The 144,179-nt window shown below is 38.4% G+C and overlaps 1 protein-coding gene across 1 annotated transcript; it reads right to left on the bottom strand.

The window, feature by feature from the left end:
• Positions 1 to 22,861: 22,861 nt before the first annotated feature.
• KCTD8 (potassium channel tetramerization domain containing 8) lies at positions 22,862 to 123,009 on the bottom strand. Its single transcript, XM_075709565.1, has 2 exons — positions 122,166 to 123,009; positions 22,862 to 23,322 (listed from the first exon to the last, which is right to left on the bottom strand). The coding sequence occupies exons 1-2, from the start codon at positions 123,007 to 123,009 to the stop codon at positions 22,862 to 22,864; spliced, it is 1,305 nt and encodes a 434-aa protein (XP_075565680.1).
• Positions 123,010 to 144,179: the final 21,170 nt, after the last annotated feature.

Raw genomic sequence — 144,179 nt, 5'->3', positions numbered from 1 at the left:
CTCTGTTTGGACACTTTTGAGAGAGCAAGGCTTGCTCTTTGCTGCTCACCTGGGCAGAGCACAAAGGACTACATCCCGCATCCCTATCACAATATCATTTGTTCACTGCATCCCATGCCTAGAGCAGTTCTACCAGTTGGAAGCACTTCTGATTCAAACAGTTCAGCATCTCCGATCGGAGTAGCACAGAGCTGTGCTCCACTGCGTACCTGCAAATTAACAGTGCCCAGTCCTTCCTACAGGCTGCTACCGCATCTCCTGTGAAAAATCACTCACTCCTTGAAAAATGAGAGCAGCCTCTTGGGTGTTAGCACAGATCTGGCTGACTTGGCCCCCAGCGGTCTCTGAATACCTTCAGGCCTTGGAAATGTTTTTCTTTCTTTAGAGCATCTTTTCATGTCCTCCAGTTCAGCCTATTAGGTTCTTCATGGGTTTTATTTTTGGATGGTTACAGTCCATTTCCCTAAACGTTATGTGGTCAAAACATTTGCTTTAAAATAATTTTTTACCAGTGCATTAAATTTTGCACCAGAGAACTCAGGCTCTTGGAATTGATTTAGCTTCTGTTATTCCTTCTGAAGACACTAAAAGACACAACAGCCAGGATAAATTCAAGAGATAATGAAAAGCATTCAGAGATTTATACATTTCAAACGTTTTTAGAGAATGCACAAAAAAAAGCTGGTGCCAGAGGGTCCTCTGCTGCTATCCTGTGAGAGAAAACATGAATGTATGTTTGTATGATGGAGAGAGTGGGGAAAATAGGAAAAAGATATTTCTGGGAGCCACAGTTCCAGCTCAGGAGCAAGAAAGGTCCCCTCAAAAACAGATTTTCATTTCAAAATTTTCCAAATTCAGGCATAATGAACATTTGCTCAAAAAAATGAGGATTTGTTTATTTAGTGCCCTGAATGTGACACCAATTCTAAGAAAAAAACAGTATGCATCCAGGTAAGACATTTGTACATTTTTTAATTACCAGGTGTAACTGAAGATTCCTAACTTTGCAAGGACTGACCTTGAAACTTTTAACAACATTCTTCCAGTATAACCACTTTGATGCATAACGTAATAGGTGAGTTTTGTGGTATGTCCTTAATAGGCTTCTGGAACAGAATTTTAAGCTTATATTTTTATTTGTTATTATTTATTTACAATATACTTGCTTTTACTAAAGACTACACCCAGAGGTCTCAAGTGAATTGATTGCATGAGACTATTTTAACACAAACCACCATCTCAATCTTCTTCCCATATTATTGTTGCATTTCTCACTTACATTCCTCCTCTTCAGGCAAGAGTTAGGTATAGTATTATATAGACCAAAGAATTATTATAGCAGCAAAATATGCAATGAAAAACTTTAGAAGAGGTCTTTCACAGAGAAATCCTTTTATGCTTAAATACAATGTCCATATTAGAAAAATTGTCCATATTAGAAAAATAATAATTGAATGAAATTTATATTCAAGAATAGTTCACCAGCTTTTGAAACTGGAGAGCTCTCCACAGTAATAAGAGAATAATATAATAGAATATTATAGACAAAATAATCTAGAATAAAGTCAGCCTTGTATCTAGACACAAAGAAGTTGCATCTTGTTTTATCTGCTTTAATTTTAGTGTCTTCATGCTATTTTTCTTTACCTTAACAGCATTACTTAAAATGTGTTATTTTGAATTCTTTTCTGTGGCTTTAAACTTGAATAGATGGAGTTTGTTTCTTCCACTGACAGATCATGAAACAGAAACTTTTTTGCTGTTGGCTCATAATCAGCTCATTTTGCTAACATATCCATGACGAAACCATTACATCTTGATCCCATAAAGACAGGAACATAGGCAGTTTCTGACTTTGGCTCCCAAGCATGGAAGTTTTACATCAGAAAAAGTCTGAAGCATTAAGCATTACTTATCTGTTGTGGGGTTCTCCCCCTCCTCCCTTTTTTTTACTGTAATGTTCATCTGTGATAATTTCATTCAGGCTAACTAAAGCAAAGCTTTTACCTGCGGTACTTTCTTAAGCTGAATTTTCATAATGCATTCTAGGCTCTGGATAAGTAAGGATTTTATTTTAATCTTATATAAGGTGGCTCCCTAGGGGGGGGGGGGGGAAATTTTAAAAGAACACAAGGGATTCTCAAAGTTTGCAGAAATGCTTGGGTTTCAAGTGTTCAGTGATGCAATCTAAGCACCTTTCTGACATCCTAAGCAAATGATTTATGGAAGGTGGGGGAAGAAACTCTTATGGCAAAACACAGAACACCCAGGATTGTTTGTGTCTACAGAATTTCTGCTTGTTTCTTGCTGCATTTTTTCATCAAAATAATTTATATTAGAGCAATTTTAAATCCTTATATCACAATTTTTTATTTTCAGTTTAAGTCCTTTCCACTATTTAAAGAATACAGCACTTCATAGCTTTTGCAAATATTTACAATCAAGAAAATTACAATTTCTCAAATCCAAATGTATGTAAGTATCTGATGCTGGAAATAATGACAACAGAACAGATGCTTATGATGTGCAGTAGGACAGTTAAAGTTAAGTTTTTCTTATATCACGGCAAATGGAAAATTTTTGACAACATTCAGTAGAGCCAGCTGAGGTGAAAGAAATCTTTTCTCATGCATCTCTGAGAAATAATAGTTTATAATCAAATGCTTCTTACGAAATAAACTCTGTCCTAGGACAGAAGGAAGAGAAGGCTTGGACAGAAGATGAAGAATTTCAAAAAGCTAAAACAATCAAAGAGGCCTCAATTCTTGAAGATGCCCAGTTTCACTAACTTACTTTTCAAATTGTGAGTAGATGGAAATCAATAGAGCTAACGGAGACCTGGCTGCAGTCTTAGCTGTGAAGACCTGGCTAATTTCCTAGCTAATTGGAGGCACCAGTACAAGAGCCGATCCACTGTACTAATGATTCCATTATTTTGGTTTCAGAGTATACTTGAAGGTGTGAGTCCTGCAGAAAAAATAAGAGCTCAAACACTGTCATATCAAATCAGGATGTTAGTTTTTATCAGCCTTAATATGAAGAGAATTAATAAAGAGAGAAACTCAGCTAGCTTTGTGTTGCAAGTTATTGTCAAAGTAGAAGCTGGAGCTCTCTAATCTAAAGCTGTTGTTTCCCCAGTACTTGTTACCCCAATCATCCTAGTCTCATTACAAGACAAAGATCTGATCTAAAACTTACTAAAGTTACCATGCATGTCCCCACTAATTTCAACTGGCTACAATAAATTTAACTTTAGAAGTATTTGGATAAATTTGTAATTTAAAAGGGATAGAACATTAATCCTGGGATCTCTGGGTCACATATGATGGCTAGGGCTCAGATTTTGTTCCTAAAGGTCTTAGGTGGAAATTGTAGTCTACTGCTTGCTTTTGGTAAATTGTCTTTACAAAGACCGTTTTTTTCTTGATTTGTTCATTGTTAATTTCTTTCATCAAAAGTGATATAGAATTTGCTTAGTCTCATTATTGAAGTTGGTGCTGTCTTAATAACCTTTCTCACAGTTCTTTCTCAGTCTTTTCCTTACAGTACAGGAAACAAATTTGCAAAGACAATGCCCCATTAATCACATTGATTCAAAGTTATTAATGACTGTTAATTACAAAGCAGGAATAAAAAAATGTACTGTCATGGATGGAGTGAGAGATAAGCAAAAATATATTTTATTGATATAAAAGAGTCAATTAATGAAGTTCAATGATAAATGTGACAGTGGTTTAACAAGGTTCGATGGCAAGGTACATGATTGTTTACTGCACAGAGGACAGCGTCAGATAAAACTCTCAGCGAGACCCTCCCGTTGAGTCACGTGGTTCAGAAATGACCCCCTTGCTTTCTAAACTCCTTCTCAGAGAGGAGTCTAGGTGTGGCTGGATCCAATCCTAGACTTGGTCAACGGTTTATGTCTAAAGGATTATATATGCAAAATCAATCCTTTATATCACTTAGCTAAGATTTCAAAGTTTAGCATACTGTTAGTCACTTACCGAGGATCTATTGTGGCAAGGAATCTCTCAACCTTGAGGAGTAGCCTTGAGAGGCATCCCTACTCAAGGGGAGATCCTGGCATGCAGCCTGCTGCCGTGCAGGAAAGCTCAAAAGACCTCTTGGGCTGCTCACTGTCTATTGGGGTAAGATGATTGACTTACAGTAATATTTGCCTACTGACTGCAGATGTTTCTTCCAAATTTGGCTTGAGTTGGACATTGACCAGCACTATGGTTAGGTGGATGTATTGCCATAAATTAGCCTTTTGCTGTTGTGTTGTTATCTGTCTCCCCCGAATGACCAGGTACATCCATTACAACCATCGGTGGTGATTATCGCCTGAGCAGGGTTACGGGAGATAAAGGTCAGGTGAGGGGGTGGCGGGAGCACACTGCCACATGCATCCCCTCAACCATTTTGTTTCCTTCCACAGACCTCTTCACAGCCTTTTGAAAGTTTGATCATTTCTAATGTTAAATATGTTCCGTGTCATCAGGAATATAATATAATATAATATAATATAATATAATATAATATAATATAATATAATATAATATAATATAATATATGATATGATATGATATGATATGATATGATATGATATAATTCCATATCAAAGTTTCTATAAAATTATAACATGATTTTACTAAGATAAATAGCTTGTGTTTCTGCTATATTGGTATTCCATTTCTTTTCTTTTTATTTTAATATGGTGCAACCTAGATGACTGTTCACTGAAATGCAAATTGTTATTCCAGTCAGACAGTACACTTGCCCTATACATCAAGACATTCAAACTTTTTAATTACTTGATGGAAACAGGCAGCTTCCTTTCCTCAGAACCTCCTGAATGAAATTACATAAAATCTTTACTTCATAGCAATGTTTCATATCACATTATTAGAAATATGTCAAAGAAATAAGGACATGTAATTTTGATAATGGTAAAACTGGCAAGTGAGAACATCACCAAATTCAAATATTATTGCTAAAGAAGAGGAAAAACAATAACTTCCACACAAATATCTTAGATATCTGTCTATCTATTAGAGTCCCCATGGTAGTGAAAACTCAAGAAGACTCACTGTCAAAATACTTGCTAAATTCAGTGTGTCAGGATGGGCTCAGAGAAAACTGATTCCTCAATCCTTCTTTTAAGAAATGGATAACACAATTTGCATTAGTAGGCTCTTTACACACCTTCATTCACCTGTCCACAGTCCAACTTCAAGTCAAAGATTAGAACTTTCTTATCAGTGAATGAGCGGGAACGGTCCCCAATCCTTATCAGAGATTTTTAATAGCACACTTTCCAATCTTCCCTCACTGAGGAATAAGCAGGAAAAAGTAGAGAACTTCTGACTGCAGGTTACTGCTGTGAATGGAAAAGATATTACTTAATTTTTTTTTTTTTTTTCATATGATGGATGGAAAAGAAGTGGATGTTCAATGAGAGAGAACTAGTTTCTGGAAAAGTAAAATAAAAATGCTGTAGGCTCTTGCATCAACAAATACAAACAATCATGCATGGATTTAAAAAAAAATCTGCCTTTTTAATTCAAAATCATAGAAAAGAAAGTTGACAGGACATATGATGTGGGAAGAAAAGAGTTATTAACTATGAGATGCAGATCACAGAGGGAGAGAGATGAAAGAAAAATTAAATGGAGAATTTTCCCTGACAGATTGGGTAGTTGTCTACATTTTATATATGCATAAATAAATTGTGTGAAAAGAAGTGGTAGTCTGAATTGCACAACCCTGTTAGAGCATTATGTTATCTTTGGTTTTAAAATATGGCTTACTCTTAAGAATATAGTTCAAAGATTATTCAATCAAAGTTTAGTTAATGCATGATGGCAACTGTAAATAGAGAAAAATAGGAACAGAGAATTATAATTAAAGTCTTTTGAAAAAATGCAAACTTCAAAATAAATAAATAAAGATAACCTTAAAGGAGATGGATGGGGAACAGAGTGTATGTGGTGTTTATTTAGCCAAGCACGTCTGTTGTAAGGACTGATGCGAGCACGGAACAGGAGGGAACTCCAATATCTGGCAGTGAGACAGAAAAGAAATTGTGGACAATGGGAATCAAATTTAATTGCAGTACAGGTAACTGAAATCACACTCAGCAGCAGTGTGTGACAGGAGAGTGGGGAGCAGCTCCACAATGGATGACACCTGCGTGTCTTTGCACTCTAAAGGGTGAGTCCTACATTATTTCACATGTTTGCATCCCAGTCTAAAATAAAAAGAGGAAAAAGTAGACCAGAAAGTAGAAGGGAAGTAGATGCCACAAGTGGCACCGACAAATATTTATAGAGACAATGATATATATTTGCGTTAAAACAATCCCCAAGATATATCTTTTCTGGGCAGTATGAAAGAAAACATCTGTTGCAGAGAGCGCGGAGGCTTTGCATTCAGAAGATGTTCAATCTTTTATGTGCAATTTGGTCTTTTATGCATATTATGAGACATTTATAGTGGTGCCTCACATAAACTGTGTCTCCCTTGTGGAATCTCTCATTGGGGTAGGTTATTGGAAGCCAGTAGCCATTACAATGGTAATTTGAGCTGGGACAGAGTAATGGCACCACATTATGAACCAATAATGGGATACTAATGTTTGTAGGACACTCTTGCAGTGCATAATAATGAAGGGGAAGTACAAGTTTAAAATCAATCCTTAATTAGGTGGATGACTTTCTGATTCTGAAACACTAAAACTTGCCCAGAACTTCCACGCTGACTCACAGCGTTTGCAGTGTTTCTGCCTTAGGATGCACAGGTCCCTACCAAGCCATATTTCAGGGCCTGTTTGCTTTAGTTTTTATTGAATAAAGCCACCTGAGCCTCTTAGTAGCTTTTCAAATCCCTTAGATTTGCATACAGTTTTATTCCTGTAGCGCAAGTGATCTTATGCCATTTGGCAGCACCCACTGCTGCAGTGAACGCGTCACGATTTCAGCAGAATAAGAAAGGCAACAAAAAAGGAAAATGCTGGCATTTTGGCAGCAGTCGGCTTACGTTCAATCAGTATGAGGAAACAGACACTTAGCGGATGGAAATTATTTCAGTAAATATCCTCTAATGTCTCTGGTGGCAAAGGTTGTGAACCTTCCCAGCATGGTTCATGGCTGGCTACAGGACACCTTGCATCAGGAGGGCAGAGATTAAATCAACCGGTTATGCTAGATCCAGTGGAAATGGTATCTACAGAGAATGCTGTGGATGCACCTCTTCTTCTCCTAGAAGGTCTGAATATCACGCGTTAGTCATATGTGGGGGAGGAACTGATAAAATAAACAAACATATGGCATGATTAAGTCTGCCATGGTACTTACACACTGGCCGAAATTCTCTTCTGATGCATGATGGCATCAGCCGGAGTTAAGAGTCATGTAAACGGAGAGTGAAGTTGGGCTCCTCAAAGCTGAACTGCAGAACCTCTTTTTTTATTTCTATATTTGTGGTTTAATAAACTTGTTTTTATTTAGGATTTTTTTTTTTTTTTTTTTAAGAACAATGTGTAAGACTTCGGCTTGTGCCCTCAGGTTCAGCTGTACCAGCTTCATAGTCCATTAAGCTAAACATCCCTGCCATTTTCATTAATTTTATAGATGTGGTATAAGGGCTAGGGAACTCTGCTAAATATCTAGGAGACACATTAAAATCTGAAGAGCAGAAATATATAGAGCACCTTCATCAGTCCATGTCTTCAAACACCTGCAAAAGCTGACAGACTGCTTGCCAGGCACTCACAGCACAAAGGAGACGGGAGTTAAGTGAGGTAGGAAAACAGAGTAGCAGAAAGAAAACTGCCCATTCGGCATCTCCTGCTTTAAATGTTTATATTGGGAACTCCTTCATTCAAAATATTATTTGAAGTCCCCCTCCTGAAGCCTTTCAGTCTTCCTAGAAATGAATGGAAACAGATTTAAAATGGTAATCTTAATGGGCCAGGAATTTATACAAATTATTCCTATTTTCCTATATAGATGCATTCTTTTCCTCTCAGAATACACATGTATTATCTGTCCCTCCTCAGTTGGTTAGTTACTGGCTCCTCACAGGTCAGGTCAACCAATTCAATCTTTTAATGTCTGATCATGATTTTAGGTCATTTAATTTAGGGCAATTAAGTCAGTTGCTAGAAATTTCAGCCCATTCCAGGTCAATTCATTAAGTTTTATAATTCTTCTGAAGTTTAAATTTAACACTTTTCTGCTGAATTACAACTCTAATTAATTATCTTCTATGCTATGCATCAAAAGGATTCTTCTTCTCCTATCTTAACCTGCTAATAAATGGCAGTGTTTATGAAGAGGAATGTGCCAGATTCTCATTTGCACTAAGGCTCTTCACAAGAAATGACAGTAAAAGAGGTCTAATAGGGGTGTGAGATGCTTTGTCTCCGGTTTTAAAAACCCCTCTCTACCGATTTAATGGACAGTTATTTTGACAGTGTCTAAATAAGCAAAGATCTAAGATTCTGTGAGTGGAGAGGCGGATAGGCAATGAATGACAAATGCTAGTTCTAGGATTTAGAACCCATTATATCTATATACACTATTTTTTGTTTGATACACTGTTCATATATTACAATAGGAAGAGGTCTTTTCTCAGTATCACTAGGGACATTCCTTAACTCCCCGTTGATAAGACTTTTTAAGGCTCGCATTTTCTCTTCTACCAGCTCCATTGTTTTTAAAAGCCAGTCTTAGCAGTGACATAAATTGAAGGGGGAGGGGGGGCACAGAAAATGGGGTTATTTTTTTTTGTTTCTCTGACAAACAGGTATTTCCAGAAGCATGCTGACATTTCATCATCCTCTGGCCTCTTTCCATCTATATTTTGTGGGTGATTGCTTCCAATCCACAGTTACAGCTTCATTCCTGTCCTGTATTAGTTTAAGCATGTAACCTTTTTGTCCTGAATGAAATTATTACGAGCTGTTTAGAATGCAAGGAAGGAGAGATGAGCAGTGAGCAGAACTGTCCAAGGCAGATATTTGCACAGCTTCTATTCCTTGACCTGAAAAATATGGAAAAATTACTGGAAAGTGATTACTTTTAATCAGCCACAATTGTAATATGACAGAGGCACTGTTGCTGTTACTGCATGTTTGTAACTATTCTGCTTTTTTTTTTAATATTCCTACTTTAGTATTCCAGTCTTTTTTCTTCTTAAGAGTATATCTTTCTAGTTGAACAGCTCCTGTATGCATACACATTGTCAGGGCCAGTGGGGGCTCCCTGGGGAGCAGCAGGGCAGGGCATGGCAGCCAGAGCCTGTCCCACCGCCCCAGCCAGGCAGCAGGGCGGTGGGGGCACCAGGGGCAGCCCCAGCATCCCTGGGGATGCGGATGGACAGAGGCCAGCACGTCAGCCCGTGGGTGGGCGTTCCTAAAGAGGCAGACTGGCAGCTTTGCTTACAATACAGGCATCCCAGGCATTTTTTAAACTGTAACTCATCTGCTGCCTAAACCTCCAGGTATCTGCCCATCCATCATCAACTAAGTACCCAAATGCTGGCAACCTGAGTACACACCAAATGGTTACACCCTAGGGCTTGTACCCAGGAACAGTCTCCAGTTCAGCCAGCAGAACATCTGCACAGCCACATCTGCCATCTCCTGGAACCCCTTTGCCGCCTGACTTTTTTTTTTTAATGAAGTGAGTGACACACTGTCGTGCTGTCGGGGATGGCTCAGTTAGTGATGCTGGAGCTGAGCAGTCATTCCCCATCAGAGATCTGTGTCCGATATGCAGCACTGCTGTAATGCAATTGGTCAAATGGCAGCTGGTGAAGAAAGTACCGTGAGCAGATGGGTAAGGAAGGGGAAGGGAAGGTCTGTGCTGGGAGGCAATTATCAGTTCAGTGAAAGGGTGGATTAATCAGACAGAAAGTTTTCTGGGCCAGACAAGGTTGGCAGAACTCAGAAATGTCTCTTCATTTCCCTACTATTCAAATTAATTTCCTTCTGGAGGTATGTTTCTACCCTCTGTAGCTTGCAAGGGAAGAAATTGCAGTTTGTTTCCCATTCCACCCTCGTCATGCACCTACTGAGCAGCCGCTGCTTATTTTCATGCCCTTGACTCCAGCCTCAAGCCCGCTCTCATGACCTCTCCCAAATGGCACAGAGGTGCTGCTGACTTCCCCCCCCCAGCAAACCTGCTGATGATTCCAACCTCAGTCTAGGAAATCATGCTCACTGAGCATACTGCACATGCTTCTGCTCCCCCCAGGACCCTCCAGGGCCACTTTCCCACCCAGGTGTCATGGTGGCACAGGAAGAACCCAGGCGCAGCTGGTGCGGTGGGGCTGTAAGCCTTCTCCTCCTGCAGCTCTGTGCCCTGCAAGTTCAGGAGAAGTTGAGGTCAGCTTCTCAGTGTCACCATCTGGGCTCTGCTCAGCAAGGGGCCATGCATCTGCAGGTGCCTATCTGTCTATACAGGCACTATTTACGACTCCTTCTCTGGGGCAGCACCTCAGCAGCTTGCTGCAGCTTGGGCAAGTGTCATGTGGTTGATACAAGTGGCTGTGTGATCTTCCACTGCCCTCTCTGCACTTCCCACTAGCTCCGTCTTATTTTTATTCAAGGAGAGACAAAGTTGGCTGCCAGCCCAGATTTGCAGCTGGTGTCTTTAGAAGAAAGCTTACAGAGGGGAAAAAAACACAAACCAATAAACAAAATAACCCAGATTCCATGCTGAATCCACAAACTATGCAGTTGGCATCATTCAGCCATGTAAGACATTGGAGACAGAGAAGGAGGTTAAGGCTTTAACTACTTTCTCCTGTGGCGGGGAGAGTAGCAGTAGTCACTCTCTCCTCTAGTGGTGTCCAATAAACTGAGAATCCCAGGTGGGAGCAATGCTTTTAGTTACATAGCTCTGCTGTGCAGTCCAGGAGTTACAACTTGAAAAAAGAGGAGGAAGAAAATAGGAATTTGCTGATGATGGCTTACAGAGAATACATGATGCCACTGCCAAGAATATCCCCACTGCCAGAAAGAAATAGCATGCTCTTTAAAAAAAAAAAAGTCAAAAAAAGATAGCTTGTTTTCCCACCTGGATTGTATACAGAACAGCAGAGCACAGAAGGTACAGAAAGGGTGATTCTTCAAGGAGGGTGTCCTGGTTTCGGCTGGGATAGAGTTAATTTTCTTCCTAGTAGCAGGCATAGTGCTGTGTTTTGGATTTAGTAGGAGAAGAATGCTGATAACACACTGATGTTTTAGTTGTTGCTGAGTACTGCTTATGCTAGTCAAGGACTTTTCAGCTTCCCATGCTCTGCCAGGTGCACAAGAAGCTGGGAGGGGGCACAGCCAGAATAGTTGACCCAAACTGACCAAAGGGCTATTCCATACCATATGATGTCATGCTCAGTATAGAAACTGGGGGGGGGCTGGCTGGGGAGCAGAGATTGCTGCTCAGGAACTGGCTGGGCATCGGCCGGCAGGTGGTGAGCAATTGCATTGTGCATCACTTGCTTTGTATATCATTATTATTATTATCATTATTGTATTGTTATTATTATCATTACTATTTAACTTTATTTCAATTCTTAAACTGTTCTTATCTCAACCCAGGAGTGTTTCTCACTCTTACTCCTCCGATTCTCTCCCCCATCCCATGGGGGTAGGGGGAGTGAGCGAGCGGCTGCGTGGTGCTTAGTTGCTGGCTGGGCTAAACCACGACAGAGGACAGGACACCTTTTCTACCATTCAGCATTGCACTTGGGTAATATAAGCAGACTTGCAAGTGTTAAGCATTGCAACAGTTAAAGGCAGTGATGGGCCAGCAAATTGTTTCAGATAAGTGCCTTCCACCGAGGCTGAGCAGCCCCTTTCCAAGGCTTTCCTTGAGGAACTTTGGGTGGAATGTCCTATGCAGTCAGTGAGCAGCAATGTGCCTTCCAGCCACCTGCCCCAGTACTTCTGCCTGGTGGATGGACTTCCTTGGAGAATTGAGCTGTGTGGCATTAAGTTGGAGAGACCCCGCCTTGAGTCTCTGGAAAGGTCTGAGTCTCTACTCTTACAGGTAGCAGAACTTGCAAAACTGTTAAATGTTCATTTTTTAAATTGTTTAATCAGTCTTTCTGAGGAACATGATGCTCTTCCAGCTATCACTGCTATTTTAAGCTGCACCAGGGGAGGTTTAGGTTGGAAATTAGGAAAAATTTCTTTACAGAAAGGGTGGTCAAGAATTGGAACAGGCTGCCCAGAGAGGTGGTGGAGTCACCATCCCTGGAAGTGTTCAAAAAACAGGTAGACGTGGCACTCTGGGACATGATTTAGTCTAGTCTACCCTTGATTGGCTTAGAGTAGACTTGGTAGTGTAGGTTAATGGTTGGACTGGATGATCTTAAAGGTCTTTTCCAACCTAAACGATTCTATGAGTCTATGATCACTCTTCCATGAGGTAAGATCTCATGGCTACCAGCTGCATCAGAATATTGCTCTGCACTGCTAGGACTTGAACTGACTGGGAGGCTTAAGGACACAGTTTTAAGGCATTAATCCTGCAACTGGATATTCATGGGCAAGAACCCCATTAATTCACAGACCTTTGCCCAACCATAGCACCTTGCTTAAACATTAGGCTGCAGGACTGGGGCCTATGAAAAACCATCCTCATCCATTCAGGAGTTTTCCTGCTTAGTGACACATGACAAAATTTCTGAGCTATCACACACCAACCAGACTGTTCAGTAAGGGAATAGGTTGCATGTAAGTGCTTTTTCCTCTATTTTGCAGTTGCATGATATGATTTGTAAGTTAGCTCATCACACAGAAGATGAGCAAACAATAGAACAAAGTAATTTGATAACTTAAAAATAAAGTGTCAAAGAAGAAGATAGGTAATTAGGAAGATTTGGTGCAGAAAAGCATGGTCTAGACACGACTTGATTTAACTCACAAGGAGCTTCACTGATTTAAAAACAAAAGAGTATGAACAGATTATGGTCTTACCCCACACTATAATAAAGTTTAAACAGAACCATTCTAAGGAATACTAATAGAAATTACAGAGAACAACCAATCTCTTTGCATTTATGTTACATTCATTTCAATGTTCCCAGTTCCTGTTTTGTCATTTTCAATTGTCTTGGGGCAGAAGATAAGTCCTTATGCTTAACTGTAAAGCACTAACCATGCATCTCATGCAAAATAAATAAAAAATGAATCGTGATAGGTATTCTGGGATATTAAGTAAATTAGCACACCCCTACTGCATCAATATTCATTCTTACTGAATATCCTTTGGTGACTGAGGCACCAGCAGGGAAGAGGAAAAAGAAATAACACATCTTCAGAACTGGGAGGAAGCATCAACAGGATAACTGCATAAGCACGTGTACAGCTTAAAAATCTGGTATCTTAAGAGCTGAAAATAATCCTTTAATAGTTGCAGTAAAACCAAGATATGATAATTCTGGACACGGGCCCTGCATAATATTGCAGGTTTGCTGAGATCTTCTGAAGTCAAGATCACAATGGGATGTGGCACATATCCAAAACCATAATTCCTAGGAGTAGTATACGGCACTTGCACCATTGTTAAGACATGATCTATGAAATTACATCCATGTTTTCTAAGGTGGGGTACTGATGGTGTTCGGGAGATGAGGCCCATGATGGCTGCTGCAAAGCCAAGCAGGATCTTAACTCCTGAGCACCACCTAGGAACTATTCAATAAGCTGTGGGCCCCCATTCAATTTCAATGAATATTGAAATTACATTGATTGTCCATCAGCAGACAATCAAGGTAATCACGTGGGGATGATGAATTTAAAGCACCTGAAGATCCCACTGCTCCCCAGGTACTTGGACATGGGAGAAAATCACTCAAATCACTTTCAAAGCCATGGAGAAGCTTTTTGTCCTGTTCTTGACTTTTTTTCCCCTCTCTTCCCTTGCATGACAGCTTCACTGTGTGTAGACTTACAGAGGGACACAGAAGCTTTCTGTAGATTTTCAGAAACACTGATGTACAGCTAATTTATTGGAAGCCTGTATGCATAAGAGTTATTCTCACTTCTGTACCCCACAGAGCAGCACCATTTCTTGCCTCCTACTGAGATGCCTATCACAGGCTAGCTCAGGCAATTGCTGTTTACCACAGTGGGAGAATGAGACAGACTCACAAGGAGTATTAAAACAGCTCTTATCAGACAAACTTGATTATTCCTTTCAGTAAGCACTACAGAATTAGTGGGTGAAGGGAACGGGACAGTATAATAATTCCTGATTTCAATTTCAAGAAACTTTACTTGTAAAATTAATTCAAATTGACTTGGAGTGGAAGTGGGAAGTGCAGTTAAAGATGATTGACAGGTCCTATTGAGATAAGGGGAAGGGCATAGGGATCACTGCAGAGAGAACATGAGTTTTCCAGAGACAGGAAAAAAAATAGTTATGTGCCCAAGTGTGGTGGGGTGACCCTGGCTGGATGTCAGGTGCCCACCCAAACCTCTCTGTCACTTCCCTCCCTCTGTCACTCCCCTCCTCAGCTTGACAAGGGAGTGAAAATATAACGAAAGGCTCGTGGGTTAAGATAAGGACAGGGAGAGATCACTCACCAATTACTGTCATGGGCAAAACAGACTCGACTTGGGGAAATTAGTTTAATTTATTACCAATCAAATCAGAGTAGGATAATGAGAAAACAAAAACTAAATCTTAAAACACCTTCCTCCACCCCTCCCTTTTTCCAGGGCTTAACTTTACTCCCGAGATCTCTACCTCCTCTCTCCCAGAGGCACAGGGGGACAGGGAATGGGGGTGGCGGTCAGTTCATCACATCGTCTCTGTCGCTCCTTCCTCCTCAGGGGGACGACTCCTCACTCTCTTCCCCTGCTCCAGCGTGGGGTCCCTCCCACAGGAGACAGTCCTCCATGAACTTCTCCAACATGGGTCCTTCCCATGGGCTGCAGTTCATCACAAACTGCTCCAGCGTGGGTCCCCCACAGGGTCACAAGTCCTGCCAGCAAACCTGCTCCAGCATGGGCTCCTCTCTCCATGGGTCTACAGGTCCTGCCGGGAGCCTGCTCCAGCGTGGGCTTCCCACAGGGTCACAGCCTCCTTTGGGCACATCCACCTGCTCTGGTGTGGGGTCCTCCATGGGCTGCAGGTAGATATCTGCTCCACTGTGGACCTCCATGGGCTGCAGGGGGACAGCCTGCCTCACCATGGTCTTCACATGGGCTGCAGGGGAATCTCTGCTCCAGTGTCTGGAGCACCTCCTCCCTCTCCTTCTTCACTGACCTTGGTGTCTGCAGAGTCGTTCCTCTCACGTATTCCCACGCCCCTCACCGGATGCAGTTGCGCAGTTTGGGGTTTTTTTTCCACCTTCTTAAATATGTTACCACAGTGGTGCTACCACTGTTGCTGATGGTCTTGGCCTCGGCCAGTGGCAGGTCCATCTTGGACCCGGCTGGCATTGGCTCTATCGGACATGGGGGAAGCTTCTAGCAGCTTCTGACAGAAGCCCCCCCCCAGTAGCCCCCCCCGCTACCAAAACCATGCCACACAAACCCAACAGAGCAAGTTTCAGTAAATGCCACAGGGAATTGGGGATCTCTCACCTGTGTGCCTTTGAAAATCTGTCTCATAGGATTTATTTGCCATTTTCTCTATCTAAGAGAAGGTAAGTGGGATGTTCATGAAATTTGGTTTAAAAAAACAAAAAGAAAGACTCATGAGTATTTAGAAACGTCAAGGAAGGTAAAATGTGACCAAACTTTTGAAGAAAGTGGTCTGATTAGAAATAATTGAAAATCTGTGCTGTGTATTTCTGGAGGTCTGAAGTAACCAGGAGAAAGAGATGTTAAAAAAAAAAAAAAAAAAAAAGGCAAGAAAAGTGATTCAGACCAGACATAAGTTTGCAGTATAAGGAGGCAGTAAAAAAAGACCATACAATAATGAATTCTATATATGGAAACATGCCATCACAGTGCAAGAAGGGAATAACTTTTTGTTCTACCTCTGTCCTTCCATTACTGAGCAAAACTAGAATATGTGCATTTGTGGGTATCTTCTTCCCAAAAGAGGACTGAACAGCTGGAAGAAGTTCAAGGACAGTAACAAGACATGTTTGAAAAGACATACCTGCACCCCATGTCAGTGGAGATACTTGTCAGGGAAATTCCAGGTAATTATTCACATATATTTAGCGACTGTAGTCACAAAAATAGAAGCCAACCCTACTTTCTCTTCAGGGACCAAGAGGATGCTGCTTAATTTTTCCATGAGGATATTCTGAACTAGTATCATAAAAGCTGTGAAGGAGCAACTGTTTTTTTCCCAAAGACTAGCCTTAGTGAAACCAAGCTTTCCCTTGGGGAAGGGTATGCAAGGGCTTCCAGTCCCTCCTTGTGCGGCGATGCAAGAACCACATGCTGTGTCCTGGAGGGGCTGAGGCTTCTAACCCTTTGGGATGCCTCCAAATCCACAGTGGCATGGAGGACTATTTTTAACCCTATCTTCTCATTTCTCAACTGTATGGCAGGTGTTCAATCACTCAGCAGTCATCTCAACAGCTGATGTCAGAAGCTTACTAATGTCATTTAAATCAAGGGTAGGTACAAATCAGAACAATTCCCAGCCAAAGTGTCAGTGACTGTTTCGTGATGCATTGAATCTAATGCTACCTTTGACAGAAAAATGACACCACATGAAACACACAATTCACCTAAATAGGAAGAGAAGCAGAAAAAAAGCTTTTTAGGGTCATTGATTGATGGTTTCCACATTTAATACTAGGCCAAACTAGCAATCTAGTAGGGATGAGAAATATTCCATCAGGTGTTGCCTGCTGTCAAAATTCACATTTACTGCGTACAGTATACATTTATGAAGAAAACAATCTTTCAGAAATTTATCATGAGGAATCTGAGCTTTGAGCACATTATGACTTGATCAATATTGATTAATTAATTGCAAGCATGTTAAGCAGATAGTAGATAAAGTGATAGCATTTCAGCATTAAATGTTGCTTTGGAATCTGGAAAGATTATTTATTGCCTATTTGTGATCTTCCTTCCTTTTATGTTAATTTAATTTACTTCTTGTTACTGGTGCTCATCTGTTTTGGGGTGACTTCTTGCTACAAATTACACTGTATTGTAATTGAAACACTTAACATGCTCAGTAGTAGAACTTCATCTAATATGTGTATGAAAGATTATACGATCTAGGATCTCAAAAGTAATCCCATCAAGCCATTTCTACATTTCTTTTTTCTGTATATAAAAGAACATGAAGTAACATTGTGAAGAAATATAGGAATTTTAAAAGGCAATGCAACAGAGACACAGATATTCCCACTACCTCCATCTGGTCTATTATTGTTTTTCACAATCCCTCTTCCTTTCTTATTATCTGAGGAGAAGAGATGGCCCAGCAAGAGGAGGAGTCCTTAGGGGAGGAGAAAATTCCCAAATATTTATTCTCTTTTATTCACCACTAACTTCACTGACCCCATTTGTGCTTTCTCCCAGTGTGCCTTACACAATCCAATGTCTGCAGCTGAGGAGTGCCAGGGTGCCAGGCTCCAAACAGATGGGAGCACAGTCAGCGCTGAGTTTCTCTTCTGGGCACCGCTTGTACTCTGTTTTCTCAGCACCCTATTTCACACTGTCACGAGCCCAGTTTCAAAGAAGGAGCAATGTGCTAAAGCAGCAGAGATCACCATCTTCTGCTGTGGATCTACGTGTAGGGATTTGGTCCCATGGGATAGCTGTTTTCCTGGCAAACAGTGATGATCCAGCAGAATAAAACAAAAGGTCCCAGTTCAGACACAGTGATGCAGGGTGTACATCTGTGAAGGCAGGTATCCACTACAGCAGCCTGTAGTAAGTAGTGTATCTCTGTGTGAATAGTAGCTCTCACAGTTCTTACCTGCACCAGCCTCGTGCAGCCCAGCATCACCACATCTCAACTGGGGTGACTGATTTAGCTGCACCACCAACACACAGCAGGTGTGGATGGCAAAATGGATGCTGACAGCATCAGCAGCTCATTTATCGGTGAATAACATCTTTGTGGCTCACTTCATTGGATGGTTGGACAGCACTAAAGGTATTGGATGCCTGACAGTCTGAAAGAGAGCACGAGCTGTAGGGTGACGTGAGTTTGCCTTCCAGCTTGTGCTTTACGGCGTCTTCTTGCTGAAGGTTATGCAAACCAGCAACATTCCCACTGTGCCCAGCTTCCCCCATCATTTTCCAGTGTGAAGACTACGGTATTCCCTTCTGAATTTGGATATGTGTGTTCAAGCAAGGAACAGATAAGCTCTTAAATAAAAGTGATCGTATGAATGAAGAAGAGAGGGGTAGAGCAGAAAATATGAAAACAGATTGAAAATTACTTCTAGATAACAGATCCTGGAAAAGAAGAAACTACTTGACGGCCTGCAATATATAAGCTGAAGTAATGTGTGAATGCTATTTTTATGGTGAGCCATACCAGTGGTGTGATCCTGCAAAAAGCTAAAGGTTTCTTGAGAATTTCTGAGCGTCCCAATGAGCTTCGTTCAGGACATGAGTCACTTGTAGAGGGAACCCAACATTGCCCTCTTGTTACCAACTATACTAAATTGGGTTTTCCACCTCCAGTAGGAAGTATATTTTTAATGTCATTACTTGAACAAAGACAGCATTAGCAAGTCAAATGACTTTGCATAAGCACTTTTAAAGGCGGCCACAAAATTATGCTTTTTTTACAATTTAGCATTTTTTTAATTCGTTCAAAGTGAATCAAAGTGAATCAAAGTGAATCACAGTGAATTCTAAAATTCTATTTCAGAATTAATTTAAATTATTCTAAGACTTGTAAATTTTTATTAGTGGAAGAAAGGCTCAGAAATATTCCTTCAGCAATAGGCTAATTAGTCCACCATGTAATTCTGATCTTTGTTCACACATTTTAAAGGTGTAAACATCATTGTATGGCAAAACTGTATCTCTATTCCCCATCTGTTCAGTTAGAACAATCAAGTACATAAAAATTGGCACACATAACATCCATTATGAGGTCTTAAAATTAACTTTTATAGTGAATAAACATGGGCAATGATAACAGTATTTTTGCAGCAGATTCTGATATGTTACTCTTGTGAAATATTAGCTTAACTGGGAGATGACTTGTGAAGGAAGATTTGCTTTTTTATCAGCTCCAAATCTTTAAACATAATCTAGACTATAGCATTCTATATTGCTGAACATGTTAAAAATTAAGAATTAAACTCAGCTGAAGAACACAATGGGATATGTATTCCATGTTGAATTCCCAATATGACTATGATTTAAGGGATTGTGTTGATTTAGAAAAAAATTCTGAAAAAGAAATAAGTCAGTTTTACATAACTACTTTCCTTCCAGAAATACGTTTCATTTACATGTTATATTACTTCTTTATGTTTTATCTTTTCTTAAAAAAAAATTTTATATATTTTATCAAAGCAATTATCAATTACAATTTATAATAGCTACTGCTGACTAAAACTACTTAGTCTATAATAACACCAAACTAAATATGTCATAATTATAACTGTAAAGCATAACCTGCTAAAATTTGAAATTAATATAAAAATCATAACTGAAATATTGAAAGAAAAATACAAACTTTATTTATTATTTACATTCTTTTTTTAATTTAAGATTGACAAATGTCGGTATTTTGATCTTTCTTTCCTTTCCAGAAAAACATTATGTTTTAAAATCATAAACTTCATATGGAGTGGAATTTTAATGTACTGACCGCCTCCACTGAAGTCCAATAAAAGTCACAGATTCCCATGGTAGACTGTTCCTGTGTGTAACAAAGTGAATAGCTGGAAAGAAGAGAAAAAGAAGACTGAAATGGAAAAAGAAAAAGCAGCTATCATAGGAAAGTAAGAAAAATGGAAGACAAAGGAAAGCAAATCAACTCCCCCTTCATGTGCTTCTAATACACAATTCTCTTGTAACACCTGGGAATTTCCTAGCCATCTAACCGCCCACAAGCTCCTCTGTTCCACCAGATATCTCAGCTTGCTTTCTCCCTAATTACAGGCTGGAATCTGAAAACTGTAGATTAATAACCATATAGAAAGGGTTGGAGCTGTAACTGGGTGAACTGGATGAAAAGTGTGATGGGAATTAGAGAATATGACCAAAGGATTTACAGGAGCCGCTGTTTTCTCCCACTTTCTCTCTGACTATAACACATCCCAATTTTTCACTCTGAAAGAAGGAGGACAGTGTACACTGTGCAATTCCAAAACCAAAACACTTCATCTTAAGGTGCCAGTGTGGTTGCTAAGTAACAGCAATGTAGTTTATCTGCCACATCACTCACACGCCTCGTGAACACATGGAAAGTGGTTAAGGTTATCACAAATCTTATGCTGCCCATGTATTAAGATAGGTATTAAGATAATATTCTGTTCTCTTCAAGAACGAATGAAAAATACTCTGAGAAATTTTAGGTAGTATGTTAAAAGAAAAAAAAATAAAAAGCTTATAAAAACATCTATACACAGGCAAATTAAAATGGATGGACGGGTCGAACAAACACCTAAGCATACCACAAGCACGTACTGCCTGGAGTACTGAGAATAACTAAGGCGGCAAAACAAATCTCCAAACTCAATGGCAAAGTTTAATGGGAAGGTTCAAAATGCTCCCCGAACCTAAAAGGTATCATCCCAGATGGAAACTTAGTCTAAACAAAGATAACAGAAAACAGCATAAAGTGTTAGAAGTGCAATGAAGATAGATTCAAAAGGCCAGAAGACAACTCTGTGAGATTTTTAAAAGCTCTCAATAATAGTCTAACTTTAGACTAAACAAAACCAGAATTGTATCCACTGGAGATTAGTAAATCATGGTTAAACAGTTGGAAGTTTCATCAGGTAAAGACTAGGAAGCCAAAGATTAAAAAAGAGAGAGAAAGCAAATGCTAAACATGTCTAAGAAGCAAGAAACTTTCAGAAGAAGGAATGGGTCTTTTGGACCTCAGAGAAAGAAACAAGCAAGGAACATAAGGGCAGAGCTGAGAAGCCAAATGATTTCACACTGGACTGCATCAGTTCAGACTAGACTTATCCCAGATATACTCCTTCAAGTCATAAAAATGTCAAAAGATGAAATATTAGAGCCAACTGATTAACTGAGTGGGAGAGTAACTAGCTCTACATAGGATAAAAAAAAAATGAAGTCGCTGAGCTGCTATCAAAAGTATGTAGTCTTTTTTTAAAGTGTCCTGTTAGAAGACTGAAAAGTAATACAGGCATTAGGAATAATCCTGGCAATTACAACACAAGACGTCCTCTTTACTTTAGCTAAACAGTTAAAATTACCACCAGATGTAAAACACCTCTTCTGACACAATTGTACAGTTCCTGCTATGGAATACATATGGGAATGAACCCTTCTAAAGGTGTATGTGTATGTTTGTGTGTGTCTGCACAGTAATAATTTCAAGTCTGTAAGAACTCAGCAGCTCTGTTGCAAACTCCAGCAGTCCTTACCCATTCCAGCTACGGCTGTCTGAACCACAGTCGGTCTTCTTGGTGGTGTTGCAATGAGAAAAGTATTGATTTTCCTCTATTTGGGCTGAAAAAATAGGTTTGTCATATAGAGTTGACTATTCATAGAAAACTTTTCATTTGTAAATATAGTGCACTCTGCTGTGATATTTTAAATCTTCTAAGTTGATTTTTGTGAACTAGTCAAATTGGAACTGCTTTCAGCTCTGTTAGTAAAACCACTCAGTTTTTTAGTTCACTCCCTGCTGCTTCTTAGCGTAACTCTCTTCCTCTTGGAGAGTCTGTATGGTGGTTCCAATTAAATGGCACTACCCTAAATATTTTGCACCCACTCTTGAAACACGTTTTTTGTTTGTTTTTTTTTCAGCAGAGTAGTTATGAAAACATTAAACAAAAAGTAACAATTTGCTTCATTCTATTTTTAAAAAAGAGAGGAGATAACGATAGCCAAGAAAATCTACCAGATGGTTCTTTTAATAAATACATTAAAGTCTCTTTTATTTTTCTCCAATTTTAGTGACTAACATAACAGAAACTTTCAGACCATCAAATCAGTTTTCACAATCTGCCATAAATTTGCATTTCACAGAAATAATCCTGACAAGCACTAATAGATGGACGTTGTTGGTGCAATAATAAAACAGTATAAGGCATATTTACACCATCCTTACATACAGAACACTGTACACACAAAAAAATCACAGATCCAGAACAAAATAAATTCAATCCCTTAGACGTTTTACGTTTATAGGCTTGGTATCAAACAAATAATTCTCCAAGCAACAGACAACCTCTTGTTCTTGTGTGATTTATTTGTAACATTGTGCTCATGCAAAATAGGTATTTGCTTTATTGCATTAACATTGAAAGAACATTGGGAATTAGTTCTGAAACCAGTTCAATCGAATTTTAAACCCTGTTTCTCTTCATCCATAGCAAGTCTGAGTCATTTTTATTGGTGACATAAAACGAGGCGTTAACTGATGATTGAGATTTTTATTTGGCAAGTTCCAAAACGATAATGAAGCTCAACTGACTACAGTTCGAAAACCGTCTTTCTTGACCATGCATATTTTTCTTTGTTATTATGAGGTGGTTTAGATGAGACACCTGTTGTATTTTTTAAGTTTCTATCTTTTTATATATATTTTTAAAGAAACCATGTACTATCCAACATCCACTGTTCACAGAAAGAAATAAGCGGCAGGAACAGCTCTGGTGGCGGAGTTGGCCAGAAGGAGGACATCAGTAAGTTAGTGGCAACTTAATAAACATCAAATGCCCCAGAGATAGGTCGTGAAAGAGTTGATTACTATAACCCGTATTTCTGTAAGAGTTCAGACTGCCAGGGACGTTTGCGCTCTGGAAAGTAATCTGGAATGTGGATTTTTTTAAAATCTTGGATACATTTTCTCATTTCTTCCTCAACACTCAGCTTCTCACATACCTTCTTTTTGGAAAGATTTGTTTCTCTGGACTTGCTAATGAGAGTTTGAAAGAGTTCACTGTTCCTGCGTTTGTCTGGTGGTGGCATCCACTGCACCAGGGCCTTCTTAGATGGACGATCCAAAGTCAGAGTATTTGGCTGGTGGGCTGTGGATGGCTGAGTGCTGGTGGCATTTTCTTGAGGGGTGCTTGCTTCCGAGTGACTGTCACAGCTTGAGGTGGACAACTCGTTACAGGAAGTCCCACTTTCACTGCCCTTGTCCAAGACTTTGTCATGCTTCCTTTCTTCGTGGTCTTGTTTGGGGGAAATCGTTCGCTGGGGGGGTCCTAATACAAGGCAGGAAAGAAAAAGTATTAAGCAAGCACTGGTTTACACAGAAAACTGATCAGCTACCATTTAGAGAAACGTGACTCAGAGTCTCAACTGGGATAAATTGGTGGTGTTTCATAGAATCATAGAATCATAGAATCGTTTAGGTTGGAAAAGACCTTTAAGATCATCCAGTCCAACCATTAACCCACACTACCAAGTCCACACTAAACCAATCAAAGGTAGACTAGACCAAACCATGTCCCCAAGTGCCACATCTACCCGTTTTTTGAACACTTCCAGGGATGGTGACTCCACCACCTCTCTGGGCAGCCTGTTCCAATTCTTGACCACCCTTTCCATAAAGAAATTTTTCCTAATTTCCAACCTAAACCTCCCCTGGTGCAGCTTAAGCCCAGCTTTCCTTTCAGTCAAGAGAACTATACCAGACTGGTACACAGTTTGAAGGTCTGGTCCTACACGTGTGTTTAGTTGTCAAAATTCTCACTCCTGAAAATGTTTATGGCAAGAATAACTTCACTGCCTGCCTAAGAATCCAGGTAATGAAACATGCATAATGCTCACATATTATCTGCACCAGAAATCCCTGCAGGCAAGTTTAAATGAGTTAGTTTGCTATTACACCCCAAGAAGTTTATTATGAGAGATTAGATTTTGTAGTATTATGAAAATACTACCATACAATTTGCAAAGTCTTTGCTTAAATAAAAATATTCCAAGGGCTTAGATTTTCTTTTTTTTTTTGGAAGCTCTTAAGTCACCTTCCCAGAACAGTCTACTGATATTATGCTCTGCAGATGTCAACTCTGCAGAGGCCCTGGACAGAAAAAGGAGTATTAATCCTAGAATAAGAGAGATCGCTCACTACTGACAGAGTCTTTAGGCTTTTTTTTTTTTTTTTAATCCTATAGTGATTTCACTGCACTTCTTAGTGTCAGTTATTATCCCAGACTTGCCTCAGTGCAAGCTCAGAATTCAGTTGTACACCTCTTACTGCACAAGCTGGCAGGGAAAAGGAGCTTACGAAGTTATCGGTGCAGAGGGAGTCTGCAACGGCTGGGAGAGCCATCTGATGGCCTATCAGCAGGCACTGCTCAGCACTTCACACGCCTGAAAATCGGATCTAGGCTGTTATTCTTTCCTGATATCACTTTTGCTTTGAAGTCTGAAGCAGAATCTGAATGTGAAAATTAGGTGGTAGCCACTAAATCTGTACAAACGTTTTCATTTCTGAAGCCTTATTTCAAAACTCCAGCTGTGAAGCGAAATGATGCTATGCTGGCATCATATAAACGTCACGATCTTAATTTAGGACACTATCTAAAGCTGACAGAAATATATACAGAGTTCAAGAGGCATTGGATCAGACCAAAGGGAAAAATTTCAAAGATGTTTAAACTTCTAAATGAAAATGAAGATTGGGACTTCAGTGGCAGTTGTGTGTCTGCTACGAAACCTGAAACAGTCCAAACAGTCTAGGTATCTAAATACCTTAGAAAAACTAGATTATCCTTACAGTTTACCAAAAACACCACCAGCACCAGTTAACCACTGTTGCTAGTACCAAAACTCAAGGCTCAACCTTGAGTTAATGGGACAGAGTTGCAAGGAGATTTTTGAGTCACTTAGTATTCTGTTTTTCAGAATTACAAATTAGAAATATAATTACAATGACAAAGAATGCAGGAGCAATATGAACACTCTAGTGTCTTTTTGACAGTGCAGCTCTATGATTCAAAGGAATCTAAGAAGACTGCAATATTTTATATGAGACACAGGGAAAAACAAAACACAAAAGCAAATAAATAATAAACTAACAACAGCAAAATTCAACAACCTGCTTTGCTTTTGTTTTAGCCAGTATCCCAGGATGAAGTGTCACATTTCTGTAGTCCACCTAGAGAAACCCATGAATAATCAAGATCCAAAGAATAGAGACAACAATCCATCAGGGCTTGCACTTACATTATTCAGAGTGAAAAACACAAGTGATTTTTTTACTTCATTATAGTCAAGCACATGGCTGCAGCGATTTCCTTCCTCTTTGTCCTCCAGAAATATGTTCACCTTCTTAGATAGATTTACTTGCCTTCCTTCTATGGTATCTGGCATTTCATTTCATACCTCAAACCACTATATGAATATGCTAAATCGAGAGTCAGCTGGCATTACGGAATTATTCTGGCTTTGCAGCATGCGATTATAAAACTGAGTAGTTAATCAGATAGTGATTTCAGTGTTGCTACTCTGATTTTCAATAACATGATTTAACATCAATATCTAATCTAGTTTACAATCTTACCTTCTTCAAATGTAACAACACACTCTATGACTAAGAAACGAAAATTTGCTGTTAGCAACACCCTGTAGTCTTCAACTCTGTCTTTCCTGACCAGTTTTTTTCTGTAACTTCATAAATCAAGATATTATTTCTAGTTGGTCTATTTATACTTCTTTATTGGTACTCCTTGCTTCTCAAGGGCTCAAAACTGCAATGTACTAAGAATCTATTTCAAAAAAGCACTGAAATACACCTTCAAGAATATAAAAAAATTCCATTTCCTGCTACAAGATTATTCAGGAGCCTGACAATAAGCAGGTATTTAAATGCTTTTTTGGATCAGAGCCCTGAGGTTCAGTACCTTAGAGCACTGAGCTCTGTATGCTTCACTGAATTGCCTAAATTCATGATAACTTTAATCCAAACACAGGTTTCTCCCACACCTCTCCTTTTAAAAATTAACAAATCCTCCCTCACAAAGAATTATTTATATGCTCCTGCACTTCTTTCTCAATAGTGTATTATTAACAGAAGCAACAGTTCTGCTAGAGGGGAGGTTTTTCTCACAATATTTTCCACCTGCTGAAATGCAAAAGAATTTGTAAATACATAAGAAGGGACTCTCAAAAGGTATTTGTTTAATTTTCAACATCAGGGATTATCAGATAAATTTAGCTACCTCTCTAATTCAGAAAACAGCTCCTTATTGCCCTCTATGCTAGCACACCCATTTGTGGCCGGGATTGTGTGGTGGGATGCTGTCTCCACTATACCTTCTCAGCCCTTCCAGAATAATACCAAAGACATTCAAATAGCTTGGTCTACCTGAAACTATTTATTTTTCAGGAGTGCAGAATAGTCTTAAAAACTTGGAGAAAGTGTATTTGCTCCAACATGCACATAACACTAAAAAACTGCACTGATTTACAGTCTGTCCCTCCTGCTCCTGCCCTTTCTAGGATCTCCCACCTGCTGCTGGTTCTCCAACTTCTCCTCGACGCAGTTCCAGTAGACACTGAACTTCCTACTTCTTCTTTTTCCTTTATTGCTCTTAAATGGCTTCCCTTCTCTCAGAAAGTCAGAAAGTGAGCTTGCCTTTTACCTGGGCTTACTCACCACATCTACCACGGCGCCTACTAGATTCCCAGGTCTAGTAGACTTGAGATAATATCTCAAACACATTTCTTTGATCAGGAAGGCATATTGCATTTACTTTGACTGTATTTATTCCTCATCTAAGTTGCTCTCTGCATATATTTTAGCCAACATTTACTGGCAGAACTGATTGACAAAATAATCACTTGCAAGCAATTACTACAAAATATTGATGGAAAATGAACTAGAAACTTAAGAACCTAATTCTCTGCAGCGAAAATCTGCTTCTGCCAGTTACAACAATCAAAACAGGAACCAGAAGTTCTCTCCGACTTCCCTGTCAAACAATAGCTGAGCAACAGAGCTCCAGTCTGGAACAGAACATGACAAATACACCACCAAACCATCCACTGGTCACTAACTATTGCTGGAAAATTGTACCCAAGTACTTCTGGAAGTCAAATAAAGCTTAGATAGGACTAGACATAAGGAAGAAATTTTTTACAATGAGGGTGGTGAAGTACTGGAACAGGTTGCCCAGAGAGGTAGTGGAGGCCCCATCCCTAGAACCATTCAAGGTCAGGTTGGCTGGGGCTCTGAGGAACCTGATCTGGTTAAAGCTGTCCCTGCTCACTGCAGGGGGGTTGGGCTAGATGACCTCTAAAGGTCCCTTCCAACCCAAAGCATTCTAGGATTCTATGATTCTATGATTCTATAAATTGCTTGAGGATATTCATAAGGTGCAATCTGGATAACTATTTGAAGATTTCTTTAGCTGTATCTCCTGCAACAGAGAAAAATACCACACTGGAAACATTAAAAGCATAAAATAATGATATTCTGCTTATCTATATTTCAGGTTTTGTGTACACTTATTTTCTTAAATATTAATACAACAGGCTTAAAATAAAGGAAATCATATTCTAATCCAATTAACCTGACTGCTCCATTCTCCTCTCTCTCTAAGTCAAATGCCCAGTTTATTACATGTGCAGTGGCAGCTTCATGAATAAACTTCTTTCTCACTTCAGCAACTTTATTCCTACAGTGTCTCAAAGATCATTTGTTTGTTTATAAATCAGTTTATTTTTACTGCAGAATGTAAAAGAAGTTATAAACATATGCATAGATTGCTGAGGTTAGCCATTTCAATAACTATATTGACCTGAAGAACGGGAAATCTTAGCTCTGGAGTACAACATTTATAGCTGGATGTAAGACATGTAGATAAGAGTTGAAGCTGGTACAAAAATAGTGTTTTGGAAACAAAACATAACTGGCATTTTAAACGTGTTCAATATGCAGTACCTCAATCAGGAAGAACAGAAACTGTTAAAGAGATGCTACCTTTTACTGTTGGCCCAGAAAATATACATGAAAAAAGTGAAATTATTTGAGTTTTATCAATCCCCTTGCCAGCACTATAAAATTAAGTCTGTTTGTAGATTTAAATAGAAAACTCAAACAAATTAAAAAAAAAAAAACCAACCAAACTAACCCAAACTCTTGAGTTTTTCTGTGATGTAATTTCAGTGAAAAAACAGTTCTTGGGGGTATTTTATCTTCATAATTTTCTGTTTCTTCAAATGTACTTTTTAAAAAAAAAAATCAGTTCTACCAGATACAGTCTATTGAATTAATCAGCTAATCCTATTAAGGGTTCCTTTGAACTGATATATCTATAAACGGAACTAACTCTTGCATAATGCAAAAATTTTTAGCAAATACTTTATATTTATTAAGAACACATCTTAAAAACATTGCAGCAAAATTCTTAATAAAATATGATGTAAAAAAATTCCATATTTTTAACTGATGTCATCAAAAATGAAAACAGGAGGGCGACAGGGTTTTAAACTGGTTGTATTGGAAGGCTCAGAAACATAACAGCAAAGAGAACAAAAGTTACTTTATTTGTATCTGTAAAAGAAATTACGTCTAATCCAACAATCCTATTTGCATTTTAATTCATAATTTTTGCATGCTTGAGAATATTGGCAGTATGTGACTTGCACATGACTTTACATTAAATGCAGGTTTTTTCCACATTGAAAAGGAAAAAACCCTTATTTTTATAGGCTACACAGGACCTTCAGTCTGGTACACAGCTATGTTAAACCCCTGAATGAACTCTTCTCTTACCTACTATCTCAAAATTACATTAGATTCAGAGTGACTATAAGATGAATCCTGTTGTATTTTATGATTTAATCTTAAGAATCTAAGTAAAATTAACTATAATTAATATACAATCATAGAAAAAATACTCATCAAATCTCACATTATGATGAACTTATCCATCTTACATATCTAGGGTTTTTTATTACCTTTCACCAACATTAAAAGTATTACACCACATTGAATGCTTAGAGAGAAGTCACCTGTGAAATCTGATGACAGGTTATGGCTACTGTGGGAACATTTTCATTACCAGACTTTTGAGTACTTAATATCACACTTCAATGGTAAATTATTATCTTTTATGTCTAATTTCACTTTGATTTTATTTTTTAAAAATATTATTTTTAAGAGCTATAAAAGGATAGCTCTAAGCCCCTGACATTTTCTGTGGCATATTAATGATATTACCTGTTTTAGAAGAAAATGCTGTTCTTAGAGCCCAGCTCAACACACGAATTCACTCCCTGAGAGCAGCAAGGGATTCAGCTTGCCTCTTACCACTAGAGCTGTAGGTTAAAACCAGCTTTATGGCAGGCAAATTTACAAGGGACTTCCCGATCACTGTACTCTGTCCTCTTTAATGCACTACAAAATCAAGCTAAATCCACTGCTTGGATTTAGCAGTGAGAGTTTATGTAGTTTTTTAAGTCCATACAGTATGTCATGGAAACTTTTCTACTTATTTTAGGTATTGCAATTTACATCTAACCTAGTCCTGTTGGGAGAGGGGAGAGGGAAGGCCACGCCCCACTCAATTTCTATTTTAAGGCTAATATGAGGGCCTACACAGGAATTAACTGGCACGCAGTCCTTAGCTGCCCCTCTGCCTATGGATAAATTTTATTCCTTATGAACATCCCGAGCAAACAATGCTAATAACTAAGTATATAATGTGAGAAATATCTAAGTGCTCTTGACTAGCTCCGCTCTTGACAGCTTGCACTTGTGGGAAAAATTCAAGAGTTCAGTGTAGAGATTTCAGTGGAACAAAACTTTGTGTGGGAGTCTTTATGCTGTGTGGTTTCAAATCAATTCAAGTAAAAAAAAACCTATATTCAGTTTCCAGTTTGGGTCTCATCTGGTAAAAAATTTCAAACCACTTTTTGGATTAAAGGCTTGATCCAAAGAATGCTTAGTATATAATAGTGAAGAATTTTTCAGAAAGGAGGATTGAAACTCAGCATTTCCTGGTTTTCTTCCTCCTTTCAGATGAGTGACAAATTGCTATGGATAGCCAAATGCTCACACTTTCATGTTCTTTGACCCAACTGAGGCTTGGCTTTAGTCAATGCAAAGTAGAATAGCTTCAATAAAATGAAGAGAATGTTCCCTTCACCTTCAATCACTTCAGGGTAACATAATCATTTGGAAGAAGTGAGTTAACTTCCCTCAGGCACAAGAGAGAATTAGTATCTGGGAGGCTTTGATTTATTAATGTGTAAGCCCTGAACTCTTGGGTAAAAGGCCAGCACTGTTGACATATCAACTTCAGTACTTTTAGCAGAACCTGAATTTTATGTGGTTTAAGAAAGCCAAGCAAGTCAGCTTGCAGATGAGACTGCCACAGAGAGGTCTTGCAAATCTCAGCAGGGGTTCCCTGACACGAAGAATAGCACTTAGGTTACTCACATTTTGTCAAAACAGTTTTGTAAATATGCCCTATGCTCTGGCAAATCTTCAAATTTCTATCTACAGGGCATGTAAATTGGTTTGGCTTCACTAACAAGCTGATTCTGAGCTATAAGCCTGGGTCCAAAACGACTTAAATGTTGACCCCATTCAAGTCAGAGACAACACAATCTGTGACCTTAAGTTAGAAAAAATTAATGAAACAATAAAGCCTGTTCATTCTAATGTGAATGCAAAAAAAAGACCTTAGAAGGAAAGCAGTTTAATGGTGAAAGCAGAAAGGGTGAAAAAATACTGTCTCTTCTTACAGAAAAAAAAAAGGAAGTTAGAACGACTTCTGTAATTTTTCAGTACTTTACTCAGAAAACATATTTTTATTGACATCCCTGGAAAATTTAGTTGAAACCAAGCAAAATCATTGCAGATAATACTTTAGCTCCCCGATATTTGAGCAAGAACATGTGAAAATACTATGTTCTAAAGAAAACCTCACCATAGACTTAATTACTGTCTTTGCTAGAATATAGAACCTATAATAACAAGGTGTTCAATGAGTCATTGTAGACAAATTAAAGAAATGATGAGAAATTAAAAAAAAAATCATGGTGATTATGAGAGATGGAGGCAAAATATACTCCTTGATTATTGTCGTGGTTTCAGCTGGGATAGAGTTAATTTTCTTCCTAGTAGCAGGCACAGTGCTGTGTTTTGGATTTAGTAGGAGAAGAATGCTGATAACACGCTGATGTTTTAGTTGTTGCTAAGTACTGCTTATGCTAGTCAAGGACTTTGCAGCTTCCCATGCTCTGCCGGGTGCACAAGAAGCTGGGAGGGGGCACAGCCAGGACAGCTGACCCAAACTGACCAAAGGGCTATTCCATACCATATGATGTCATGCTCAGTATAGAAACTGGGGGGAGGGTAAGCGAGCGGCTGTGTGGTGCTTAGTTGCTGACTGCGGTTAAACCACGATAATTATTCTGAAATGTTTTACTACATTCAGAACGTAATAGGAAATGCAAATTTTCCCATATTTCCTGTCCTCTACTGCCAAGCGCATGAGGCATCTCACGTGCTTTGATTCCAACACAACATTTCAAAGTGGGAACTGTACAATGAAGTCTTCTTGGTAATGTTTAGGAGCATTAAGATTTTTAGGAGTGTTTATTTGTTGTTTCATGGATATTTCAATAGGAAGAATATGTCTGTGATTGCACTCTTGATGAAGCTTTTTATTTAAATCTCCTTACCTGCCATGGAAAGATAAAAAGACGCTGTGTAGAGATTGCAGCTGTATTGGGCATAGCTCCCACAGGGGAAATTACCCTTTAATAGTGTTAAGCTCGATGGTGTGTGAATGGTTATGTGGTACTTGAAGTGAATGAACCAATTCATCTTTCAGATTAGGACCACATGCCTGTAAGTGATAAGTGCTTTGTCTCAAAAGAAAAAAAAAAAAAAGAACAAAACAACATAAAAATATTTTTCTGTCACATTTACTACCACCTGATGTTAAACTAACTTCTAGAAAGGGTACAGTAGAATGAATTAAATAAATCAATGAGGAAAATTTCTTTGCTTATTTCCAGTCAGGCTATATTTTAAATATTAACATTATTCACAATATAAAAAGACTAATTCATATAGAGAGAGGGAACTATTTTTGTTATTTGGAATGACAGAAGATATACAATAAACAATCCTGTGTCCAACTTGAATTCATTAGGTACTTCACCCTAATCTTGTTTTGAACAAATAACAAAACCATACTCCTTCCATTTGTTACTCTACCAACTTGGTTTCGTTGTAGGCAAAAAAGAACTTAAATAAGAGAGAGCCTGTGAAATTCTGACATGGACAATTTGTTGCGTTCCAGTAAAACTAATGCAGAGTCCACAGCTTTTTATTAAATACATTAATCTGAAAATTTTGAAGTCATTCTGAGTAGTGTCTTTTCTTGGCAGATAAGCTAAAGATAACAGGAAAGACCAGTAATTTTCATATCCAACTACAAACAGAGTCAAATACTGAAGATGATATTTTTATTTTGTGGAGTTAGAGATGGCTACCACATTAATGCTATGCTGGAGATACAAGAAGAAAATGAAATGCTTGGAATAGATAAGATACAAGCTGAATCAACATCACAAGACTGAAAGTCAGGAAACCACCAATACTGCCAATATCCACCCACTGTGTATGATGCATGACAGATTTTATCCATTTCAGGACTGTATCACTAGGTCAATACCTTGCAGCCAAAGATTTCAACCCTCCTGATTATCCTTGAAGAGACCACTGTTGAGCAAACAGATTGCAAGATCTCTTGCAAAATCCCAGAAGCAAAATTTAAAGTCTATCCCACCTAAAGGAATATTGTAAAGTTATCTAACAAGTTCCTAGCAGAAAACACAAGCTCCCAGAGTCAACCAGATGCTTCACGTTTTGTATGTAAGTTATTTGGAGAAATAGGGCTTACTGAGGCAGTACAGAATTTTCTTCCTGAAGCAAACTCCAGATAAGACATTGCATTTTTCAGTGGTGATCATAAGCTATATTAATCTCCACTAACAGCAGAGTAATAGCAATAAAATACAAACATTGTACTAGTAGCAGCCAGACTGAGCTTGATCTTCAGATTGGAGGGGTTTGGTTATTTTACAATGAAAGCAATTTGACACAAATGAATTTTACATGTAGAATGGTTGAATTGTTGTCTCTCTGCCTGTAGAAACATTTTTCCCTTGCTGCAAATCTGAAAATATAGGTACTTAAAATAATTTTGATGCTTGAAGGAAATCTCAGAAATGAATGCATTGGTATACATGACAAATAAGAACAACTTTCATAAAAAGCATGCCTCTTCCATAACTTCACTTGCTATAGTGAAGAGCCCCAATTGCTTGTATTTCAGTAACAGCTCAGCAACATCTGGTAGATGTGCTTGTCATTCATTTCCAAACTGTAAAGTAGGTTCATGTTCAGCTCTGTATGCTAATGTTATTTGCTTTTTTTTTGACTGGCTATTTTTCAGTGGCTATCAGTTAAGAGCTAAAATCTTTTGTTCTGTCGATGAAAAAAGCTTATTAGTTGCTTATCAGATGCCATAGTTTCCTTTATAGAAAGAGTTAATTGATATTAAAGTCCACCAAATTATCTTCAAATTATTAACTTGGTGTTAATAATAGACTTAATAATTAATAAGACTTATCTAGACTAATATTCTCAATTTACCACAAAAAGGAGTCAGGAGAATGGTATCAAAAGCAGGATATTTTATCATGCTGCTCTTATAAACTCCCTTAAGACTTCAGTGGTTCTTTCCCCTAACTGGTGCTGGCAGAAAGTTTACTTTGTTAATGCTGGTCACTGGAAGAGTGATGCAGACCCCAGTCTTCCAGCTCCCACTCTAGCCCTTGCAGCTAAAAGGACAAGTACATTCTTATTCTTTCAACACCAGGATACTGAGTACTACTAGAGAATCTCAGTGTCAAGGATGCAAATGGCTTTAAGTTGTTCTTTCTTAACCATTTCCTTGCAATCACCTCTAACACAAGCTTAAAGTTACAAGAAGGAAGAAAAAAAAGCTGACAACACACTTGCAATCACTTTATAAGGGCAGAAGTGACAAAAAAAAAAGACAATCACTCCATCTTCACATTGCGGAAACACATCCCAGATGTGCCTCCCTCCCAGGATTCATAGGACAAACTATAAATGACTGCTTAACCTGTGTGTTTAGAGACTCAGTTCTATTTCCTGTTTGGTGTCCTCAGAATGCATTCAGAGAAAACAGCTGTTGGGCTGAGGAAGGAAACTGACTTTCATATCCCTCTTTTTCCCTGATAGAGCCCCCTGATTCTTGGGGGTCCCTCTGAGGTTGCCAGGTATTATCATTCCCCTTCCTCGCTCCCTTCCCCTTTCTTCTAAGGACGTACTTATTTGTAAGTCAATCAGGAATTTCAGTCTGTTGTCAACCACGTTGCTGGCAGCTGCCTTCTGCTTTGTTAATATTAATATTGGTTGGGCACCTGCTCAACTGTGAAATAGTCTTTTAGCCACCAGGTCTGTGTTTGGCAAAGCCCTAATCAGAGTTTTAGGCAACATGAAGCTGAATCTCTTTCCACTCAGATAAGCAACACTCTTCTTTGAACCACTCACATTTTGTTTTTCCTCAATTGGTTTTAACTTCTCAGCTGTCAGATGCGGCTCTCCATGTGGCCACATAAATACTTGTGCCAGAAACAAAAGGCACCAGAGGGATGGGAAAGAGTATTCAAGGGGAGGGATTGCACTTTTCAGCGATGGCTTATGGCAATTTGAAACATACGTGAAGCAATTACTTGCCTTCTTGTGACACACACATACGTTAAATATACTGACTTAATAATGTCCTCATCAAAATATAGTATACTTTCAATAAAAGTACACTATGGAATGTAAAAAATGCCATCTCAAATAAGGTCTACCAGTCAGAAATGTATTTCAGTGGGACTTCAGGGATTCAGTCACTTCCAAAATCACTGCTTCTCTCTTAGAAGCTCCAACATGAGTTAAAGCAGAGGCAGAGTGATTAACACAGCAATTTCAGGAATCTTTGTTGTGATATTTTCTTTTTAAAAAAGTTCTTTCACAACTCATTGGTAAGAACTCTCCTCTTTGAGGACTGTTGGTAGCCTCAGTCTTGGTTACTTGGTTCTAACAGTACGAGCAACAGGAAAAAAAAAGGGGACACAATCAACCATCACCTTTGTTGCTTGCTTCCCCATTCAATATCAGATAGTAAACCAGAATTTTTCCTCAATAATTTTTATTTGTTTTTTTAGAATCATCTCACATTACTTTGTCAATTACTTTGTCAATCACTTTAGATAAAATGTGTAATCTTCATTTCTTCCTTCCAGCTCTTTAAGTTTTACAGGTTTCTTTCCTATTGGCATGCAAAATAAATTAATGTTAATGTGAATTTACAGAATGAGTATAAAACTTGCTAGCAGAAAGTTGTCAAAATACCATGCACTGGCTTTGGCAATAGAAGAAGTCTCACATTAAAGAAATATTTCAGACACCAGAAATCTTGGCAGGCTTACATGATGCTTACGATAGCACATTAGGCAATAAATGCAAAACAATGGGAAATGCACACTTGAATCAAGTCTGCATTTTACTTTTGATTACTGAGAACTAGCAGTGAATTATATGAACTGGGTAAGAGTCCACAGTGAATTATCCTAAGGGTTCAAGCACTAAGAGGGAAGCAATCCAGAATATACTTGGATTATATTTGTATAGTTTTATGCCTTTCCTCGCTGGTCCCTGGGATAATAGAAACATCTCAATCTGCAAGAATTCTGTGAAAAGACCAGAAATGTTTGCTGAAAGCTTTCCTTAATTAATAGTGATGGTCATCAGTGAGGTCTTTCTCACTTCTGTGTACATAGCATGAAGTACATTTCAGATTAACATTTCAACTATAGCAGTGCCATTCATCTATTTTATCATTAAGGTCTGGTACATGAAAAATAAAGTAAAACGATATGAAATTAATGGGGCATTGCATCCTAAACTGTGTAAACTCATGCCGATAATAACACACTATCTTTAGATCCAAATTCCTAGATCAGCCTTATGGAACATTCAAAGCATTCACTCCAAGTAAATAGCTACAGAAAATATGAAAACATATGCAGAAAACCAATCTTATTTATATGGTATATATTTAAGTAAAATAAAAATTATTGAATATGTAAAGGATAATTAATTCACTCTGCACACAACATCTTGTCCTCTGCAAAAAGCAAAATAGTTTGCAAATAATTTGCATGTAAAAATATTATATATCCATACAAACAAAATATTATGACTATACGACATAAAACCACAGACATAAAACCACAAACAGATAAAAAACCTGAAGGTTAAATTCATGAAATGAATTCTCCTTGGGAAACAGTGAAACCACACAGATTAAAACTACAGTATAGTAAAGACTATGTGAAATTCTTAATAGAAATCCTGAGTATTTGCAGAACAAACTACATTTTTTACAAGACAGAGCCAACAGCATTTAAGAGACAGGACTACACAGGTCACATTTAGAAACTCAAAATGTACAGGGATTCCTAACAGCAATATTTGAAATATTGCAAAATTTCTTCAGACACTTAGATAATACTTGAAGATAAAAGCGATGTTAGGTATCTTGAACTAACCTAAATGTTTCCTCATCACTTAATCTTATAAAAGTAATAAAAAGGAAAGTCTAAAAAGGATTTACTGCTATTACTGAGGTGGTTGTTATTAATATTAATTTTATCTCCCTTGCAGACTATATGTTCTAGTAACAGGATACATCGTGCATAATGTAGTTGGGCTACATCATCATTAATTAATAGATGACCTTTGCCCTGAACAGGTTAAAATCTAAGAACAAGACAAGAAACAACAGATGGAAAGAGAGAGACAGATGGGAAAGTACCAAAAAATGCACTATTGGTCAGCACAATAGGCTGGTTGTCTCAGACCTCCAGCTGTCTAATCTTTTGTCAAAATTTATACAAACAGCACAAAACCAGAGAGCTTTAAGGAGGATTTTGAAGGATAATAACATAGTATCTTTGCAGATGTTAGTGGTGTCTTCTCCCTCAAGTAAGAAGCAGCATCAGAAGTGATATGAATGTGAGCCGTAGAGAAAGTCACCCTGGTCTGGTTGGGGCTAAGAGTTACCATTGCAACAGCAAATGATAGGGTCTCGGTGAGGATAGGCACCCAAAGGCCTTAGGTGTGAGGACAAGCAACCCATGTCTGACATAAAAATGAGAGATTTAATGTAGGGACTGAGAAACAAGGGTCAAAGCAATAAGCTACAAAAATGTTTTTTTTAACAACACAAAGCAGATGCTCTGGAAGCAGATAAAGTAATATTTTCCACAGCTAGACACTTAAAGTCTGGATGGAAGAGGTGGAAAATGAAGACCCTTTCTTAGAAATATAATTTAATTCTTTATATTTCTAGGCAAGCCCATTTAAGGCTTAAAATCCACATTGTTTTTAATATAAACAAAAGCACCCATAAGCAATTTCCATCCAAACACAAGCCCCTGCTTCTTCAGTGTGTCTGCATTTAATTTGGATATAATTGAAAATATCATCTGCCGGAAGACTTTCCTCTGTCCTTGGTTAAGCAGTGACATAGGTCTGTGGAGCAGCCAGGTCCTGGCTGACTTTTCCATGCTTTCCTCAAGACTTTTTACACCACTTTCTTGCTTCGCCCTAGCTCTTCCCAATGAACTCCTCCCATCTTCTTGCAGCAGAACTCAAGGGATAAACAGCACCAGACCTCTTTTGAGCAACTTTAGGCTTGTAAAATTGGTCCTACAAAAACTATATAACCTTCTGATTAAAATTTGCTTCTGTGTTCAACATGGTGTGTAATTTATTAGCGGAGCGATCTTGCCTGCAATATTTATTCCTTAAATCCCTCATCCCTTACAGAAATATTTTCTGTAAGGTGACTGCTAGTTGCATCCAATAGTTGCATTTACATGTGACATTTCCATCCCTGACCAAGTAACAAAGACTCTCGTTACTAGCCCAGGTGAAACGAGCATTAGAAACACTAGGAAGACTTCATCCTCCTCTTATTCCAAATGTTTCAGGTATTTATCACGAAACACAATCAATATACACAATTGAGATATTTAATCACTTACTGCAGTTTGCAATGAATAAATTATGCCCAGCTCAGACTGAAATGTGTTTGTTTAAACTCATTCTTTCTTGAAATATTTACTACATTTGCGAAGTTTTTAAATAATAAAAATGTTAAATAATAAAACATGTACTGATTTTTCTACTATCCTGCAAATTGAATACCAAATGAGTACAGAAGGCTATCTAAAGAGGGTGACAGTGTTCTTTAGTGAAAATCTAATTTCTTACATTATTCTTAGATTTTTTTTTTTTAATAAAATATACCAACTCTTGAGAGATTCACAAAACGTGTTTTAGCAGTACTGCTATGTAGATACTATTAGTCGATATCTAATTTAGCCCTAATGGAGGCAAAGAAAACAACAAAAAAAGCCCTACAGGAAAACGTATGAGAATTTCAGAGGAGAAATACACATTTATTTACACATTTCACCACAGTCCTATGTTCCAGTAAATTATCTGAAGAATGTTTCAATTAGGAGCTGAGTGGCTTTTTTAGCTTTGCATAGCAACAAAAAGAATGAGAGCAGGAAGGAAAAATGCATTAAAAATCATCTTGGGAGAGTGAACAGACAGTACTATTCAAAATTTTTACATCAAATTTCATTTGCCAAACAAACCTGAGCAATTTTCATTTTATCATAGTAGCCTACCTTATAGTAAAAACATCACACAGAAAATAATAACCACATTCTGATTATCACTAATAGTTCTACCTCAGTTTGACCAAAGGCACAGTCAGTAATTGTTTTACTAGAGTTTCATTAAGGCTAAACTAATTTACTTTGTCTTATTTTCTTTTCCCATCTTTGACTGGTTCAACAGAGAATGTGACCAGCAGATGGAACAATTACTTTGGAATATTATCACAAAAAAAGTCACTGAGTTAGAAAAGCAGCATTCAATGCATTTTAGTAAGTGATCATTTATAATGAATATAACCTTATTTTGTATTAATTGGTATTTTCATTGCGTTCTTGTAAGAGCTATCATATCTTAGCTGTACAAAAACTAAAACGCACAAAACGTGAAAATTAAGAAAAAGGTAAATGGTAGTTGATATGAAAACACATCTTTCTTCTAATAGCCATAAGGCTTGGGATAGTTACTCCTTCAGAATACAAGATTCATTTGTTGCCTTACAGATGTTGACATCAATCTGCAATAACCGTTGCTGTTCTGCATTTGGAAGTTTCCAACAGCAACCCAAACTGAAACCTGCTTCTGATGACAGCTGAGAAGATGCTTCTTTTCTGTCACCATCCAGAGCTGACAAAAAGGACCAGTCTATATGCATAAGGACTGTCAAGGGCCAATGATGTAACTTTAGTGACTCAGATTTCCAAGCGCAAACTGTACAGTTATTAATCAGGGAAAGGGCTATGTGTGCCCTTTCTTCTCACTTTTTGTATTCCCCAAAAAGGAACCCAGCATCAAAATGCTCCTCTGTTGTTACATTCATTGGTCTCAGGCTTCTTATAGTGAAATATGTTGCTTCCTACATACTTGTCTCTCCTACTATTACTATTTTGATTCCCTTATATGCTAGCTTAATTTAAGCAAGCTTTACCAATGATAGTATATCTTTCCTGTTCAGATGTACATTGAGCTTTCAAATACAAGGCAGTTACCCTGAACAAATTCTTTTTGTGTCTGAAAATGTAATTTTCTTTTGCTTTTCAATGTCAATATGAAAGTCAGGTTGCTTCTGTCTCGGTGCCTGAGTTTCTCCATCTGTAAAATGTGAGTCGTCCCTTCTGTAAAACGCTTCAAGATCTACTGCTGAAAATATTATATGACAGCTGAATATTAATAATCTACTAGAATAAATCCCACTGATTTCTTACAAAATAAATACCAAATTTATTTTTGGGTTACAAAATAAAGTATAGCTGGGGCAAGAGAAAATAAAATCAAGATCATAAACTAGGTAACAGGTTTCTCTCATGAGACTATAGAAGAGGTCTCTCTTTTGCCTTCTTACTAGCATTTCTGGTCTGCTAATGCATGGTATGCCACAGTATTACTGTGGCTTTACAAATTTAGGAAAGCAAAGGAAGTCAAAGTTCTTAGTGGAAAAGATGAATGAAAATCCAGTGATTGCAGTGTTGGTTCTTCTAGTTGCTTCTGGTTGACTTTGATTTTCACTCTGCAGCCAGAAGTTTATGAAATGATCCCTTCCTATTTGTTTCTTATTAGCCTTAAAGAGTGTAAACAAATGTGGAAAAGAGGAAGAAAAATATGCTCATATAGAGTCCTACATTCTTCACACAAGCTGTTGTAACTTACACACTTAAGATCCAGCTTTTGTGTTATCCTTAGTATGCACGAATGACAGAGCTTTAGAGCTGCCTGTATTCCAGGCAAGGTCACAGACAGGAGATGAACACTGGCAGGGACTTTTACTGACAGAACAAAAACTTTGAGATTTCCTTTGAAAGAGACTGTCTGCATTTAAAACAAAACAAAATAAAAAAGGAAATGTGTAGAGAGAACTCCCTTTCCTGATATATCCTTCCATTTTCCCACGACTAAGCTTAGGAGCTTCACAAACTGGGGACGGTGACTGCAATATGGTACTATTTCATTATTCTAGCTGGGTGTGTCCTTCATAATTATACTAACATGAAGCAAGAGGCACAATCTTGGCTATATATTCTATTTCTTTAGAGAAAGACTTTAAACTGGATTCTTTAAACCAGTCATGAAATGCTTTCCATCACAAATACCACCAACTGTTCCTTGTATAAAAACCAAAATAAAAGACCATTCTTCACAGTAAACTTAATAGCTTCTTTGACTTTACTTTTCAACCTTTTGTCATTGATATTGTTTGTTTATAATTTATCCTCCTCAGCAGATGTTCATAGCAAGAAAACAGGTATTTGTAATATCTAATCATAGTGGAGGTATTGCATTTTTTAAAATAAATAAGGGTCTAGAACAGAGTTGCTTCTTCTCTTCCTCAGGGTGGGTTTTCAATTTTGTCTCTTGTTTTAAGACATTTCAGCAGTAGGATGCTTGTTGTACTTTTATACAATAATGTAAAGAAAGTGGAGAAATCCACATAAGTAAAAAAAAAAAGAGTTCAAAGTTATTAAACTAACTTCCAATGCTTTTGGAAATCACCTGTTTTTCTTAAAATTACATTTTCTAGGGAAAAAATAATTTAAGTCCACATGATTAAAATATTTTACCTTTTGATGAAACCCATATTTTCCACTGAAAAAATATTTCAGCAGATTTTTCTGAACACAGCCAGTGCTATAAATATATCCTCCATATCTTACATCACCCTATGCCTGTGACACAGCTGAACCAATACTTCCACAGATCACTTTTATGATAGTTGTCTGAAGCTATTTAATATCTTTGTATGTAAGAATAAAAGGGAGAAAGGGACAAAGAATAGGAATAATTTTAACGTGTATGGTGAAGTAATTAGAATAAGACTATCTCTGGATTATGTAGTATCTGTGGATAATGCAGATACAGTACTAAAAATATAGATGTAGAAATACATTTCTACTAATGGCAAGGCATTATATAATATATCCATATAACACAAAAAATGCCACTTTTTTCCTCAGCAGGTGGAGACAAGCAATTATTTTACAATCATCATCTCTTTTGCTTCCTAGTACTATTGTTGCACTCAATAATGAGAATTTCAATTCTGGCACATTCATACCGATACATTTCTGATGGCGTGGCTCAAATTCTGAATGGAGTTACACCGCTGTGAAGCCGGCTTCATGTTAGCAGTGCTGATGAAGGTGCTCTGGTCCTTCACCATGCTCCCAACAGAATATGAGTTAGGTTCAGTAGGCTCATCTCTTTTATTCTTATACATTAACCTGAGTATGTGCACGAGAAACATGCTCCTATATTCAGCAATGTTACAGCTGGACCTGCAGGTTCTCAGCTCCTCTTCTTTTCAGCACCTTCTAAACCCTCTTGGTTTCCAAAAACTCAGAACTGTTTTCACAGTCATCATCAAACAGCACCGTTATGATTATATTCTGTATTAGAACCATTGCGTTGCTCTTGAAGTATAGTTTCTGTATTTAGATATGTTTTTTAAAACATAGCTGCTAGGAAAGATTTCATCATTTTTAGATGATGAATTATTTTCTGCATTGTGGACAACCTCAGTATAGGGTCCAGGCACATGCACATGGACAGCTAAAAGCCTGGAAAGTGGGAAACTCTGCTAGAAATTGCAAGTGTTTCCAGAATGAAGTGATAGCTGAGTCAGGTTTCTTAGGATGACATTTTGGACTTGGCTGTCTAAGTTCCACCATATATGCCTAAATCTTCTTTTTTTGATGTGGCTTTCAGTTTTCCCCTAACTGGAACAGAGCTTAGAGATACTTGCTACTCTCCTGTCATGTAAGCATTGAAAAATTTCAAGGTTTCCCCCCGCCCCGTCATGTTTCTTTGATAAAGACTTCGCTAAGCACATTAAGCATTTCAGTTTAATGAAAATTGTCCTGGTTTCAGCTGGGATACAGTTAATTTTTTTCCTAGTAGCAGGCATAGTGCTGTGCTTTGGATTTAGTAGGAGAAGAATGCTGATAACATGCTGATGTTTTAGTTGTTGCTGAGTACTGCTTATGCTAGTCAAGGACTTTTCAGCTTCCCATGCTCTGCCAGGTGCACAAGAAACTGGGAGGGGGCACAGCCAGAATAGTTGACCCAAAGGGCTATTCCATACCATATGACGTCATGCTCAGTATAGAAACTGGGGGGGGGTTGGCCGGGGAGCAGCGATCGCTGCTTGGGAACTGTCTGGGTATCAGTCGGCGGGTGGTGAGCAATTGCATTGTGCATCACTTGCTTTGGATATTATGATTATTATTATTATCATTATTATATTGTTATTATTATAATTACTATTTGACTTTATTTCAATTATTAACCTGTTGTTATCTCAACCCAGGAGTGTTTCTCCCTCTTACTCCTCCAATTCTCTCCCCCATCCCATCGGGGCAGGGGGAGTGAGCGAGCGGCTGCGTGGTGCTTAGCTGCTGGCTGGGGCTAAACCACAAAAAAATGCAAGCAAAAGCTTATGACTGGGAAGTGAATGAGTGAAACAGGTTTGGAAATAGTGGTATATGCAGTAGCTGATCGGAGACAAAGCTAACAAAAGTAACATGGGGTGAAATCCATCACAAAAACCTGCTTTAACTGGGACATAAGTATCCCGAAGAATGTGCTGTACTCCTTTCCCGTCCTGCCTCCCACTGCAGGTTCCTAACGTCCCTTGGTGGTACCTGCCCATCCCTGCTGTGAAACATCCGTGTAGGGAAATGGGCACCTGCCTCCCCCAAAGCGGTCCACTGCAGCGCTGACCATCAGGGCGGCAGGGCCAGGCATCCCGTTCGGTGTGTTCGACACATGGCTCAATGCCCTAGCGCTTGCCCAGCCTGCGTGTTGGGGCAGGGTCAGCCAAGGCGAGAGCCCTCTCAGGGAACAGCTCGGACCTCACACTCTCTAAGGAGGAGCATCGGTGCTGACCTTCAAGACACGCTGAAAACCTGCTTCCCACTCATTTCTGCTCAGGGACAACCAATTCAGTTAAGTCTATTGTTTTTACTTGATCTTTTTTTCGCAAATAAATGAAACTCTTGCTTGCATCAAGGGACACCCTGAGAATGGGCTCAATTTATAGAGAAGCAAATATTGCCTGATATGCACGATCTCAGATGTAAGAAACAGTGACAGTCACCGAATGGCAGTCCACAGCATTAAACTAACCCCCTCTGTGAGCAGCGTGTCTTTTCAGGATTAACAATTTATGAAGTTAACGCACATCTAAGTATGCAGCTGTCCTTTTCTATTTTTAATAACCAAAAAGAAAATGTCACCAAGTAAAGGGGAAAAAAGCTGCTTCTCAGTTGGGACTGTACGTAAAACAGTGGCAGCATTATTCTCTGGGCTGTAAAATGGTACTAAACAGTTTTCTCATGGAGCTTAAAACTACAAGGTAGACCTAAAAACTTAAATTCTCTTCATTTTCCCTTCATATTACTATTAAACTGTTCTTCAGATGAACTTATTTTAATGGTGATCATAAAATGAATATGACCTGATGTATGTGGCTTGGTATAAACAAGCATTAAACAAAGCTACTCAAGATATTCCAGGATTTAATTGAATTTTCTTACTGTTCTACACAAGAATTAATATAAATAATCCCTTAGCTTCCTTGGGCATTTAAGTATGAAGAATCCTTGAGTGCTTTGCAAAATTATATATGTGAAGGAAAAACTTTCAGTGTTTAAATGCATCAGTCCTCTGAGTGGGCTTTGTGTAAATACGTATTTTTTCCTGCTTGCCATGGGTTTCTTGGACTTTGGTAATGGGTGTGCTATAAATACTTTGATAGGAATAGAATCTGCAGCTGCCTGAAAAGATGAATTCTGAGCAATAAATATTTTGCTAAGACATCAGTACAACTTCTCACTCATTTGAGGAGTATTGTGAAATTTGTGCAGCAATGATCCGCAAAAAGCCAGACAAGAAGAGGACTGATACAGGGATACAAAGGTGGCTACAGACTTGAGTAAATGGGTGGTGAAGATGCACGGAAAATTGAATTGTTGAGCTAGAGAAAAGTGACAAGTGTTTTTTGTTAGGCTTCATTCTTGAGATAAGTCTCATTTAATATATGTAGTAATGACCTCTGCACAGAAGCACGCTGCTAAAATGTGTTGTTGACACAAAGCTGTAGGATACTACTGTTAAGAGGGAAGATCAGGATATCATACTGGAGAAATGAAGTGATGCTGCAGACCCAAATGATAGAAACAGGATGAAATGTAATGATACAAAATGTATCTTGGACATTATTAACAAGAATTTCTTCTTTAAGCATCTGAGTGGAAGCAAAAGGAGAGGAAAGAATTGGTTGTGCTAACTGATCACAGTTCCTCTGAACAAAGTAATACAGTCATTAAAGGAAAAGTTGTGTGTGATTCCAGAACATGACAAGTGAGGCATAGCCAGAAGGAAATACTGTACTGCTCTACAAGGTAAAGGTAAGACCTGACCCAGAATACTGTGTTTAATTATGGCTTTGCACGCTTATGAAAGGCAATTTCAAACTAAAGAAAGTGCTTCTAGCATTTTTTCTTTTTTTTTTTTTTTTGTTAAATTTGAAAGCCCAAAAGAAGAAAAAGCAATGCAAACAGAAATGACAGTGTTGGTACAAAAATAAGTCAATTTAAACCAGTTATGAATTCAGAAGCTTTTTAACATGCAAAACAACAAGGTTTTGCAGTTTGTTGTTTATAAACAGGATTATTTGTGGTTGCTTGTGATAGTACAAATTCAGTAAACTGGGAATTGTCTTCCAGCCACATCTATGATGAAACCCCCAAATCAGCTACAGCTTTGGGGTGGATCTGCCTAGATAACTTCCTTATCGGTACTTCTCAAAGGCTTTTGATAAATGAGAGGAGAAAAAAAAAGAACAAAACTGAACCCAGGTTTTCCTCGAATTGCCTGTGCTGTGGGCTACCAATTTTTTTTCTGGGAATTGCACATCTAGCAGCTTTGCACACTTTTTCCACCCTCAGTACACCCAGTGAGGGCACCAGGCAGAAACAATCTTTCCTCCTTTCTCTCAGCCTATGTAAAAGAACACAGCGTACCACCTTATGGACAAATAAATGCAACATGCATTCCGTCACACCTCACAATGAAGCTGATCAGTTATACACAAAATAATTTTTATAAATCCTGCATTCTGCTCAGAAAAACAAAGAAATTAAAAAAGCCTACCCAACAGGTCTTCCTGAGAATTTGCTCTGCAGCTGGCAGCAGCACACGTATTACACGCATGGTGCTATGAACATGTGCTCGGTACAGTATGCCATCCCTGACAAGAAGGGGCTACACAATATTTTGAAGCCAGGTGAGAATAATAATCCAAATCCAGAATGGAAAAAATATTTCACAATTTGAACTTCATACTGATAGAAGACAGGATGAGACTGTGTTAGAAGAGCTGCTGGATTCAACCAACTTTTATTATCTATTTAAAACTATATATGCTGCTCTTGATCTTTTGGAAACTGTCTTAGCAGCTCTGTTTGGGTGTAATGCTAGCAGGTCCACCTTTTAGTGAATAATTGGTGAGTTATGTATCCTACATGCTGTTGATTTCATAAGACTTCATCACTTCTGTGACTGTCAGTCTCAGCACTCGCAATGTTATGTTTCTTCCTCCCACACCCCAATTTCTTTAGCACAGGGCAGGCAGTGGAGCATGATGTTTATGCTGCTATCTCCGTTGCTGTTGCTACTTCATCTAATGCATCTGTGATACAAGTTGTTAAATCATCATGACAATAATAATACGTTAAGAAGCAGGCTGCTCTATTATATAAGAACTATTCAGTAACGGTATTGTTAATGTACAGTTAATTTCCCATCATCACTACAATCTGCACAGAGCCACCTATAAGTCTAGAACAAAACCAAAGAACTGTATTCCAGTGTTTTTAGTACTACAGGTTATGAAGTAAATTCATAAGCACATATGAAAACCTTTTTTGTAATTCAGTAAGGTAACTCTTTTGGGCTTATGTTAATAACCTATACATTTCCCTAGTTTATCTGCATTAGGTACCAGTTACTCTGTTTAGAAAAAATAATATACTGTGTCCACTTCTGGGACAAAATGTAACCTACTTTGCTCCTTTGAAGGTTTCAGCAGCAACTGAGTAGAATACAATATTCACTGCCACTGGACCCTAAATATCTCCTCATGGGAGAGGAACCTTAAAGGTTTCTTCCATATTCATCTGAAAACCCTAAATTTATCCACCAGTGCTATGATACCAGGGGAGAAACTTAGACTTACCAATCCCTCTCAAAGCCAAAGCAATTTATCTCTTCTGTGTAGTACATTTGTGGGGCAGATACCAGCACACATCAACACAAGTGGTCATCAACAGGGGAAGAATTCAAGGGACATGTAAAAAAACATGTAAAAAACATGCAAAAACATGTAAAAAAAAAGGACAGACATCCTCTGGTAGATCTTGCTGAAGGGGGACAGAAGATCTAAAGCTTAAACTCTCTCTTGTTCTCTGTGCACCTCTGGAAAGAGGTTATTGCCCCCTGAAACAGTAAAGAAAATAATGTGCTGGCACCGCAGCTGCCTCAGATCACAGCCCAGTAACAAAATCTATTAATAAAAAACAACTTCAGTGTTGGTTTAAAGTAATAATCACTATTAAATATTCTTGTTTGGTTCCATCATCATACATCAGAGATGTTCCTTGTATCACTGAGTTATCATGTGTTTCTAATGTGAACAACAGTGCAGCCTGTTAATTTATATCCTCTATTTTTTTAAAGGCTGTTTTGCTCAATAATCCTGTAGTCCATAGGTAATATTCTTGATGAGCAAGTCTCCTGATATGTAGCAAATACTTTACCCATAACAGAATATATTTAATATAACAGCTTCATATTCTCTATAATTTCATCATTAACACTTACTGAAAATTAAGAGAAAATGTAGATAGGTATAGTACCTCATTAATTAGCATCACAGTGTGTGCAAAAAACCCCACATAAATGCAAGATATTGTATATTATGGAAAGATATTGTGAACATTATCTATTGTGACTTGTATCTGGATGCTAAATATTGGATAGTGCCTACATAAAACAGTTCAATTTTACGGATATCAGTGCTGTTATAACTGTTTGTTGCAGAAATCCATTTGGCCTTATTTTTCTTTTTCAAACCTTTATGTAGTCCAGTCTCACTTTTACTACTCTGCACAGACATTTCAGTGTTGATTTTCTTCACCCTACAACCTAAGTTAATGAAAGACAGTGAAGTCTTTGGATGGTAGCATAAGGCTGAATTGTGCAAAGAAAACCTCTACAGATAAATACGTACCAGTAAATATAAGAAAACTCAGCTACTGGTCAAGGATGGGCCAGAGTGTATAACTGCTAGCAGTCTTCTTTGAACAGTTATATCCAATGCCGACAAGCTCTTTTCCAGACAATACTTAGACACAGCTTTGGAAAGAGTATGGGAAAGAGTCTGTTCCCACTAGGTTGGTTGCAGACGGCCATGGAGGTTTTGGGTGAAGAGAATTTTGGTGTATAAATGGGGACTTCTGGTCTCAGGCACAGCTCTTACTTCTTTTTAGTTGGTATGATGAACACAGTCCAGATGTCCAAAATTGACTTATCACTCACTCCTGCTTAGCTTTCTTCCATTCCTTTGTTGAGGAGCCTAAGAAATACTTCATGAGGGATCAAAAACATACAATCCAAATGGTGCTGTACAAGCATTTCTGCCTATATCTGCTTTGCTGTTGTTTTTCTCTAATGACCAGCTGCAGAGGCAGATAGTTAACAGGCATTAAGTAACCCTACAGCAGCTCTGACACTCACAACTGTTGCTTTGTGCTAAGCTTCCCACAACAGCCCCCAATGCCTTTAATGCTGCAGCGTGCCACATAGTCACTCTTCTGAAGTCTAAAGGTAGCTACTGGTACAAGGCACTCAGGACGAGAAGTGAGGGGACAGTCTTTTCTGCAGCACTGTCTCCAAATGAAACAAGTGTGCATTACAGTTTAGCAAGATATTACAGCTGAAATCATTAGAAGTTCCTTGTTGCAAAATGGTTTGGGAAAAAGAAAGAAATTCTAGCTTGAAAGCAGATTTGCATACAGGAGCTTAATTTATCAAACTGTGGGATATATTTTGGAAAGAGAGAGAATAGAGGTGGAGAAAAAGAGAAGGATATTTAAGATGATTATGCCTTCCAGTAACATGCATCTTCATGCCCTGTATACTTATCTTCTGACATGTAAAGCTTCTATTTTCCAAATAAAAAACCTAAACAACATAATTGAAAACAAATATGTTGAAAAACAGAGGAAGAAGCGTTTCCTAATCCTAAAAGGTAGTGATATAAAGCCAGCTAACAGCACAATAAGATAAGGAATACAGTCTAATTGGTGATAAAGTGTCAATATTCCAATAGATGTACACCAGCAGTCCATTAGATTTAATTAGGCTCTCTCAACAAGCAATAAATCATGTAAAAGACAAATTGAAAAGGAAATCAGCTGATGGCTGTGAAACACTCATGGGTTGCTTTACCAAAGCTAATCTTTGGGTAAATTAAGAACTAGCACAGACATGTTAAACAGAGGATTTGAAAAAAAGACCACTTTCTAATATTAGTATAGGATTGAGAGATCACCCATGAAAATCTAAAGGCACTGTTGATCTGCTCAGGTTTTAATTATGATCTCATTTATTGATATCATAAAAAAGTATTAAGAAAAATTCGAACAAAGGGAAGCACTAGACTGGAAAACTGGGCTGCTTATGCACAGCCCCATTCTGGAAACTGATAGTAATTAGTGTGCAGCATGCAGACACTGAAGCTTCACCCTGTGTTCAGCAAGGCTCCATGTAGCTGCCTCTGTACACACAATCAACTGGATTAAAACCTATAGTTCACCTGGCATGAATGGAAAATGAAATGCAAATGAATTGGCAGCCACATTTGCAGAATCAGGGCAGAAAAGTAGCAAGTGCAACACACATTGGCTGAACACACAAAACCAAGCAGACAGGGGGGATATGACTATGAGAAAATAAAAGCCGTATTTCTTGGAGTACTGCAACACTGAAGAGTGAAAAGCCAATAGAATTCAATACATCTGTCTGAATTAAAATTACGCTTTTAGGTTGAGATCAATGATGGGATTTTGTATTTCCATGGCTGTTCTCAGCTCTTCATTAAAAAGATGCCTGAAAAGGAGCACGCAACATTTTAAAAAGCTTTAAAAGCAAATGAAACACAGAGCACATGGAATCAAAAGAAGGGCGGGTTGTGTTACTGTTTGGCAGAGGCCAAGGCATGATAGGAATAAGAGGATACAAGAAAACACACTTTCTGATCAAATCTGAAAATAACAACTGATTTTTTTTTTTTCAAACTAATCACAATAGTCGCCATTTCTACTCTATTTAAAATGAATCTGATGAAACTGGGATAGAAGAGAACTGACTCAGAGTGCCATTTCCCACAAGCTAGATGTGCTCTAGTTATGTGCAAAGCACAATAAATAGCCTTCATTTATTCAAAAGTGATGCTATGACAGTTTGCATTAAGCACTGAGACAGGAATTTAGTCTGTACATTACAAATAGAATGGGACTGCTGAGAGGGTGAGGTTGAAGAGAAGTTTGTGGGTTTTGGCTTTTAGGAAAAATTCTATATTCTTTTAAACTTCTGGTCCTAATCTGCCTTCCATGAAATGACAGGGAGGAGAGGAAGTGGGAGGAAAAGTTCTACAAGTGTTTGTGGATTTAACTATTACTTTGTGTTTGCCTTTTTTTAACTGTATATTAATATTCTATGAAATTAGCTCAGTGGTAAAAATGCTAACTGGAACAGTGATTAGCAGTGAATAATGGAGAATAGCAGCAGCAAATAAGCTTTTCATTTGTAATCTTGTAAACTCCCAATTTGTGTGGGACTGCCTTAATGTCATATCAAAAATATTTGAAACTGAAGGTTAATAACCCATCTCTATTAATTTTCTTTAGCTGCTGTAAAAATAAGTTGAATATTTGCCTTTTTAATAGTTGTGCTTGAGGTCTGCATAAAATTGATTAGGGAAGAGAAATTTTTTACTCTGTTTTTAAAATAATTAACTGATCTTCATCTGTTTCCTGCAAACATATGTCTCTCTCTTCTGGACACCAGTGTGATTTCCTCTACAAGACTCTGACCTCTCAAAAGAAGCCATATTTACAGAGAAAAAAGTGGTCCTGGAGAGTTCAGTATAGATGTGGATTTGGTATCCCATACATTGAGCAGAGGTCTGGACTGTTAACTCCATGCTTTACAAAGTATATGCTCTGTCTGCTTAGAAGAGCAGGTTCCTGTGGATGCTGGTTTTCCAGATGTGCTTCATCCCTTCACATAGTGAGTGCCACACCTCAAACCCAGGAGCCAAAAACACATGGATCACTAAGTCTACAACACTACTTTAAGAATGAAAGTAGTGCTTAATGTAATGTGCTCCAGCCTGGGGCAGGGATTTATTTTCTTAGCTTAGGTACAAAACTCTTTCACCATTGTAACAACCACTGGCTCTGTGTTATGCTTCAGTTTCAGACTATCCAAGTTACTGACAGCTAACGCATTACAGGAAGAATTATCTATGGCATATTTTCAGTGCTACACCTGAGCACCAGGGCAGTGCTAACATGCATCAGGTGTATCACTTCTGGCATTGGACAAGCTTCATCAGCACTGGCCCGCAGATGTGTTCCACTGCACTGTGTAGACCTGTCCTATGGGAGGGAAAGAGTGTCCAAGCTCCACTATGCTTTAACGAGCTCATTCTTCTTATTTTGTTTTAATTAATTTGGAGATGTCCTTTATATTTTCAATTTATAGAAATGGAAGTGTGTCCATGCAACCTCTGCGTGGTTAGTCTGTTTTATATATATTGCTATTATGTCAGCAACCAGTGAGTCCAAACAGCGGGGGAAAATTTGCTCAATGATTACTTTCATATTGTGCAGTTTTTGGAAAACTGGAGATTGTCACCTGGCATTTTCTGATAAATAAGGTCTTTTTTTTATTCTTACCTTTAAGAATGTAATCGAGATGTTAGAGCATAGCCTTCTGGCAGTATTAAAGCACTTACCTATTCAAATTAGTCAGTGAAAAAACTCTGGGAAAATTCTTTAGTTAGGATCTGCAACCCACACATGCAGCCACTTCCTTAGACTCACTTAGAATACATATAAAGATAGGATATTTTTGGTATTAACTTGAGGATTTAATTAGTTTGATTATCTAATTCCAGTTCAGTAGAGAATAATTTGCTGATCTGACCTTGCTGTGATAGTGCTTTACATTTGCTCAGTTTAAAATTAGGTACAGTAGCCTAGGTTTGGTGATGTGTTTTCATAAGTGTTTTATTAAATCCTACTAATACTGTCACATTTTGTGAAATAAATAATTTGGTTTATAACTTTTGAGGGATAAAAGGACATTAAACTCTCACCTAAATCAGTCTTTGTTTCTCACAAAAACCTTGCACTGAACTTTTCTTGACAACTTACAGAACAAGAATTAAGTATAATTTGATGCTTGCAAACCATCCTGTACATTAATTAAATAAATTAATCATTAAAAATTATTTGCCTAGTGGAAATTGGCTATTTAAGGGAGAATTTGGCATTTAAATTCTGTTTCAAGCTGTTTATGTAGAAGGAAAAAATGAAAACAAACAGCACCATTAGACCTGATCAATACATGATAGAGTAACCCAGCTGAGGAAGCGCTTTGGTGATGGTTACTGAAAATTGCTCATACATTTCTGTTGATGCATATATTGAGTCTTTTAATAACTATAGAAACTACCCCAAAAGAAAGCTTCTTTGGTGTTTTCTGCAACTGAGTCTATATTCAGACAATGAACAGCATATACCACCCAAACCAGCTCCATTGGTACCTCTGAAGCATTTGCTGGTAATGGAAGAAAAGCTATTTAGGCTACAAAAACTAGAGACAATGTAAAGTGTGCCTGTATGATCCAGAGCTCTTTAGCTAACCCTTAGAGGTTACCTTCACAGTCCTCAGCAAGACTGAAGTAAATTTACAGGATTGCTGAGGTTGGAAGGGACCTCTGGGGATCATCTAGTCCAAAGCTCAAAGCAAGGTCAACTACAGCAGGTTGCCCAGGGCCGTGTTCAGGCAGGTTCTGAATATCTCCCAGGATGGAGACTCCACAACCTCTCTGTGTAACCTGTACCAGTGTTCAACCATTCCCAAGCAAAAAGGTTTTTTCATATGTTTAAATGGAATTCCCTGTATTCCCAGTTGTGCTCATTGCCCTTATCCCGTCACTGGGCACCTCTTGGAAGGGTCTGGCTCCATATTCTTTATTCTCTCCCACGAGGTATTTATACACATTGATAAGATCCCCCTTGAGCCTTTTCTTTTCCAGGATAAACAGCTGCAGCTCTCTCTGCCTCTTCCTATGTGACAGATGCTCTAAGCATTTAATCATCTTCATGGCTGGACTCTCTCCAGTATGTCCATGTCTTTCTTGTACTGGGGATCCCACCACAGGAGACAGCACTCCAGATGTGTCTCACCAGGGCTGAGCAGCTGAGCAGTGTTCGGTATGTATCCTAGTCATTTATGCATGAGCAAAGTTTGCTACTTGGGGATATAGTGTGGCCAGCAGGAGCAGGGAGGTGATTGTCCCCCTGTACTCAGCGCTGGTGAGGCTGCACCTGGAATACTGTGTCCAGTTTTGGGCCCCTCAATACAAGAAAGACATTGAGGTGCTGGAGCGTGTCCAGAGAAGGGCAATGAAGCTGGTGAAGGGTCTGGAGCACAGGCCTTATGAGGAGCAGCTGAGGGAACTGGGGTTGTTTAGTCTGGAGAAGAGGAGGCTGAGGGGAGACCTTATCACTCTCTACAACTACCTGAAAGGAGGCTGTAGTGAGGTGGGTGTTGGTCTCTTCTCCCAAGTAGTTAGCGATAGGACAAGAGGAAATGGGCTCAAGCTGCGCCAGGGGAGGTTTAGGTTGGATATTAGGAGAAATTTCTTCACGGAAAGGGTAGTCAAGCATTGGAACAGGCTGCCCAGAGAGGTGGTGGAGTCACCATCCCTGGAGGTGTTCAAAAAACAGGTAGACGTGGCACTTTGGGACATGGTTTAGTCTAGTCTACCCTTGATTGGTTTAGTGTGGATTTGGTAGTGTAGGTTAATGGTTGGACTGGATGATCTTAAAGGTCTTTTCCAACTTAAACAATTCTATGATTCTATATTCTTGAATCTCTTTATATTAGAGGTGACAATAGGTGGTTCATGGGAGAATGTGAAACTATGCTTAACATGGAAGTATGAAGATGCAATCATTAATAGATCTTACATTAATACCTGCTCTTTCATTAGTTTTATGCAGTTTGATTTAATTAATTTCAAACTAAATGGTTGAAAAGCATATAAGACGGCTTTTACTCATGTTACCAGAATTCTGTATCACATTAGAATTCTGTATCACATTGGCAGGAAAATTTTAGATTCTCTGAACTAAGCATTAAAGGCACAAGGGGGCATTACTTTTCTTACTCAGAATGGGAATTATCTAAAAGTATAATGCAAACAACTTCTCATAATTGATAAATAACTTCTAATTACATTTTCTCTATCAAGAGTTTTGCACAGGAACCCTATGGAGAGAACCATATGGAAAACCAGAAGGGACTCAAGAAAGAGCTGTCAAAGTCATCGAGGCACCACCTGGAATACGCAATCCTGGTTAATGCTTCCCCATCACCTCCTGGGTCAGAATGTGACTTACTGAAATTCTTAAAAAAAAAGAGCTTCTTTGCTGTGAGAGGAGGGTGCACACTCCCCCTGCGTCTAGCCTGATCTTTTGAATCGGGTAGTGAAGATTATTGCCTCAGCTTTTCTCCGCTGCTTTTGCATCCTCAGGCAGCACTAGGTTGAATGCCTATCCAGAGAGAGAAATTTCTCTGAGACCATCCTCCAGAGCAGCTCTAAATATCCCGTTCTCCACAGCCTGTTCACCTTCTGTTCAGAGGCTGCCTCAGGAGAAGATGAGCCAGCACATGATTCATGACAGAGGTGAATCTCCATGAGCCAAAGCACCAAAGCAGGTGCTTACCATTTGTTGGGCTGCTGGCAATTCACCAAAATTTACAAACCATCTATGTTAGCTTTGGGGAGAGCAGGGAGGAGCCAATTATTCTAGTCTCCATTTCTAGTACAGAACATGGGAAAGGGCAGGAGATACAGGAGTGATCTAATAGGTTATTACATTATTTATCTCAAGAAACTTTACAACTTAATGTATTGTCACAGTTACTGTGTTTGCTTCAAAGCTTTCTATTCTTCTGTTACTGTACTCCCCATTACCTATGCTTTCCTTAACATTTCTTTCAGATAAAGAAGTAAAATGCTTTCATATTTCTAAAAAATAACAGTTGTAAGGAAGGAAAACTTCTGTCAAATTGTCATTTCTGTCAAAATATTAAACCATTTTTAGCAGCCATACCTGATAAATACAAAGATGAGGAATAGTGTGTGCATGTGGACAGCCTTCATACCTAGCATTATTTCTTTCAAAACTTTATGTATTTCTCTTCCTCTACATGTGTTCATCAGAAATGTGAGCTTCAAAAAAGAGTTCAAAGTATCCCTGGTTTAGATATCTTTTTTGCTGTCTATGGTACCCATGTGTCACTGTATCACTGCTTATATGGCATCACTACTGTACTGTAAAGAGAAGTGTTTTATTTACTAAGAGAGGAAAATGGGCAATAAACATCTATTTAGAAAATGGAAAATGACTCTGAATTCAGTGCCTGTTGGAAGTATTTTGAATGTTACACATAACAGTTCATTTCTTTTATTCATTGACTGTTCATCCAAGTAATATGAATGAGTATGTTCTAATAAAACTAAATTTAACACCCATAAATATTCAGAAGGAAAATGCTTTTCCTTTGGGGCACATATTAATTCATTTGTTCTACCTAACTAGTACCAGCATCCAGACAAATTCCATGATGAGAAATTGATATTATCCATGCATGGTGTAAACTTTGTAATTTGTGACTGAATACTGGTTTTTGTAGATATAAGGCATCAATTTCCCAGTAGCGATCTTTCTGTAAGAAGCTGAAGAATTCTGAAGGTTAGTACTTTCTGACGTTCTGAAGGTTTTAAAGCTTAAAGAAATTTTTAATAAAAAATTGCAAGGGACAGGAAGCCTGAAGGAGTTTTTTTAGGCTGGATGACACAATGTAGGCTGCAGACCATGACTTCAAAGTTGCAGGTACAAGATACAGAGTAATATTTTGAAATCTTTGAGGTTTGCTTTTTATACTTTCAATTTTTTAAACATTTTGAGTCACACAACCATATATAAAAAGAAGCATAGCCAGCAGGTTGAGGGAGGTGATTCTGCCCCTCTACTCTGCTCTGGTGAGACCTCACCTGCAGTACTGCGTCCAGCTCTGGGGCCCTCAGCACAAGAAGGACATGGGCCTGCTGGAGCGGGTCCAGAGCAGGGCCACCAAAATGATCCAAGGGCTGGAGCACCTCTCCTACGAGGACAGGCTGAGAGAGTTGGGGTTGTTCAGCCTGGAGAAGAGAAGGCTGCAAGGAGACCTTATTGCAGCCTTTCAGCACTTAAAGGGGGCTTCTAGGAAAGATGGGGACAATCTTTTTAGCAAGGCCTGTTGTGACAGAACAAGGAGTAATGGTTTTAAACTAAAGGAGGATAGATTTAGACTGGATATAAGGAAGAAATTTTTTACAGTGAGGGTGGTCAAGCACTGGAACAGGTTCTCCGAGAGAAGTATTGGAGGCCCCATCCCTATAAACATTCAAGGTCAGGTTGGCTGGGGATCTGAGCAACCTGATCTGGTTAAAGCTGTCCCTGCTCACTGCAGGGGGGCTGGGCTAGATGACCTCTAAAGGTCCCTTCCAACCCAAAGCATTCTAGGATTCTAGGATCTATATGAGTAAAAAAGGTTGATAGCTACACTCTTTGATGATAAATCATTATAGTTTGGGGATATTTTCATTTAATCTGTTCATCAAATACAGACTTTATAAAAGTCCCAATTTCTTATGTCTTTTAAATAAATGAGAAAACATTAAGAATAAGCATGTAACCAAGTGTGCAAACTCAATATATAGATATAAGTACATTTTCCTGGATGTAATAGACTGAATTCTATAGAGAAAGTTACAAGTAAAAAAGGCAACAAGGTTAATGAGAAAATAGTTCTATAGAATCATAGAATCATTTAGGTTGGAAAAGATCTTTAAGATCATCAAGTCCAATCATTAACCTAACACTGCCAAGCCCACCACTAAACCATGTCCCTAAGCGCCACATCTACACATCTTTTAAATACCTCCAGGGATGGGGACTCAAGCACTTCCCTGGGCAGCCTTTTCCAATGTCTGACAACCCTTTCAGTGAAGAAATTTTTCCTAGTATCCAATCTAAACCTCCCCTGGTGCAATGTGAGGCTGTTTCCTCTCATCCTATCACCAGTTACTTGGGAGAAGAGACCAACACCCACCTCACTACAACCTCCTTTCAGGTAGTTGTAGAGAGTGATAAGGTCTCCCCTCAGCCTCCTTTCTCCAGGCTCCAACTCCAGTCCAACTCCACTTGGACTCCAACTCCAACTCCAGTTCCCTCAGCTGTTCCTCATAAGACTTGTGCTCTAGACCCTTCACCAGCTTCATTGTTCTTCCCTGGACACGCAAAACATTCAAATTTCTAAATATTTAGAAATATTTAGAAAGGCCATTCTTGAAGGAAGAAGGCTATTTACCGAACACCTTCCTGTTTACAGAACTTACCCCAGTGACTATAGACTGAAGGAGTCACAGGACTAGGGTATCAACACTCTGACTTTTAGGGCCTCAATCCAAATTTTATCAACAACTAGTTCAGAATAAACACCACAAAATGAGCACTGTTTTGGTGAAATGGGTGTTTATTTCCTCCTTACTAATTATCCATAGACAGGCTGACTGGCTCATTATTAACTCAGTTGTGTGGAAAAATGTGAGCTGCAATTTCTCTGCTGTGGATAAACTCCTTTGACTATTCAAAGTCAAACAGCTACACGCTTTGCTATATCAACAAAACTGTACAGGCTATCTTCTGTCTAAACATCCTAACCTTTGAAAAGTGAAAGTGTAATACACATTTATGTAAATAGATATTTACAGAAAATTAATTATAATTGTTTATTCGGCCAGATGACACCCTTCCCAACTGTGATGGGTAGGGCCATACTGCACAGGTAGTCCTTAGATCTCTGTTGCAGTCTGTTTGCTTAAAAAACTGCTGAACTGAAGAAATAAGAAATCTCCATCCCCACAGTGGAGACCAAGAAAAATTGATACTCCACAAAGATGTGTTAAACTTTTTTTTTTTTTAATTTCAAATGATACTTAATAATACCAATAACTAAATCTCTTCTAAGGGGTTGATAAACTGTCTGATAATAGAAACTTATAGAAAGAATCCTAGTTAGCTTAAATTACTGAATTTTACAGTGAATACTAACTATGACAAAATCTAGTGTCTAGTAATAATAACCTGGTATCGTCCTCAGGAATTTTATAGTTACTGTGGTTATATTCTGGATGCTGAAAATAGCAAAATAATATGATAAAACTGGACTGAAAGGCAAGAATGCTAAGTCCTTTATAATAACACCTGAACTCAGTAGCATGAGAAGCACCAGCATATCCTAAAGACATATTTTGGAAAGAATTATTTCACTTTTATATAAAACAGTACAATTAAAAATCCTGTTCAAGTGATCTCACTTATACACACTTATCTGCTTCATGCCTGCCACTATATTGTGCCAGTAATCAGCAGCAGCAATCATACTTTTCTGTTTCCGCTTAGATGCAGAAGTATTTTTAGCCTGTAGGATGAGATTGTTTGAAATACAACCCTTTTCTCGCCTGACAACCATGTCATCCAAACAGAGGTGAAGCTTTTCCACCTTCTCAAGAAAAAGAAGCATCATTTTTCCTTGAAAGCACATGGACACAAAAGGCTTTATTAATGAAGAGTCAGAGAATACCAGTCATCTGCTAGACCGGAGCAGTGATGGAAAACTGAAGCACAATAATCTTATGCATTTTGCAGTCACCAAAATGCTTAACCCTAGATACCCCATTTTTCCCCACTATCCCACCAGTTGCCACAGATCACTCACCTGCAGCAGGTAAGCTAAGACATCAGGAGACAAGAACACAAATGGAAAAAAACCAGCTAAAATGTATTATTTGAGTACTGAATCTCTTCCTGAACAGTGGCTACAAGTGAGATCAAAAGGTACTTTGCCTTCTTCAGGATCAGGTTATAAATGCAGTCCCTGAGAGAGTTTGAATTTTCTGCACGTAGCTTCAAATTCTCAGTTCCCTGACTTGTGAATCCCATGAACTCCAGTCATGGAACATTCTCTGCAGAATAGGAGACAACACACTTCCTTAACTTATTTGTAACTATACATCCATCAGATCAAAAAAATAAATAGCTTTCTACCTGATGAAATCTAATAGGAAATGTGTGACCCAGACTGAGCTATCAGGCTGACCCAAGCAACTCTGCATAATATACAACTGAGCTACACATTACAAGGGTATGGAAAAGCTGCCATTAGAGATCAATACAAAAGTCAATGGTGACTTCACTGTAGTGTAGAAGCACATAGTTCAGCTTCAGTTAGCTTTAAGCTACTGAGATCATATTCCATTAGACATCTAATTACATTAACACAGAGCTCAGCCCAGCCTCACACCAAAGAATTTATTCTGTTCCTTGAGTGATGCTGTGAACCTCTCAAACCCTGTATAGCAGCCAGGGCAAAGAACAGCAAAGACTGCAAAAGAAATAAACCCTATTCCTAGAAGAAGGCACTGAAGGTGTTAAGTTTACTAGAGCAATGAAGAGGTATATAAATTTTGCAGCATCATCTAAAGATCTTCAGTTTGAGAGGCAGGAAAAAATATTAATTCACGCTGAAATTCCTCCTATTCTCTTTTCTGGTGCATAAGAGACAACTATTGACCTAATAGTGCTGATAAATGAATGAGTTGTTCGGTTGAGGTCTATGAAATGGCACTTTGCAAAGTAAATTCCAACTTGTGTTGCAGTCAGAAGCGAAATAGCTGTCAGAGAGATTTAACTCTCAAGGAGCAGTGTTTGGTAGGAGGATATGTAAAGTTTTATATTCCTATCAAACACAGTAATTCAAAACAGATTTATACTTCAGGAAAGAAAACTGATAGATCAAGAGTGTTTAAATTATCATAAGTAAATAAAAACCATAAAAGAGGAGTAATTCACTTTCATTAATGCTTCAGACTGTCCTTCTCTTGAGGACTGATTCAGGAAGAATAGTTATTTGTCCACTCCATCCCAGTACTACTGAAATTGGTTCTTGCTATTCAAGCAGTAAAGAAGCATCCTCTCAGTTCAGGTGCTATAATCAACCATCTTATAAAAGAAATATACTTGATTCATTTTAGTTTACACTGGAAGATCTTGAAGAGCAGATGATAGATTTTTTTCTTTTCTATATAATATGCTAAATAAAGGAATTACAAAGTATAATTTATAACCCAGAATGATCAAGTACTTGGCAGACAGCTCTGAAACAGTCCTTCCAGGGTTTCTCTCTCAACTTCTTTTTCCTGTTCTGCACTGTACCTCAGCCCCAAACACAGGACAGTCTTTCAGCAACATGTCACTGACATGCTTCTCTCCTAAACCAGAGGCTTCATGAATGCTTACTGCTGTCACTTCCACTTTAAGAAAACAGTCAATGCATATTCAAATTAGAAAAAAAATTCTGAATTCCAAGCCAATATTGACATAACCAAGCAATATGTCATTTTACCAGCACAAGAAATGTATCTTAACTTATATCTTTCTATAACCTATGTTATTATTATTATTGTTTCCTTAAAGAAAGTATAGAAACAGAAATTAAGTGGCAAACTTCAAGAAAGGATTTCTACTTTTTTATTTATACAATTAAAAAAAAACATAGTAAGCTTAATAATAACCCTTTTGGATCTGTCACCAAATAATATTTTGTTAGTTTTCTGGCCACTTTGTTGTAAGGAGGAACATTAACACAGTACGGTTTTGTTAAAACTAGTGAGTCTATGGAGTCTGTCTGAAAATAATCTGTATTTCAAGTGGAATGAGAAATATTTCACTCTGCTGTAGCATGAGATGCAAAAACATTTTAAAGGAATAATATATACACACAAGGAAAGAATTTGCTGGAGAGAAGGAGCAAAAACTCAAACAAAAAAACCCAACCCAAACCAACAACATAAAACAGGCATCAAAGTGGAACTTGGACAGGATTATAATCATAACTCTTAAATGGATGATTCTGAAGTGTATTGCCTGTAAAGGAGGCAAAAATCTATTGGTATCTTCTTATTCAAGTGTTGGCTAAACTCAAATGACATATAGTAAGCAGGCTTCCAGCAAAGTCACACCACTATAAATTGCTAGATATGGAAATATCAGATACTGATTTCCAATGCACTATATGACTTTGCCAATTTTATCATGTGAAGCCTCCCTGTAAGAGATTGAGAACCACTAGTGGTAGACTGGCAGATTTCCTACCAATACACACAGGCGCATAAACACACTGCACTTGTCACCTGTGTTTTGAGCCAAAACCAGATGGGGAACTGTGGCATGAGAGGAACACGTGTCCAGGATAATGAGCCTTGCTGAAAGAGCACGCATTTCTGTTAAACCAGACTCAGCACATGTTGCAACGTCAAACGCTGACCAATGTTTGGATCAGAGCTTGCTCAGAACTTTGGCAGGTTTCATCTGTATCAGCCTGAAATCCACCAGCTCTGGTCTAAGAGGGAAAATTACCCTGGTACAGAGATCACCTGCAATAGGGATGCACAGACTAGAGGCTCTTTACTGCATCTCCCAAGGGCTTCAAGCTTACTCATCCCAAAGCACCCCCGAGTCACCACACCTGCCTTTAAATGACTTGTGAAAATCAGCAACTCTACCTGCGCAATTTTCAGTACCAAAATACGTACTGCTAAAGATTCTTGTCAGAGCAGTTATGCAAGTATTTCTTCATAGAAGATTAAGAAAAAGTCCAACTGAACAGCAGCAAAAGCTACAGAAGGAGCCCAAGAGGCTAACCCTAAAGTCTTCATATGTTTTATTTCACTGAAGTCTTAATATGTTTTGTTTTATTTTATAAGAAGATTTATGAGCACCCTTGAAGAAACAATATCATTTTCAGATACATTCTATCTTTATCTGCTGGAACCAGAAGACAAATCAATTCTAGAATCCTAATTACAAGAGGAGAGATACAAGTCTAGACACTCAATCAAAACCAAAAAAGCAATAGGGGCAGATGGCCTGAAATAAGAATTCTTTCATGCAGTGCAAAATCTCTTAATCCTTAAGATGGAAAAAAAAATCAGACAGTTTCTAAAAGTATTTGGCCTAAAGAGTCATATTTTTAATGTGATAACTACTTCTGACGTTTTTCTTTACACAGTTTTCAGTGTAGGCTGTAATGCATTTTCAAGCACTTCCATGTTAATGTGGGAGAATATTTTACTTAAAACATTTCTGCAGGACAAGGATTAACAACACTTCATTGTATTAAAAAAAAACCCACCTCTGATAGCTTTTGTTAGAATTGCATTTTGGCAAAATTTCCTACATAGTTTCTTTTCAACGTCCTCCATTTGGTGATGTCATATTAAAATAGCAAAATATTTCATGAAGACAAGGCAAGATGCATCCTTGAAAATTCAGGATTTTCCCTGGGAAATCTACACATTAGCTGATGAAAGCAAAAGATAAAACAGGGCAGCAGTTTTCTGTGTCCAGCTGTAAGCTTGAGAGAGGTAACCAATCCTTAACATAATGGAATACAACTGTGTAACTATTTTTTTAAAAAGCTATACGCTTCTTGAAAATCATGGCTAAAGATTTTCAAGCTTTTCAATCCCTACTGTTTGGCTCTGTATTTCCATAAACTTCCAAGAAAGTTTTAGGTGAATTCAAGTTCTTATCAGGGTCTGAAGTTAATGATAGCAAAATACTCACAAAGAAACTCCAATTTTCAAGTCCTGTTATACTAGCCAAATAAAGAGTAACTAACAACTGCTTCCTCAGCTAGGAACTGGTCTATAAAGTCCATACAATCTCTTAAAACAAATGGCTGTGGTGTGCTAATTACGATTCACATAGATAAATGACCATTTCAGATGATCAGAAGGTTTAAGTGCCTAAAAAACGGAATTGATCCTATGACCTTAGCTATATGTCTTTGGCAGGACTGAATCTAGCATGTTCAGAAAAGACTGATTCAACTCCTACCACCATTGATTGGTAGGATTAGGTGGAAATGAATGCCTGGCAGAGTTTAGTTTGTTTGATGTTATTTCCTTAAACATATATATACGAAATAAACAATTCCTTCTAATTGCTATGATAACCTCAGCTCTTTAGCAGATAGGAGATTTCATTATTGGACTGGGAAGTCAACTTCTTTGACCTTATTTTGTAGGGAACAATCCAGATGCTCTAACCTTGCTGTTGGCAGCATTAGAGATGAAGCTGATCTTAATTCCAGTTAAAGCCTTGCTTGCTCTTTGATCACACTAAACAAGGTTGAATTTATTTTACCTGAAGGTGTACCCTGTAAAACTCAAAAGAGAAAGTGCTACAAAGAAGCAATAGAAGCATTCATAATTTAAATGACAGGATGTTTTATACAAAGGACTGTCAAGGAATATGACAAGGCTATGAAGCAAATTGAATAGAATTTAAGGAATCTAATGCAGTTGGTAGAGCTAAATGAGAAGGACTAAAATCCTAGGTAAAAAAAAAGAAAAAAAAAAGAAAGGGCAATGGAAAGGAAAGTAGTTATAGATAGATGTAAAAACACTTTAGTTATTGCCTAGCACATTTCTAGTATTTTACAAAAAAAAATAATTGCCAATTAGGAGAAAATAGTTATTAACAGCATAATAAAAAAGAGAATTAAAATATAGAAACTTGAAGAACCCAAAGACTTAGCCTGCAAACAATATTTCAGTTATAAGTTGAGGTTCTTTTAGTCGTTGAAGTTCTCTTACTGATGAAGACATGTAGGGGGCCCTACACAGCTCACGTGGTCTTGTACAAGTGTCAGCAAAGAGATGCTGTATGAAGATATCGTGCAAGTGAAAATGGAGTAACTTAAATTCTAATTTTTCCACTAATTTCTTCACAGTTTTTTGTGCAATACTATGGAACATTGTCTCAGGTGTTTGATTTGATTTGTTAATGGTAAATAAATAGAGTTTTTTTCCTCTCTCCAATGCATGTGCATGCACACAGCAGTCTTATAGAACATTGGAACAGCAGAAGAAATATCAAAATACTGCAAAATTGTTTATCTAAATATAAAGCTTTATGCTGTAATTACCAGCAAGCTCACAAGAGATGAAACTAGAGTAGTGAAAATGAGAAGAACCACTGAAATGAACGAAGCCATGAGACATCCCAGGGATGGTTTCTGTCTGCACCCATGTCCCTGAGATGTTCTCATTTGCCTGGCAGTATCTCATTAAGATGAATGGGCCCCTTCACAAGTCTTTGGAGAGTTTCTGAAAGGGCACAGAGACATGAAAGAGAGAAATGACAGCATTTACCTTCTGCACCATTTAATGGATATTTACTGGCACAGGGATCAGGTGCTTTACATTTTAAAAAATGACAGAGAGAACCACTCAAGTTCTTTGAGATTTTTCACTTTTCTTGCCCAAACTTTCACAAGCCACTATTGAGGTTTGGGGTCGTTTTTTTTCCTGTTTCTTCTAATTAACTAGTGTAATGTTTCAAATCCTAGGCAGTGACAACAGGAGAACTATATAAAGTTTCTATTAATATTGGTAACTCTCAAATACAGCTCCACAACAGGTAAGTGCTAACCTAAATACCTTCAGTATGTATAGGTTTCTTTGAAAGCCTGTTAAAGCAGCTCACTTCCTTTTTACTACAGATGTACCTAATGTACCTTCTCCAGCTGATCTGAAAGTTGCTAGTTTGTCTTCAGAGTTCATGCTGACTGAAATGCAAACAATCCTTAAAGCAGCAGGATAAACCCGCTATTAGACTAGTTTAATGGAAACTTCAGCCTGCTTATTAAAAAAGAAATGGTGGTAGGTAGGAAGAAATGGTACAGGTGAAGTTCTGGTACAGCTCTAATTAGGCCAATGTTATTTCCCAGGGAGCTGTAAGGGCTTAGAAAATTTCAAGTCAATCTCCTTTTCAAAATAAGCACAGGTGGTACACTCCATCCACCACATGGTGGGATCTAACCATGCTCCTTCTCCTCTGAACCAAACTGTCTCTGGATGAAGGTGAAGATTTCCCTGATGCCTGGGACAACTGAATTTTTCCTGATGGAAAAAAAGGACATCCCACAAAACCAGAGTCACTACTGCATCTCCTCCTAATTCTGTACGGATTCCTCCTCTGCCTTTCGACAAGGAATTATAAAAGTCATGGTGCTATGCCTTCACTGCTAGTTTGAGGAGACAATTTTAGCAATACCTGCCATCTCTTCCAGCATCTGTAAAGAGAAGAGATTGACTGACCCCACAGCTATTTCATGGTTAGGTATACATGTGATGGAACAAAACTCCTCCTGATAGAGACAAATAATGTAATAAGATGATGTAACCTTGAAGAAACATGTTGCAGTTTGGGACGTTCAGGTTGCACATTAGGAGAAACTTTTGCACGAGGAGGGCAGTGCAACACGGGCACACGTTGCTCAGAGAAGCTGTGAAACCCCTTCCTTTGCAGTTTTCAAAACTCAGCTAGACAAAGCTAGGCTGACCTTATATGAAGTTGGCGACAGTCCTGCTTCAGGCAGCAGGTTGAGCTAGATGACATTGGGGGGTTCCTTCCAACCAATACTTCTAACATTCTTTGAGCATTATACACTTAGGCCAAGTTGGACGCCTTAAGGCAACAAGTGTAGAATTTTTGTAGAACTCTCATAGAATGATAGAATGGTTTGGGTTGGAAGGGACCTTAAATATCATCTAGTTACAACCCCCCTACCATGGGCAGGGACACCTTCCACTAGACTAGGTTGCTCAAAGCCTCATCCAACCTGGCCTTGAACACTTCCAGGGATGGGGCATCCACAACTTCTCTGGGCAACCTGTTCCAGTGCCTCACCACCCTCATAGCGAAGAGGTCAGCAGAGGCATTTGAATATGCTCCTTACCTGTGGAACCTTTGGGATTATGGTTTTATTTCTAATTAGGTCCTTTAAGTATGTCCTGATATTCATCAAACAGTCAAAATGGACTATTGTTTGTCAGCATAGCAAAGCTTTAGCCTTAAGGAATCTGTAGCTCCCTTAGTGAGTTTGAGAACATGAGCCCTGCATTCCTTTCTCATGTTTTTAAAACAATTGCCAATGCCAGAGTGTGTTACAATGCAAAAAGGTAACAGACAATTTTTTTTCCTGAATTGGAATTTCTCATACCCATATTTTAACAATTGCTAGATATGATATGGCAGTCAAAGCCTCAGATGATGATGTAACACCCCCACCTTATGGAACATTTAAGTTTTATCACTATTTTAAATTTGCATTAAGACAATTACTTATACAGATATATAAATAACAGGTTCATTGAATAGCCTAGCTGAAATTTAGCTATACTACTGAACATATATGATTTTCAGCACTTTCAGTCTCTTGCTTTGGAGGATCAAGCCTTTAGCACCACAAGATTTTGTGGCAAACATTGCAAACATAATAATAAGGAAAATGCAGAACACGTATATTATATTTTACCATTATTTTAGCAAGTATTTAAAAGGTTCAGACTTTTCTTGGAGCTTTTTCAGTTAAGTAGTTGTAATTTTTAAATATCCTGACGTGTGTCTAATATGTGTCTAATACTGCGTCCAGCTCTGGGGCCCTCAGCACAAGAAGGACAAGGATGTGCTGAAGCGGGTCCAGAAGAGGGCCACCAAAATGATCCGAGGGCTGGAGCACCTCTCCTACGAGGCCAGGCTGAGACAGTTGGATTCTATGATTCTATGTCGTGAAGTTACAAGCTTCATAGAATTCCATTCCAAAAAGAACAATAATCCAGAAGATCACTTCTCTTATGCTAATATTTTTCTGCACTAACTTATATTCTGCTTTGGAAATCTAGAATTATATTATTTTTGAAAATAAGTGATGTTTAAAAAATATTTTGAAGTTGATTCTTTCTAGTAAACAAATTTTAAACATATTTTTAGTGAAAGGTTGTTTATGCAAGCAATTTCCCAACTAAATCTATTCAAAATATCACTTGCTTTTGCACACTTTTCCAGGCTGTTATGAAAAAAAAGTTTTCCCCAAATATGACAAGCAGTTTATAGAAACTGTTTTATAAATGCAAATTCAGCCTAAGTGGACATAAATTCCAACAAAATATTTGAAGACATACTTTTAAAGTAGGTTGTACATAGATCTTTTTCAAGAAGTGGGCTTTTTTTTTCTCACCCCCCCCCCCCCAAATCTGATAAAATATTTGTAATACCCAAGTATCAATTTTCTATTAAAAATCCATAGTACATGAAGATCACTCAATAGATGTGTTCATTTTTTAATCACTGCTTCTAATGTTTCAGTCTTTTCTGTTTAAGAAATGAAATAAAAAAAAAAAAAAGCACTTTAAGCCATTTGGGTTTAAGTCAACGTTGCATGATTAACTGTTAGAGAAATTAGCATGCTTGTAAGCAACGGAATAAACATTCAGTCTTAATGAAATAGAGCCATATATCTATGGGCATTAATTCTGTAATTAACATAAGTGACAATAACAATGTAGAATAGCCGAAGGACACTATTTACTAAAAGAGTGATTTTAATAACTCCCAGATAAAGGAAGCGAAGTTGGGAGTATCTCTTCTTCCTGTCTTTTACAAATTCTAGTGAAAAGAACAGCTCATGTGGAGCCATTTAACTTTTCTTTTCCTATGTTGATGTCAGCTTTGCAGTTATACTTGGCATAACAGCTTTGATTAAACATTTTATATAATTGTAAGCTTCCTGAGGGGACTCAGAATGGAACTATCAGGTGCTTGGGTTACATTCCAGATGGCAAGAGATTTGCTCAGCTTCACACTCCTCTTCCCACTGATGATACTAAACCACAGTGGAATTCATTTGCAAGTAATTCCGGGAATCATCAGGTTGAATTTCAAAGAGTTACAAAAATCAGCAACTCTGCTTTTAAAACAAAGCAGATGATTTCTAGTTGTTTTTTAAACAATTCCTAGGCTTTCCCTTGAGCAATTTTTAAACCCATGTCTGCAAGCATTACACTCTAAAAGCACTGCTGTTGCATTAAGGTTACAAGTGAACTGAAATGGCCTTCTACAGTTAATCCTTTCCCACTCCTGAATTAACATGTAGCTAAATGGATGGTAGAGTCAACAACATCTAGAAGCAGACAGGTATGGTAAAGGAATGTGGAGAAGGCAGCCTGTAATCAGATTCATTTGGGCTACCATCACACCTGACCACTATCTAGATAAACTTTCTTTACCACAGAAAGTTAGCTTCTGCAAGAGAAAGGAAACTAGGAGGGATCTAATCTCACCTGCAGAAATAGCAATGCCAAGCTACACCTTAAGGATGTTTGGGAACAAACCTGGGGACACTGCTACTTTATATTCCAGAGAGCTTAAGATGTGGAGGGCTCAGAGGACAATCACGATAATCATTCTCAGAAATCCCTAATAAGCCTGTTCCGCTGATTTCCATTTCCCTGTTTCTAGTGGGTTGTTGATTGCTCATACTTCTTTCTGACTTGCAAGTAGAACATTCTAATGTGTGCTTACACATGCGTAATGATAGAGCTGGACTGGCTTCTGGAGTTTTCCCATCCCATGAAAATGGGCATCTAGAATGGGACTTGAGCACAGTGGAGGTATTTCCACCCAAAGCTTCATCCCAAAAATGCTCTTTGGTGGCTGAAGATTCCTAAACTCACTGTTTGGAGTTCAGATCCATGGTTTCTCATCATGCACAAAACTGAACCAGGCTGAGCTAAGCACCTGTTTAGCCTGAATTGGACATTCTTTTATTTTAGCACCCTAAAAGACTTCATCTGCTGGATTTCAGGCTCACACACAGCAACAGACTGGCTTTCCCCTTCCCATACTCAGTAACACATGGCTGTGACAGCTTGAGGATGCCTGAGGAAGAGCAAGCAGCCGTGGAGGACTGAGTACTGTTTTTGCATTTCATCAAAAGACCGATAATAATAATGTGATTGCTCTGCAAGAACCCTTTGAAAGAGTGGCTATAGATACCCAGTCAGAGGAGAGGAGTTTGAAAAGATATTTTTTCCTGACATGGAACCAAAGTTTTGTTCTGTGTGCTGAACAAAATTGTAATGCAGAATGAGAACTGAACTAATGCTAACAACTACAAAGAGGTTAGTGGCTAAAAATAAAGGCTCATCAGAGCTACTGCTGTGTGTGGATTCACTCAAAGTTATTGCAACAGGTTAACAATAGAAGTGGTGACTGCAGTGAAATTAATGCCTGATAACCAGGACAGAGAACAAGAAATATAAAAGGAATTTGTTCACCCCAATTCCTTTTCTTCACTCTGTATTATCCACTTTTAAACTGATAACAAGGGAAGGTGGAAGAGCAAATACTTATACAAAATTTGTCAAAAGCTACAGAGGGAATGGCACACCTTTGAATGGACTTCCCTGTTATGCCAGTAGACTGCAGTTTTCAACTGAAGATTCATCAAAATACTGTCTGACAGAATTCATTATCCTCTGTAAAACAATCAAGGAATTTAACTGTGGGCAGTAATTTGAAAAATTAACATCAGTAGTCTAATGTCAGGCTGTCTTACCAAAGTAAGACAAGACCAAGCAACTCTTGGATCTCAGGTTATTTCAGGACACAGCTATTTCAAACCCCACTTCACTCTGCATAAGCAGAATAGAGAACCATTGCACTGGAGCACCTTAACATAATAACAGTATGAACATGAACAGATTAATTCTGTGAAAGACCTCTGCTTTCTTATCAATATAGTTTGCAGATATTACCTTTGACTGACAGGAGAAGAAAAGTTTAAAGCAGTACTTCACAATATGGGATTCTTTGAATCAAAGAATTAAAGTAATGTTAAACACAGAATAAAGGTCAGATGAATCTGATCTTGGAAAATCAGGATGATGAACTGTAACTCTTTAAAGCTTCTGAAATCTCAAAAAAAAATTAAAATGAAAGGTTAATAAAGGATTTAGTCAATTTGCTGATGAGTAACACTCTAATGAAAAATAAATCTTACGTTCTATCAGATGATTAAAATGTCATGCCTGAACTATATTACAGATCTAGCAACATTCTTTCATCTCAAATATATATAATATTATGGGACAAGTATTAGAAGTTTTAAGTAGTAATGTATAGGTTTAAAGAGTTTTTCATAAAAATAATGCTTAGAAAATAACATTGAAAGAATAGGAAAAGTCAGACAAAGTTAAAAAGTGGATACCCAAAAGGATGTAACTTCAATTAAATTTTAAGTTTGAACTCTGTTTTGAAATTACCATGACAGGCATTTAAAAGTATTTGTACTGATATTTTTTGTGTATTTAGAGCTAAACCTTAGTTCCAAGATTTTGATCTATCAGTTCTTTTTTTTTTTTAAACATGAAAATACCAGTCCTGAATTTGAATAAAGTCTTCAGGACGTAAGCATCAATTATAACCCACTGCTCTGATTGCCCTATTGATTAAAAAAAAAAAAAAAGGTAGAAAAAACATTCAAGGAATAACTTAGTCTTATGGGACAGGAAGCAACCCAACAGACAAAGCTACAAAAATTACTATTTTATGCCACTTTGGAGACTTGAACATATAGAAGATTCAGAATCCATCCAAGGAACAACTACTTGAATTTAAATAATAAAGGATTACCTGTTCTGTAGTTCTAACAGAAATCTTTGTTCAAGAGTCAGAAATGGACAGAGCTCCTTTAGCCTGGAAGGAAATCTTCAGGAACACTATCAGGCAGGATGGTGGACTTTTGCAAGAGATGATTTTGCTTGCAATTCAGCTGATTTCAATTTATGAATTTCCTTTTCTCTTATCTACTTAGAAAATTCTTTACAAGAGAAATATTTTCAAAAGAATCTCTGAAATTGTTCTCTTTCCACAAATAAAACTACCAATAAATATCTCATCCCTTCTAGCAACTGCTCTGTAATTACATAACATCCAAAGGTTCGGAAAGTTAGATTTCAATGTAATAATTACTGAGACTTAATTGGATGTCCATGGACTTTTACTCTGTCAATGATATATCAGAAAAAGTAACTATGATTACTCTGTTTATGCAAAACATTATTCCTATTAGAAGTATATAAAGCAGAGACAATAAACAAATCATTGTAAGCTACACTAATTCTTCATATAAAGCTATTTTGGAACATTTATTCATACTCATGTTTTGTCCTTGCCAAGACTTGTCAGAAACACCTAGGAGAGATCATACTCTTAGCTCACCTCAGAGCAATCTTTATATTTTTATGAATTTGTGTCTTATCAGTTCTTCTGAAATGCTGTAATGGAACACAGTAAAAGTTTGCCTGTTGTTCTTGAATGGATAAACCAATAGGTATTTGGAGAGGTCTGGGGGCATGTGAAAAGCCAAGTTGTTATGAAGACAGGTTAAAATTATTTGCAGCTATAGTGATGTTACCACACTGATGTCTACTCAAGAAACAGCTTTGTCATGCTACCCTGTTAACAGTACTTATTTAAATAATAAATATCTGAAACCTGATTCATTTTTAAAATCTTAGGCACCCACTGGGTGTCTTCTCCATTTTCAGTCTGGCAGGGTTTTCTCTGTTCTGGTTTATGACCTTTTTCCTACCTCTGAAGCAGAAAAGATGACTATTACCTACAGTGAGATAAAATGGAAAGTCCCATGAAGGAATTGTTAAACACATGAATAACTTCATAGACAGATAAGAAAGATTCCTCCTTTTTTTAAGAACTGTGATCAATCTGAGGCCAAGGCTGCCTGCCTGACTTGCTAGTCATTACAAGTAATCAGAAAATTTGTGGGGAAAGATGTATTGATAATGAAACGATCTTAATGCTTATAGTTTTTTCTCTTCTTTTAATGCAGACTTGTATTGTCCATTGCTTTTAGATTTTTCAGGAGACACACATGAACATTTCAAATAAAAATATGGCAGCTTCTTAGGAATTTACATTACATATATATTTCAAAGAGCTATTATGGGTCAGATGGTGCCTGGCTTCTGCGAAGCTGCATAGAGCTGCAGACAGGAATAAACCCTCCGTATCTTCTCCTGTGCAGCCATCTGGGAAGAACAGTAGCTCCTACAGTGAATAACGCAGCTGTTCTTTCTGCATTTTTGCCCCGAGAGAAGTCTCTGGACTGCTTGGACAATCCTTGGGAAAGCAGAAGGAAGTGAATTTTCTGGTCTCTTTTAACAGATGTTGCTTGAGGTGCACATTATCTGCATGCTGTGCCTTTGGGAGGTCATTGAGAGGACACGGATTTCTCTGAAGGATTCGAAAGAAGAAAGGGAAGTAAACTGGCACACTAGGTTTGCTAAAATGCTCTTTCTTGTAACAGGCAAGTGTAAGTATACCTGACCTTCGGATGTTCTTGTGTAAAGGAATCTGGGAGAATAGTAAATCTCCAGCTACACTAAAAAAGAGAAAGGAAATTGGGAAAATAAGGAAAGCAGCAATTTTTTGTTCCATGACTCAGTGAAAGCAAGGACAACTCATCACTTCTAAATAAGTTACAAATATTAGCACAGTCTTTACCCTCAAGGCAAATGAGACAGCTCAGATTGACAATGAAAACCTCCCACAGCAATCAGTAAATACAGGTTCAGCATTTTTAGGACAGAGGTTCTGGGACTGCCTACCTAGAAGATCCATCAAAAATTTACTGAAGCTGGCAGTAGGGCAGCCTTTTTTCCTCAAATAGGACTACAATGAAAACCCACAGATGCTCAAACCTTTCTAAGAAAAGCAGCATTGTACGTTCATTTTTTCTGAATGAACCCTTGCATCTGTATCATCTTCTTATATCAAAAATAATTTTGTGATAAGAACATTTACAATGAAGAAAAAGAATCCAAAGACAAAGAGAAAATACAGAAAAGTATGTAGTACAGCAAGCAAAGGGAGAGCAAGTCACTTTGGGATGCTATTTTGGGGCAATGTTTTTATTGATTAAGCTCACAATCACAGAGCATCTCTCAGCTATGGCAAAGCATTAAGGAAGAATGAATGAAAGATTGTACTGTAGAGAAAAAAATCATTAATAATGAGCTGAGTACAAAATTATCTCCTGTATACCCTCAGAAGAACAGCAGATTGTATCATTTGAGGAACAAACTAAACGTGTTCATACACCCTGTGTTGGCAATTAACACAGCCACATCTGGCTGAGTCAAGGGAAAAAAAGCAACCTTGTGCTTTTACTCTCATTGGCAGTGCGGGCTGACACTTCTGGGTGGCTGAAACCACAGAGCTAAATATTCATTATGCGAATATCTGCATAACAAATGTAGGTAAGCCCTTTCTGAGACAATGAAGCATTTGTAGGTGTACATTTTCCAAACGTGTTCATTTTTTCATGATTCAGACAATTTAGCTGAATATATTTTTGCTGGAAAAAATCATGAATGGCCTACCTGGACTGCTTTTGTTCCTTATTTTCGGCATAATTCTTCGAATTATTTGTCAATAATGAAACCAAGAAGCAGAAAATAGAGAATGAGACTATGTAACTAATTCAGGAAGTATCTACCAAAATGACCACATCCTGAAATTAAGGTTTAAGATGTGCATTTTTCTCTATACAGACTTCGTATAGTGAATAACAGATACAAGTAATGTGATTTTTATAGGAATTTCAAGAAACTAATAATCTAAAAATATTCTTAAGTCCAAGAATTTTCACATGCAACTGGAAAGTTTCTGTGTAATCATTGATAATGAATATTTTGACACAGAAATCACAAGAGTATAGCTTTGACTTTTATTCATGGAGGTGTTTTAAATTTTACTTATATGTCTAACCATATAATTATTCCCTGTGCATCCCAGAGCTCCCTATGTAGCACCCTTTAATCATTTCTCATTTGTTACGAACTACAGGAAAGGTTAATGCTGCTCTTTCATATTCTGTGCACTTCTTTTGCCAGAATAGCCAGACAGCTGAGTCCCTAGCCATATTTTTTTGGTATGTGTGTATTCATAGTACAGTGCCAGACAGATTTCCACTGCCACTTATATCGCAGGCTGACACTATACCACCAAAAATATACAGCACTACCGCTTATTGGAAAAGACAAGAAACTGAAAAGCTCCAATGCATTCTTTAAAAAGAGTTGCAGTAAAGCAGCTCTAAATCTGAGTAACTGCTATGTGGCTGCTGCTACAGCCAGGAAAATTCTTACTTCCACGGGCTGAGTCTGCATTGATATAGTGGTGAATTGGGACTGCAGAGTTCACTCATCTTTTCTGTTCCGCTTGTTAAGAACAGCTATTTTATTTTCATATTGCTACTCAGTATCTTTATCCTCTAATACAATTATACATTGGAGATCATGGGGAAAAATGTTTCCTTAACAATATCAAATCAATTATTAAAACTGAAGTTGTTTTTATTGTCTTGGCCTCAAGTACTTACAAAGCTTATGAATTTCCCCTAATTGTGCCCAAGGAATTAAAAATGTGATGCTAATATGCAATTCTGCTATTAACATACTTTATCTAATGACATTTAAGTTAAATATTTCGTGTGCATTTTATCCCTAAAAGTCAGGTTTATGTTTTATTTTCCAGGATAAAGCAATACTAGTTTTACATTCCAATTAAAAGCAATCATTGTATCGGGCAGTTTCCAGTTGAATACTTCCCTCTCTGCCTAGGTGTTTATATGTCCCTTGGCATACGTCTCCTTTCTTGTAGCAGCTCAACGTTTCTCCAGTCAGCAGTATAAGTCAAAGCAGCTTATCAGGTGCTGTGACTGAAGCTATGAAGGTAAGGAAGTTAAAGATGAGGATGTTCTCATATGTCTTTACATTTCTTCTTATTACTTCCTTTCTATATTTCTTTCCCATCTTACAAAATCGTTATAAACTCATCAATCATCTTGGGCCCACAGATTCTAGGAAGCAGATAGCAGCAAATTGCCATGTCTCAGGAGAGGCAGAAACATGATCAGTGTGTTTGCCCAACAGGCCAACGCTGCTCGGTACAAAATGCTTCTTAGCTGCATCTGCCATAGGATAAAGCTATAATCAAAATGCCTCCCATGAGCTCTCATATAGTATGCACTGAGATGCAGGACAAAATAAAAAGGAGTCTGACTTAAAAATTACTCATGCAAGCAACTTGTAACTACATACCATGCTCTTCTCCTGCCCAAACAAGCTTTCTCTCCAGATTTCTTTTCCTTACAGATGAAACATCTTGCAGTCCTAGCACAATTAAATTTGTTGCATAACATAATTCATATGATTAAAAGTTTAATGATGTTTTGATACAAAAGAGCATTTGCATAATTACAACAGAAAGACATGAAGCTAATATTAACTATAAAATTTTGTCACTCATTCTATACATTAAATCCAGTTAAGCTTTCACAGACCATCTACAAAGGTTTCCTTGAACTCTTCCAGTGTTTGCTTTGGTGTGAACTGGGTTCATCCCTCTAAATTATGATAACTGTCAGCAACTTTAAATTATTCACAGTTAATGAGGTATAGGAAAGCCCTCAGCACTCCTGAGGTTAGAAGCACAGACTTGGTGTTAAGACTGGTATTCTGTGACCTGTGGAGGCATGATGCCTGTATGGCCACTGAAACAGCCTTAAATTGATAATATGCCACTACAACACTGAATAGTAATGGTTCTGAACCCCACAGTTAAGACCATACTCTTCTGGGTATCCTGTAAACAGAGAAGTGGATATAGTTCCTGCTACAGAAATAACAATCTAATACACTAATAAACTAACAGATTACTAAATGCAATATTTTAAAAAATCTTATGAGCAGTTTATGACCTCAGTTATACTCACACCAATCTACTGTAACTTCCTTGTAATTCATTAATTAGTATTTTTTTTTTCTACAAGGTTCCAGAGTAGGTATGAAATACATCTTTTATAGTGTTATATAAAAAGCAAATATCATTGTTCCCATTAATTTCTAACACAACTATTTACTCTCCTACCAAAACTGGTTTAAACAGAATGTTATCATTCATATATTTTGACAAACAAGTGACATACCCACTTCTACATCAATCAGTCTTCTGGATTCCAGCATGCTAACAAGACATCTAGACATCCACAACAGGAAAAAAAGTGCTCATTTCTAGACATGACTGCTCAGGTAACTGATGCTTCATCTATCACATGACCTCCTGGAGACAGTGATCAACCACAGCTGTGGACTGCAGACTTAGCTGTTCCAACTCACGTGAAAACTTTGCATTGTAACGCAAGACTATGAAGATACTATGATACTTATCTGCTCCCTGTGTGTTGTCTGCACTGAACACCGTCTCAGTCATCTCCTGTCTCCTGACATTTAAGCACTCCTCTAGGAGTTTTCCCACCTTTCCCCTTCTTCCCTTCCCAAGCATGGTGATTTGCTACAAAAGCTCTGTTCCACTGAAATGGTGAAACTGTACACTAAGAGGAGAAGTCTTCTGAATACAAGACACTACCCATTCACTGGGACTAGAAAAAGATAAATGAGCTCACTATCTGAAGAAACTGAAAATTATTGTGGGTCATAGTGACAAGGAAGTGCAAAATCAACTCTTCCTTGTTTCGTCCTCATTGTCGCCACGTGCATGCAGAAACACCTGCTGAAATACATATACATGAACGTACAAACACACAGGATTGTTTTCAGTCTGTTGTAAATGAATAGAAATATTTGTAATGTATTCTAAAAAGATAACAAAAAAAAAGATAAAGTACATATGATTCTATAGTTAATTCTTTTTTACAGCACTTGAGATTTAATTCTTAGCTGTACCACAGTCATCTCTGTCAGACTGGGAATCTCTGTTAAGAAGAATCCTTAGTTTCCCACTTAGGATACCTTGACTATCTGAAATGGACATAAACTTCACCTTTTTCAATTAGGGTTGTTACAAGTTCTTTGCAGTATTTCTATAGATCACAAAATTACTACCATGCATTAGAAAAAGTTCGTAAGAAAGAATATACAGTTTCCCATACACGGATCATTCAATTGAAACAGATTTTTGTGCAGTTTTGTAAGGCGGAGAGCAAGGTTTAGCAACAACTAGCAGGTCTCTTCCAAAGATAGAAAACTTACAATCAGGAAGAAACTGGAAAAACATATGTAACAGTACCAGCCAGTAATGCCTATCAAACCATGTTCCACTGGCAGCAACCTTACTGCAGAATTGCTCAACACCAGCCAAACATTTTGTTGCCAGTTACAAATGACAAATCTCATGTCTCACTTAATCTTATTACACTTAGTCTTATTATTAACATCATTTTCTGCTAATAAAGCCATTTCCTTTTGCTATAATTTTCCTAAAAAAGTGAATGATGCTTCTTTACAATACATTAGATACATGCACTATATTGTTGTTGTCCATTAGGCTAATACTTTATTCTGAAACAAATCCCAAAGGCCTGCTATCAGTGGACAGCAGATGGAACTGATGAACGTATATATACCTAAGCATGGCTGCCTTCATTCTTTTTAGTGGCTGGAAAACTTCCCAAAGTAATATACGTCTTGTTCATGTATTCATCACTCATTTCTGATGTACTCTGAGTAGTTCTCAAGTTAGAAACAAACTTACACAGAAATGGAACTGAATGTATATTCCCTTTTCAAGGAAGATTTATTTTTCTGAGAGGTTCAACGGAAGCCTTGGGACCATTCATTCAGCACTGCTGAACGGTGCCTGTGAGGATGTGAACTTCTTTGACTTTGTGGAAAGTCAGTGACTGTGGAGATACTCAGCACTTTGATGCTAAAACTGACCTTTGATAATTAGTTAGAAGGAAAAAAAGCAATCTATTACATGCATGAATAACCTTATCTTAATTGCCAGCAAATGAAACCAGCTTTTTTTTTGATGCCTCAGACTTCCACATATTCACCATAAAAAGTTGTATCTGTGGTACTTGCAGGCAACTGAAGCTCAGGAGAGCCAATTAAGATGAGTAGAGCCAAATAGACACATTTTGACACAGGCAAGGACAGACTGTGAAAGCGTAAATGCTTTGATCTGAACCCCAGCCCAAGTAAGAGGGCACATATAATGAAACCTCATTACAAAGCACTGAACCTAGCATGAAATAGTTGCCAAAAAAAGGAGACAGGGTTCTACCTCGGTAAAAATGTGAGCATCAGCATTGTGCTGATTTTGGTTTATTTTCACATCTGTTTCTAGAATGAAATGAGCTGATATTGTGACATTAATGGAATATTCAAATACATTTTATTAAATTTGGAAAAGCCCTCCTTTGACTTCAGAACCTGCTATTTGTACTGCAAATTTCACTCATCATGGGAGTTTGTGATGACTTGGTTTCTTCTGTGCTTTTTCACAGGATTGTGTGTAATGGCCTTGATTTTGAGCAGGGTTTCTGGAATGCCATTTTTCAGTTTTAGTTTTCCTTTTCAAGAACTTTTTTTTATACCATTTTTCCCTCTCTCAGTATATGTATCCACTTCTGTTTCCATGTGCTCCCAGGTCTTCCTGAAATCCCAGAGTTTCAGAAGTCATATGAGTATGGTTGCTTTTCAAATAAGTTTCAGTTCAGTAATAATTACCAAATATCACAGCAGGGTTTGCTGTTTCAGCATGGGCCAGGCTGCTTGAAGTTTCCGATACTGACCTCCTGAACAAATACTAAACCACAATTAGGGTCCCCCACCCCCTCAGTGAGTGAAAGCCAGAAGCAAAAAGAGAAGGAAGAGAAATAAAGGCAAACCAGATGCCTGCAGCTAAATTTTGCCTCTTGTTAGATTCAAGCAAACACACTGAAGCAACTCAGCACAATTTCACCAAGGTTTTCAGTGGGGAGCAGGTAGCTGATACCACTCACAGCTCACCTCATTGCCAGAAGAAGGGCATGAGGCTGAAAGCCACGGAACTGTAGCACCCAGAAAGGTTAATTACCTGACACTTTTTTGGAAACAATGAAAACACAGCTCTGAGCTATTATGACCTTTTTTACAATTTAACACAGAATTTGTCAATTCTGCAGAGACGTGACTGAATACACAACATAACATGAAAATACCGCCCTATTAGTTCTAGTAGTCTGAAAGGTATCTTTATCCCTAAAACTGTATTTACTCCAGTATTGGGATTGCATGGCAAGGTTTTGGTAGCAGGGGGACTACAGGGGTGGCTTCTGTGAGAAGCTGCTAGAAGCTCCCCTTATGTCTGACAAAGCCAAAGCCAGCTGGCTCCAAGATGGACCCGCCACTGGCCAAGGCCAAGCCCATCAGTGATGGTGGTGGCACCTCTGTGATAACATATTTAAGAAGGAAAATAAAAAATAAAAAAAAACAAGGGGACACAAACTGCAGCTGGAGTGAGGAGTAAGAATACGTGCGAGGAACGACTCTGCAGACACCAAGGTCAGTGGAGAAGGAGGGGGAGGAGGTGCTGCAGGCACCGGAGCAGAGATTCCCCTGCAGCCCATGGTGAAGACCATGGTGAGGCAGGCTGTGTCCCTGCAGCCCATGGAGGTCCACGGTGGAGCAGATATCCACCTGCAGCCCGTGGAGGACCCCACACCAGAGCAGGTGGATGTGCCCAAAGGAGGCTGTGACCCTGTGGGAAGCCCATACTGGAGCAGGCTCCCGGCAGGACCTGTGGACCCATGGAGAGAGGAGCCCACGCTGGAGCAGGTTTGCTGGCAGGACTTGTGACCCTGTGGGGGACCCACGCTGGAGCAGTTTGTGACGAACTGCAGCCCATGGGAAGGACCCACGTTGGAGAATTTCAGGAAGTAGTGTCTGCTGTGGGAGGGACCCCGCACTGGAGCAGGGGAACAGTGTGGAGTCCTTCCCCTGAGGAGGAAGGAAGCAGCAGACACAACGTGTGATGAACTGACTGCAACCCCCATTCCCTGTCCCTCTGCACCACTCGGGGGGAGGAGGCAGAGAAAACTGGGAGTGAAGTTGAGCCCGGGAAGATGGGAGGAGTGGGGGAAGGCATTTTAAGATTTGGTTTTATTTCTTATTACCCTACACATGTTCTCACTGCTCTCTCCTACTCTGATTTGATTGGTAATAAATTAAACTAATTTTCCCCAAGTTGAGTCTGTTTTGCCCATGATGGTAATTGCTGAGTGATCTCCCTGTCCTTATCTCGACCCATGACCTTTTTCATTTTCTCTCCCCTGTCCAGTTGAGAAGGGGAGTGATAGAGCAGTTTTGGTGGGCACTTGGCATCCAGCCAGGGTCAAACCACCACAACTCCCTAATAATTACTGTTCTTCCACAGTGGTGTGACCATTTTGGATTATGAAAATATTATGGAATAATTAAATTCTCAATACAGTGTCCACACATGATGGAGCTATTCTGGTATATTTTAACAGATAGACTTACTCAATAGGTGAACTTCTAGCTTCTGTCTTATCTCTGAGACATTAACAGTTCACAAAAGTAAACCATACTTGGGAATCAGGTACTTAATGACTAGTCTGGGTAGACAAAGGATTTTTAAACAAATAATACTAATTCATAGAATCATAGAATCGTTTAGGTTGGAAAAGACCTTTAAGATCATCCAGTCCAACCATTAACCTACACAACCAAATCCACACTAAACCAATCAAGGGTAGACTAGACTAAACCATGTCCCGAAGTGCCACATCTACCCGTTTTTTAGCACAGAATCATAGAATATCTTAAGTTGGAAGGGACCCATAAGGATCATTGAGTCCAACTCCCTGCCCCTCACAGGACTACTTAAAACTAAACCATATGACTAAGAGTGTTGTCCAGACGCTTCTTGAACTCTGACAGGTTTGGTGCCGTGATCACTTTCCCAGGGAGCCGGTCCCAGTGACTGACCACCCTCTCAGTGAAGAATTAGAAGTCGAATTCCAAGCATCCAAATTCAAAAGGTAAGTCTACAATCATAACACTGGCTTTAAAGTCTTGACAGGAAGAAAGGAATAGGATTTGACTTCTTTTTTTTTTTATCTGACTGCGGTGCACTTGTCAATCTTTTCTTTGTAACCTACAGAAGCCAGTACTCATTTTAAAGTATAACAAACAAGGTTTAAATTCTGAGTAATCAGATTAATCCAGAAGCTTGGTTTTGATTTTTGGAGGAACAGGATGGAGATGGGGCAGGGGGAGCCTGTCTTGGTAAATCAGTCGTGGGACATGTCATGAAATCTGGGGTGAATAAAATGTTACACTATTTCTTTGTTTTATAGAAAGATGTCTATTCATGAATGTTATACTAAGAGAGTACTAATTGTATTGTACTAATTGGCTCTTAATGACACTGACTTATAAATAGATATCAAAACACTTCATGAAAGTGATCAGAATCCATGACTTTACAGATGGAAAAACTGGAACACAAGGGACTGAAATCATTTGACAAAGTGATTGTCAGCAACACCTTCATATTGACCTTATATCTCAAAAATCCCACAGTATTCCTTACCCAATGTTGTCCCAAAAGAGGCATGTCTACACTTACGGATTTTGCTCATAAACAGTCCAAGTTAAATAAAAGGCAGCTTGATATTGTGTGCAGTACCTTCCAATTTGCTCATACATTTTTTTCTAAAAATCTTGTTTCAATGCTTAGCATAACCACCTGATAAGAAACATTTTCTGTAAGCTTCAGATCTGATCTAAATATAAATACCTGTTCATATTGTCTTTCTGATTATGTAAAACTTTCAGTATTTAAAGTGAAAACACACACAAAAAAATCTAATTGCTTTGGCTCTGTGTCTTTGACACCCAACAAATTAAATAAGGTCAAAGTATAAGAAGAGACGGGAAAAGTAGGAAGGATAATTTCAAGGTAATGATTAGATTCATTATTTATTTGTCACCAAGACAGAGTAAAACTTTAAATCATCAGCAGATCCGGACGTAGCACATTTGTTGCCAGTTAGCAATGCAATACACCAAGATTTCCCTTTCAGCAACATTTCACTGCCTTTGCCCTAAGTAAGGGAAAAAATCAAGAGATGGCATAACATTAAAGTGAGTTTATCAAGTAGAACACTTTGTTGGTATTTAATGTAAGTATTTGGCAATTGGCATCTAAATTTTATGATGTAATCCTGGGAAGGCTTATATGCAAGCTTAAATTTACACAATGCTTAAAGTTTATAGTTGCATAAATCTTTGGGATCGTGCCCGAGTCATCCATTTAATCCTTGTGATATAAAACAATGTGTCACTATATAAAGTAATGTATCACTGTCATTATTTTTCGAATGGGAACTTTGTCTTGGAAGCTCACTCTGACCACATGGGCTGACAAGGCAACATTTCCAAAACCGCACAAGAACACTTCATGCAGGAAAAGCTTGACATGAGAATAATCAGAATTTTCAGAATTACAGCTCAAGGTTTACAAATCTTAATGATTTGGGAATATAAAATCATTTGGCTGATTATTTGCAGGTTACAATTTTTGCCTAGCTATGACCTGTCACACATGACAAGAGGTTTAAGTTCTGAAAGTGAAAAAACATTCGAATGGAAGCATGGCCCTAAAAAAACCAAGGCATAAAAATCAGCTTATACTTGTAAAGACTCAACTGTACTTTAAAAAGACAGTATTCACAGACAGCTTCCGTTCATTATGGAGCGTGTTTCTAATTTCCTACTCCTGACTCACAGCAATTAACCTAGGAAACACAGTCGAGAGAGAAAGACTGGCAGACAATTCACCATTGGCAGATAAGCTTATTCACAATGGTGAATTTGGCTCTAGGGGCAAGAAATGAGGTGTCATGAAATCCTACAAAAGAAAAGTTTCCATGTACTTTAATTGGCAAATTACAGCAAACGGAAAGTGGTGTATGGAACAATTATGCTGACAACACTACATTTTAGTTGTAGCAGGCAAAGCCATAACAAAAACAAGCAGCTGAAAACAGAAGCAAGGTATATAAAGCAGTGGGTTTCTTTCCACCATGAACATTTCTTTAATGATGGAATAATCTCTGTCACCTACAGCAAACAAAAGGTTTGGGTAAAAAAGTGGATTGTTCTGCCAATATTAAAGCAGCAAATGCAAACAAAGAAACAAACAAACAAAGTGTGAGGTTGCACTGGTGGAAAGCATGACAGAATTCAAGTCATAAGTGGGGCTTCTGCATATGATCTCATGAGATAAATACTCAGACACCAAGTTTTCAATACTTAAGCAAATATACACCCACAGAAGCTTGGGTAATACTAGTAATTGTAGGCACATTTCCAAACCCATAACCTTTAACTGCATGAGGTTTTTTATTTCTTTATTCATTGAAATCAGCTGTGAAACTAAGTGGGCTCAGTACAGAATGAGAGGACAGAGATGTTTCCGACAGTTGATTATAGCCGCCCATACCTATGTTTGCATGGTACCAGCTCCGGCATAGCTGTGGGACATTACAGAAATGCAAGGTCCCAAAGGAACCGCCTCTAACAATGAGCTGGGACAGCACATCAGTACCGTCTTCATCACACTCTTGTAAGCATGACCATGACAAGAATTAATAGAAGAAAAAGCTGCTTCAGCTTTTTCAGCTATCTACCCTAAAGTAATTTGTTAACATCTTTACCTGTATCTGCACAGATAATAATTGCACTTTTATATTTTAGATTGCTTCATATTTTTTTTTCATGTCCAATTTATCTCAGAAATGCTCTTTTAACAGGGAGTTTTAGCCAAAAAAAAAAGTTTTGTCACCCAGTATTAAATCCAAGATTTTTTTTATCCTTTCTAATGGTACTCGGTTTTTAATCTGGTGAGGAATTTATACAGCTTTCAGAAATAGGTTCTCTCAAACACTGCAACGGTAGATGTTACTTCGCGTTTATACTGCTCTGCATTTAATACCTTGTCAGTTGAATCCAGTTGCCAAGGCATGGATTTTTCCTGGGCAAATGTTTTCTAAACTGTGAGAGGGGAAACCATGCCTAATTTGCTTCACACAGCTAATTCTTTACAAGTCACTTTGTCCATTACGTGTCCTCTATTTCATAAGCCGGGTTTTTCAAAATAGGTTTAGTTTTTAAGTAAGTGCACTTCAACAAAGGAACAAGTACCATGCAGGTTACTGATATTTCAGATCACCAGTAATACAGGGTATTTCGTGTTGTAGGATCATACATGTGCAAGAACACTAGGGTTAGTTTATGCTAGAAACGGTCCTTGCAAGAGGCGTGTAATCATCACTAAAGCACAACGTGCAAACTATTGGTCTGGGCAAGCTTTGCAGCGCAGATGGGCTGCCCCTGAAGTCAGAGGTTTTCAACTGCCTGAAACAAGAAACAATTATTTCCCACTTTGTCCCTGAGCATTTAGAACAAAACAAATAAATGAAATAAATCTCTGATTGGTAGTGAAGTGAAGAAAGAAATACTCAGTGCTAGTGGAAACACTGCACAGGAACAAACACTGTGTGCCTAGTTTTCTAAGTAAAAGTAGGTGTCTGAAAAAAAGATACATTCAATTTAAATAACTATATATGCAAGGCTAGAGAGCTTACAAATATTTTTACAACCAAATGCAGAAAGGGGTGTAATTTTTTTTTCTTATGAAGACTATGTTAATATCCTTCACCATCTTATTGCCATTTAAAACTTTCAAGCACATAGCAATATTATTTACAACTAGGAGACTATTTATCATTCTCAAGGTCAGATGCTTATCTACAACCAACTAGACTTTAATCAGCCCCATTGCTTTGTGCGAATAAACATCTCAGACTGTGGACTCTCTTTCATACTATGAAGAAAACATGATGGTGGGAAATTCCATCTCTCCTCAATTCTATAAAAGCACTTGTAGTTCCCTGTTACTGGTCTCTATCGTTTGATTATAATTTTTTCTCTTCTCCTACTTTTTGTGTTGTCATCAATCCTACAACAAACTTGTTCTCAGCTTATAAACGTCTACACTTAACACTCTTTCACTGTCACAAACATTATAGCGTGTCCTCATTTTTAGGGGAAAAGATATTATATTCTATTTTTAATGAACGTTCTCCAACGAAAGACTTTCAGTATCATTGATCATGGACCTCAGAACTCCAGACAGAGAGTCATGGAGATATCTGAAGCCTGAGATATTAACATCTACAAAAAAAATCTTTATTCATTCTCATTTCTACTGGAAGAGTGGTGTACAGAGTTACGCTAAGGGACAAACCCATCAGTCCAAACATGTCAAGCATTTGTAAATTTAATGACTGTTGACAAAAAAACCTATCAACTAAAAATTATGAACTTAAAACTAACCCAGTTCTCAACACCTAAAAATTTGATACTGGGAAACCGTTCTGTGTGAAGTATTCATGAAGGAGAGAAAAAAAAATTGAAATCCTGCAAATAAATTATGAATTATTTTCTCAGCTCTTTTCAGGACACCAAGTTGATGTGCTTTGGTGCCTCAAAGTTTTTTCTGCTTTAAACATAAAACATTATCATATTTTAAAATTTAATGAACAAGTCATAAAGAAATTACAAAGGATCTGTGAATAATAGTTACTTCAAAAGTATTTTAGGTAGGTAAGGTTTAACGTTGGCTTTAAAATAAGTAGTTTGTGATTTGCCAACAAAATTGTCTGCTTTTTGTTGGTGAGACATTTTCTTTTGGGCAAGATGTATTAAATTCTAGGGAAAATACATAGTTTGCAAAATTATTTCCCTAAGTGTATCCAGACATCTAATTCCAGGCCTCATGCTTTGGTGCACCAGCTTCTACATTTCAAATATTAACAGCAAAATATTTTTCTATTTATCTTTATATATAAGTAGAGGAAGTATCACTACAGGATCACCAGTATTCATACACTTTTCTGGGCATTTGCTATTCAACATTGATCTTACCTGGTCTTCATACCTCTCTCTAACTAAATACCCACACCATCCACATGCACCTCTGACTAAATACCCCCTCCATCCACAAAAAAAGAGCTACTGACTGCTGTTCTGGACAGAGATATTGGCCTATGCAGACATTTGGTTTGACGCAGCACAGCTACTATGCTCTTTTGTAGCATAAGCTTTAAGGCAGGTGTACTTCATTTTACATGACACTTTCCACCAACAGATCTTGTCCCTTTTGATATTTCCCAACCCTATTTCTTCTAAATGGCTAACCAGCTCATTTTGTATTACAACATTATGATTAGTTTCATATCACCTCTTAAAAATATTTAAGACCTATTTAAAATTACAGTTTTATTCAGATGAAGTTTTACACTTGAGAGCATGAACATACCCCCATTTGAAATAAAGTTAACACTAAAGGAGATATTAATAATATATTATGACTGTTTTTTAAATTTTGTATATTGTGCTATCCATTATTATTTCTTAATTATGTTTTAGCACAAGCAAGTAATTAATTTTCATCATACTTTTCTACTTGAAAGACTTCAAGAACCTAAAGGCATTCTGTGAAAGCTTTGAACTTTTGATTTCCTTTGTACTTTCCACTTCTCTCCCTGTTCTGCTGGTTCACACTTACATATTGAAAGATATAGCAAAAAGGTCACAAGTAAAAAAGACAGCTCTAGCAGCACTAAAAACAATACAGTATTGGAGTAAGCAGAATGAAAAAGAAATCTTTATAAATGTAGTTCATGAAGGCAACAGAGATTGTTGTTGAAACAATTTAGTAAATTGATCTTTAGTAACACTGTTGTCACTAAAGCTTACATCTGATCTCTGAAGCCACTAAACTAAATCTCCTTGGCATTCCAGTTTTCAAAACAGTGAGTTAAATTAATTCTCAAGTGGACTTAAACTACTAAGCCCTGATGTTTTGCAAATTTCCCCAAGAATGTCATATTTTTCATACGAGAACCTTTCCTTTTATTCGTTATAGACCTCTTGGAAACAGAAACCATTAACTACTCCCAACTGGGACTCTCATTTTGCACATAAACAAGTAAAATCACCCAAATATCTTAGTCTTTTAAAAGGAAAAAGCCACTGAGTTTATTTCAGAGCATTTCCAAACAGCCACGACTACATGATACCCAGGTGGAATAATCAGCTTTCTGTAGCAACAATTCAACAAAGCACATGTAATATCTTCCAGAAATACTGTTATTTAGGAACAGGGTGTAGTTTTCAAACACCAATGGCAAGACTTGACATCTACATACTTTACTGTGTATCACTGTTGGTGATATACTTATGATGACGTAGTGTACTATCCTAGCTATATTTTGTATATTGTTTAACTTAATAGTGTTACTTTTATGTAACTTTTATGTAATGTTACTTTTATGTAATGTAGGCACGTGCCCAGCTATAGTAATGATTTACTGGTGGTGTTAGTTAAGCATTTAGAAAAAGCAACGTCAATAATATTAACAGCACTACTATATTTTTTTTTTTCATTGATTTATAAAAAAAGTCAAGTTTCAAAGAATTACAAAAGGCAATTAGTAAGCAGCAAATACATCTATTGCCAACAGTTTGTTTTTTCAGTGCCAGTCAAGGAATGACATATGGAAAAAATTAGACAGGCTGCTAGCTGGCAACTGGGTAAGTCAACAATAAAGAGGACAACATTTTAACAATCAAAGTCAGTGTTTGCCATGTCAGGCTGTTGATGGGTTCTTGAAGAGATGCAAGGACTAAAGAAGGAAAGGTGAAGAGAAATCTTGGTATTGGCAAATGCAAAGAAATAGGCAATAGCAGCAGCGGCAATGTTGGACTTGCTCATTTTTCTCTGTGAAAAAGACAGCAGACTCCTACACAAACAGGGAAATCAAAGCAGGAGGCAGAAAACGTAGTATATGCATAAAAGGCCACTTTAAATTAACTGAGGTATGAAAATCCAGATGAGATGCCACTGTTGTATATGCAGAATATTGTTTCTGGCCTATGAGAAAATAACATCACGCAGAGTTCCTCCCTGCGAAGGTACAGCTGGTATGGTTTTGTTCATATTGCTAACCACAAAAAGTCACACTTTTTTGCTGCTGGCTTCCTGGCCTCTTCTGCAAGATGTGTCCCACTCCACAAACGCAAAGCCGGGGCTCTGACAGGAAGGGTGTAATCCTGTGGAAGAATGAGCAGAACCAGCAGGAGCGTGGAACTGCTCCTCAGAGAAGGAAACTGTGCTCCTGAGGACAAGCAGCAAGCACTCACAGCGTAAAGGGCTGCCGCAGTCACTGAAATAGTGTGCTTGTCTGGAAATTAGATCAGCACAACTGGGATGCATTGAGCAACTCAATATAAGGGCTTCAGCATCAGAGGACTTGGTTTCAGAATTCTCTGAATTCAAGAATAATTTTGAAACAAGAGAGATTATTCCCAAACCAAAACACGCTGTTCTTTCAACTGCCCATGTGTGTCATTATAGGTGTTTATTGCGCTTGCTGTGCTAAAGAACAAGGCATAAGATGATATCATAGCCAGTTAAATTTCTGCCTACGTCATTTGTCATTGACTGAGTATTTCAGTTCCACAAATTCCGCAAACTGATGAGGGTACTGCTGCCCGCACCGTTGAGCTCTGATTAATCACTGAATGCTACAACATCGGCCATTCCTTCAACTACATGTTGTGAAGTCTGTGCTTCATCTGTGCAGTACTTCATCGCCATCCTCGTGATGCACCACTGCAACACGCTGCCAGATTGTGCCATTCCACCTGTGGCAAGTCTGGATATTCACTTCCCTCCTTGGCCAACCAAATTCTAGAAATGACCACCATATATCCACAATCGGAACATGTTTTCCCTGAATGTTAAGAGGAAAAACTGTTTGAAAAATTATTCAGAAGGGAAAAATCACATCATTATTCTTGAAGAAGATTGTTGAGCAATCTTAGCCATGTTATAGCATATCCAAAAAAATTCTGAGTTTGAAAGCATATCCAGAAGTGACAAATGAGCATATGACTAGACAGATTATTCTGTGTGACATGCGATATGCCATCCAAGAAGCTGTTGTCTTGAATCTGCATTGATGCCCTTGTGTTTTTCGAAAGAGAACCCCCGGACTGTGGCAAACTTACTTGAAATGAGTCAAGATCACAAACACCTACTGTAGCAGTTTCTGCTCTTTGTCAGGTGTGACTAATGAGTTACCAGGTCCTGTCATATCCAGCAACAGACCTGCATTTCTAATGAATGTGAGGACTTTGCCAAAAACCTCACTCATTTAAGCTATCACCATCAAACGATCAGGCTGAATAAATGATGCAGACAGTTGAAAGTGCTTTATAACGAACTCCCAAGGGAGACTGGCCAACAAGGCTTGTCGGATCCCTCACCTGCAGCAGGTCATGTCCACAGCTAGGCAAGGACAAGCTCTGAGCAGCAGTGCTATTAACATGGATTCTACCTGCATCTCTGTTGAATGTATGGGGTTTTATTCCACCACTGAGCAGCACCAATTCACAGCCTGACTCTCCTTATTCTTGTTACTCAAGAGAAACACATTGCTGCTGCGTTTGGGATACATGGGGAGTTGCAGTCTCCCAAGAAATGTGCCCAGTTGCGGGAGGTAGAAGTATTGCAGATATGTGCTGCCTGTCCATGTTGTAGACATGGGTATTTCATATAAGGAGAAGGAATATTTATGTACAAGGGAGACTACAATTTTGGTTGATAGAATGGAATTTTACACAGCATGCAGGGAAATAATAAACATGCAGGTGGAAGCGGTAAAACTGGATTTAAAGATTGTCCCAGAAACCTCCTAGATAGACCAGGCAGTAGAGGTAGGAAATAGGAAGTTATACATACCTAGTACGTACAGTTTTGCATGCTGTGAGCAATTGTACAACTGCTGACCATCTCAGTGGTGGTGTAGAGTTGGCTGTGCATGGAATCCCCCTTTGCAGATGTTTGAGCTTCACTGCATGTGGGTCAATCACCAAGTTGCTCTAGTAAAGCAGCTCTGTGGATCTGTAGCAGAGCCACTCCTACCATCCAAAGTCCTGACTAAGATATGAGAGACTAGAAATGGGGAGGTTTTATTCACACTATTGCAGGAAACCTGTCAGCACGTGCACTACAGGTTTCAAAGAATCTGGGAGCACAGGACAAAAATTTCAGAAAACAGAGGTTGTGGTTCTTTCACACGATGTGGTTTAAACCCAAAGACTGTCCAGATGATTTATATTCTTATTCCATGCTTATGGTGTTGAGCATGGGAATACTTGGGGCAAGTAAGGAGAGAACGCCATCTCTTCCAGTTCCACTCACTTTTTCTTTCAGTAAGGGGCCCTCTATCAAACGTGCGCTGATGAGAGAGACACATATTTCAGCCCCATAAGGTTTCAAGAGCCAGGATGGATGAGTTTAATGCATGCCTCTTTACCAGCTGTTGGCAGACAGGAGATCATTGTAGGAATAAGTAGACAGAAATGACAGACTTAATAGCAAATCAAGATACCTGCACAGAACCCTGTAGCAGGTTTGAGGAGTTGCAGCTAAAGGTGAAGATACAAGTATTGAGAATGAGTGCAAGAAGGAAGGAATAAAAGTCATTGTTTGGAAGGGTTGCTATTGATGGAAACTTTTGATAAGGTTTATCTCTCTAAGAATTTTATTTGGGCTCCTTCTAAAGACTAGGAAAAAAAGCAGGGAATCATGGTACAGGGTCCTTCAGAGCTCTTATTCCACCTCTGCCTTCTTCCTCCTCTTTCTCCTATTCCTGTCAGCTTAGCCATGTCTTGTACACTTCTAGTGACACCTTCATGGTGTGGAGCTCACCAGTCCACAGGGGCAGCGTCCATAAGGTGAAGCTGATCAGTAAGAATACAGTCCAGCCCTCACCATGTAACTGCTGAGACAGAGAGCTGCATCTCTGCTTTCTGTGTGTTTTCTGCACACTTTACAGGCTTGCAGCTGCTTATGCATTTTGGTGAGCCTGAAGGAAGCTGTATTACTTGAGGTGGATGCCTAGGTCTCTCAAGTACATTTTGTGTGCAGTGAAATTAGCCTGTCTGGTCTGAAACAGCTGCAAAATGATCAAATGTTAGCTTGCGTGAAGTGTTTAATTGCATCTTAGCTAATTTCCCATCTTTCTGTCTTCATCCTGAAGCAACTTAAACCTTCTTAAAATCAACATAGAGGAAGTCTTACAACACACAGACAATAAGAAGTTGCAAACACCCATGCTGGATGAGTACTGTTGAGGACAGTAATAGTAGATTGACCTTAATGGAAGGGAAGGGCACAGGAAGGTGTAAAATGTAGTAAAACAATTATTTTTACCCACAGTGCATGGGAATGGGAAGGCTAAGGTTGGAAGAGTAGTCACTAATGCTGACAGGCTGTAAGTAGGGATGGAAGAGAAAAGGCAGATTAAACAAATGGGCATAGATGAAAGGCACCTGGTCATGGTTGGGAAGGACAATGATTCAATGACTGAGAGCTACTCAGCAAGAGACATTCTTTGTGAACACACAGCTCAAATGAACTGATTATTTGTACAAAAGCTGCTTGAAACAAGCGTGAAAATAGGTCATAACTGCAACAGCCTGAAGTAGCATAGGAAAGATGAGCAGAGCACGTTCTGCTGTGAGGCAAAGAGTCAGAAGTCTAAAATCTGAGCAGATGTATGAATGTGAATTACCAGTGAAGTGCTCCCATAACAGAAATAAGTATATATATCCTCCCTCCATTCTTCTTTTATATATAATCATTTGCTAAAGATTATAATGAATGTGTCTAGGAAATTGAAGACAAATAGTTCATTTTAAGAGCAGAAACTTTACTGATTTTACTGGTGATTGTGTGCTGGTAATAAGGAATTCTGAAAAATAAAGATTTAAATATGAAACACCTTCTTATCTTTATTGCCATATATTCCAAAAACAAATGCTACCTATGGTCTTACTAGCAACATCAAAGCTTTTGAAATATTTGTGGAAGTCTTACATTTTCCATTTGGCTCAAAGACACAGATGAAGGGTCTTCAAAGCCTTTGGGAATATACCACAAGCACAGTTACATATATTAATAAGAAAATGCCCTGGCCTTGTAACAAAAAGACGAGCTTGCACATTGTAGCCAAGTCCAGAGGGACATATGCAGGTGGGCTGAATTACAGGTGGACTAACAGGCAAAAATGCTGATACCAGCTTATTTCTATTTCAACAGGAGCCTGATATTACATATTAGATGAAAAAGTTGGAAATCTTTGAAAGAAAAATTTGCTTGGTATTTTAAAGCAACTATCATTTTAGCATATTACGTGGAACTAAAGGCCAGAGGAAAAGATTACTGTTCAAAATTATGTTGTTTTTTTTTTTTTTCCCCTTACTCAGATACTCCCTGGCAGAAATGGTGAAAAATGTAGATTTAACCTTTCAGATATCTACTTCACATGATTTCACTCAGTGTAATATTACACTGTCATATTTCTCTGTGAGGCAGTTGATGATGTTGATGAAACAAATGTCATCTTATGATTACAGAGGTAATGCCATTGATTGACCAAGAACTCAATTATAGATGTTTCACAGAGAGAATCTGAAAGATTTCGAAGCTTTAACCTGGTACGTAAAGTCATCCTGGGTAGAATGTTTTGACACATTGTTACTTCCATCATAAAAGCAGGCAAAAAACTCAAAGTGTTTTTACACAAAGTGGAAGCTTGACCAGATCTTACATCCTGGAATATAACTCAAGTATAAATGACTATGCTAAGCATTTAATTTTTTTTTTTTTTAAAAAGGCATTCAAAACCCACATAGTAGTAGTACAATTTACAATTTAATTTAATTTAAAAGCAACATGAGTACACCTCATAAGTGTATTTCCATTATACTATTCCCCAAAGACTGTATCTAATATAGTGTATAAATCAAAAGCCAACTCACAAGACACAAACTGGGCTTTGTGGTTGAGAATCAATGGGTCTGACAGTGCCAATGATGCCTTCTGTTAGAATAAATATAGTTTCACAGCCAAAAATTACATATGTGAATATATGTGTATAATTGCCACTCCAAACTCATGGCATGTTATAGTAAAGCATTGAAAACAGCTGATGAAAATTTTAAAATCCTGAATGTAGATATGAAAAATATCATAAAGTGGAACTTAATCAACACTTGTTGTGAAAGGGATCTGAAATAAAACCGTGTGAAATTTAAATCTCATGCTACTTCCTATTTATTGTGGAGTGCATCTACTTCACATAAAATTCTGAAGCGGACGGTCTTATCAATTTTGTGCAGAAGAATTACATTGCAGGAATGGTTTAAATTCAGTTTGCACCAAAAGCTCAAGGCAAGCAAAATGTCTAAGTTAGTAGCAGGAATGTCTTTTTGCCACTAGAAGAGATAATGAATCCTATTACTAAAACACAGCAGTATGCCTAATTCTGAAGACATATATAAGTTATAACTTTAAAATTAGCATTTTAAATTTTATTCCTACTTTTAATATCATTTCCTAGCAAATTGGTACATAAAAAATGTAAAGAGGAAACAACAGGCAACAATCAACTCCTGATTATATGCTCTCAGACTCTGAAGGGCTTGGATAACCTGGGTAACCCAAACCCACATATAATGCAAGATACACGTGAAATTCGGCCATAAGAACGCACAGCAAGGGTGCAGCGGGAAAAGGGCAGCGTTGCTGATGAGTGTGGAGCAGGGAGATCCCCCAGCTGGCACCCGGCAAGCAGTCAAGAACATATTGTGCGCTCATCCTGGGCATGCCTGCGCTCCTCCTGAAATGAAACCAGCTCATGCAGAGCCAGCTCCAGTGACTCCGCATCAGTGGCACACTTAACCCTGAGACTGAATAATTCATCCTCAGATAATCAAGAGTTGACTGGATCTGGATGGGCTGAGTCCATTTGTTAAACATGTCACCTGTAACTGTGGCTACAACAAGCGAAGGGAAGTTTTCACTTGCCATATGCTGTCTCTTGAACGGGGTTCAAATGTTCTGATCTTCAATGCATTAGCTGCTTATTCAATTTAAAGACTAAGTTAACATTTCTCATAATGAACTTTCACACAGTATTATGGATGCTGCTTTAGCCTGCCATTTTGCTACTGTTAGTTATCATTTTTTTACATAAACTCAGCATGGAGTTTGCACTGAATTGACTAAAAGTATTTTCTTTCCATTCTCCTTTTCTTCCTATTTCAAACACATTTATTCACGTAATTCCTCAGCTTAGTTTTAATTCTGTAAAGCACTATGATTTCCAGTTACTTACATGCTTAGTGTAGCCCTTATAAATGCCTTGCAGATTTGTATTTTCTTCTCTGATTGGATTACACTATATTTAAAGGAAGTGGTAATCCAGCATGCCCTAGAGATGATGCGACCACTAAATCGTATCTTTAAAGTGCATTAAAATCTTCAGGTGTGAGGGACTATAGAAGTTTAAAATATTATTACTAATACTCCCCAAGAGAAGTAAGACTAATTGCTGTTACACCTCCTCATAATATTATACTGCCATTGTTCTCTGGTGGAGAACAAACTATGTTGGCAACCTATTGTTTTGCTTCAGTTAAAGGATCTAGAAACATTTTTACTACAAACTTTGGGAACAGCTATGAAACATACAATATGACTGAAGAGTGCTGCTGAATTCACTGTCTACTTGACTAAATATTGGTTTAATGTTACTTTTTATTTAGTCCTGCAAAAATGTAAATTATCACAGACTACAACCTAGAATGCTCTTTTCAATCTTAACACATGCCAAATTTGTAACTTCCCCTTAAAATTACTAACATTTAATATATCATATAACTAGTAGCATTCTTTAACACACACAACAAAGTATATTGTGCTTTTAAAACATTCAAATGTTTAAGAATTCTACGCACCTAATTTTCCTGAATCACTACATTAATGTTCAGTAACAATAAAATTCAAAAACAAGACAACAAGCTACTGTGTAGTAATTTAAAAATACCTTTTAAAAACAAGATAATTTAAGGCCAGGTGTACAATGTGAAGTCATTTTAACCCTAATGTATGTAGCTGTATGGCTACCACAGTTAGTAGCACAGTTAAAAACGTAATTAGACCAATACTTTTGTACAAAGAAATATGCTGCTATTATCTCAGCTGGAGATAACCCTGGCCTTTAACTTGAAATAACTCAGCAAGTTACCTTCCTGATAAACAATGCAATATTAATATCACAGTTGGGAGCAGTTCTCTGAACATTCACAGCAGGTACCAAATTTGTTGCTCCATTTTTGTTGGAAATATAGCATTCCTTTCTAATGGGTATCTTTAGCTTCAAGTAAGAGGAACAAGTAGAGTTCAAAATATAATTAAAGTAATTTTACATTAAGCTAAAGGACAAAACTCCACACAGCAGCAAATATTGAATCATGAAAAGCACAGATGTTACAAATAATTCAAGCCACGTATAATGGTATGATGCAAGATTCTTAGTTATCAATAGTACATAAATAAGCATATAAAAATTGAACAAAAATCACAAAGACTTGCGGAAATGCTTGTGTGTGAGTTCAGTTTATGCTGATATTCTGAGTCAAACTGCATGATATATTATAGTCTCATAAATAACCCATTTTTTTTTTAAAAAAGTCCTCTATTAAAAAAAAAAATCAGTGACAGTCTTAAGAACTTTTTAGATTTTTAAAATACAAGAAACACTGTTTTGAATAGGAAAGGGTGAAAGCCTGAAACAGCTATTTCTTCCACTTTTGAACATCACCGATCCTAACATAACCACTCTGCACCTTTTAGCACGCAACAAGGTGAGAGGTTTTCTTTGTGACAAAGCACATTATTCGGTAATAGACTGAAAATCAGATGTAACGCAGATGCACAGTAGGCCAATCTGCTCCATTTCTAGATTATTCCAAACTGTATAACCAAAGAATTCTCTTCAAAAACCAATAAACTCTACTTAAGACTTCCATATCTAACAATTTTTTCAATTAGCAAGTTTTGATAGATGCCACTAAATGTTCTGCTGTTCCTTTATTCTCAGCCTAATTTTACCCATAGCTCATTTTGGCTTTCACCACGGCTCCTCTTCCCCTTCTGTTAACACTTGATACAAGATCAAGGGTTTAGTGTACTGAAACACTCAAAAATGCAAAACGATGTTCCCCAAGGAAAAACACAATTGCACTCAAAATTTGAAAAATGACGATTTTGTCTCTGATGTTTATGATGATCACATTATAAGGAATTTTGTTTTACAGTATTTAGATTTTTTTTTTTTACAGTGCCGTTTACATTGTTTCTAAAGCCGCTTCGGTAATTTCAAAGAGCAGGGAGATTTTATAGCTACAGAGTGCTCAGCAGTTTATGCACCAGAACAGTCAAAAAGAAACTTCTGAAATCCCACAGTCAGAAGGTCTTATGTACAGTTGCTTTTAATTCTATATAAAATAAAGTGAGATTAATCAGTGTCAGCTGTCCCACCTGTCAGTATTTGCTGCTGATGGAATAAACACACCACAAAAAATAGATCCTGTGTATTGTAACATATATTGCTGCAAAACAAAAAAAACCACCCCACAGTCAGTGATTTTGTGTTGCCTTTTATAGAATCCTTCCTCCCAAAATTCCTTTTGTAATCTTAGCAGATGTTGAGACCAGATATATACACATATAGAAAAAAAAAATGTCCAAAAGTTATTGTTAAAGACCTCTATTCCCCAATATATTCCCGACACTTTTCAAAAAAGATATAGGTTTATATGGTTTATATTCTTATAAAAATAATGCCAAGAAACCAATGAAGACTGACCGTCGAAGCATCTACACAGCATGACAAACAAGACTTGATCTAAAGCAATATGAAAAAGTGCCTGGACTACCCCAACTCAAGTAGCCACTAGAACCACATGTCAAAGAAATAGTTCATAGAAAGGAAATTAAAAAAAAAAACCAAACAAACAAACAAAAAAGCAGCTCTGCATTCATTTTCACCATACTATCCTGGATCTCTAGGTTGTAAGGGCTGCAGCGTGTTGCAACATGGTTGCAAAAGCACACAGCAGCTTAGAGACAAAAAAGAAAAAAAAAACCCAGAAACACAAAAGCTCAAGAAAAACCGGACAATAGAGTGTTCAGACAAGTCAATAAGCTAAGATCAGAATATCATAAAAGAATTGAAGTAGTGTGAAATGTAACGGGGTGAAATATAATACTACCCAGAGAACTGATTGCTCAGCTAATGACAAGCAGTTTCTCAGTTGGAGACAGCAAAGGAAGAGAAAGGTATGACTATCTTAATCTGGTAAACTAATGTCTGCACGATATGGCTTTGTGAAAATAATGAATGTTATCCTACAATGTGTAAATGCCACAGCAATGATAAAATTTCATTGAATGTACTCTATACAATTCTATCTTCAGAAAATACACAGTTAAACAGGATCAGATGCAGAAAATAAAGCTAGTAGAAAGATCAGAGGAATGGCAACACTATCAAATAATATTGCATGACAAAATCATATCTTGTTCATCTTAGCAAACCAATACACAGAAAAAATATGTCTGTTCTTTATAATGGAACAAGAGGACCTATGTAAATTGAAGCAGTATCAGCACATAACAAAAAGAATAAATTGACTCTGACTAGAGCTAAGGCTGGACATTTTAAAGTGGTTTCTAACCAACAAAAGTAGTGATAGTGAACAAAGTGATAGGTATTAAATTGATACAAGCGTATTAACAGGATGATGTATGTTTACTTATTAATGCAAAGGACTGGATCATTAGCATCTGGACTGTCACTCCCACACTTACATCCTACTTTCCTACAACCCAACCAGTACGGCTGAAAGTTGCACAGAGAGCAATAAACCAGAAAGCTAAAGATGTCTTAATGGGTTACTAGAGGAAATATATTATTTACCCTTGGTCTTAAGATACAGACTGTATTGCTAAATGAAGACTGAGAGAGTAAATAATCCACCTCATCCAATTCTTTGCGCTATTTGATTGCTAATTATATTTTTTTCTTTAATGAATTCTTTGAATAATATTTGGGTTGCCTTAACTTTCCTACAAAAGGAGATGCAGGATTATATACAAAAATTAAGGGTGACTACTAACCTGCGGGAAGAAAGACTGATCCTGCGACAAGAGGACATAAAGGCACTGTCACTCCACTCCCGCGCAGCTGAACTAGAAAGAACTGAGACCCTCTAATCTCTGCAGACCACACCATAATATGATCAATTGTATTTTAGCTCACCAAAATAAAGTTATTATTGTATCCCACTAGTTTACATACACTTTAAAGTATGTAAAAAATGCGTGACTGCAACTGATTCCTCATCAGACCTTAGTTGGATCCAATCGAAACTCTTCCTCAGCAGAACTACTTAAGCAACTACGAATGTGCAGGTTTGGGGCCCACTGCTGTATTTCCAGGAATTATACCAGCCCCACAGGTATTACTTTTCAGAGATTTCACTCCCAGAGAACAGAACATCAAAAAGGCAACATATATTGGCAATTTTGAAATGTAAAGATATGCAATACCAATAGTTACGGAAAAGAAATAGGATTTCAAACCTTATTATGCTATGTTTTTCATAAGGGGTCTGTAACAAAACAAAGCTAAAGGTTGCAGCTTTCTTCACAAGGCTCTTCCGTTCAATAAATATAGTAGATGAAAAAAACCTTTACAACAATGAGAAGTTAAATTCTACATACAGACTGCCACCAAACACTACCTTCATCTGCACGTCACACTGATTGCTGTTTATATTGCCATGATGAGTCAGAACCCCGTAAAACATGAAGCATAATGCATGATGTCAAACCGATCCATGTAATAAACATCAAACTTTTGCAAATATTCTATACTTGTTACTACGGAAACTTAATAAGCAGTTCTTTTTTTCTCTTTCTTTTCAGGCAGTCCATTTCATTTGCTAGAAAATCATATTTTAAAGTCCTTCAGGAAGATCCAAAATCTTTTGTAAGCTGGAAGGAAGATTAAGGTAACATTTCTGATTTCAGAAACCATCAGATTTCAGATTCAGAAGCCACCAAACTTGGAAACAAGCTCCACCATCCAGGCAGGGAAAGGAGAATAACAAACTCAGAGCACTGATCAGATCAGAGATTCAGCAACCTCTGCCTAAAGATTTTTGACCAATACTTCAAATAAAAATTAACATCCCCCCCTAAATGATTTAAAAAAATGTAAGGAAGAAAGGAGGAAAAGTATATGATACATGGTTTGCAAATGGAGGGAAAACTGTGATGAGATTTGGAAAGAATATGGGGAAATTAGGATTTTGTCTCTTCGCTGTATCATAAAAAAATCTGTAGGTGTTTTGAGGGATTTTGAATCGGTCTCTCTGATATAGTAAATAAATAGCAATTAGTACTAAAAGGTATGGATTGAAGCTAATGGAACAGAATGTTTTATGGCGGATGTTCCATTTTGCAAGATTTAATTCAACCGATACTTTAAATGTCAAGTAGTAAAGTGAGTACACTAAGAACCAAAACGATAAAATATTAGGCATGTCCATCAAGTCCAATAGGAAGGCACATGTGAATACATTGTGTTCTGGGATTTGTTCTACCAGCTGATCAATTAAATCATCCTTAGCCACTTAGAAAATGGAAAAGCTTTCTCTCACCTCACCTGGCTCTTGTTTGCAGCCTCCTATGTCTGCTCTGACTTTTTACGTCTAAAAAGTATCTCAGCTCCCTTCCTGTGGACACCAGCTCTCTTTGCCCATGCCAGCCCCAGGAGAAACAGCGCCGCTGCAAGCTACACACTGTATCCAAATCTCAGAAATGGAGGAGCAGAGGCGAGGCATGAGCTGCGCAGCCGATGACAACACTCAGCATCCCAAACTGAAGACTGTCAGTAACGAGTTTCCGAAGTAAGAAAAAGAATAGTTTTAATAGTGGTAACTGAGTTCCTCAGGACCAGCAATTTTGGATATTTAAATTAAAATGCCAGTTCCGTTTTTGCCTCCTGTCTGTATACAGTGGTGTGATTATTCCAGATAAATATCCTGTGTCTTTTGTTGTTGACTTCTTAAGACATAGCATGATTGCATATGATGTTCCCTTCCCCCTCAAACAACTCCTCTTGAATTTTAATGCTTCATGATTCTCTTGCTATCTTTGTAGAGAACAGTATTTTCCATAAACACTCACTTTAATATTAAATTTCACAAAGTTAAAATGACAGTAAGGCAATGCTAAAATTATACACCTAAAACTGGAAAATCAAGTCTACAGAACACAGGACGGGGAATAAAAATAGCTGATAGACATTAATTTTTAGAATAGCCTTTTTTGTGTTTTTTTTGAATAAAATAATTTTCAAGTTGGGTAAAATCAGCCATTTTCCCTTTAATTTCTTAGAGACTTCTTTAAAGAGAAGAAAATTCATTACGTAATTATGTATTAATACATTATCACAGAAATTACTGCATTTCAGTTTTATAAGTTATTGCCTCTAACAGGGGGAAGGACATAAATCTACCTCACTACCTTTGCTGCTATTATTATATAGTACATTTACATAAATTGTGGTGAATCTCTGAAATGAGGCAGAAAGTTTAAAAACTGCAACAAACAACAAAATGGACAAAAATGTATACTCCAAAATCTTATTAGCTGTTATTTCTTCTTTTTGCCTTTTTTTGTGTGTGTCTGTCTTAAGAAAAAGCTTTATTACTTGCGTGCTGTAAGGGCAGCCACCATTTACCACATGTACCAGCCTTTGAGCAGTATATCCTGCCAGTGGTCAGGTCTTCATATAGAAAGGTAACATAACTGCTTTCCATCTGAAGAAGATAGACATTTGTAAAATAAAACAAGGACACTTAAATGCGGATTTCCGAATGACAGGAGTAGCCACAGCCAGCATGGGGAATCAGAGGGCCAAACACTTGCCTTGCTGGACCCACTGCCAGCATCTGCCTGTACAGTGGGAAAATATTCAGAGAGGTGGCTGGTGGGAACTCAGGCATCCTGAGGGGTCTTGCTGCCCATCAGCTCTGTTCTTCAATTTTTTAGAAAAGAGGCTGCATCCCACGAGAAATTGTCCTCATGTACACAGCAAAGGATCTGCATATGTCACCAACTAAGCATACTGTCTCTGTGATTAATCCAGGGCAGTTAAAATGATAGCATGAAAAATGCTAATTTGGCTACTGTGGTAGATCCCCCAGCGGAACACATTCACAGCAGCTCTGCAGACTATTGCAGAAGTTTCTTGCTTTTCCATGTGCATCTGAAAATTCTCTCTAGCAGCCAGCTTGGTTTCAGCTGGACTGAAGATTTGAATCTATGGCAGCAATCAAAAGTAGTAAATGGAAGTGAAGGGTGAAAGATTTTGAGCATGTTGCAGAATTTTACTCATGAATACACTAAACCAAGAAAGCGTTAAACAGTGAAATTATGTATTTCAGCCCCTATTTTAAACCACATGAATTGAAAGAAAAAAATAAAATAAAGTAGTATAGCATTTTATGAAGAAAATACCAATCTCTTATCTCTATTATACCACCCAAAGAACTTGCACTGATTCGGAACCACATGTGTCTATAAGCAGTAATAGTTAAGGAATGGAAACAAGGGGACCAGCTGTTTTCCATATGTCTGCCAGGATGGAGATGAGAAAACAAAGGCAATTAAGAAACAACCAAATCTTCTGTCTTTTAAAGGTTTTAACTTTGCTAGAAATGAAATAAAATGCAATAGAGTGGACTACATGTTAAAAAACCCATGAGTACACAGTCTTCAATTGCTGGTAGAACAATTTATTCCATGTAGAAGCAACTGTATATGGAAACAAAGATTTTTAAATTAAAAAAAAGCCCTTAGAGGTAATTAAAGAAACAGAAAAAAACAAAGAACAAGGACAAAACACGGGTGGACACTAATAGTAACAGGAAAAAAAAAATTCAAAATGCACACAAAAATCAGGACTGAGAAAAGAAAGGTAAAAGAAAAATGCTATCACAGTGGAAAGGATAATGAATTCATTTATAAGCCTCTGAAGAGGAAGATGATGGCAAAAGGAGAAAAAAGCTGTATAGGTCCAAGTAAGGAAGAAAAAGGCAGAAATCGGGAGGACAACAAGAGTGCTTAATGAATATTTTGCAAGAGTATCTATGACAAGAAAAGCCATTCAAAATTGAATTTATGATAGGATGCTTTTCCCAAGTCCAGTGAGTCAGAAGGATATCTTCCAGGTGATGGTTGGAGTAATTCAAGTGCAATCCACAAAACCTGACTAATAAGTGACTGGACAGCATAAAACCTGCAACGAGGAATACTAACATTAATTTGGCAAGAGTAGCAACTCTGTTGCTCCTGTTGTGGAGATGACATTTCAGAATCAGGAGGCATAAGCACACTTTGCCTAAAGAGAACATCTTGAATGTTTTCTTTATGAATGCCAGATTATCAAAACTGGACATTTTGTTTGTTTTTGTTTTTCAAAAACACAGCCACAGTAAAGCCAAGAAAATAGTCTGGAAGAGCACATTGCCTTTTTGCAGAAATAAATTTTGAATTATGGGTCTTAACATTTAACAAACAAGGGGAGTCCTTATGCTTACAAAGCCCAATTCTTGAAGACAAACCTACTGCTTACAATTAAATCATGGATATGAGTAAAGACAAGTCATTTGGGTGGTTTGAAGCATCCTGGCATTCATTTGTTCTTCAGATCTAATCAGAACTGCCACGTGAGCAAGATAAAAATCTCCTATTAGAGTGAGTTGCTCTTGGCTTGCATGAACAAAAAGAAGAGGGTTCCTGTTAATTCCCAAAGTGCTGGGCATGGCTGTTAAAAAAAGGGAAAACAGCTACAGAACTACTGATGAGATCAGATTTAATAATCAGATTTTAATGAGACTCTTCCAATTATTTTTAAAATATAGATGTCATGTTCCTTTGGTACTTACATTAAAAGTTTACAAATTACCTTTCTTCTTTTTAACTGGAATTTGATCTGCACACTACGCAGATTGGTTAGGGGAGCCTCTGAAAATGCTATAATACTAAGGATAAAGAAACTCTAGCATTGGGGTACCCAATGGGCCCCTATATCTCCAAATACTGTATTATCATCCAATCTGTGAAACTATGTGCTCAGGAAGACTGAAACTCTGGAAGGAATCCACTTACCCTCCATACGACTTCCTTTTCTCAGACCTCCCAAAGATCTGTGCAAAGGGAAAATCCCAGTTTATCATCTGACCACAAGATGAAAGAGAACCAAACCAAGACAGAACATAAAAAAAAACTTCTCCAGACCCAAAAACAAACCTCCCCAAGTTCAAATTTCTGCATATTATTATTCATGTAAATATTCATTTTTTCCTCAAGACACCTCACACCTTTTTCCTCAAACAACCCTGTGTCACGCTTCCTACTGATGTGAAGAAGCCTAATTGGAAAACAAGCTTCTGTTTTATGAAAGCCTTCAAGGCAAGACATTTATATTCAAATTCAGAAAGAAAAAAAAAAATCATTGTTGCAAAGTGAATAGGTATTTCCCTTGACAACATAACCTGGTGATTAGAAAATTCATCTGGGAGGTGGAAGGTCAATCATTTGTTCTCTCTGATTTAAAGAACTGGAAACTTCTACCTCCCACATAACTGCCCCAAAGCACGAAGCTCACACTCCAGCACCAATTTCCTGACAAATTCCAACTTAGCACCATTTGTTGCTTCCCCTAACTAATAAGGAATCATCTAAGTGGCACTATCAAATATAATTTGCATTGCATTTTTATAGCAAGCCATCTGCATCTTCTGCTCTGGCAGAATTATATAATAAGTTATAGGCAGGACTATCACTTTCTGTGACATGCAAAAAATGACAGCAAACAGCAGCAGTGTATTTTGCAAAAAGATTCAGTTTCTGTGAATGTTGTGGTAGAAGATAGGTAAACATTCCTTTGGCCTGCTTCCTTCCAGCAGTATTAATGAAATTTCAGCTACTATGGCAGATACAGTAAAAACCAGTGAGAGAAAATTTGTTTTTCTGTATTTCAATTTGGTTTTATCTAGTTCATTCAGTAGGGATGTAACAAAAAATAAAATAAAACTGAATAACTAAGGCAGAAGCTGCATGCAGTTAGGTCCCAGGAGACACCAAGTTTAGCTAAATTTTCTTTAAGAAAAATGTATTCATGGCAGTATCCTTCCCAGCCTTGAGCAAGAGCTTTCCTGATTTTAAAATGTTTAACTCCAGTGAGCAAGATAAAGGTATTGCATCAAATTTACCTCCTGTTTAGTATAAATCGGGCTGAAACGTGAAACAACATTTTTGAGCAAACCCCACCAAGAAGAGACTCTTCAGGAATTTTACATAAAAAAAAGTTATTTCTTTGGCAGCTCTTGACTTCTTGACATCTTTTTTTTTCAGGCTTTTTTATACTTCTTTCAGCTGTTTCTCATACAATCAGTCATTCCTATATCAGGCCTCTTTTTTTTTTTTTTTTTCCTCTACTGCTACTTGTCTTTTAAGGTATTTAATTTCTCCTAGTAATGTTTTGTGACTTTTTTTTTTTTTCATTTTTAATTTTAACTGCAGAGTCTATTGATATTTGCTGTTTTCCAAACTCCTGTCTCCTCCTTTCACAGGATTAGGTGGAGGTTTTCTTCCAACATTATGAACACAGGATCGAAAGAATGAACATTAGAGACTCAAAAAACTAATGGCAAAGAGTTTTTTGCTTTAATAACCCTGTGTTTTTAAGGACCTCATCCATAAATTTCAAACATTGTATCACAATTTCGAGTTGAATTTCAACTCCAAGCTTCCAGCTTTTAGCTTTCACCTGTTACTGACACATTTACACTTCCAGAGCCCATTTGTCTAATCACGATCTCCCCTCAGTCCTCACCATCAGAGTTTCACAGACTTTTTGGTTAGTCAAAATACTTCCAGTTACTAAACTTCCAGTCTTTCACCTAACATGCAATCCAGGAGCGCATCGCGCGTATGTGTCCTGGCTGTCTTCTAGCTGTAACACAGCAATATCTAGGTGCACCCCATCATCTCTCAGCTCTCTATCCCCACCTCTCCAGCACCTGGTTTTCTTGGAAAGAGAAGGAAGCTGTGTTTTTCTCTTACTGACTTCTCAGTATAGACAACATATGGCTCAAAACTGTGAGGCAATCTGCTCAGTCTGGATGCACTCTCAGTTCTAACTCAATACAGTGTTTCATGTGAAGTTTCTATGAACGCAGTTCTTTGGGGACAGCACAGAGACATAGCCCCAGTTCATCTCACCCTACAGCCAATGCAAGCCCGGTTTGATCAGCTTGAATGGATTTTCATTTGTACAAAAGAAGAGGGGAAATAATTTGCATCTTCCTTTGCCCATCCATATGTGGCTAATCATAATCCAGTCTCCTATCTGCAATTCTTTGAGCTATGTATGAAAAAGGAAACATAAAACAGAAGGATTTCTTCCCCCCTGGACAAATTAAATCAATTCCCCTATCATGCACTAGTGCTAAAGCACTGCCATCTAGTGTGGAAAATCAATATAACAAAGAAAGAGGGAAAAAAGAAAGGAAGAAAAAAAGGTAAGAGCATTTCCCACATGGCAGATTAAATTCTATCAGCTTCCATCAAACGTTTTGAACACCTACACATCATATTCATAACATTAGTCATTCTACTTTATCAAAACACACACAAGCCCTCCCTTTTATAGGAAACTCTATGACCTGATAGACTGCAATGGCTTCCATTAGATTGTACTGTGTCATGTCAGACAGGCTCAGCAGAGAGAGCCCTTAGTCCCAATAGCCTCATTTGGAGTAAGTGAAACTAAAAATAAAATTCTAGAGTATTTAATGGAAGAATCTCTTGGTAGAAAAGAGGTTTTTCTTAATTACCACATATTGTATTGCAAACTTACAATTTCAAGACTTTATTCTCTAATTCACATTGTATGGAAAGCATTGCAATATAACAGACTGTCTGCAGGCCCAGAAAATCAGGAACTTTTGAGTTTTGCCTCTGCATCTGTACTAGCTGAAGATTTTCTCGTCTTCCAAGAACATTCCTGTCCATACAGCCCTGAGTTTCCATTGGTTTGTGTCCTGTGCAGTTACCTACAATTATTCAATGAACATGTAAAGGATCTGACCTGTTTCGCTTGGACCAGCTTTGCACAGATGAAATACACGACATGAGCCAATGGAGCACAGATATGACAATCTTACAAAACTTGCAGAGCTGTCAAAGACCAATGATTATAAACACCTTTCTCTTATTTATTGTTTCTACAAGTTTTAGAAATCTGTTGTTGTAATCTCTGTATTACCACTGTGCTAATCAAAGGTTTTTAAGTACTCAAGTAACACTGTAACCTACTTCTTTCCAGAACTGTAGCAAGACAGTGTTATATACTATTTGGCTGGTGCAGATACCCCATATCATCCTCATCACAACAAACCCGTTTAGAATACAGGTTGTATCAATGACTCTGAAAGTCCATATAGCAAGATTCTGCATCCTGATAAAAATATGGTCATTTTTGTCTCCAATAATGCTGGAGAAACACTGCTAATCTGGAGAACAAGACAGTAATGAGAAAATAGCTTTATGTGGCATTGAGACTACTCTCCTATCCAATAAGGACTGGAACATCACAGTCTTAGACAAATACGTGGAGGGAAAATCTTATTTAAAAATTAGAACTCAGAAAGAAGAATGCGCAAAAAAGCAGAGTTACTTTAGTATAGTCTTCTATACTTGATAACATCATTCTTATGTATTTGATGTAGGATTTAGCGCTACATAAAATGATTACTAAATCAATATTTATATTTTGGTAACCGTATATATCCTGGATCTTTACGTATCCATATTAAATCACTGAACTGAATGCAAAGACTTCAGGAAGCTTTGAACCAAGTTGACAAACATCTCTTAGTTTGTGTAAAATAATTTAGAAATTCTTTTGTATTACAAGTCATACTGTAAAACAAACAATTTCAACATTCTAAACATTCTAATAATCACCACAGATCACTAAGGTATTTAATTTTTTTAAAATGTACAAAATAACGACAATTATATATGATATGCCAATACCATTCTGAATTATATTGGTACAACCATCTATTTCATAGATGTTACAAAAAGGAAATAAAGTATCTTGCCACATATTCAAAGCCTGTCAACAACATTATAAGGAAAAATACTTTTGGTAAAGAACTTTATTTATGTGCCTCCCAAGCCACCATAATATGTCTCAGTTACAATATTGAGCCAGGATATCACAATCTAGCTGTCCTGGTTTCAGCTGGGATAGAGTTAATTTTCTTCCTAGTAGCTGGCACAGTGCTGTGTTTTGGATTTAGTAGGAGAAGAACGTTGATAACACACTGATGTTTTAGTTGTTGCTGAGTACTGCTTATGCTAGTCAAGGACTTTGCAGCTTCCCATGCTCTGCCAGGTGCACAAGAAACTGGGAGGGGGCACAGCCAGGACAGTTGACCCAAATTGACCAAAGGGCTATTCCATACCATATGACATCATGCTCAGTACATAAACTGGGAGGAGTTTGTTAGGGGGCAGCGATTGCTGCTTGGGGACTGGCTGGGCATCGGTTGGTGGGTGGTGAGTGGTTACATCACTTGTATTTTTTTCCCCCGGGTTTTGTTTCTCTCTCTTGTTGTTCTCCTTTTCATTACAATTTTTATTACTATTATTTTTATCATTTTATTTCAATTATTAAACTGTTTTATCTCAACCCATGAGTTTTCTTACTTTTGCCCTTCCAATTCTCTCCCCCATCCCACCGGGGCGGGAGGGTGAGTGAGCGAGCGGCTGTGTGGTGCTTGATTGCCCACAGGGGCTAAACCACGACACTAGCTAATGGCTTTTCTTTAAATATTTAGATTGCTAAATATAGACAGATAAATATATACACATTATATATGATGCATAGATTTAAGATTATGATATATTACATTTAAGAAATATTTGGGAATACTGTGTTGCCAAATTACTAATGTATTTCCACCCTACAAGTAAGGGTGGAAAGTGGGCACTGAAAAGATAGTGAAAACATAGCACAGTAGATACTAGGCTCCTGATTCACAGGATCATACATGAATTTCAGGCTTTACCTTTAAAAATATAAAGCAATTATCTGATCCTCAAGGTTGTGAAGAAAAGGTTGTAGCTCATGACATAGACATTAGCAAATTATGAGACCAGTTAAAGTCTGGAGAAGAGCCTGAAAGAAGTCCTGAAATGATGAGGCTGCCCATGCAAACCAGAGGGGCTAAGCTCCATGATCCACTGCTTCCAGGTCACCATACCAGCTTAGGAGGAGGAGAAGGGGTGCGCTGAAACCCTGTGGCTGCTGTTCCTCAGGACCCCTTCCTTCCCTCTCCAGAGGGCCCATCTCCACCGGTCTCCCAGAAGTAAAAGCCACAGGATTTTGAATATGGTGTCACACAAGTTTTGTATCATGTTTAATGTGTAGACTAGTTAACACCACTGAGACATCCAAACCTTCTCTAAGCGGGTGTAGGTGAGCTCATAACAAGGATATCAGTACCAATCTGCCTGATCCCTCCATCGCCACGAATGCTGGTGGAAATACACTGTACTTCAACAACACATGCCCTGCCCAGGAAAATAACTTCAGAGAAGAAAACATATAATTTCATTGACACCAGCAGTGTTTTGACAACCTACAACTGACATAAGACCTGTCTCAAGATCTCTTTATTATGCTTCTTCTCTATGACTATACATGTATATTTATCTATTAGTTGTCAATCAATATTTCTGTTTTAGTTTGTTGTCATAAGAGAATTTTTAACAGCAAAAAGAGTCTTCAGACACATCATTTCAGCAATGTTTTCAGTAATGTGGGAAAAGCAAAAGGAATATCCAACATTTTTTGTATAATCCTAGTTACTAGTGCCTCATATTCCATTCTTTCATTAAAAGTTCAAGAAGAAAAAAAACCAAATTGTTTAAATCCTAATAATTAACTATTTTGCTATTATGTTATGCATCCATTCAGCAATGAATTACTGGAAAGTAATGCAGCCTTGTTTGTGTTTGCTTTTTGATTTTTTTTTTTTTCAAGTTTTCCAGGCTACAAAAAAAAAAAAAAAAAAAAATCCTGTTCAGCATTTTTACAGTTGCTACATAAATTGATTCAAGCTATGCTAGGGTCAAAATACAGAGACTGAAAAGCTCAGGCAAAAAAATATGTCACATTAAAGAAACTCAAGACTGATGAAAAGTATCAAAGTGGGGAAAAACCCAAAGAAATCCAAGGTGGTCTGGCACCTTTGTGACAGATAGCACCTACAGAATCTATCTAAAGAATGACAATAAAAATGGTTAGAGGTTCAAATAACAGTGAATTGCTAAATTTCTGAGATTTCTTTCTTCAGGCAACATGTGATCAACAACCAGTGCTATCCAAAATTAATTTTGAACATTTTTTCAGATACTTTCTTATCTGTGGCCTATTTAACTTTCTATGGTTTTGAATTTGGGCCAGAAAGTCCCGTAAGAAACTTCCTCCTAAAGCATTTTTTTTCAGATCTTACTACAACTAGGACACACAAAAGTAAAAAGATAGCATAAAGTTAAGGCTTTGAAGCTTGTGATTTTCAGAACGATCAGAATTTATAGCGCTCTAGCATCTACCTCATTTACCTGTAGCAGTTTACTCTTCCTTTCCTGAGAAGGGATTTCAAATAGCAAATGCCAAGTTAAATTACATCAGATAAGAGAATCACAGGATAATTTAGGAGGTCTCTAGTCCAACCTCCTGCTCAAAAGCATGGTCAGCTATGAAGTCAGACCAGGTTATTGGGGCTTGATCCAGACGAGTCTTGAACAGCTCCAAGGATGCACAATGTGCACAGCATTATTGCACAGCCTGTTCCAATGTCTGACTGCCTTAATGAGGGAAAAGTTATTCCTTTTATCAAGGAACTTGTAAATCTATCAAGAAGCTTGAAAGCTGAGAGCGTTGTATGGCTACCACATGTAACATTTAATAGTCTTAATTTACTGATCCACAGTCTAACACCACATACCTTCTTGAATAGAAATTATGGCAACCCACTCTGAACCAGCAGTAATTATCCAGTAACTTGCAATACTCTTGCCATATTACTGCTTGATAATACAGTAAATAGCTTTTACCACTATTGCTTTCACTGTTATAAACTGATCTAATTGAACAAATTAATGACTGAGAGCTAACCATTGCTAGAAATCAACATGAACTTTGGTAAAATGTCAATTTGTGTATTGCTAAACCTCTAATATAACCACAGGATAAGGAAGAAGCAAAACAAGAGCAGTTTATTGCCAGCTGAGGATATGATAAGAACCACCAAATTTTCCAAACCAGCAGCCTAAATTTAAATTTGTCTATCCCTACTGCTTGCCCGGTACTCAAAGTGAAGATGGAAATTCTTACTAAACTTAGCTGTATTTTCTGAAAGTACATTCAAGATCACAAGCATTGATTTAGAGGTCAATTTTAGACTCATATTATTCTCAAATATGATTACTATATGGTTCATTAAAAATGATAACTATCTTTGCTAGTAGCCTCACTACTGATGATAGAAGATAACCCTGATTTGAAAAACATGTATTAAAAATATTTTAAAAAAAAGGAAACAGTGCATCTTCTCACACTTCAGAATATTTTTACCGTTTTCATAAAGTACAGCTAAGCAACCCCCCAAACTCCTTCATACCTTTTATGCATCGTAACTGTGACAATACAGACAGGCTTGCATACAGTCACATCATTAATATTAATCATAAATGAAACATTTTTATGTAGTATAAAAAGCAAACCAAATTTTTTTTTTTCCTATGTGTTTTTTTTCCAGGTTACCAATTGCTTAGAACAGGTGCCCTTTTCCCTCCATATTTTGCAGCCAAATGTAAAGAATATTTAGATTAACTTTACTAAATTGAAGATGATCATTAAATTTATGCCACTTCAGCAGCATGGGTGCAGAAACACAAAGAGTATGCCATGCCACTCAATAAATATTAGTTAGATGCAACTCTTGCTTTACCTTCTTTGACCAAGAACACCTTGCTTTTCCTGTATAACTCAAGGAGTTATTTCTCAGGTACTTTATGTTATAAAAAGTTCATGAAATTGTGAGACACCTCACCCCGAAGCATTGCCCTGGTATTTGGAGGCCCTGGCACAGGCCCGTCATTACGGCACCTGGCCAGAGGTCCTTGGAGAACGCAGCTCTTGGCTTATTTGCCGGTAAAAGCGGAGATGGCCACCGCAGGGCCAGGCCCCAAGAGGGCACCACCAGGCCGTACCGGCCCTGACCCACCCTCTGGGCCTCCCCGCACCCCGCCCGGGGTGCCATTTCAGCCCCCCGAGGCCAGCAGTCCCCAAGGCCGCAGCAGTGCTGGTCTCCAGCTCCCACAGCCCTGCCCGGCCATGGGCCCGCCAAGCCAGGCCCACCCAAAGGCGCCGTGAGGCCCATGCGTATTTTTTGGCAGGGATGAACGATGTTCAGCCTTGCTCCTAAGTCCGCGTCATACCCCTCAAATCAAAAAAGCAAAATCATCTTCTGAAGACGTGGACTGGCACAGGCCACGCAGCTTTTATTCACTGCATCCACAGCAATGGGATTTGGGAAGAAAGCACTGCCAGAAGTCAGTCACCGGGGATCCGATTAGGCAGACAGCCTTCAACCTAATCTCCTCTACCACGAGCGCATTCTTCTTCCTGTAATTAAATGTGATCACAGATGCAATTATTCAGGGGCATAATTCCACCAATTTAGACACCAAACTACTTTAGCTGCAGGTGAAAAAAGTAAATACTGAAAGGACAAGAATAAAAATGTGAGTAGCGTTATGACTGGATGCTGGACTACTTAGGCAGCTAAAAGTCATAGGAAGATACAAACTTAGCAGGTTATGAGGTAAAACTTCAAAATTTTCAATAGTCCTCAAAACATCACACACTGAATAACTGAAACACTTCTGATAAGTTTGTCCCTTCTACCCTAAAGAATTACAGGATTATTTTGAAGCCAAAGGATATTGCTAGCTGTTATTCCAGAGGTTTTCTGGGGAGCAAAACCACACAGACTTTGTCTATCTCTGTCTACAACATTTAGACAAACTGAGAGTGTGAAAATCAGTATGTTCGTGAGCTATGACAACACTAAAACAGCTTTCTGAAGGATTGCTAGCAGAGAAAATTAAAGTCTGTGAGTGCTGGGGAAGTAAAAATTCCAAGCAGAACTGCGAATTAAAGTGGTCTTAGTTATATTCCTCACGTAATTTTGGTTTACTCTTTTTAATATGATAAGGCTTATCTATACATACAGATGCTGACAGTTCCTGCTCCGAAGAAGGGGTACTTCAAATGGATAAGTCACTCAGAAAGGCAGATGTGGGATTTGATGCCAAAATTTTGGAAGTAACAGAGAACAGACACAACCTTACTTGAACAATGGTCCCATTCTATCTTGCATCATAAATAGATGAATTAATAATTTTGTTCTTTATTTCCCCTTGAAGTCCATGTAGCTCCAGCAATATTGATCACACTTTTATAAGGCTGTATACTGGTATTTTTAGAAGGACAGAATGAGTGATATTTATATTCCCAAACACTGGAAAGAGACAAAAATAGGTGGGAAGGCAAGAGTAGCCACGCCTCCGCTTTGTTTCAGATCAGCTCAAAAGCCACAGTAGGCATTAGTGAGAAATAGTAACAGCTGTCTGAAGAGAACAATACTGAGAAGTGACTGGCTATAAATGGGTGACTGTGAGAAGAAAGGGAAAGAAAATGTGTTCATTAAGAAGAGCTAGCAAAAAGTGTTGTTTAGTTTTAGTCTTTCTCCACTGTGTTATCTACACATTACACTGATTAAATTGTTGGCACTCTATTTTACTGACTTATTTTATCTGCCTTCTAACCCTTTTGTAGTTGATTTTCATATTATTCTGTATTCATGAGTTTCAGTGAGAACGAAAGAACCTTGGACTAAGGACCAGAAGCATTAGACAATACTCCTATATACACAAAATAGACATTTGTCATTAATATCGAAGTTTTGCAAGTATGGTGGTTTTAATGGGGATTTGAGTAACAGAAAAAAAAAATCTGGTTTAATTAAACTGTTAGTAAGAGGTTACGAAAGCAACTGTTTTGCACACAATTTCTTTATATAATCATGAATTTATGCAATTCTGGGCTTTTTTTCCTCCTATTATTAAACAAACATAAAAAGCTTTGCAGATACCCGAGACATATATGAAATATTCACTGATAAAAAGCCTTTGGAATGATAGTACACTTTTAATAACTCCTGTGGAAAACACTGACATAGCTGTAATCCTTACAAGAACCTGTAAACATCTATGTTCAATAAAATATAAAACAATTTCACTACTAACTTAAGTTGCAGGAGACTGTTTACAACAAAATGTGACGAGAGTCCCTGAGCACCAACTGATCTCTCTTTGGGAATATTTGTTAATACCACTAAAGGGAAAAGCCCAGTAAGGATGAAACGGAAAAGATAAAAATGCATCTGAAGGTTACTGTTGTTTGCTTATACAAAAAATGAAATATACTGACTGATTTCATTTCTGAATCATATGTTTCTGCTAATGCAAAGAGAAAATCTCTGTACACATTAAGTGTAATACAACTGAACATATGCTAAGTGAAAAACTGGAATATTTATTTTCATTAATAAAAGTTAACGATGGTGTTGATTTCTCTCTTCAGTTTCTCAGCCCACTCCTTCTCCCCGCAAAGAGATGTGCAGCATATCTACTTCAATGCCTTAGTTATTGTTGCTGTGTGTACTTGCACTTGTGATTGAGCTGTGGTCTCTGGATTTGAGTTATTCACAGTATTTTTTTAAAAAAGTGTTGCAGTATTCCCTTAAAAAGTAAGTACTATTACTTTTTATTCTATAAGCCACTCTAGTTTTCTTTATTCACTAAGTGAATGTCATTGGAACAGAAAACAGGTCAGGCAGAGGGTACATTTCTCCAGCAGCACAAAGCCAACCTGAGGTGCACAGAGACCAGAGGCAGCGGCCCCTGTCTCTGCACCTCCTTTGCTCAAAGCCCCTGCCATAGGGTTCAGGCATCATCTGGGGAGCAATGAGAAAGGGAACAACTAAATTTTCACCCAGCTACTCCCAGCTGCAAAATGCTGATGAAGGAATCCTTGCACCAGCTGTAACTGAGAGCAGTCCTGATGCTGCTTATGGCCACGCAGGCCCCACAGGGCAAAGAATGGGTAAATACACTGCTCCCTGTCTTTAAATGCTGTTTTGAGCAACTTTGGGAAAGACAGTACCAACATAGAAGTCATTCCATAAAGAAGAAATAATATTTGCATAAACGTTTTTAAAGCATTGTATTCATCTTGTTGCTAGAAACATGAAACTCGCTTTAATACCACTGTGATTTTTACATGTCCTGAAAATATTTAGAGATGCGATGATATAAATGGAGTGACACCTTGCAACAAGATGCACTCTTCAATATAAACATGTCTTCTGAAGCTAAACTGTCAAAATGTAACAAACATGACAAGTTTTGTTACCACAATCTGATAAAATGCAACCAAAATGGAATGCCATTAGTTTCTACAAGTGCCATGAAAATTACAAAACGTCACTGCTTATCTCCTGCCAGGATTATGTGTACTAGAAACAGTCATGACACCAAATAGCCACTCATGTAGTCTGAATCCCACTTTTATGTGAAAGACTAGCCCAAGACTATTTGCTGCTTCAGTACCGGTGAAGGTCTAATCTTGCAGCTGTGAATGGGACTCCAGTGTGAGTTTCACACACTGTTCGTCCCTATTTATACGATTAATCCCATTTAGGTCAAAGAAAAAAAGAAAAACAATAAATTCACTGAATAACCCTGAATTTATATGAGGCAAAAGCTAAATACACAATGCCCATTATTGGTCTGAAAATAAAAAATAAAAATCATACAAAACATTTAAAGAAAGGTACTTAAACTCCACTGAGAATGATTTTAGACATAGCACTTTTTTCTCCTAGCATTTAGTCGATATATGAATTTTAAATAGAGTATAAATTACCTCTTCTCAAAAAGAATATGCAGTTTTATCAAGCTGGAATGAACAACCTCCCCAGGAAATCCATCATGAAGCATTTGATTTGCTAAAGCAAAACGAAATTTGCCTGGTAATTTTCTTTAAGGATTTTCGATTGGAATTCCAGTGGCTTAGTTTATAAGAGAGCCATGATTTGAGAGTGCCATTAGTACTCCACCTACTTTAAAGAATAAAGATCTTATGAGCAGAAATGAAATAAAATCATCCTTAGACATAAAAATAACATCTGCTTGCCAGGTTAGGGTGTTAGCTGGTATAGTGACTCCAGCTTTTTTCAACAATTATAGCAAGTCAAATAAGCCCTGCAGATATGACCTTGGTCACCTTAACCCTGTAGCAGACTTCTTACGTGACTCTGGCGGTAAAGTAATCCAAAACTGGAGACAGAAAATCAAAGGGGAAGTCAAAGTGTGGCTGTGCTACTCACTTCTCCTGCAGTGACACCCAGGATCTGTTGCTGAGACAACACAGGGCAATACTAAGCTGGCTGCAAGCTGCCAGGACCCCAGAGGCATGAGATGGGTGCACACCACCTTACACACTTTCCTTCTTTTCCCATCTAGGTATCTGGCTTACCAAAGATCTCGCCCTTAAACTGACAACACAGCAAAATAATGACCGATCACTTCTGGTCGCTTTGTTCAGGCCACGCTGATGTTCAGCCGGACCAAGAAGTGGGCCTTTCTTTCTGCAACTTCTCATTGCCATTGCATACTACTTTAGACATCTATGAGAGCTGCCTGAGCAGTTTTTCATTGTTAGAGATCTACGTTTAAAGGTGGAACTGTGGCAAAGAGAGGATAACATGAGAATCGATGAACTCCCTCTTGGTGCAATGCTTAGTAAATTTTTGTTCGCCACACAAATTCTCGCCACAGTATAACAAATTTGGTATTTGCTGCACCGGAGACAACCAGCAGTGAAATACCAGCCATATCATACCGAGAAAGGAAATATATTGCAAAATATATTTTATTAGCAGTAATGCTTTGGTTTTAAATCATGTGCCTGGAAGAATATTATATGGAAAACTTTTGTACACATAAATTCTGTGCTTGAACAGTAGATAACTGGAAATTCATGTTGACAATAAAGAAAAAATAAAATATTATTTGCTCATCCTACTGTGGAAATGTAAACATTTCCCAGCACCTACTGTCATAAATCCTTGAAAATGTATGATGTGATCTGACACCAAGAAGTTTTCCTGCAAAATATTACAGATCCAGCAGAGTCTGCTTCTCCAACACTGTTACTTTGCTCCCAAATAATCTGCAACAAGTACAAGTCTGGGATAATATCAAAACCAGTGTGTTTCCATTTCCCAACATCAGAAATAACAGCTGCTTGTATCAAGGTGCTTATTGCTTATCTAGTATTGATCCTAGTATATAATATCCAGGATAGTTGATTTTCTCAGTTAATCTCTAATCTTACTTTTAAAATAGTGCACAACAGTTCCAGTCCTCAGCTCCAAATATTAAAGTGGCTCTACAGTACTTAAAAATATAATCTTATTGTAATAAGAGCAGAAACTGGATATAATTATTATAATCTGATCACAAATCATTGTATTGAATCTTGCATGTTCATATTGAAGCATAAGACAAATCAAGAGGTTCCTGGCACAGCTTTTTACTGCAGCAGTGTCTTTACACCAGCTGTGGAGGAACACAGCTTGTTTTTACTATTTGTTTATTAAAAAGCCAAATCTGTTCAAACCTCTTTTTAATCTCATGTTTTAAAATCATTCTCAAATACAGTCTCTTGGTTGAAAAGATGACTAAAATCAGAATACCAGTTTCAGTAGTCTAGATTATGTCAAGTGATGGCATAAGAAAGATATTCTCATATTAGTAATTTATGACTGTACACTTTGATTCATCCCTTTACATTCAGGGACATATATTTTGGAAGAATGACAAGATAGAGTACTCTATTATTTATTTATTTTTAAACTGTATTAGAGTTGAGCTGGAATCATAAGGCAAAATATCCTGAAGTTTTATGTCAGTTTTCCAAAGTCACAGGACTACCTACAGAATCTCTCTTTAAAGGGCTTTGCTCAATAGTCCTACCAGAAACAACGTTCCCAGATCTTGATACTGTCAGAAATCTGAAGCTTTTCTACACTATGCTTGTGATACTGATTTAATCCTTCATGTCTTCCTGTACCACCAAAAATCTGTACTCTAATCTTTGAGGCTCTGGTTCAGGCTCAAAGTAAACTGTCCAACTCCACCTTAACATTCCACAAAGAAGCAATACCCTCGTTTTACTTTTGTCTTGGTCTTCTTTCTCTTTTCAGCCTAGCAAGTTTCAGATATATTCAGATATATAGTGTTTTTTTGTTGCTGTTGGGGGGTTGGGTTTGGTTTTGTTGTTGCTTGGTTTTTTGGTGTCCACCCCCTCAAAATACCACATTGTTTCCTAAAAGTTCATTGCTTTGAACTGCTTATTCCCCACTCATTATGAAATTATTATCACTTGTTTATGACAATTTCCACAGCAACCAATGCAATCTCGGAGTGCTATGACTTCAAGTGGAAAATAAGCACCAAGCATTCATGCAAATGTCACCTGTTACAAACAAAAACAAGAGAAAAGGAAAGAGAAAATGTCACATGTGAAACAGGAGTGTCGAAAAAGAATACATATCAAAGTTTTTTTCATGAAGTATTACTGTATTCTTACAATAAACATGTCAGTTCAGCATAGAAAGCTTCCAGCTGAGCACGATGCTCTCAACACCCTTAAGTCAGATTGCATAGCAGATGTTAAATGTAAAATCCATTAAGACCAATTAGATTCTACAGAAGAAAAAAATAGTAATAGCATGCACAAACAATCCTGCATTACACAACGGTACTGAGAGATACAGTGAACCACAAAAAAAAAAGAAAACCCACAAAAGCTTAAAAATGTAAATTGCACCCTTTCCTCACAAAGAGGCCAGCTAACAGAAGGTCTGTTGTGCTACCTGCAGCCATGTGAAGCAAGGCCTCCTTACTTCTAGTATCCTGTCTCCAACTAGAAGCAACTTTCGTGAAGGCCATCACCTACTGCGCACCAACAGGCAATTAAATCAGTGGTCCTGTATGACAGCTTGAAACTAAGCAGCAAAAGAGTTGGAGCCTCTTTCCCAAACTGCATATGCATTTCATGTCACCTTAACTGACCCAAGTCACCCTCACATGAGCCAAGGTAAGAGCTTCAATAGCTTAGAGGTCCCCATTAGCCTTCAAGCATGGAGCCAAACTACCAGGAGAAAAAAAGGAAAAGTTTGTGGTACACCCTGGTAGAGCCTTTTCAATACCACATAAATAGTTACTCCTTTTAGTGACCATTAAGAGACAGGATTTGTAATAGACACACGGAACAGATGCGTGAGCACTTTTCAAAACTAAGCCACCAATGCAAGGTGCAAGTTAAATTCTGGCTATGTTGTAATTGCATAGACAAATGAAGCTGTCATTGCATACATGATAGCCTGCACACCACTGGGGGCAAAGAATCTCATGGTTTTTATAGGAATTATGCATACTAAGAAGGAAAGTGTGTCTCTGTACTTGTCAGAACATGTTGCCAAAGGCTGAAGCATTATTTCCTGGCAAACAGTTTCAAACAACCTCTGGTTCTTCAATCAGAATTAGTCTGCAACAATTAATCCATCCCTAGATACTAAGAAATCCATAAATAAAGTAAATATATGTGTATTATCCAAGATAAATTTCACCTGCAGTAATGTTTAAGAAAATATAATTTTGATTTTTAACAAAAGTGATAGGTGGTAATTTCAACTCAAAATACCTACTGAAGTTTGAGAGATACTAGAAACAGACATGAAATCTGCTCTATAAACCATACATTAAAGGCCACCTTTGGCCTTTAAACATTCCTTAGTAGCTCTCAGCGAGAAACTCATTCAGCTGCTCATGACCTAAGGAAATACACGGAATGTATATAACCTTACATACTTTTCCAATCACTTTGCTATCTACCATTGCTAGAAAACAGATTTGTCCACAAGTCCTCAGGAGAAATGGTGAAAGACGAGTTTGTGTGGCTGCTACAGAGTTACAGACCAACAACTAATAGAGTTGCTGGTTGCAGATGCTCATGCTGTGAATAACAAGTGCAAACGCAGCTAGGGCTTTTTGCAGTGGAACGTAAAAATAGGTTTCTTCTCCGCTAGCACCAAACTAAGTCTCAGACACTGGCCAAAACCACAATAAGGTCCCCAAAGTTTTTTGCCTTTGTATTTTTGTCTGTAAGGCACAGCCCAGGGTTGGACATTGTCCAAGAGAGCTCTTGAAATCAGCAACCTCCCAAACAGAAGTGCCTCCTTTCTGGGGTTCATGGGGACATGTGGCAAGGAATAAACTGAAGAACGACTGCTCTTCTCTTTGTGTATTAGGTTCTGTTTGTGAGTGAGGAAGGAATACGGTCTTGGCAAATGCTGTTGGAAAGCCTACAGCCAGCAACCCTGACCACTCTTCTCACCCCTGGTGCGGAGCACTAAGGCTTCCAAGGTTTCCTCTCCCTTTGACGGATTCTTGTGCAGCAGTCCAGTAAAGCAACAGCAAGCACCTAATCCATCCAGAGCATTTAATAATAATAATAAAGTATTGTTTTATCAACAGTCTCCATCAATTGGACATTTAGTCAGTTTAAAAAAAACCAACCACCCAACCAAACAAACCCCAACATACCACACCAAAAAAACCCCAGAAAACTAAAGCTTGACTTCAGGCATTCCGTTTTGCTTGTTTCTCTTCCCATTTTTTAAGTTTTGTCTCCATGTTGCTGTATTTCAGAAAAATCTATCTAAACATACAAAAATGTATAAAGTTGTTAAAAAAGGTTGCTAAATGCATAACAAGCAACCAAAATGAAAATATGCTCCCCATCTTTTCAGCATACTTTTATCTCAGCCTTTTTTTGCACTCAGAATTTAAAAAAAAAACCACACAACCAAAAACATTAGGCAAAAACATAAATTTTCAGTTAACTGTATCAATTTAATTAACTTACTGTTATGCCTTTCACAATATCGTAAGCTGGAAGACTAAAAATCAAAACAAAAATTATGTACAACATCCAATTCATCCTTGGCATTATTCCACCTAAATCAGTGGTATTACACCAGGGATTAATTTGGAACACTGACCTGAATTAGAGCACTGTTCTATACAGCAACCTCATCATAACACACACAAAAAAAATAACCCAAAACATTATGAGCATCACAGATGCACACAAATAATTATGCACCTAAAAATCTGTTTCTGAGTAGAACAGGCTATTTCATAGTCTTCATAATAACAATAAGGAATTTCTACTATTTTGAAAATCAGTACATGCATTTTTCTCTGAAACGAGATTTAATAATCATGTAAAATACTTGATAAAAGTCTACCCAGAAGAATGTAAAGCTCCTCTACAGCTCAGTTTTTACATATCCTAATGAAATATGACCGGCGATAGTTATGCAATGAATCTTCAAAAAGTGTTTTAATATAGTTTTGAAGATTGATTTTAAGTACTCAGGTCTGCTCAGCAAAGGGTGATCACCACGTATATAATATACAGCAATGCAAACTATTTAATGAATTTCTCCTCCGAGTAGAAAACCATTCACATTTCCCTCCGCTATTAAATACCATGCCTAGGTATTGCACACAAAACAGGTTGCTTCTGTTTAGCTGCCCTACTGGTGAAGTTAGTTAGAGGCTGCATCTCCCACCTCACCACAGAGGCAGGCAGATGCTCTACCAAAGCATCCGTCCTGCACTCGGGGAGCGTGAGACCACGCAGAGGCAGGAGAATAGAGAAGTGAGTGGAGAACACCTCTCTTCCACAGCCTTACTCGACTCGCAAACCCATCAGTAAGGTTTAAGGCTGCCTCTGCCTTTCAAATACAAATCTCTGCCAGGGGCTGGTGGTCTCCATCCAGCTGCGGTTTCATTACCCGAAACCACTGCCCAGCCAGTGCCCTACATAGCACCACATACTTTGCCAGACTGAAACTCATTCGTCATCACTCGATTTTCCTATTTGCAAGTGACCTGAAACCTTTAAGGCTACCCGCAGCCAAGCAGCAGAGTTGCTTAGGAGCTGTGTACTAGCTACCGAGTGGTTTCTTTTCTTTTTTCCATTTTTTTTTTTTTCCCCTCCCTTGGAGCCAGACTCTTTCTTGCTCCTCGGGAAGTTGGCCGTGCCTTCGCTGCCCCTTCCCTCAGGAAGACCATGCCCAGGCGCAGTGCGCTTCACTTGGGAAGGAAACGCAGCCATAAAATATTAAAACCCCTCCTTGCTCGGGGCCCCGCCGTTGCAATCTCCGCACCGCCTCGCTGGGAGGGAGCGCCGCAACCCTCCGCGGCGGAGCCAGCGCTGCTCCCGCACCCCGCCCGGCCAGCGGGGCCGGGACCCCCCCCGCCGCCGCAGCCCCCCGCTCCGGCGCTGGCGCCACGGCGCCCGGGGAGACCCCGACACGGGGCAGGCGGTGCGGGGTGGGGGGGGGGCTGGCTGTCCCCGCGGCACCCTCGGCACCAAAAGGTGGAAGCGGCTCCCCGCCACGCTCCTCGGAGCAATCGGGGCTGCTCCCTCGCCGCGCTCCGGCCGGGGCATTAGGCTGCCCTGTCCCGCCCCCGCCAATGCACAAAATAAAATTTGAACCGTGGCGGTGACAGCGCCGCATGAGAGGGGAAAGGGGGCAGCCCCAATTTCCCTCGAGCGACGTGTTGCTTTGGGACAGCAAGGGTGGGAGTACGGGGGTGCAGATGGACTTTTTACTGCACACCGCCGTGCATCCCCCGGGGATGGGGGGGCGGCAGGGGCGCGGGCAGCACTTACTGAAGAAGATGTACTCGGTGTAGCTGCTCCAGATCTTGTCGTCCCTGTACTGGTTGATGAAGGCGGCGGTGCCGGTGGAGTTGCAAGCCACCATGTGGAAGCCCGCCTCGGAGAGCCGGTCGAAGGCTTGCTCCAGGTAGGTGAATTTGAGGTAGAAGCGGGAGGTGTACTTCTCGGGGGGGCGGTCGGGGTCGCGGCTCTCGTTGAGGGTCTCGCCGAAGACCTCCTTGGCCAGGGCGATCCTGCCGCACACCATGATGCGGGCGACGCGGCGGAACTTGGCGTCCGCCTGGTTGTCCCGCACCGTGGTGTAGGAGCCGCGGTAGCCCACGGTGAGGAAGCCCGAGCGCTTGTCCAGCGCCGCCCGCTGCAGCCGGTCGCTGCTGCCCTGCGAGTTGCTGTCCTCCAGGTCGCTCTGGCAGCCCTCGTCGTTGAGCGAGCTCTGCTTGGTGACCTTGGGCGAGAGCAGCTTCACCAGGTCGCCCAGCTGGAAGTACTCGGCCTCCCGCAGGAGCCGCTCCTTCTCGGGGAAGTGCTCGGGCAGCGCCAGCTGCTTGTCCCGCAGGTAATCCAGCACGTACCTGAAGAGGAAGCCGTCGCGGTCGATGAAGAAGCGCGCCCGGCTGTCCCTGGGCAGCTGGCGAGCCGCCGCCGGGCCGGCCCGGCACGGGGAGAACATGGTGGCCAGCGTGCTGTCCGGGACGCTGAGCAGCGTGGAGTGCCTCGTCACGTACACCTGGCCCCCCACGTTCAGCTCCACCACCTCGGGGAACGGCGAGCCCGACGGCCCCGACACCATGTCGCTGATGGGCAGGATGCTGCCGCCCGCCTCCTTCAAAGCCATGGCTGCGAGCGGGCGGCCGCGAAGGAGGGTCTCCCTCCTAAAAAAGGCGGCCTCCCTCCTTCCCTCCCCTCCACCCACCCTACCCCTCCTTTTCCTCCTCCTCCTCCTCCTCCTTCGCCCGGCGCGCCCGGAAGCGCCTGGACGGAGCCGCTGTTCCCGCCGCCCTCCGGCACGGCGGCGGCCGGCACGGCCCCGGGGCGCGGCGCCGGCCCCCCCTGCCCCGCGGCGCCCCCTCGCTGCCCCGGCGGCGGGACGGGCCGGCCCGGGCTGGGGGCTGGGCTGGGGGCTGGCCCGGGTGCTGGCCCGGCCCGGGGGCTGGCCCGGCCCGGTGGCTGCCGCTGCCGCTGCCCCGCCTCGCCCCGCCCGGCCGTGCGCTCCGCCCGGCGGCGGTGCGGGGCGCGGGGGCCCGCAGCCGCGCTGGCCTCGGGGCCGGGCCGCCGCCGGAGCCGGCTGCCACTTGGCGAAGCGCTGCCGCGCTGCCAGGCTCGGCCCAGGGAAGAGCCATGCCCCTAGCCCGGCTCCTCCCCTCGGCTGGGTGGCTTTTTTGGTTCGCTTTGGATTTTTTATCCCCCCACCCCCCCCGCCGCCTCTTAAAAACCTCCCAGCCCCCCCCCCCCCCCCCCCCCCCAAATCCCTCTGCCTCCCTGATGCTGTCGCTCCGGTGGGCACTTGCAGAGCACCAGAGCGATGGTCGTCCTTCCAAAAGTAGCATCCAGCAGGATGCATGTGACAGCGTTTTTCACCATCTTCCCTATACCAGCATGCCCTTACCACGAGGGAAGGGGGGGATTGAAGTGAGGGCAGAAAAAACCCACCCAGGGTTCAGCTGTGCTGGTGGTACCAATCTAACAGGCCCTGGTAGGACAAAAATGCTGTATTTGACGTCCTGCTGCTTCGCTGGGGCACAGCACACTGGGATCCTGATTTTCAGAGAAGCTTAACGTGCTCTCTTGCTTGACAATGGAATTGGGGTGATTCAGAGCGGAAAAGAAAGTCAGCCGCCATTAGGATCCAGATGCCAGACACAGATTTTGATTTGGAACATGTTAGCGTCTAGATTCTTGGCTGTGAAGCAACTAAATTTGTACTTTATTTAAGCAGTAGATTTTTTATTTTTTATTTATTTGGTTTTAGCCGGAGCCACAACTCACCTGCGTCCAGATTTCTGATGCATGTACTTTCAGGATGTGCTGCTGGAATGTATTAGAGCACAGACCTGTGCCCATGTGTTGGATGAGAGATGTACGACTGCTCTTGCCAGTAAAAGCTGAGGCCTAAACCTGACTGCATTTCTTTGACTACCAGTGCCAGATCTAAGTGTGACTCTGCGGTGCTGGCTGGTTCATGCATGGCAACGCACGAGCTTTGTCTTTTATAATCCTTTAAAAGTGAAGATTTCAACCCTTAATTGTGCCACGTAGAGGCAGGAGCCCAACTTGTTCTTCCTTTAAGCAAGGGGCGCTTCAGGCCTGAGGGTAAAAGTCATCAGTTTGCAGGCAGATACAGCTGCAGCATTACCTCCTCGCTAGTGTGCGGTGATCATGATAAGCAGTCATCCAAAGCTTAGTCACATTCTTTAAACTACCCGTGTAGACATCTCACTTTTAAAGCAGCAACATAGACGTCTCTACAGCACTTCATCCCACCTTTCTTAGATACCTCTTTCAAGGTGTGGTGAATCGGTCTACAGTGCTACTTTCCTCCCTCCATTTGCTACAGGCAAAGCCTAAATCTGTGTTTAGAGAGAACCCCTGCCTTTTACACAGCTAATGAATGCTAGGGGAGGCACATCCACCACCCACCCACGGGGTGGGGAGTGTTGGAAAGACTGAGCAAAGACTCGCAGAAAACTAGATGTGTTGTGCTTCAAACATTAAGAATTATGTGGGAGTGAAAGGGCTTGTAACAGAGAACAAAAGTGCAGGAAAGATTTCTGCAGTGCCCCTTCTTGACCACTTACTGAAACCAATTCACAGTTTTGGAAATGGGGATGACTGTAAGAAACTAAGTAAAATTCTCTCTCTTTCCTTGGTTATTTCATTTGAAATGCTCTTAAAGGTCAGAAAAATCATTCAAACTGCTGGACACCAAGAAAGCAGGGCATCGTTGTTTATTGACCATTTTGTCACATGTTTCTTTAGGCTCAAATCCTTAAGGCATGAGAGGAGACTATTCATCGTCTTGTTCTTGCCTGCAGGGGATATTGTTTCTCCTGAGGATTCAGTTGAAATATTTCTGCTGATTTCTAGGAGGACAGATTTCACATCCACCCTCTTCTTCTCTTCTCTTGTTCTCTTCTCTCTTCTCTTGTTCTGTGTAACACAGCATAATAGTTTGCCCATGTCTAAGACAACTCATGCCAGAGCACTGCGTGGCTGCGACGCTGCAGCATCGCACTGATGAGTAGCACTGAGCTACAGCCATACCCAGTGCAGTGCCACTAGCAAGGGGGCAACTGAATTTCTTTCTCATCTCCAGAAGCCCATGGCTACAGCAGAACTGTACCTTAAACCTTCCCTCTAGTGCCTTGTGTTTGTAAGGCTATGTAATCTAAAGATATGTAGCTTGACGAACGTCAGAGTGAGATGATTTACCACATACGATTGCCCAAGTTTGGCAGGTTGCATAGAAGTCATGTATAAAATAAATGTTAACATATTACTCAGGGAAAGAAGAAATTTCTTCTCAGGATCATCAGGGAAAGAAGGGAGAATCAGTGCTTCATTCTTTCTAGGCTCAACAGCCACTGCCTGAAGCACTTGAAAAATCCTTATACCAAATGCTTGCAGTTGCTTCTCTATTAAGCTCCTGTATGCTGCCTATTATTTTAGTCAGCTCATGGTTTCCTCAGTGAACAAGTATATGCTAGGCCCAACAACATCTTTGTCTGAGTTGATGAAAAAAAGTCATATGAACTCCAAAGGTAATTTTTCATAAGAGCAGGCAGAGAGAACACATTTGTGCTCTGTGGGGTAAGAAGCATCTTCTTACACGCTTACATAATGCGTAGCGCAACAGCTTCCTGCGGTGCCATTTGAGTGAAGGCTAAGGCCAGTACAATGGAAACAAGTAAATCTGCAAGCACATAAGTAAATATCCTTAAGCTTCAGATGTGTGAGGGTTTCTGATGCTTAAAGCAGAGGGAAAAAGTGCAGGTGAAAATCTGCCATGATCTGTTTCCTTATCTGTGGGAGTGTTTTGAGACAGGGCTGAAGACTTCATATAAGGGAGAATTTCTTTTGGCGATTCCCTTAGGTAGGCACACCGGTGCAAGCAGCAGGCAACAACACCCCCTTGGAAAACAGCCTGGAGGGGCACAGGCAGGACATGTTCCTCAGCAAAAAAAACTTCTTTTCACTGTAGTCCTTCCTGCCCTGGAGTCATTCGGTGTGCTGGTCTAACCAGGCTACATGATAAATCTAGATTTAGCTGAGAGAGGAGGAAACAACAGAAAGGAGGGTCAGGAAGATCATCCAGACCACATCATGTAGATCAAGCAGGTCATCCTTATGAAAAATTCATGTAGATAAAAGTACGCATTTACTGCTGCTCAGACTGTCCAGTTCTGAAATGGAAATTAGGATACCAGGAATTAATACCTTTACTTGGCTTATTGCTCAGCCAGGTTTTGAACCGATACACCTGGCAAAAGGTAACTTTTTTACATTTTAAAAATGTTTCAGTTATCTCTTGTGAAATTGTACTTGCTAAAAACTGTTAAATAAAACATTTAGGGTTTCTGAGAAGGTGAGAGGTGGAAGTCACAGTTTCCTTCACAAGAGACTTGTTTTAAAGACATACTTCAGCATTACTTAAAAAAATAAAAAATACAGTCCAAGGTGATTCCTGCCATTAGAGTCTTATTTTTTAATGTTATTGGATAACATGAAAAGAAAGATACATAAACAGTTTTCAAATTAAATTGTAAAATACATCTTATTTCTCTACTGAAAATAAACAACAAAGTAGAGGATAATGTGCAGGAGAAGAATAAACACTGAAATCGGACACTTAATTGGGGGTTCTTAGAGAGAGAATGATGAAAATTCTGTAATCCCAGCAAGTGAATAAATTAGGTGAACTTTTATAGTAGGGAGAAGATTCTTCTGGCAGACTCCCAGTGAAGTCAAAGGGAATTGTTCCTTTGTCCTGAATTGCAGGATCAGGCAGAAAGAGTAGTTCATCATGCAGAAAAAGTTCCAGATGATTACTATGAGCGGGTCTGCAATAATTACAGAAATCACCTAATAAGCATTTGAGATGATTATGTTGTCTTTCAAAAAATCATCAGCCCAAAAAATGACATTAAAATTATAGACAAGAGTGTGACAAACTGCCAGCAGAATCATATTTCTAACACTGCCGTACTCTGGGTCAGTAAGCCCTGAACGTCTTGGCCACTTTCATGATTCTCTCCTTCTTTTGGTTGTCATTTCTGTCATTATCCCAGTTATTAATATTCTCCTGTTAAGATTCCTAGATCTTATTCTCTGTTGGCAACAAAGCATCATTCCAAAGAAATGGCTTTTCTAAAGACTCTGAGCTTGTCAATTTTCCATCCACCTAAGGGTAGTAATTTCAATATATATGTTACGTTTGTTCCTTATTAGCTCTTCTCCATACCACATTTTCATTCTAGTCCCAAAATTCATCTTTTTTTAACCTTAAAGGTATTTATATGTAACATTGCATTATTTCAAAAATGATAGGAACTCTGTCCTACAAGAATTTAGAAATGTTTTTATTTATGTAATTAATTCTTAGAGTTAAATGGAAGCACTTGTATGTGTAAAGTTAGTGCTGTGGGAATTTGTACATTCAGGACGTAAACAACATTGCATACATTTAGATTAGTATTATAGATTATTTAGTTGCACTGCTGGGACTGAAAGCAGAAGAAATTAGTCTACACGCTTGATTCCGAGAATGTGGGAACTTTCTTCTTTACAGTCCATAGTAATTCATTGCTCTAATTTCAGTTGCATTTGAAACACAGCAAGTAGTTATTAAGGTTTCAAAGATGATATATGCACAGGAAAAAAAGGTTTGGTGAGAAGCTTTGTCAGTCAGGTTCAGAAAGAATTTAGTAAGTTTTGCTTCCCAAGGACTGGAAGTTTCAGTCACTAATAGCTAATGTATCCATTTTCTGACAGTATTTACGGAGGTTACCACTGTGAAGTCAGCTCCGTCATACTGTGGGCTGAAGTGATTTGTTTGAATTATTCACAGCAACAGCCGCATTAGCTTTACCTGATGAGTTCTTTAGGTCCAGAGTCATTTATGAAAGTTAAAATAAAGCCTGTTCTTTCATACTATAGCTGCTTGTCCTGTACCTCCCTACACTATGCTACAATACCAAAGTAAAAACAAAAGAACAAACAACTCCAGGAATTATAAGCCAGTCTAGCGTCATTAAAAAATTTCAATTATATTATTTTATCCAAACGTACATGAGAATAATTTGATATTTTATGTTAATGAATTCGTTCCATGAAGAATGCAGTTTCTTTTTCATCATTAAGATTAGCACTCAAAATTAGCATTCCCAAAGTACTTAGGTTCATAGTTCCTTTTCAGGGCAGAAATGTGTCTTCTATGTGAATTTACACTAACCTAAATCTAATTAAATTCTAACTTCAGTGTAGCAAACTCTACATTTAGCATATTCTGCATATAAACACCGCCATAGCAAGAATCTGTTAGCTTGCTGTTAATTAGGCCTAATAGCCTGAACAGTTATGCAAGTGTATCCCGAGTATGACAATGACATTTTTCTCACTTTTCTGTGTAAGCTCTATTTAGCATTTGAATGTACTATTTTTTCCTTCTTCATTCATTTATCTTTTTAAAAGACATCTTTTAAATGTTGATCAATGTGAAGTGATCTCCATAGAAGTACTGCGTATTGATGTTCCGCTCAGCTGCTCATTTCTTTCTTATTCTCAAGCAGCAATTTCCCAGAGCCTGCTAAAATCAGCAGCCCGACGGAACAAACATATATATCTGGTACCATATTGTTTCATTATAGTGAAGTTAGGTTATATTTCATTAACACCTGGCTCCTGAATGTTAAGCATGTAATATGGTCACTTGCTATAGCAACAGGTTTTATGCAACTATGCTCCTTTTTGCTGTCGTCGGAACAGGGAAGCTCGTATTCTCTTGATGCCACTTCTTTATGAACCTAAGCTGAATCAAATCCAGAAACATCAGGTACTGCTAGCATATCCGTGTAGTGGTACACACTTGTGCTGGAGCAGCTACAGTCTGACTGTAACTGTTTTGTCAATATAAGAGTTTGATTTTCCTGTATTTTGATAGGGTCTACATAATCGCAGCTCTCTTTGGCTTCAGCTTGTGTTTGTGGTATTCAGGAGTTCTGATAAGTAGGCACTTAATGTCTGAGTGCATATATATCTACAGTCTAGCACATAGAAATTAATGCAGCAGTGCTTATTTCAGGAAATCCCTACAGTAGTACAAATTATGGGTCCACTAAACTCAGTATAGATTTTTCCTGTTTGCTGTAGGTTATTTAATATTGGAATGGATGATCATAATGATCTTTTCCTTCTTCATTAAGGGAGAAAATATCGAAGAAAATATAATACACAATATTTTTTCAGTATAAGATTATGCTTGAGTCTTTAAATGCATAAAACCAAGAAATGTCATGTTTCTGGTAATATCCTAACTTGCTATATTGTACATCTACCTTTCTGTTGGCTAAGTGAAAAAGGAAGAGGAAATGTCGGGCATGGCTCTGATTCTGCAAAACACTTAAGGCCAGATCTATAATAGGATATACAAGAACCTATCCTGATTCACTGAAATTAATATGAGTGAAGTGCCTAAACAGGAGGTAAGTGCTTCAATACCATTTTGGCACTGGACACGTAAACACTTTCGCAATGTTTAAAAAGCCCCATTGGCTATGATGAGACTACTGATCAGTGTACAAGTATTCACATGCAATGCAGGATCAGATTATACTAAGTCTTTGCTTCTGTGTCAGTTATACTGATGTTTCATTAGTATGAAACAATATTTATATAGAGCATAAAATAATAATTCATAATGCTTTAGAGCTTACTGTCTACCCATTTCATTCTGCAAGAGACGAAATAGCATAGTGAAATATGAATATTTGTTTGTAACTTCCATATATTTGCTTCTTTCTTTGTGTACTTGATATTTTCTTCCTGATGTTCCACTGAAGAACCAAAGCAGAATGTAAAGATAGGTTTTCTTTGTCATGTAGGGAGCTGCATTCACAAAAGAAAGCTGCAGAAGGTATAATGATAAATTAATGATAGCTTTAAAAGAAAAATTATAAAAGCGGCAAGGCTCCAAAGAATGGCACAGTAAATTAATACATGTGAATGCAAAAGTCAGTACTAAGTACTAATCACAATGTGCATTTGATTTTGCAGCCAACCAAATTGTTGTCACTATCAAAATAGTATTAATAAAAGCCATAAAGGAAAAAGAATAAAGTAAAATTTGTAGTGGTGGACTGCCCAAAAGGATTTAGAAATGGCTGCCTCCCACGTCTGAGAAGACAATAAAAAAAAAAAGTCAGGATTTTCACAGCTGTTAGGGAAAATAGACAAAAACAGACACACGAACACAGATGTATAAGGGGGAGATAACACTATAAAAAGCATATTTCCATTGAAATGCTGTACCATGGTTTTTTCCTTGCTGTCATATTGTTTTATGTTGTGATTGACAGACTTTTTTTTTTTTTTTGTAAGGAACAAACATATTAACAGGCTTATATATAAATATATATGTATTCTTTATATTAAAGTATGTGATGTAAAATACTGTTAATGACCTGTACATAACTGCTTCACTGTTCCAAGGTTTTATATCAAAATAGGCAATTATATTCTATATATATTTAAGAGAATAAAAGTTACCCAACTGCCCTGTCTACTGTGAATTGCTCCTTTTTCCTGCTGACCCTTTCTGATTTAATATATTGAATGGGGGAGAAAAGACTTCTAGAAATTTTCTGAGTGCACCACTAACTCAGGGTTTTTTTGTATTCTACTGTTAGAAGAACATCTTATGATCAATAAGGTAGTATCTTATAGTCAGCTGAACCTATTCAAGCAAACCCAAATCTTTGCTGACAGTGGCCTCTCTAACAAATATGTACACAGAGAAGCTGAAAACAAAAAGATAGAGTAAATGCTAACAGGGAAATGTATTTTTTGTGGTGGAAATGTGCTATATAAGAGATTAACGGGGAATTTATAGACATTAATATACAGTAATGTAAGCTCAATAATAAAAGCCTGTTACAATGCCTATATAAAAATGGAAGGAAGTCTAACAAAGTAGGTAGGAGAATGAGAGAGCTAGTCATATGAAGAAAAGTAGAATACTACGGGCCTAACTTAAATCTGGTTTGAAGATTACGTTAACTGGGCTATCAACAATGAAAGATACAGATTAGATTAAGCCAGCAGAAATGTGAAACGGGAAGTCTGTGAAATGGGAAGCCTGTGCCTTCCTTATGAGCAACAGCCATTAGGAATGAGATTACTTCATCCTCTTTTACTCTGGGGCAGAGAGTCTGGAGAAGGGTAAGAAATGCTGTAATATCGGCTTAAATCAGCCAGCAAATTCAATATGGAGAGGAGATGTTTGGGTTTTCCTTCCAGCTGGTCCACTCCATGCTATGAGAAAAGGCAGAGGGGAGTCAAAGGGTTCCCTTCTGCATGCTTTCCCATGGCAGGCATTCGTACAGGCATTGATTTGCCTGTTCCTTGAATGAAGAACAGTGGTGACCTGGTCATTCCTAAGGCTGCAGTGTCATTCAGGGTTGAATTGAGTCGGTCTCAGAGAATAAACTAGTTACAGGAATATGGTCTACTCTGCCTTCTCCAGAAACAGCAGCTCGAGTGTGAAATGACTGAGTAAATGAAAAGGCATATGGAAAGGTCAGGAGAGCTGTAGGAGTAATGGGAGATTTCCTTAACCTAGTCATAGATTTGAGAGAATCAAGTGGAAGAAATAAAGCTGGTAGTATATATGTGGAGATGAAACACAGCCACTATTTTCTACATAATAAGTTTCAAAATACTTTTAGCACAAATACTGCTGAGAATGACAAAACCCACAAATATGGAGAAGTAAGTATGGAGAATGTCAAGCATAAACCTGAGATTAAAAGTAAAAATAGGGTGAAACAGAGTTGTGTCCTATAAAACATCAAACCAACATGTTTCAGGAACTATTAATTAAAATCCAGTGGGTTGAGGTACTAGGGAAGACAAAGATATTTCAATACAATTCTTGAACATACTGAAGTGCTTCAAGCAGGTAACAAATGTAATATAAATACATATACATAAAGTACTAACAAAGTATTAACACAGAATTAAGAACATGGCCAACTAATTTTGGATTTGACTAATAAACCTTGTCTTAACATTGGTTTCAGTTTTATGACGTGCACTTCATTTTATAAATCATGAAACATTACAGGTATTGCTCATTTTTCCATCTGCTGGAAACTGGGAATTGCAGGATCATATTCCTAAAACCCACAAAACATCCAAATCTTCAAACTGACCTTTTTATTACTTTATTTATTTATTCTTTGTGTATGTTGCAAATGTGTCTTGGACTGGTGGTTGGCAGCCTGTGCTCTGTCAGCTCTTGGGGTCACCAAAAGTTGACTGAGGTGAGCAGAATTAATGCTATGAGGTTGAAGTTTACTACATAGTCGGTCATACTCCCTTGCAGGGGATGATAATCAAAAAAAGTTGAAACCACCACCTTAGCTGAATATAAGATCTATCTTCCTCACAACAGGTATAAGTGGCCTAGTTGTATCATCTCAGAGCTTTTTATCAGGTAAAATTATCAAGTAAGGCCTTCAGCTCTATTGTGGGGTGTTTGCACCACTTGGGTAATGGAAGGTACTGTAGCAACAACTGTGGCGATTCTATGCAGAAAAATCTATTGGACAATTCTTCACTGCTCCCAACTATTGCAAGGATATGGTATGCAGTTCTTCAAGGGTAGCATAATTCATAGTAGTCCAGAGGCTGTTTAAAATTGTGCAGTTGCCTACATTAACCTAAAACTAAGTTTAGTTCTCATGTGTTTTAGTGTTATGCAACAAATTACTGCAAACACCTTTTGTAACTGAATTGGAGAAGGAAGCAGAAAAAACCTTCAGTATAATTTTGTGGGTTAATTTTTCAGACTGTGACCTACATGAATACTTACATGCTTTTTCTTGGTTTAATTCCTATCTGCCAAGCTGATGACAGGTTTTGCTGGCACACACTAGAGCAACTTCTCCTTTCCAAAGTGAAATATATCTTACTTCTAAGATGGGTGATAGAAAAAGAGAATTATGCTAAGGCGCAATATGATAAAGGAGCATATTCTAATTATTTAGCCCAGAGAGACTGCACTGCATGTAAATCAGAGGAAAATTTTGCCTATGGGATCATGTTTATCTCTGGGACAAAAAGCACACCTTTTTCAGTAACGTTAAACAACGAATAAGTGTGGCCAAACTTTGCACGTGTGGAAAAAATATGGTCTCAACTGGTTTATTCATCCTTTAGGCATTATGCTGTAACATATAATTAGATTTCTACTACATAGCTAATCATAGAGCCTGGTTTCAGATGAAGTAGAGAGGCTGGCTGCCATCCATGCATTTTTACTGCATTAAAAGAAAATTTGTTGATAGTGTCAAATTCATATTCATAATATCTGTGGTTGAGAGTGTCCTACCTACAGCACATAACACTACATTTTAATGGTGTCATGACCAAAGAATCAACACCTTTAAACTCTTCTATTTGGAAAGACATAGAGACAAAATACCTCTGGTCTTCTTGAAAGCTTCCCAGTTTAGTTTTCTCAGGGTTATGCTTAGTGCTACCTCTATTAGTTCAGTGATGATAATGGGCTCAGGACATAGATCAGAACAGACTCTGTCCAGAGGAGCCTACTATTGAGGAGAGGTAATAAATTATGTGGTGGACCGGGTGTGTTCCTAATAATAGAGCAGTACATCAAATACTGATGGGTAATAATACTTCCTAAATAGTTGATTGAGACTACCTGGTCATTGGGTGGCATATTTCTAGGGAAGAAAGTGGTGGCTTTCAATAGCATGGAAGTCACCTTGGAAGAAAGCACCTCTGTGTTCCACTGATCTATAAGAATAACCATGTGGAGACAGAAAAGGAGAATGCAGCAGAATAGGACAGCAGAACAGAGATTTATCCCTTAGAGACTTAAAAAGCAAAGAAACTGTGTGAAAACCAAACCTCCCTGAAATCAGCTGCAAAACTCTCATTTACCCTGATAGGATTTTGCCTGAGAGATCCAGAGTGTATCTCAACTAGAACTCTGATTTTTAATAAAAAAAATCTAAGTAGACAAATTCATAGTTATTATAATGCAGAACAATAATCTAAAGACTTTGACCCTGATATGAAATAACTTGCTTTCCCATCCTCAGCCTTTTCTAGACCAATGCTGGCTTGAGGGGATTTGTTACACTTGGATGAAATATGTGAGACAAAAAGCTCAATGAATCATGCAAAAAAGCAGTGAAAGTGCTAGGAGGTGCAGAGGGAAAGATTGCCTGTTAGAGAATTAAATAGAAGGGAGAGTAGAAAGGAATCATTTTTTGAACATGTAAAAATATCACCTGAAACAAAAACCTCCAGCTCTACAAAAATATACTCTAGAGACTTCAGGGAAAACTAATTTTAAATGCCCATTTTCCATGTCTTGCTTTTATAGAGGTTTATATCTGATCTACAGCTATTAATGATGAAATCCTCCCATGTTAAGAACCAGTACTGGGCCTATGTACTCCTTAAATCTCACTTAAACCTTCCAAACTGGGTGTAAGTGAGACAATAAAATGCTGTGCACTGTTGTGAATAATGCCATAGAGCACATTTTCTGGTTTTTATAATGAGATTGAAATACAAGTCATTTTTTCTTCAAATGAGCAGTGAAATACTCTCACCGTGGGTCAACAATACCCCATTGTTTTGTTATCACCTGCATCCTTTAGGCAAATATTTAATTTCATATTCAGTTGCTATACTGCATAGGCTCGTTATACAGAGAGTTGTCTGAGTTAGGTTACATTTATATTCAAATGACAAGTCATGATTCATTTTTTAAAAGATCCTTTGATAGCGCTAAACAGCCTGATTAGAAATATATCATTATGGTACATTATGTCAACCAAATCTTTATGAGGCAGCATTCAGACTGCCTTTAATGTTTATGTTCAGTGACGTCCAGAAATGGAGACTGAAGCCAAGCACGGTCATGCCGAGAATGGAAATTTGAGGAGTCTTTTTCATTTATAATAAACACACCCAGCTGGGAGCACAGCTGCTAACTAAGGAGCCAAAGCTCTAGCTTCCTGCTACCTGGGAGGGTCTAATTACAAAAACCACCTAGACTGGCTCTCAAAACTACAAATGCAGGGTCAGGATTCATTTAGGCGTGGTCCGGAATGCTATCAACATAAGGCATCTAAACCAACATAATATCACTAAGCAGTGGGGATATTTTATACAGTAATATAAATCCAAAGAGCTATTAAATGAAACTAAAGTAATGTACTTCCAGGGGTATTTAACTTCAAAATCCTAACTGACCCAGTTTGCCTGATCTCCATTTGGGAAAAAAAAAAAATCTACACCAAGCCAATCCACAGTCTCTTCTTAAAAGTGGGAGTTTAACACTTAAACAGAACAATAGCCCTTCTCAGTCCAACTTATTTAGCAGATCTCATTAAATGAAGATCTAGAAAATCAGATAGAAAAGTGCTACATATGGGTCCGTCTTCCCTATTCTTGTTATAAAAACAAATGTTATGATAAACTAGGAAGCAAAATTGCCTTCACTATTTAGATATTCTTGTAATTGCAGTGCAATTGCCTGCATATTTAGAGATTTTAAGATAGTACAGGAAAAAGATGTTATTAAACGCCCCCCCTGAATTTAATTAGTGTCTAGTTAGGTGCCAACAAACATGGATCAGTTGTTCCAATAGGAGGGCCCCTACTCCGCAAGTCTGCAAAAGGTTTCCTTTGTTTTGTGTGCATCAATAACTACGTTTCTTTATTCATCTACCAGAAATGGCCAGACTCTGTCAGCCCCTTTCCTCCAGAGAGTCATGAACATTATATCAATCAGGTATATTTTATCATAGGATTTTGCTATAGGGCTTTCTATCTGGCAATTAAATCTGTATTTTGGATGGAATTTGTCTTCCAGGTTTGCTGATTAAATCACTCCATTTCATCTTTCCTCTTTCTGTCCATTTCTTCCTATCTTTTGTTTTTTCATTTTTGCTAGTGTAGGATACAGATTGCCATAAACACTTAAAAAATAAGTTTAATTATTGTGCATATGTTGTACTGTACAAAAGAGAATGGGCAAACCGATTAAAGTCCAAATATGGCACTTAATAATACAAACTGGATATGTTTTGTCCAATGTGCAGATCCTGTGTGCATGCTTAGTATACCAGTAAACTAAATAATCAATTAGCCAGTGATGAATGAATGGTGAAAAATGGTAACCAACAGAAGGATGCATGATATAATGTGCAAGAAGATCCCTTCTGCATTTTCTCTGGTTCCTGCCTTACCTGTTCTGCCATTCTGCACCTTTGTCTCCTATCACTCCCCCCTTAATATCTGACCCTCTTCTTTAAGTTTCAGGGACCTCCCACTTTTCTATGGAAGTGTCAGGAGACCTTCTATAGGAGCAACAGGTGAAAATGCTATTTTTCTTGCTTCTTTCCTTCAAGAATTGGAGGAAATGTTCATAAGAAGGGCAAATCCTTCCTCTGTCTCCCCATCTCCTTTTGAACCTGGATAGCAGGAGGAACAAAGAAAGGACAGACAATTGTCCCAGAAGAAGAAATTAAGAAATTTCTCTTTTCTTAGCACAGACTGCTGCGTCACAACGTGCGTGCAAGAAGTCTGAGAAGCCAAAAATCTTCACAGAAACCTTTTAATGCTCTTTCTTTGGGATTACTTTGTCTGGCATTTCACCAAAAAGTGAAGCATGCAAAATTTCATTGCGGGGGTGGGGAGATTTCTACTTTATCCCTTGAAGCATTTTGATCACTCCTGAGTTCTTTGGCTTCAACAGTCTGAAGATTCACCGGTATGTGACAGAAGTCATGTAGGATTTCATGAAGTCCCGTTGTCCACACCATCAAACCTCCACATGACATGTTGTAATGCGCTTTCTGTGCACTCTGCTCTTATGCAGCTGCAGAAGGACATCATGTTCAGACAAACTAAGGCAATGTTTGCGTGCCAAAGCTCTGTTTAAATGAGATTTGGATACCCCCAATAACTACAAATCACATCCAAAGGATAGGTTGATCCACACTGATTTTTGGTGTGGGGATTTATAGTTACCACGGTTTTGAAAAATGGACAGTACTAAGATTATATGTCTAAAGTGCTTATGGTCTTTTCCTTCATCTTCCATCATAGGGTCATGGCAAACAACAGCAACAGTTCAGGCATCTATCTTTCAGTCAATTTAAAACCTTCACCATAACTATCACTCTTAGCCTCTCCACTTACAATTTTATTTTCATTCAAAATCAGAGTTGAAGTCCAGATATTTTTCAAATTCATGCATCTACCATTAAAGGATACAATTCTTTCTGGCAGTCTGCTCCCCAGTATGTTTTTCCTTCATTACAGTTACTAAGAAAATAATTTTCTGAAACACTGTATTAACTGCAGTGTTGCCTGGTCTTCCTGTTCTTGCAGACACCCCCATCGCATTCTGGTGTGCGTTCCCACAGCTGCCTCCACTGCTCGTTGTGGGGACTCTTTGAAGGGTGGTCTGAACATGACTCTGAAGAACATGTGGGGAAGCACCTGCAGACTCAAGCAGCTCCGGTGAACAGCCTGGAAGTGAAAGGGAAACAGTTAAGTGGAGCAGAACATTATTTGCCCTTCTTCCTAGTTTTCTACCATTACGCTATCTTACAAGAGGACTCAGGACTCAGGAATGGATGCTGACTTATGAGAATGCAAGGCACAGACTGTATATGCATTTGCAAGTGTCCTGTGTAGGATCAGAGGATAAAAGCAAGCTTAATCATTTTTATTAATTAATCAGCTGCAAATCTGCTTCTTATAAGTGTGTAAGGGTTCTATTATCTTCTTCCTAGGCATCAGCTTCCTATTGATATTAATGAGAATTGTGTGAGCTTAGCTACGGTGATTTAATTTAGTTCTAGAAAAACATTTTTCTGTTCTAAGCAATCTAACTGTAATTTGCTAGGACATACAGGTACCCTTTTTCATCAACACATGTGCCTGTGGTTTGCACTAACACTTGCTAAATACAATATGGTATTTATTTCAACATACAGTATGGACTATCCTTACTTCCTCATTATTCTTATCACTTGGAACAGCTGGATTATGAATGTGTGATACACCTGTACCTCATTGGAATGATCGCATATTGAAAATTTCCTCCCATAGAAAACAGAACTACAGATGCAAAATGTTTTTTTCAGTGACTCATCTATTTCTACTGATTTTTAGAACTCTGTATCAAATTGTTGTTACCTGGAGTTATAATTCCCTAACCACACCTTATACCTGTGTTGCCCTAAAATTCTACTACTTTAGGAGCTTGATTCCTGCTGCAGATGGATGGGGTGGATAACTGTGTTAATTGTTCAATAGGCTCAGATAAATTTCTACCAGTCGTTACCAGTATAGTAATGGTATAGGCAAAAAGAAGTCAGGATTCTAACAAACCCTAACCTTCCAAGTGTTTCTTGCTTATTTAACATGGGAAATAACATCCCCATGAAATCTGTTTTGTACTCACAGCCAGATGATATCTTCCTGGTGCAATTGGTTCCTCCTTTATGCAGGCACATATATGATAATTTTCCATCTTGTTCTTAATCACAGGAAAACTCAGACCAAAAATGCAAGACAAAAATCTACTTTAACCTACTGCAGAGATTAAATGGTGAAGATATAGTTAATGATACTTTGTTAGTTTTGAGGAGGGTTGCTACAGCAGCCAAAAGACACATACCTATATATCATAGAACAGCACAACATCTAGCAAAAAATGCTTGATGCTGCCAGCTTCCTGGTAAAAATCCCTCTTAAATCACAATAAAAGACTCAATCCCTAGCATAATACTTTCTGAAAAGAAAAATATGGCCTGCCAGTATCCTGCCTTAGCTGGGAGGTAGGGAAGATTTCATTCACTGTTTATCAGTGTTTATGTCCATGCCCTTTCTGTACAGATGGAAATGTAGTGAAGCAGAAGCTATTTGGGGAATATAAGCAGGCTGGCAAAGACTTACAGCAAGATATGAAAATAAAAGGCTCAGTCCTATGTGTTAGAAATGTCAATGCAAACTAGCTCCAAATCTGGGATGAATCCTTCACATTTTCAAGTTCTGTTAGGTTTATTTTTGCACAGTTTCTAGTCTTGAATTTCTATTAATAAGAGTTCTTAATCAAATGGTTGGTTTATACTACAATTACATATAGATGGATAGCTGACCAAGAAGGAAGAAAAATAAGATGTCAAATTACTGTGTCTGCGGGTTTGTTGAACTTTCATAAGACTGTTTAATGTGCCACTGTCAGTGGTGGCTTCTATCATATATTTACCTGGCTCCTGTACTAATAAATGAGCTTGATGTCTCCCGAGGGATTGACACAGTATGACCTTGGATGACAGAGGATATTTTGTTTTCTATTAAATATGGCATTTCTCTGCAGTCTTTAAGAAGTGTGTGTTTCAAAATATTGGAAACAAGAATGGCAATCATTAAACACACATACACAAACACGCAGAGGTGCTTCTTCTTGAAGGCTAGACAAGTCATGGATCCACAAAGCAAAGACCCCTCTACACAGGTCTACAGTCTTTAAGTCGGTGCTTGGCACATGCAGCTAAGCTTGACAACAGGCAAGCAAGGAAGGAAAGGAAATAAATGGATATGCCACAGTCCCCAAGGTATTAACTTCTCTGGGTTCTGCCTTAATCTTTGACTGCCCTTCCTCCACCCTAGGGGTGCTGCCAGAAGGCTTACTCATGTGCACTGCACTACAGCGCTGATCCAGGACTTACATTGCTCTTTTCCAGAGGAAAGCCTACTTCAGAGTGGCTGCCTCTGCCTCTGGCACAGAAACTCTTCTCATCTGCTTAGCAAAAGTAAGGGGTTGAGCTGAAGTAGTTGAAGTAGACATCTTATTGTTGTTTAATTTAAAACAAGATGAAATGCAAAATAAACACTGAGAGTCAAATGTGTGGTTTAGGACAGAGTATCTTTGGAGTCCCTTAAGCCCTTCACAATTGTAACATCATGACAGATTTTAGTGTTTTGGAATCTGTCCCTTTCCCTTACTACTTCCACAAAAACCTTGAAGTTCGATATAAGGAAAAGTTTTTAGGTTGTCTAGCCTGTCCCGTGCCAGGCTTGGATTATGTTCACTGGTATTATGCCAGTTTTCTAGCCACCTCCAGAGCAGCAGCTTATTTTTTCTCTTTGTCAAGGATAGTGTTTCACTGGCAAGAATAGTACGAAAAAAGAAATACTGCAGTATTTTCTATGGAGGCCAGCCAAAAAAAAAAAAAAAAAAAAAAAAAGAAAAAAATTGGAATAAGGGAAAGAGTCTGAGAAGAGAGACAGAGGAGGAAATAATGAAACAGAAAAGAAGGAAAGAAATATGGCAACAGCACAGGTGAATAAACAAGACACTAAGAAACAAATAGAAAATTAGCAATGAAAATAGCAAAAATCTAAAAAGAAATTTTTTTTAAAATGGAAATTATTGGGGAAAAAAAAGGGGAAATAATTTTTTAAAAATACTAAAATAGTGTTATGTTGGCACACAATTGCCAAAAAGACAAGAAGATAAGCAAAGCTTGTCATCCTTTTATATTTTTTTTTTCCATTCCTTGGTATTTTCTTGCCCTGTACCAAATAAATTCCTTGCCACACTTTTTTTCCCTGAGTAACTTTTTTTTCCCCTTTTTAGCCAGGTGTCTTAAGCAGTATTTTTCTAGATTATTGGGGTATCCTCTCACTACTACTTTCTTGCTGTGGTGTATCACCCTTTGTTATTCATCAGTGCAGTGATTTACTCACAACACAATAGCCACAGTCTTTGGCTATCTAGTATGATCATCAGTTTTAATACCTCTCTTTTAAGTAATTTTTTTTTGGTTCAAAGAGATGGACACTAATAACAGGGACTCAAAGAGTGCACAAGGACAAAACCAATAACAACCTGTATTTCAAATGAAATGAGAATTACTAGTAATTTGCTTACCTTTGGATATCTGAAATTATAACAAAATTTTCATTATTAATGTGGGAAAAAAAGTATAGGACAGTCAAGGATGGGCAGTAATTCTGAATCAGACCTCTTCCATAAAAGTATTAATTATTGCAGGGGAGTATAGCTGTAATCCAAGTTTGTCAATATATACAAAGACATTATTAGGCACAGTAAAAATGTGGACCATTGCCAAGATATTCAAGAGTAATTTTCCAAGCCTTATTTCTCTTAACTATCCTTAAGTTATCTCTGCTTTGCTAAAATATGTTTTTTGTACTCCCACACACAAGAGTGACATTGTGGCCATGAAAACTTTGGTCATTCATAAACAACTTTCTTTTTCTCTCAGAAAATGGTGCAAAAAACTATGTTATAAACATTCAGTTCAGAACTGTGTATGTACATCTGTACTGCTCTGTCACCTCAAAACTAAAAAATACTTCTCAGAATATGTAGAAACTAAGAATTTGTATTGTAAGGGCTAAAACAGAGAGTCCAAAGAATCAATGATGTCCCAGAGATGTGTAGTGACTGGGAATTTCTCAGGTGAAAATTCCCAGGACATCAGTTCTGGTTGCTTGTTATTACAGGCAAACACATCAAACCAAGTCTTTCAGATTCCTCTCATAGATAAATACTCCATTTCTTTTTCATGGCAATATTACATTGGCATCTTATCTTTATCCGGTGGCATGCAATGAGTTATTTAATAGAAAAGCAAGTTTTTCTCCTACTCTGTCATTTCCAAGAGAAAAGCCCACTGTTTACAGAAGAAATTCTTGCATTAAGCCCCTAAGTTCATGCCCTAGCTTTTAATATTGTTAAACTTCAGCTTTGCTTTAGCCTAAGGCCAGTTTTTTTATATGATATTCCAGTCTTTCTCTAAACTGGAAATATCTCGCATCTGATATTCCCACATTTTGCAGCAGAAATTGTGGAAGCACTATCAAAGTTGCAATACAATCAGTATGACTTTCCTAATACAGATGAGATCTACATATAGGGAATTGTTTTAGCTGCTTGCCCAATTCAGACTGCAGGTTTTTTCTTCTCTTCACAAACAGTGGCAACTGAATCAGTTAACAGAAAACTCATTCTCGCACATCAGTGTTAGTAGTTATTTTCATTACATCTTTCAAAAACTTTTCCCTATATGTTTTATCACAATTGGTAAAAATTCAGGGTGGGTCTGCCAAATAACTTCCTCATGATATATGGCCAACCAAAAGAATACATGTTTCACAGATAACCCTTCTAGCTGAGAGAACCAAATCCTCCATCATCCTGAGGACCACACTGTCTCGCGTACTGATGGGGAAGGCGCATGAATTAACAGGAATTCTCAGAGAAGCCTTCCAAGAAAAACACTGGCCTACAGCTGAAAAAATACAGCAGGACCTTGAAATATATATATATATAAATCAAATAAAATTCAAATCACATCATAAGCTCTCAAAACTTATTAGCCTGCTTTGAATATCTGAAAAGTAAATCCTGCTAAATCCCACGTATGCCTGTAACCAGATGCAGAGACTATAACAGAGCATAGCATTGATTTTTTTTTTACTTGTGTGATTTTGTGATTTTGCTTCTAGTCTTTCTCCTAACATTCCTCTAGGTGAGCAGCTCTGGCATAGTTTCATTAGTGGTAACAACAGTGAGAGTGCTGTTTCAAGCGGGAAATAGTAACCATTTAAATAACACACTGCTTACAGCTGCTTAGCACAAACGAAGGTAAGATAACATAGTGGTTAAACTCCCTGTAGCCATTACAACTTGCCTACATTTATGCTCCATCCTAAATGCTGAACAGAGTCCTCAGGACAAAGCTGAAATTTTCAGGCTGTTGCTTAGATACTATTTTCACAGGCTTCATATGAAAAATCTACATATACAGGCAAATAAATAGATAAGAGTTAATAGGCTGAACCCACAATGGACAAACACAAATCATTTCTTTTACACAATATTTGGGATGGAAGAAACAGATGTGGAATACATAGAACACTCATGCTATGCAAAATGAAAATACCTGTGCTTTGCTGGGATGCCTCCTCCATGCACAGATATTTGGGGCTAGTCTATCCTAATGAAAACAAGTTACATGATTTGCATGAATTTGGGTCACTCAGTTTATCTACGTGTATTCTTGCTGTATAGGATACATACCTGAATATCGTGTTCGTTTGCTTATACAGGAGTCTCTTATAATTTGTGACCTGGCAACAACAGATCAAAACTAAGATCATATCCTAAAGTTAGAAAATCACCTTAGTCACATACACTATGGGCTTTATTTCCTAACCCAGTGGAGTTAAATTTGCAATGGTTCACATACTCTATTCAGAATGCCCAAATTATATCTGGTGAAAACTGCTTTACTAAAAATAGATGCTGTTCTGCATAAGTATTAGATTGGTTCCTGCTATGCCATTTCCTCAGTAGGGAAAAAAAAAAAAAAGGAAAAGAAAAAGCAATTTTGAAAGCAATTTTGGTATGTGTTCTGCTTTGCTAATATCAAAAAATTAATTTGTTAATTTTTTTAGCAGCAATAATTCATGACTTGGAGCAACACACTGAACAACCTGGGGGTTATGTAAAAGCTGACAGTTACAGCATCACAATACCAGAGCATTACCTATTATGCAGTTATGGTGACACATACTATTCTTGTGATACACACCACAAATTATATAGGATTTTTGAGTAACTCCATTTTGCTCTATTGAGCAAAATGAAACTACACAAATTACTGCTTTTTGCCTCTTGTTATATTTTTTGTTAATCCC

The sequence above is a fragment of the Pelecanus crispus genome, chromosome 4 (genome assembly GCF_030463565.1).
Source record: "Pelecanus crispus isolate bPelCri1 chromosome 4, bPelCri1.pri, whole genome shotgun sequence".
Lineage (NCBI taxonomy): Eukaryota > Metazoa > Chordata > Aves > Pelecaniformes > Pelecanidae > Pelecanus > Pelecanus crispus.
Note: the sequence above shows the minus strand (reverse complement) of the source record. Positions and strands in the feature narration are given on the sequence as shown.

What these genes read in the sequence shown, in the direction of transcription:
- KCTD8 (XM_075709565.1), bottom strand. Translation starts at nt 123,009, where the DNA reads ATGGCTTTGAAGGAGGCGGGCGGCAGCATCCTGCCCATCAGCGACATG. An exon ending in CACCGAGTACATCTTCTTCA is followed by an intron (nt 23,323 to 122,165) that starts GTAAGTGCTGCC and finishes GCCTTGTATTAG; the next exon opens with GACCCCCCCAGCGAACGATT.